The sequence below is a fragment of the Bufo gargarizans genome, chromosome 3 (genome assembly GCF_014858855.1).
Source record: "Bufo gargarizans isolate SCDJY-AF-19 chromosome 3, ASM1485885v1, whole genome shotgun sequence".
In the NCBI taxonomy this organism is placed as follows: domain Eukaryota; kingdom Metazoa; phylum Chordata; class Amphibia; order Anura; family Bufonidae; genus Bufo; species Bufo gargarizans.
The window spans coordinates 424,450,124-424,594,302 of record NC_058082.1 but is presented as its reverse complement, the minus strand read 5'-3'; the positions used below and the strand labels follow the sequence as shown (position 1 = coordinate 424,594,302).

Below are 144,179 nucleotides of genomic sequence, written 5' to 3'. Positions count from 1 at the left end.
GTCCAGATAGCAAACTACAGTCCTGATCAAAAGTTTAAGACCACTTGAAAAATGGCAAAAAAACATATTTAGCAGGGTTGGATCTTGACAAGGTTCCAAGTAGAGCTTCAAAATGCAACAAGAAGAAATGGGAGTGAGACAAAACATTTTTTGAGCATTCAATTTAATGAAAACAACGAATAAACTGAAACAGGCTGTTTTTCAGCTGATCAAAAGTTTAGGACTTACTCCAAAGAAAAAACTAAACCCCCCCAAAACAGAAATCCAACTTCCAAACATGAACTCAGTAATTATTAGCTCCGCCATTATTGTTTATCACTTCAAAAAATCGTTTCAGCATGCTTAATGCAAGCGTTTCCATGAGGTGAGTGGGAACATTTCTCCAAGTGGTGAAGACGGCCGCACGAAGGCCATCTACTGTCTGGAACTGTTGTTCATTTTTGTAAACTTCCCTTGCCATCCATCCCCAAAGGTTCTCAATTGGATTTAGATCAGGGGAACATGCAGGATGGGCCAAAAGAGTGATGTTATTCTCCTGTAAGAAGTCCCTTGTCCTGCGGGCATTGTGTACTGTAGCGTTGTCCTGTTGAAAAACCGAGTCGTTACCACATAGACGAGGGCCCTCAGTCATGAGGAATGCTCTCTTCAACATCTGGACATAGTCGGCAGCCGTTTGACGCCCCCTGCACTTCCTGAAGCTCCATTGTTCCACTGAAGGAAAAAGCACCCCAGCCCATTATGGTGCCCCCTCCACTTTGGCGCGTAGAAAACATCTCAGGTGGGATCTGCTTGTCATGCCAGTAACGTTGGAAACCATCAGGACCATCAAGGTTACATTTTTTCTCATCAGAGAATAAAACTTTCTTCCACCTTTGAATGTCCCATGTTTGGTGCTCTCTTGCAAAGTCCAAACGAGCAGTTCTGTGGCGTTCAAGGAGACGAGTTCTTTGAAGACGTTTTTTGTTTTTGAAGCCCTTCAGTTTCAGATGCCGTCTGATGGTTATGGGGCTGCAATCAACACCAGTAAGGGCCTTACTTTGGGTCGAGAATCGTCCAGTGTCTTGACGGACAGCAAATTGGACCCTCCGGCCCAGTGTTGCTGAATTTTTTTTGGGTCTTCCACTTGACTTTTTTGTTCCATAACCCTCAGGAAATTCCAAATGACTGTCTTACTGCGTCCCACCTCAGCAGCGATGGCGCGCTGTGAGAGACCCTGCTTATGCAGTTCAAGAACCCAACCACGTTCAAAAAGGGAGAGTTTTTTTGCCTTTGCCATCACAACGTGTGACTACCTGACAGAAAATTGCAATGAATCCACATCTTTGCACAGATTTGGCCATTTAAAGGCATTTGGTCCTAAAATTTGGATCAGCTGAAAAACAGCCTGTTTCAGTTTAATCGTTATTTTCAATTAATTGATTTCTCCAAAAATGTTTTGTCTCACTCTCATTTCTTCTTGTTGCATGTTGAAGCTCTACTTGGAACCTTGTTAAGATCCAAAAATTTAAAATATGATTTTTTTGCCATTTTTCAAGTGGTCTTAAACTTTTGATCAGGACTGTATGACAGGGCAAGGTCTTCCCTGTACTGTTCCCGCGTCAGATGACTTCCCCACCAAGTAAACACAGAGATCTGGGCCCACTCTATGTACACTTTCAACAGTGCAGCTGCGTGTTTCCAGCAGTTGCAGAATGTCAGATTCACAGAGTTTCTTCTACTCCCTTTGCTGGATCGATTCCAGGATCTCAAGCAGCCAGAGGTTGTTTCACGGGGATCTGTTTTCTAAATCCTCAACCCTACTGCCACTTATTCTCTTTAATTACAAAAAACAAAATGGCTGCACACCATTATATATACAAATAATAGAGCTAAGGTGGCTTCTGCAGATGGGTCCCTATCACTAAAGAAACTGCCTCACTTTGGACTTACTAAAGCCTACAATATTCAGGGCAGTGTAGGAACCAGCTACAAACATATTCTGCTCAGAAGTCCCAGGTAGATGGGTGTGTTTAGTCTAAAAGGGGTGCCACCCCCAATATATTGCAAGAAAATTCAGACTAAAACCTTCAGGATCACAGGTGCATATCCAGGAAGCAAACATAATTACAAAAAACAAAATGGCTGCACACCATTATGTATACAAACAATAGAGCTAAGAAATGGGGGTCATTCTAGATAAAAGTGGTACAATACCGACTATAAATGAGTATACATGAATAATGGAAGCTCTTAGCGCACATACGTGTCGGGCCCATCTACCAGGCGTCAAGGTGGCTGCAAATTATTCTCTTTAATTACATCCTGTAGGGAAGCAATGACTTTATCCACAGCGCACTCAAGCATTTATACCGCAGAGTCCACAGCCTCCAAGTGTTCGCCCTGGATGCAGGTCCAGCTTAGAACCTTTTCAAGGATGCCCCCACCGTGGCTGCCAGGGTGCTCTGGATATCAGGTGAGATAAGCTTAGCAACCTTGATGGCTAGTAGGCTGCAATTAATAGGATGATCAGCAGATTGGTTGGTGTCTTCCAATGTTTGGTCTTTTAGAACAACAAGGCTCAGATGGTGCATCTCTCACAGACTTGGCCGGACGTTTATTCTTGTTCTTTGGTCCCATTTTGTGTAGAAATCGATCCATACAAGCCCTGTGCATTACACTTGCACTTCTTTGCAGGAGCTGAAGAGGGGGATGTATGTATGGGGACACAAACGATTTTAAAGTGTGGTGTGCCAGAGCGCACTACTCAGCCAACTTCACATGTTGGCACCGGAACCAGAAGTCTCTTGAATTTTATAGATTGACAATAAGGAATGGGGAAAAGAGATTGTATATTTTACATATAGTGTATGACTCTCGGTTCCATGATATCCAAGGAGGCACAGAACTTTTGCAGCTTGTGATGGACTCTGCAATAGTGGCATTGAATTAGCCAAGCATAGCTATTGTAAAAAAAAATCTACGGGACACCACTGACTTATTGAACAAACTGTCAACCATAGGTCCCCTCCCTAAAGGCACAATCTTGGCCACCATAGATGTGGAATCCTTGTATTTGAATACTCCACACGATGATGGATTAACTGCTTGCTGAATATACCTGGAGGCGAATGAGATTGTCTCAGAGTCTGTACAACAACTGACCAAATTCATCCTTACCCATAACTATTTCTCTTTTGACAAGGAGATATATTTACAGTGCACTGGGACCACCATGGGCAGTAAAATGGCACCATAATATGCAAATCTCTTCATGGCAAAACTGGAAAATGACTTTTTGGTATCCTGCCCCAAAAAACCCTTGGCCTACTTCCATTTCATTGATGACATCCTAATAATCTGGACGGACTCTGAACATGAACTGATAACATTTCATGAACAATTCAATAAATTCCATCCCACAATAAACCTGACCCTCAACTATTCAGACACAGAAGTCAGCTTTCTGGACACCACCATAAAACTTCAAGACGGCTCAATACAAACATCCATGTATTGAAAACCTATTGATCGGCCTACATACCTCAAGTGGGACAGCTTCGCCCCAAACATATTAAAAAGTCCATTATCTATAGTCAAGCCATCAGATATAACCAAATGTGTTCCAGCCCATCAGACAGGGATGAGCATTTACAACTTCTGAAAAGGACATTTTTACACCAGGGCTATCATCCTGCTTCAATTGAAGATCAGATCACAAGAGTCACCAAGATCCCCAGAAGTCAACTTCTCCAATACAATGAAAAGAAACAGAACCAGCGCGTACCTCTGGTTGTGACCTACAACCCACAACTTGAGGTACTTAGGAAAACTGCCAAAAAAATTACATAATGTGCTGCATAAGGATGACCGACTAAAAACAATCTTCCCAGATCCCCCCCTTACTAGCTTACCGACAACCTCCAAATCTAAGGAATATTATGATCAGATCAAGTTCAATGCCATGTACCACAGAAAAAGGAACCTATCACTGTAATATAAGAGGATGCATCTGTTCCCATATAATGACAACAGATAAGATCCAGATCCCCAACACACAGGACTATAAGATCCCTGGGACATTCACATGTTCTACATCTAATGTTGTTTATCTGATTCTCTGCATTAAATGTCCTGTTGGAGGCCTCTACATTGGAGAAACAGGACAGAAACTCACCACCGCCACACAATTAAAGAGAAGAAGCTACACTTTCCTGTGGCTAAGCATTTCTGTAGCCCAGGACACAATGAAGAACACATGAAAGTTCTCATATTAAAAGGTAGCTTCAAATCCCAAAGAGCTAGAAGAATTTGGGAATACATATTTATAACACTGCTTGACACTTTGAATACTGGACTGAATTTGTCCCTGGGATTTATGACACACTACAAGATCTAAAGAGTCTTCTATAGACATAGTTGGGGCACCAGGTCTCTGAGATAACATCAATTTAGAGACCATCAAAATTTCACACCCCATAGCTGTAAGATAATTAAGGACTCATTCTCAAGATCTTTGATATTCTGTTGTTCTGTTGTTTTTCAAATGTCCATTCATTCCCCCATGTCTCTGTTCTTATTGTATACAGTATATATTGCTGTTTCTTTATATATTCTTGTAGTACACCTGATGAAGTGACTGGTGATGTAACTTGCTATGTAACATCATTACTTCTATTTTTGTTAGTCATTAAGAGTCTATTCACATGTCCTCAATATCAGAACGGAATTGCTGACCTATTCATTTCTATGGGGCCGCACGACATGCAGCCCGGCTCCGGAAATGCATTTCGGTTCCGCATTCGGGTTCCTCAAAAAATAGAACATGTACTATTCTTGTCCGCACCTATTCCATTAGTGCTGGCGATGTGCGGTCCGCAAAATGCGGAACGCAAAATACTGGTGTCCGTGTTTTGCGGATCCACAAATTCGTGGATCCGCAAAACACAGTACGGACGTGTGAATGGAGTCTAAAGGGTATGAAACCTGCAATACTCTTATTTTGTTTCTCTTAATGAGAGCACTAAACAAGAATAATAAACAGATAGAGTAATTACTGCTATTTATTATCATGGGTGGTCTGTGGCCTAGGGAACCTATGTCTGATTTGCAAACTTCCTGTTTTTTATACTGATATGACAATTAATTCAATAAAATCTGGTATAAATAGCCTAATATTAAAATGAATTGTGTTTACCTAAAGATATACCACTCAAATAGAGTTTGGAAACCTCCTATAACTTCTGCTTTCTGAACTGATTAGGCCTTTATCAGTAATTAATAGTTGGCACCAGGATTATTAATGAAGAGAGTTTAATTTTGTGAAACATAAAATGGAAGATCTTGAGTCACATATGTAATAATTTAGCAGGTATGTCAACAACCACTCTAGAAGTTTGTCTTTCCTGAGGACATATTGATCCACCTCCAAATGGCACTTTCCCAAAAGAATGTCACAATATAATCAGACTTCCCAGAGCTCCCAGGATAAATATGTTCTTTCTATTACACCTTAACTCATTTTTTATATTTTTTTTGACTTGTGATTAGAGTTGAGCGAACACCTGGATGTTCGGGTTCGAGAAGTTCGGCCGAACATCCCGGAAATGTTCGGGTTCGGGATCCGAACCCGATCCGAACTTCGTCCCGAACCCGAACCCCATTGAAGTCAATGGGGACCCGAACTTTTCGGCACTAAAAAGGCTGTAAAACAGCCCAGGAAAGAGCTAGAGGGCTGCAAAAGGCAGCAACATGTAGGTAAATCCCCTGCAAACAAATGTGGATAGGGAAATGAATTAAAATAAAAATTAAATAAATAAAAATTAACCAAAATCAATTGGAGAGAGGTTCCATAGCAGAGAATCTGGCTTCCCGTCACCCACCACTGGAACAGTCCATTCTCAGATATTTAGGCCCCGGCACCCAGGCAGAGGAGAGAGGTCCCGTAACAGAGAATCTGTCTTCATGTCAGCAGAGAATTAGTCTGCATGTCATAGCAGAGAATGAGGCTTCACGTCAGCCACCACTGCAACAGTCCATTGGCATATATTTAGGCCCAGCACACACACAGGCAGAGGAGAGAGGTCCCGTAACAGAGAATCTGGCTTCATGTCAGCAGAGAATCAGTCTGCATGTCATAGCAGAGAATCAGGCTTCACGTCAGCCACCACTGCAACAGTCCATTGTCATAAATTTAGGCCCAGCACCCAGGCAGAGGAGAGAGGTCCCGTAACAGAGAATCTGGCTTCATGTCAGCAGAGAATCAGTCTTCATATCATAGCAGAGAATCAGGCTTCACGTCACCCACCACTGTAAGAGTCAATTTTCATAAATTTAGGCCCAGAACCCAGGCAGAGGAGAAAGGTCCCGTAACAGACAATCTGGCTTCATGTCAGCAGAGAATCAGTCTTCATATCATAGCAGAGAATCAGGCTTCACGTCACCCACCACTGTAAGAGTCAATTTTCATAAATTTAGGCCCAGAACCCAGGCAGAGGAGAAAGGTCCCGTAACAGACAATCTGGCTTCATGTCAGCAGAGAATCAGTCTTCATATCATAGCAGAGAATCAGGCTTCACGTCACCCACCACTGTAAGAGTCAATTTTCATAAATTTAGGCCCAGAACCCAGGCAGAGGAGAAAGGTCCCGTAACAGACAATCTGGCTTCATGTCAGCAGAGAATCAGTCTTCATATCATAGCAGAGAATCAGGCTTCACGTCACCCACCACTGTAAGAGTCAATTTTCATAAATTTAGGCCCAGAACCCAGGCAGAGGAGAAAGGTCCCGTAACAGACAATCTGGCTTCATGTCAGCAGAGAATCAGTCTTCATATCATAGCAGAGAATCAGGCTTCACGTCACCCACCACTGTAAGAGTCAATTTTCATAAATTTAGGCCCAGAACCCAGGCAGAGGAGAAAGGTCCCGTAACAGACAATCTGGCTTCATGTCAGCAGAGAATCAGTCTTCATATCATAGCAGAGAATCAGGCTTCACGTCACCCACCACTGTAAGAGTCAATTTTCATAAATTTAGGCCCAGAACCCAGGCAGAGGAGAAAGGTCCCGTAACAGACAATCTGGCTTCATGTCAGCAGAGAATCAGTCTTCATATCATAGCAGAGAATCAGGCTTCACGTCACCCACCACTGTAAGAGTCAATTTTCATAAATTTAGGCCCAGAACCCAGGTAGAGGAGAAAGGTCCCGTAACAGACAATCTGGCTTCATGACAGCAGAGAATCAGTCTGCATGTCATAGCAGAGAATCAGGCTTCACGTCAGCCACCACTGCAACAGTCCATTGTCATAAATTTAGGCCCAGCACCCAGGCAGAGGAGAGAGGTCCCGTAACAGAGGATCTGGCTTCATGTCAGCAGAGAATCAGTCTGCATGTCATAGCAGAGAATGAGGCTTCACGTCAGCCACCACTGCAACAGTCCATTGGCATATATTTAGGCCCAGCACACACACAGGCAGAGGAGAGAGGTCCCGTAACAGACAATCTGGCTTCATGTCAGCAGAGAATTAGTCTGCATGTCATAGCAGAGAATGAGGCTTCACGTCACCCACCACTGCAACAGTCCATTGGCATATATTCAGGCCCAGCACCCAGGCAGAGGAGAGAGGTCCCGTAACAGAGGATCTGGCTTCATGTCAGCAGAGAATCAGTCTGCATGTCATAGCAGAGAATGAGGCTTCACGTCAGCCACCACTGCAACAGTCCATTGTCATAAATTTAGGCCCAGCACCCAGGCAGAGGAGAGAGGTCCCGTAAAAGAGGATCTGGCTTCATGTCAGCAGAGAATCAGTCTGCATGTCATAGCAGAGAATCAGGCTTCACGTCAGCCACCACTGCAACAGTCCATTGTCATAAATTTAGGCCCAGCACCCAGGCAGAGGAGAGAGGTCCCGTAACAGAGGATCTGGCTTCATGTCAGCAGAGAATCAGTCTGCATGTCATAGCAGAGAATCAGGCTTCACGTCAGCCACCACTGCAACAGTCCATTGGCATATATTTAGGCCCAGCACCCAGGCAGAGGAGAGAGGTCCCGTAACAGAGGATCTGGCTTCATGTCAGCAGAGAATCAGTCTGCATGTCATAGCAGAGAATCAGGCTTCACGTCAGCCACCACTGCAACAGTCCATTGTCATAAATTTAGGCCCAGCACCCAGGCAGAGGAGAGAGGTCCCGTAACAGACAATCTGGCTTCATGTCAGCAGAGAATTAGTCTGCATGTCATAGCAGAGAATCAGGCTTCATGTCAGCCACCACTGCAACAGTCCATTGGCATATATTTAGGCCTAGCACACAGGCAGAGGAGAGGTTCATTCAACTTTGGGTAGCATCGCAATATAATGGTAAAATGAAAATAAAAATAGGATTGAATGAGGAAGTGCCCTGGAGTCCAATAATATATGGTTATGGGGAGGTAGTTAATGTCTAATCTGGACAAGGGACGGACAGGTCCTGTGGGATCCATGCCTGGTTCATTTTTATGAACGTCAGCTTGTCCACATTGGCTGTAGACAGGCGGCTGCGTTTGTCTGTAATGACGCCCCCTGCCGTGCTGAATACACGTTCAGACAAAACGCTGGCTGCCGGGCAGGCCAGCACCTCCAAGGCATAAAAGGCTAGCTCTGGCCACGTGGACAATTTAGAGACCCAGAAGTTGAATGGGGCCGAACCATCAGTCAGTACGTGGAGGGGTGTGCACACGTACTGTTCCACCATGTTAGTGAAATGTTGCCTCCTGCTAACACGTTGCGTATCAGGTGGTGGTGCAGTTAGCTGTGGCGTGTTGACAAAAGTTTTCCACATCTCTGCCATGCTAACCCTGCCCTCAGAGGAGCTGGCCGTGACACAGCTGCCTTGGCGACCTCTTGCTCCTCCTCTGCCTTGGCCTTGGGCTTCCACTTGTTCCCCTGTGACATTTGGGAATGCTCTCAGTAGCGCATCTACCAACGTGCGCTTGTACTCGCGCATCTTCCTATCACGCTCCAGTGCAGGAAGTAAGGTGGGCACATTGTCTTTGTAGCGTGGATCCAGCAGGGTGGCAACCCAGTAGTCCGCACAGGTTAAAATGTGGGCAACTCTGCTGTCGTTGCGCAGGCACTGCAGCATGTAGTCGCTCATGTGTGCCAGGCTGCCCAGGGGTAAGGACAAGCTGTCCTCTGTGGGAGGCGTATCGTCATCGTCCTGCCTTTCCCCCCAGCCACGCACCAGTGATGGACCCGAGCTGCGTTGGGTGCCACCCCGCTGTGACCATGCTTCATCCTCATCCTCCTCCACCTCCTCCTCATCCTCGTCCTCCTCGTCCTCCAGTAGTGGGCCCTGGCTGGCCACATTTGTACCTGGCCTCTGCTGTTGCAAAAAACCTCCCTCTGAGTCACTTCGAAGAGACTGGCCTGAAAGTGCTAAAAATGACCCCTCTTCCTCATCCTCCTCCTCCTCCTCCTGGGCCACCTCCTGTTCCATCATCGCCCTAAGTGTTTTCTCAAGGAGACATAGAAGTGGTATTGTAACGCTGATAACGGTGTCATCGCCACTGGCCATGTTGGTGGAGTACTCGAAACAGCGCAACAGGGCACACAGGTCTCGCATGGAGGCCCAGTCATTGGTGGTGAAGTGGTGCTGTTCTGTAGTGCGACTGACCCGTGCGTGCTGCAGCTGAAACTCCACTATGGCCTGCTGCTGCTCGCACAGTCTGTCCAGCATGTGCAAGGTGGAGTTCCACCTGGTGGGCACGTCGCATATGAGGCGGTGAGCGGGAAGGCCGAAGTTACGCTGTAGCGCAGACAGGCGAGCAGCGGCAGGATGTGAACGCCGGAAGCGCGAACAGACGGCCCGCACTTTATGCAGCAGCTCTGACATGTCGGGGTAGTTGTGAATGAACTTCTGCACCACCAAATTCAGCACATGCGCCAAGCAAGGGATGTGCGTCAAATTGGCTAGTCCCAGAGCTGCAACGAGATTTCGCCCATTATCACACACCACCAGGCCGGGCTTGAGGCTCACCGGCAGCAACCACTCGTCGGTCTGTTGTTCAATACCCCGCCACAACTCCTGTGCGGTGTGGGGCCTGTCCCCCAAACATATGAGTTTCAGAATGGCCTGCTGACGTTTACCCCGGGCTGTGCTGAAGTTGGTGGTGAAGGTGTGTGGCTGACTGGATGAGCAGGTGGAAGAAGAGGAGGAGGAAGCCGAGAAGGAGGAGGTGGCAACAGGAGGCAAAGAATGTTGCCCTGCGATCCTTGGCGGCGGCAGGACGTGCGCCAAACAGCTCTCCGCCTGGGGCCCAGCTGCCACTACATTTACCCAGTGTGCAGTTAGGGAGATATAGCGTCCCTGGCCGTGCTTACTGGTCCACGTATCTGTGGTTAGGTGGACCTTGCTACAGATGGCGTTGCGCAGTGCACACTTGATTTTATCGGATACTTGGTTGTGCAGGGAAGGCACGGCTCTCTTGGAGAAGTAGTGCCGGCTGGGAACAACATACTGTGGGACAGCAAGCGACATGAGCTGTTTGAAGCTGTCTGTGTCCACCAGCCTAAATGACAGCATTTCATAGGCCAGTAGTTTAGAAATGCTGGCATTCAGGGCCAGGGATCGAGGGTGGCTAGGTGGGAATTTACGCTTTCTATCAAATGTTTGTGAGATGGAGAGCTGAACGCTGGCGTGTGACATGGTTGAGACGCTTGGTGACGGAGGTGGTGGTGGTGGTGTTGGTGGTACATCCCCTGTTTGCTGGGCGGCAGGTGCCAACGTTCCTCCAGAGGCGGAGGAAGAGGCCGAGGCGGCAGCAGCAGAATAGGCCGAGGCGGCAGCAGCAGAAGAGGTAGCAGGGGGAGCCTGAGTGACTTCCTTGGTTTTAAGGTGTTTACTCCACTGCAGTTCATGCTTTGCATGCAGGTGCCTGGTCATGCAGGTTGTGCTCAGGTTCAGAACGTTAATGCCTCGCTTCAGGCTCTGATGGCACAGCGTGCAAACCACTCGGGTCTTGTCGTCAGCACATTGTTTGAAGAAGTGCCATGCCAGGGAACTCCTTGAAGCTGCCTTTGGGGTGCTCGGTCCCAGATGGCGGCGGTCAGTAGCAGGCGGAGTCTCTTGGCGGCGGGTGTTCTGCTTTTGCCCACTGCTCCCTCTTTTGCTACGCTGTTGGCTCGGTCTCACCACTGCCTCTTCCTCCGAACTGTGAAAGTCAGTGGCACGACCTTCATTCCATGTGGGGTCTAGGACCTCATCGTCCCCTGCATCGTCTTCCACCCAGTCTTGATCCCTGACCTCCTGTTCAGTCTGCACACTGCAGAAAGACGCAGCAGTTGGCACCTGTGTTTCGTCATCATCAGAGACATGCTGAGGTGGTATTCCCATGTCCTCATCATCAGGAAACATAAGTGGTTGTGCGTCAGTGCATTCTATGTCTTTCACCGCTGGGGAAGGGCTAGGTGGATGCCCTTGGGAAACCCTGCCAGCGGAGTCTTCAAACAGCATAAGAGACTGCTGCATAACTTGAGGCTGAGACAGTTTCCCTGGTATGCATGGGGGTGATGTGACAGACTGATGGGGTTGGTTTTCAGGCGCCATCTGTGCGCTTTCTGCAGAAGACTGGGTGGGAGATAATGTGAACGTGCTGGATCCACTGTCGGCCACCCAATTGACTAATGCCTGTACCTGCTCAGGCCTTACCATCCTTAGAACGGCATTGGGCCCCACCATATATCGCTGTAAATTCTGGCGGCTACTGGGACCTGAGGTAGTTGGTACACTAGGACGTGTGGATGTGGCAGAACGGCCACGTCCTCTCCCAGCACCAGAGGGTCCACTAACACCACCACGACCATGTCCACGTCCGCGTCCCTTACTAGATGTTTTTCTCATTGTTATGGTTCACCACAACAACAAATATATTATTTGGCCCAATGTATTGTATTCAAATTCAGCGGGATATAAATTTGAGGCCTAGTATTTAGGCGCTGGGTGACCGGTATGGATTTAGTGACAGAATTAGACTTGGAAATGCACAGAAGCGTGTGTGTGAAGTTATTCTGAATGACCCAATGTGCACCTTGAATATTATATACCCTTTTTGGGATAGATTTCAAATAGCTCTGATATAGCAGGAACCACTAAATTATGAAATTGCTAAATTGGGAATTGTACTTCAACCCAGAACAAAAAATGTGCTTTGACGGGCACTAAATAACTTTCCCAGCTACAACAGGACAGCGGTAACGAGAGATTTAGAGGGATTTAAATTTGAGGCCTAGTATTTAGGCGCTGGGTCACCGGTATGGATTTAGTGACAGAATTAGACTTGGAAATGCACAGAAGCGTGTGTGTGAAGTTATTCTGAATGACCCTATGTGCACCTTCAATATTATATACCCTTTTAGGGATAGATTTCAAATAGCTCTGATATAGCAGAAACCACTAAATTATGAAATTGCTAAATTGGGAATTGTACTTCAACCCAGAACAAAAAATGTGCTTTGACGGACACTAAATATCTTGCCCAGCAACAACAGTACAGCGGTGGGTAACGAGAGATTTAGAGGGATTTAAATTTGAGGCCTAGTATTTAGGCGCTGGGTGACCGGTATGGATTTAGTGACAGAATTAGACTTGGAAATGCACAGAAGCGTGTGTGTGAAGTTATTCTGAATGACCCAATGTGCACCTTGAATATTATATACCCTTTTTGGGATAGATTTCAAATAGCTCTGATATAGCAGGAACCACTAAATTATGAAATTGCTAAATTGGGAATTGTACTTCAACCCAGAACAAAAAATGTGCTTTGACGGACACTAAATATCTTGCCCAGCAACAACAGTACAGCGGTAACGAGAGATTTAGAGGGATTTAAATTTGAGGCCTAGTATTTAGGCGCTGGGTGACAGGTATGGGTTTAGTGACAGAATTAGACTTGGAAATGCACAGAAGCGTGTGTGTGAAGTTATTCTGAATGACCCAATGTGCACCTTCAATATTATATACCCTTTTAGGGATAGATTTCAAATAGCTCTGATATAGCAGAAACCACTAAATTATGAAATTGCTAAATTGGGAATTGTACTTCAACCCAGAACAAAAAATGTGCTTTGACGGACACTAAATATCTTGCCCAGCAACAACAGTACAGCGGTAACGAGAGATTTAGAGGGATTTAAATTTGAGGCCTAGTATTTAGGCGCTGGGTGACAGGTATGGGTTTAGTGACAGAATTAGACTTGGAAATACACAGTAGCGGGTGTGTGTGAAGTTATTCTGAATGACCCAATGTGCACCTTCAATATTATATACCCTTTTTGGGATAGATTTCAAATAGCTCTGATATAGCAGGAACCACTAAATTATGAAATTGCTAAATTGGGAATTGTACTTCAACCCAGAACAAAAAATGTGCTTTGACGGACACTAAATATCTTGCCCAGCAACAACAGTACAGCGGTAACGAGAGATTTAGCGGGATATAAATTTGAGGCCTAGTATTTAGGCGCTGGGTCACCGGTATGGATTTAGTGACAGAATTAGACTTGGAAATGCACAGAAGCGTGTGTGTGAAGTTATTCTGAATGACCCTATGTGCACCTTCAATATTATATACCCTTTTAGGGATAGATTTCAAATAGCTCTGATATAGCAGAAACCACTAAATTATGAAATTGCTAAATTGGGAATTGTACTTCAACCCAGAACAAAAAATGTGCTTTGACGGACACTAAATATCTTGCCCAGCAACAACAGTACAGCGGTGGGTAACGAGAGATTTAGAGGGATTTAAATTTGAGGCCTAGTATTTAGGCGCTGGGTCACCGGTATGGATTTAGTGACAGAATTAGACTTGGAAATGCACAGAAGCGTGTGTGTGAAGTTATTCTGAATGACCCTATGTGCACCTTCAATATTATATACCCTTTTAGGGATAGATTTCAAATAGCTCTGATATAGCAGAAACCACTAAATTATGAAATTGCTAAATTGGGAATTGTACTTCAACCCAGAACAAAAAATGTGCTTTGACGGACACTAAATATCTTGCCCAGCAACAACAGTACAGCGGTGGGTAACGAGAGATTTAGAGGGATTTAAATTTGAGGCCTAGTATTTAGGCGCTGGGTCACCGGTATGGATTTAGTGACAGAATTAGACTTGGAAATGCACAGAAGCGTGTGTGTGAAGTTATTCTGAATGACCCAATGTGCACCTTCAATATTATATACCCTTTTAGGGATAGATTTCAAATAGCTCTGATATAGCAGAAACCACTAAATTATGAAATTGCTAAATTGGGAATTGTACTTCAACCCAGAACAAAAAATGTGCTTTGACGGACACTAAATATCTTGCCCAGCAACAACAGTACAGCGGTAACGAGAGATTTAGAGGGATTTAAATTTGAGGCCTAGTATTTAGGCGCTGGGTGACAGATATGGGTTTAGTGACAGAATTAGACTTGGAAATACACAGTAGCGGGTGTGTGTGAAGTTATTCTGAATGACCCAATGTGCACCTTCAATATTATATACCCTTTTAGGGATAGATTCCAAATAGCTCTGATATAGCAGGAACCACTAAATTATGAAATTGCTAAATTGGGAATTGTACTTCAACCCAGAACAAAAAATGTGCTTTGACGGACACTAAATATCTTGCCCAGCAACAACAGTACAGCGGTAACGAGAGATTTAGAGGGATTTAAATTTGAGGCCTAGTATTTAGGCGCTGGGTGACAGGTATGGGTTTAGTGACAGAATTAGACTTGGAAATACACAGTAGCGGGTGTGTGTGAAGTTATTCTGAATGACCCAATGTGCACCTTCAATATTATATACCCTTTTAGGGATAGATTCCAAATAGCTCTGATATAGCAGGAACCACTAAATTATGAAATTGCTAAATTGGGAATTGTACTTCAACCCAGAACAAAAAATGTGCTTTGACGGACACTAAATATCTTGCCCAGCAACAACAGTACAGCGGTAACGAGAGATTTAGAGGGATTTAAATTTGAGGCCTAGTATTTAGGCGCTGGGTGACCGGTATGGATTTAGTGACAGAATTAGACTTGGAAATGCACAGAAGCGTGTGTGTGAAGTTATTCTGAATGACCCTATGTGCACCTTGAATATTATATACCCTTTTAGGGATAGATTTCAAATAGCTCTGATATAGCAGGAACCACTAAATTATGAAATTGCTAAATTGGGAATTGTATTTCAACCCAGAACAAGAAATGTGCTTGAACGGACACTAAATAACTCGCCCAGCTACAGCACTAGGGACAGATTTAGCTGGATATAATTTTGAGGCCTAGTATTTAGGCGCTGGGTGACCGGTATGGATTTAGTGACAGAATTAGACTGGGATATGGCCAAAAAATAAACAGACTATTGCTGGTTAAATGCACTTGGTGTGACAGCTTCACCCTGATGTAGGCTTTAGCCAAAAAACAACCACACCATTGAGGGTTAAATGCACTTGGTGACAGGCGCAGCTTGCCCCTGATTTTGTATATGGCCAAAAAATGAACAGACTATTGCTGGTTAAATGCACTTGGTGTGACAGCTTCACCCTGATGTAGGCTTTAGCCAAAAAACAACCACACCATTGAGGGTTAAATGCACTTGGTGACAGGCGCAGCTTGCCCCTGATTTTGTATATGGCCAAAAAATGAACAGACTATTGCTGGTTAAATGCACTTGGTGTCACAGCTTCACCCTGATGTAGGCTTTAGCCAAAAAACAACCACACCATTGAGGGTTAAATGCACTTGGTGACAGGCGCAGCTTGCCCCTGATTTTGTATATGGCCAAAAAATGAACAGACTATTGCTGGTTAAATGCACTTGGTGTGACAGCTTCACCCTGATGTAGGCTTTAGCCAAAAAACAACCACACCATTGAGGGTTAAATGCACTTGGTCGCAGCTTGTGCTGGCGCACCACAAGACACAAAATGGCCGCCGATCACCCCAGAAAAATGAGACTGACAAACGGTCTGTGCAGCCTAAAAACAGTGAGCAATTGAGGATCAGCAGCTCAATGATCCACAGCTGCAGATCGATCAGTTAATCAAGTCCTTTGGAGGAGTTAATCTGCCTAATCTCGCCCTACTGTCGCAGCCGCAACCTCTCCCTACGCTAATCAGAGCAGAGTGACGGGCGGCGCTATGTGACTCCAGCTTAAATAGAGGCTGGGTCACATGGTGCTCTGGCCAATCACAGCCATGCCAATAGTAGGCATGGCTGTGATGGCCTCTTGGGGCAAGTAGTATGACGCTTGTTGATTGGCTGCTTTGCAGCCTTTCAAAAAGCGCCAAGAAAGCGTCACAAAAGCGCCAAGAAAGCGACGAACACCGAACCCGAACCCGGACTTTTACGAAAATGTCCGGGTTCGGGTCCGTGTCACGGACACCCCAAAATTCGGTACGAACCCGAACTATACAGTTCGAGTTCGCTCATCCCTACTTGTGATTCCTAGGGTGTTTTTTTCCCATCATAATTGTCTCCTAAAATCGGAAAACTTGAAGTCCTAATAAAAACAATTTTAGAAATTTTATGTTTTAGGCAAATCACTTGTGGTCTTAACATTAGCAGTACTTTTTCTGCTTTCATATGTGAGTGACAAAAGTACAGATTGCCCACGGAACGTATCTGTAGTTTGCCGATTGCAATACGTACACGGTTGTGTGCATGAGGCCTAAATTAGGCACATCTCTGGCACTCAGTGCACCAGAAACTTAAATCTAATCCAGCTAGTTGCTGGAGTAGACTTGAGCTATAACTTAAACCAGTTTCTGGTGTAAGTTATAATATATCTGGTGGGCCGAGCTGAGCCCTCCCCCAACCGATCGACCCCACCCATTTTCTCAACAAAAGTTTGCAAATTAAGGTGCAAATATGGCGAATATTCCAGAATAGTGGGATAAAAACATTGATAAATTGTTCCTAATAGAAAAAGATGGAGATTTTTTTATATATAACCCATGTGTGATATAAACTTTTATTTTTCTAAAGAGTGATACTGGCACTAGCAGAGGGAGTTGGCGATATATAGAGAGTTTCACTTTCTCCCTGACGAAGCTATTGGTGAAACGCGTTGCTTTAGTGGGGGACCCCCATGCAGGTGTTTGATTTATGTTTTTCCATCATTCACTACCTCGTGACTTGTGATACCGGATTTTATGTGCGGCTTATTGTGAGGTCGCTGCACATTTTATGTGTCTTGACGGTTAGGCATATTCCACATGAATATGATGTTATTATAACATTTTATTTCTAGTATTAGGTCATATATAAACTAGCCCTGGTCTGCATGTGAGTCAGTCCCCTACTATTGTGGTTGTTTTCATCTTCTTTCTCTCCTACAATCATGTGGAATCCTCTAATTTTAACGTGTTGATGTTTTAATTGCATTTAATAAAGGTGATATATTTTTATTTCTTTGGTGTACTAGTTCTGATGTGACTCCAGCATAACGGAAATGGGACGGATGCAGGCCATAGACTTCTATTATGATGGAATGAATAACAGAATGCCTCTAAAGGCATTCTGTTATGCATTCCATCATGGAATTGCGTTATGGTCCGTGGTAACGGAATCCATAACGCAATTCACAAAATACCACAAAACGAACCGCAAACTAATTTCAAAATATGAAATTTGTTCATCCCTAGTGGTATCCATGTATGATACAGATCTAAGATAGGGTTATGTGCATAAACATCCGCACACAAACCATATGATATTCTACAAATATTTCAAAAAGCAAATGTGAGAAACTATTTTAGAGCATAAACAAATCCACTGAATAAATAACATTAAATATTAAAATAAATAATATTAAACTGCTCAAAGCAGTTACTGCACATAGTAATTGTACCGTACCATACAAATACAGTAACAATAAATACAATGTTATTAATGCAATAACTTAGTATGAGGGATTAGCTCCAATTCCAGGGTCACAATATTCTCGCTGACAATCGTGTGGAATGTCCAAACAGTGCATTTATTTTAACACCAGCACACACAAATGAACTCCTGCCCGTCTAGACTCTAACTAAACATAAACAAAGTATATCTGACTCATCTATAAGACATAGTTCATACACAGAGCCAGATGCGGCTTTCCCAGCCAGTCAGTCAACAACCTCCTGGCTGTAACAAGCTCAATGTCTCTTGTGGGGGATTGAGGCTCAGTAGTCCGCCTGACTATGGCCCTGCGACCCACTTCCCAGGCTTCGCTTTGTCCCCCAATTCCAGGCTATCTCTCAGCCTCGTGGCGGACTGCAAAAAACGAAACGGTCGTGTGCATGAGGCCTAAAGAAAACAATCTGTCTTTTTGCATTCTCGATCATTCGCCATGCCTGTAAAATGTCCAGGCCACCGGTTTGTAGATAGTCAGAAACTGGACTTGCAATTTCAAAAATCTGCATGAATAGAAACTATATCAGCTAGGTTTCATACCTTGTCCATCCATGAAGTAAACTGTTTGCCTAATTTACAGCCTTATTGTTGAATCTAGGAGAATCTAGGAGTACTATAGAGCTGTTTAGAATAATCATGAGATGAGCCAAAAATCGTGCTCAGTGCCCTTTGCTTACTCCTCCACAGAGTGTCTCCTATTTTTTTTAGCCTAGTTAGACAATACCTGTTCTGTCCAAACAGATGATCTCTTGTAGGATTCAGAGAAAAAAACTGATGTTTTTTTAAAACAGGTCAAAAAATGATTGAGTCACATCAATGATCACTAAATTGAGAATATGTGCGTAACACCAAGTGTACAGTATATAGAATTGGTCACTATGGCTTTTATGTGGGCCTGGACTCCATTGTAGCATCCACTCATATTTGCAGCACCATCAAATGAACAGCCAATGATGTTATTGACACTTAGGGTGAACTTTTATAATTCCGCTTTCAGCTTTGTAAAAACCTCTTCTCCTGTTGTGCTTCTGACATTAATTAAAGAAAATAACCGCTCATACACGTTTCTATCCTTGACATAGCGCAAAATTATGCTATATTGCTCTTTAACTGCAATATCTTGGGTAGTATCCATTTCTACACTAAATTGTACAGCTTTTTTCACGTCTTCGGTTATTTTTTGTTTCACCATACTGCCCCTTATTAGAATTAGTTGGTCTATAGATGTTTTGCTTAGGAGCGATCCGTACCATTGAAATGAATGGGATGGCTTGGGTGTATTTACACCTGCTCACCGCTGCAGATGCAATGGCTAGAAGGTAAACGGTGAAGGGGAGGCTTCTCTTGAAACAGCTGATCGGTGGGGGTGCGGTGTCGGACCCCCGCCGATCTGACAATGGCTGGATTGGGTGGAGTTTTCTTAAAATTTAGTTTAGTAGCCAAATTACACATGGGGTCTGGTGCCTCAAAAGCATTGCTTACTGCAGATATGGATGGTATTTCTGACAACATAATGTCAGAGTCTGAACTTTCTGCTTCTGCCTCTTTCTTAAGTTCACCTAAATTACCAGTCAAGTCTTCTGTGTAAATGTCTTTTATTGCTTCAGATAAAGATAATTCACCAGCCTCACCTTCATCAAGTATAGTTAATTCTACATCGACCACTGTCTCAGACTGTGCAGGAGCTGTAGATCAAGATGCTGTTGGTTCCACAGAGTTTTGGCTGGTAGCATCTATTGAGTGCCATAATTTCTGCTGCCCTGGAGCTCATCCAGCTTTTGCAAGATCTTTTCGGGTGGCCGTTAGTCTCTTTTGTGTACCAGTTTTATATTATTATTTTTTTGGGTGCTGCTTCTTCAGATTTTTCTTCAGAAGCACAGGGTCATTTAGAAGACATTGCCCTACGAAATATTATTAAAATTAGAACTGCGGGGTTATTCACCTTTTCCTATTTACAGTATGATAACTATGACTCTGCATGACCTATCTTTTACAGAATCATACTGACATAAAGCTGTCACTATGATTCTGTAACAATAAGGTCATACAGAGGCACATCGCATTATCAGTCATGATAATGCTTGGCGCTTCCTAAGTCCAGAAAGCATAATCCCTCTCTCACATGGAGCATGATTCCTGCAAGGAACATGCTTGTGTGAAAGAGCCCTAATGATTAGTTTTTATTATCAACATTGTCTGGAATGTTCGTTAAAGGGAATCTGTCACCAGTTTTATGCTGCTAGGTTTTAACAGCTCCAGCACATGCCAAGTCCCCATATTTATGAACTCACGGCTCTTCCCACCCATCTGTCTTTTATTGACAGTTCTTTTTCAACTGAATCAGCAGCAGGGGGTGAAAAAGCAAGGAGCTGAAGAATATTTATGACCAGTGGGGTACTAAAGGGGGGCGTAGGTGGCGGTCCGCACCAGGTGCCATCTCTCAGGGGGGTGCCAGAAGCAATGAGGGCTTCCATCAATACAGATGGAAGTGCTCATTGCTGGAGTGCTGGGAGCTGCGGTCCTGACTCTCACTGCTCACACTCCTCCAGGCCGGGGGCGCTCTGAATGGTGAAGCAGGAAGACTACACCCTGCTCCACCATTCAGCCTGCAGGCACAGATTGTGCTGCTGGTCTGTGTCAGAGAGGCCTGCAGCCCTGAAATCTGCATAAGCTCCACCCACACAGTACTGCAGAACGATCTGTGCCTGCAGGGCAGAGCGGTATGTGATCTTCAGGAACAGAACAAGGTGAATAGTTACTGTGTTCAAAACAGTGGGAGCATAATGGGCTTTTCTACTCTGGAGGGGGAACAATAGGCATTTCTACTCTGGAGGGGGCACAATGTGCATTGCAAATGTGAAGGGGGCACAATGGACATTTCTACTATGGAGGGGTCACAGTGGGCATTTCTACTCTGGCGGGGGCACAGTGGGTATTTCTACTCTGGAGGGGGAACAATGGGCATTTAATACTCTGGAGGGGACACAATGGGCATTTCTAATCTGGAATCATTAGCCCCCATTATGCCTTATTAGCCCCCATTATACCTCTTATTAGCCCCCATATGCCTCAAAGAGGAAGTATCCTCCTACGCACCCACGATCCCTGGCCCTGAATGCCAGCATTTCAAAATTCCTGGCCTTTGAAATGCTGGTGTGCACTGTGCAACGCCATCTGTGGCAAGGTCCACATAACTACTGATACGTAGACCAGTAAGCATGGGCAGGGACATTATATCTCCCTAACTGCACACTGGGTAAATGCAGTGGCGGCTGGGCCTGAGGTGGATAGCAGTTTGGCGCATGTCCTACTGCCACCGAGGACATTTCTCGTTGCCTCCTACTCCGCTTCCTTCTCTACCGCCTCCTCATCCGGTCAGCATAACACCAACTTCAGTAAAGCCTGGGGTAAACAACATCAGGAGTTTTGAAACTCTTTTTTTTTTGGTGGAAAAACTCCACACCGCGCAGGAGCTGTGGACGGGCATGGAACAATGAGTGGTTGGTGCCACTGAGCCTCAAGCCTGGCCTGGTGGTGTGCGATAATGGGAAAAATCTCGTAGCAGCTCCAGGGCTAGCCGTTTGATGCACATCCCTTGCCTGGCGCATGTGCTGAATTTGGTGCAGAGGTTCCTAATAAAATTACCCCGATATGTCAGAGCTGCTGCAGAAAGTGCAGAGGACACAGACGATACACCTCCCACAGAGGACAGCTTGTCGTTGCCTCTGGGCAGCCTGGCACACATGAGCAACTACATGCTGCAGTGCCTGCGCAACGACCGCCAAGTTGCCCACATTCTAACCAGTGCTGATTACTGTGTGGCCACCCTGCTGGATCCCCGCTACAAGGACAACATGCTGTCCCTAATTCCGTCACTGGAGGGTGATCAGAAGACGCACAAGTACAAGCGCACGCTGGTAGACGCGCTGCTGATGGCATTCACACCTGACAGCGGGGGCTCAGTGGAAGCACAAGGCAAAGGCAGAGGAGGAGGAGGAGTAAACAACGCAGCTGGGGCACCACCAGCACCTCAGAATGCAGGGTTAGCATTGCCTAAAATGTGGAAAAGCTTTGTCAGCACGCCACAACAACCAGCACCACCAGCTGATACGGAATGTCTTAGCAGGAGGCAGCATTTCAGCAACATGATGGGTCTGCCCCATTCAACTTCTGGGTCTCCAAATTGGGCACATGACCTGAGCTTGCCCTTTACGCCTTGGAGGTGCTGGCCTGCCCTGCAGCAAGTGGAGGTGGGGTAATCACAATGTGGACAAGCTCACGTTCATTAGAATGAACCAGGCATGGATCCCACAGGACTTGTCCGCACCTTGTGCTGAGTAGACAAGTATACCGGCCGCACCCAGCCATTGTTAGACTCCAGCACACGTTCTCTTTACATTCTCTTTTCTATTTCCCAATGTTTTGGGATTTTCCCAAATTTATAAAAAATAAAATAAAATAAAGGGGGGGGGACAACAAAAAGTGTTGGCAACCTCCTCCACCGCCGCTACCACCTACACATCCATGGGTCCGCTCATCCATACTGCTAACGTGCTGGTATCAGAAACTCATCATAGGTCAGAACTGATTTGGCAGCACACAAAGGATTTAAAGTTATGGTTGACTGGTGTAAGTAGCATGTTCATGCACTAAACAAGTCCCCTCAGAGAAGTGAACTGATTTTGTTGGACACACGAAAATCTAGAGAAAGCTGATATGTTTCTGTATGGAGTACAATGGTAAAATTGGAAAAGGCTGGGTGCCAATATTGTTCTCTTTATGGAAGCTGAAAGAAGAGCAGATGATTCATAGCACCATGCCTTGTGTGTGTAAAAAGGCTGAGGGGTGGTCTGGCCACAATGCTTTCTTTCGAGAGTTGTAGACAAGTAGATGAACATCAAATGTATTCACAGCCAGGTGAGGGAGGGGGGCCTAGTTGACAGCGCGCCCCCTCTAAGCCTTTTTCCCGACCGCTCTGTCCCTTTACCTGGAGTTCAATTCTTGGGAAATCTTTGGAGTACTCAATGTGGTCTATTGTCCTAGAATGTATTTAGGAAATTTCAGAATCAGATCAAGGCAGAAAAGGAAGCAAAGGACTGGGAGGGCTGATGTAAGAACAAAAAGAGGGCTGTTCTGTTCTCCCCACTGCCCCCTCCATTTACTATCCCACCCCCTTCTCTTCTTATCAGTTTTCCTATCTCCTGGCTTAATCCCTGTTATACCATTCGTAATCACTTCTTATATGCAGCCAATCCACAGCTTCTCACTGCTTCCCCCCTCCCCATTTGCCACTGTTTATAAATGAGTCAGTTGAGATCAGTGAGGAGAGCGCTTGCATTTACTTTCTCCCTCTACTTCAAGTACCTCCAGCACACCTTGAAACCTATTGGTGAGATCACACACTGGATACCAGGCTGCCAGGTAAGGGCTCTGCCAGATGCACATTTCTGTAATACTGACCTAGTATATAGATGGACATTTATAAGAGACTAGTGCGCTCTTTTAAAAGAACATTAATTAACAATTTTCACACTTCTCATGACATATATATATATATATTTATGAAATTATGAAAGTGTTGAAACATACCATGGAGTAACATTGAGTTATGGATTTATTATCAAATTGTTAAATTGACCAGTGTTTAGTGGTCTGCTGTACACTACACTGAATATATATATGGTGTAATATTGAATAAAAGGAAATTAAACGTTCAGAATGAAATGATTTTGCACAGATAAGTCGAACTCATATGGCATATATTTGCACTTTCTTCTTGATATTAAGGAATCAGACCTTTCTAATATAATCCTAGTATGCTATATCATGTCTTTGTTATACACAGATTCCGGGCATAAGCATCTTACATTGTCTCCTCATCCTAATGCATAGGCTTAACGCGATTTTTGTATCACCCTATCCCTCTATAGAAGTAACAAGAGTCACTTCATTTGCTAATACATGTTTCAGAAGTTTCACTTCCCTGCATGCAGAACACCGGTTTCAGAATAATGTCACTAAGCCTCCTTATTAAATTTCATGAGACTTTACACCTTGTGCTTCAACATAAGGAACTCCGTGATTTCATCCGTTCTAGTGCTCAAGTCACAGTCACTCCTACCAGACCCATGCGTGGTAAAGGGTTACATGACATTTATTCACCTGTGACACAAGTTAAATCGTTAGATCAATTCATTCCAGAACTAGATAAAAAGTGATAGGCTAGGAAGGTCAGTCGGACATGCAAACACGGCCTTATGCAATGCATTAGTCTTTTATCACGTCCTAATACAGTAGGCGTCAGGGTATCAGGTTATTTCCGACTTACTTTCTCCAGTCACATGTTTCAGGATCTGAGGACATATTCCTACAATATGTCTTCCAGGCTTCAACCTTTCTCTTAGATCCTATTTGCAAAGATTTTTGGAGTATTTGGACACATACAAACAACAAGCTTTATTATACATGGGCTTTATCAGATCCTTTTATGCTATTGTTCTTTCTTTTGGACAACCAAATGTCTACAACAGGCATGCTCAACCTGCAGCCCTCCAGCTGTTGTAAAACTACAACTCCCACAATGCCTTGCTCTAGGCTGTTTGGGCATGCTGGGAGTTGTAGTTTTGCAACAGCTGGAGGGCTGCAGGTTGAGCATGCCTGGTCTACAAGAATCCCAACAAGGTCATTCATCTCTTCTTAACAGATGCATGACATGTCAGATGTCCCATGGTACATAGACAAGGAGGCAGTTTTGACTCAACCCAACATAATTTTCGATTTCACATTAAAATATGTATCATAAAGAAATAATGGGTAAGCATGCACTAGAGTAAGTTGTGGTTGTCTGATATGGAGGATGGCTTCCACCTGTGTCCAGTAGATGAGTGACAGTCTTAAAAAAACTTGTCGTTCAAAACGTTTTGTATTATTATATAACTCATTATATAAATCATTATTTAATGATTATTTTGAATGTTGGACTTTTTGAGGGTTTCTTTTTTGTCCACTTTACAATGAAAAGCTCAAACCATAAAAATGATGCCAAGGTAATTGCTGTAGGCTTGCTTTTTTTCTGCTAGTATCTCCAATGGGTAGCGTGGATTAGCATGAAATACCATTTGTATATAAAGGAGCCAACAAGGAGTTGGTGGAACCCGACAAATCTCGCTAGTTGAACACTACTGTAACGTTGCATTTGTACTGTATTCTGCTACATTGCCAGCTACAAGCCGCTTTCACACAAACGTATTTGCAATCCGTATATGGCCTGGATTTTATGTACCGGAATCCACGGCTATAATTAATGAATACGGCTATTGACATGGGCGTATAATTTCAGTTAGTTTTTGAAACACACAGCTTGTCCAAGTTTTGTGTCTATTTGCTTACAAATATGCAAATTACAGTCTATAGGAGTGCATTTAAAAATGCAGGAAAGAGGTAACACACATATAACTCTGGGTGAAATACTGAAGTAATACTGATGACAATAGTGATGATATATCACCCGGAATCTATGCATATTCCAGAGCCAGAATACAGATGGATTTCAATACACTTGTGTGAAAGCAGCCATAGGGTGAGTAAGTAGAATACAGGGGTCCCTTGGGGGAAATATTGTGCTCACCTGCTTGTGTTGTGCAGATTTGAGCACAACACCAATGTGCGGCAGAGGAGCAGGTATGGTGGTCAGTGCAGCCAATGGTTTTGCTGTCCTCGATGGGTGATGGTCAACCGGCCGGAGGAGTAGAATAACCATCCGAGATAGTGAGAAGTGATGCACCAGTGTGGTCTCACTTTGTATTATTTGCTATTCAGCACGGGAACACATTTCAGGGTACTACTTCACATTTCTCAAGTCTGGAAATGGAGCACAACACTGCTGAAAGGTAAGTAACAGGATAAGATGACTGTCCGGTAACTTAGGCTACTTTCACACTAGCGGCACAGACCTCCGGCAGGCTGTTCCTTCGGGTGAACAGCCTGTTGGATCCGTCCTGCCGCTAGTGACCGTGTGCCCCCGGACTGCCACTTGAGTATAATGGGGGCGGGGCGGAGTTCCGGCCGAGGCATTGCACCGCACGGCGAGAGGTTTCCAGAATAAATGTCGGACATGTTGTAGTTTTATTCCGGCTGCCTCTCGCCATGCACTGCCGTGCCTCCGCCGGAACTCTGCCCCCGCCCCCATTATAGTCAATGGGGACGGAGCGGCAGTCCGGGGGCACACGGTCACTAGCGGCAGGACGGATCTGACAGTCTGTTCACCCGACGGAACAGCCTGCCGGAGGTCCGTGCCGCTAGTGTGAACGTAGCCTTAGATGTTTGGTCCACAGGTTTATGCAATAAGTAAGCAACAAGGCAAGCCTTCTAAAGACACTGCTTGTCTGAGCATAACCCATCCTGACCTAAGCTTCAGTTCAACATTATATTGTTCTATAGCTCAGACTTCCCATGCCAGATTCATTTGGCATGTCCTGAGAAGTCCTGACTGATCATAAAGCTGGTCATAATGCTATGTGTATGTATGACAGCTTACATCTGTCAACCCCTGCTAAGAGGCGGACAATAGAAACAAAGGCATCTCACTTAATTAATATACAGATTAGGATACAGACCTCATGTATTTTTCTACTTTCTTCGCACCTTTTCCAGCAGTTAACGAGTTAGTAAAAATATTTTCTAGGAAGGACTCTCTCAATGTGACTTCAAAACATGACTCAATCTTATCAAGAAGAAAACACTCATAACTGTGGAAAAAGTGATACCGAACTGATATGAAATCAAAAGGAAGTATTAACTCTTCAGTGCCTTCACTATTGCAATTCTGAGGTCATTTTTCTTTATTGGCAGAAGGTGAAATGTTAGGTAGTGAGATGCTAGTTGTTAGACATTGCAAGGATAAAGCCAACATGACTGTATGCAGATAAGGTTTGTAGTGTACGTCTTCAGTAAACATCGGGAGGACTTCCCGATGTACACCTCCGATGGATGCCTCTAGTGTATGGCACTGTACATAAGTACTTTGTCAACAGTCTCCCATAAGCTCCCAATTGAAAAAAAACCCATCATGAGTAAACTTTTTTACTTGATATTTCTGTAAAGAATAATGTAGTTGACTATGCTATTCTATGCAACAAAAAAGGGACACTGACATAAACAAGCTTGAAGGAGGCCAAAAGGACACTCTTTTGGCCACCACTGGGTGAGAGGAGGGCTAAAGATAGATTTAATATACACATTAGGAGCTTTCATATGCCAAAAACCAACTGCAAACCCAGTATACAGGCAACGTATAAAGGACATTTTCCCTCCACAATTAAAAAGAGTTTTACAGGTTTTCCTGTTTGGCATAGATAACATCATAGATAGCTTTCTTGTGTTCACATGGAAGTAATGGCTAAGAATTCAGCAGCCATGATCACCACTTTTTATACAATGAAAATAAGAAAATTAGAGCACTGTCTGCACTCTGATCAGTGGTGTTCACACCATGGGGGCAGCCTACAAGGCTCTTGAGGTCTCTGTAGAGCAGGCATGCTCAACCTGCGGCCCTCCAGCTGTTGTAAAACTACAACTCCCACAATGCCCTGCTGTAGACTGATAGCTGTAGGCTGTTCGGGCATGCTGGAAGTTGTAGTTTTGCAACAGCTGGAGGGCCGCAGGTTGAGCACGCCTGCTGTAGAGTGATGCATCACTAGGATAGGCAGCAAGTTCTCCTATACTAGATGGGGCTGTCATTTGATTCTTTGCTTTGGGTTAATCTCACCTGTATGTGTGCCCCTGGCATTATTAATTGAAGGAGTTGACCAAGATTTTTATATTGATGGTCTATCCTCAGGAAGTTGGCACCAGAACTACACAACTCCATCCATTATGAAGTGGGTGGAGCTGGTAACTGTCCCTTTTCACTTTAATGGAAGCAACACTGCAGTTACCAGCTTCACCTATTACACAATGGACAGAGCTTTGTAAGAGCTTCCGACATTGACTCTACAATGTAACAGCTTAAGATACATCAACTTAAAATAGGGACAAAACGAGCCCAAGGGTTGGACTTTGGATCCTTCAGTGTGCAGAGATTCTGACGTAGTAATGGGCTTTAAAGATCCAGCAGTAGAAACGCAAAGCATTTTTGAGCCAATCCTTTGCTGATATTCGTACATATAATATGTACTTGACAAATAACCTATGAGACTGTATTAATAATTTGAGCAATGACAGGGGGGTAACAATAGCACCCCATAGGTAAATGAAAAATGAGGCTTTGGTCTCTACCTTGTCCCCTATCTATTTTCATCCATTCCTTGGTCTCCTAGTAAATTCATATTTTTTCTCTTGCCTTCCATTATCTACAATGATCAGTAAGGCCCCTTTCACACGGGCGAGTATTCCGCGTGGGTGCAATGCGTGAAGTGAACGCATTGCACCCGCACTGAATCCTGACCCATTCATTTCTATGGGGCTGTGCACATGAGCGGTGACTTTCACGCATCACTTGTGCGTTGCGTGAAAATCGCAGCATGCTCCTCTTTGTGCGTTTTTCACGCAACGCAGGCCCCATAGAAGTGAATGGGGTTGCGTGAAAATCGCAAGCATCCGCAGGCAAGTGCGGATGCGGTGCGATTTTCACGCACGGTTGCTAGGAGACGATCGGGATGGAGATCCGATCATTATTATTTTCCCTTATAACATGGTTATAAGGGAGAATAAAAGCATTCTGAATACAGAATGCATAGTAAAATAGCGCTGGAGGGGTTAATTTAAAATAAAATATATATATTTAACTCAGTCCACTTGCTCACGCAGCCCGGCATCTCCTTCTGTCTTCATCTTAGCTCTGTGTAGCAACAGGACCTTTGGTGACGTCACAGTCATCACATGATCCATCACATGATCTTTTACCATGGTGATGGATCATGTGATGACCGGAGTGACGTCACCACAGGTCCTGTTGCTACACAAAGCTAAGATGAAGACAGACGTAGATGCCGGCTACGCGAGCAAGTGGACTAAGGTGAGTTAAATTTCTTTTTTTTTTTTTTAACCCCTCCAGCGCTATTTTACTATGCATTCTGTATTCAGAATGCTATTATTTTCCCTTATAACCATGTTATAAGGGAAAATAATACAATCAACAGAACACCGATCCCAAGCCCGAACTTCTGTGAAGAAGTTCGGGTTTGGGTACCAAACACGCGCGATTTTTCTCACGCGAGTGCAAAACGCATCACAATGTTTTGCACTCGCGCGGAAAAATCGTGGGTGTTCCCGCAATGCACCCACACATTTTCCCGCAACGCCCGTGTGAAAGGGGCCTAACTGGGACTTACCTTTAGGTGGACATGGGTCGCCTTACTTGCTTAACCCCATAGCAGCTACTGTTCCTGCTACCCTGGTAGATATGCTCATCATAACAGTATTGTTTAGGATAAATGGAACCAAATTCCTCTTATTTTAACAAGATACCCAAATCCTGCACTAGATGGATTTGTGTTTTTATTTAACTTAGGTGGCAGGTCTACCAGGATGGCTATGTGCCTAACAATTAAAGTCCCCCTTTTTACAAAATGTCACATACTTATCCGTCTGCCCTCCAGCAACAAGTCGGGCCGCATTATGGTTGCTCTTTTGCTACAGCAACAAGTCCCACTGACAGTGGGGCTGGTCGACCTATCAAGGAGCAGGGATGCCAGACTAATCAGGCTCTGTGCCGGCATCACATGCTTCCTGAGGGCAGGCTATGTAAGCAGTCAGCCACTGGCCACAGTTGCCTATGATTGGTATTCCTGCCTCACTAGCTAGTTTTGCGTTTGTTAGGCCTCATTAAGGCCTCAGTGTTTTGGTCAGTGATTTCCATCAGTGATTCTGAGCCAAAACCAGGATTGGAGCCTCCACAGACATAATGTAGAAGGAAAAGATCTGCACCTGTTCTATGTTTAGAGATGCAACTGGTTATGACTCCCAATCAATGGTGGGAATCACTGACCAAAACACCGACGTGTGAATGAGGCATTACTCTGGATCGCCAACCTTTTGCCTGTTTTCTGACATTGCCTCTGAATTCTGATTTTGTCTCTAATGTCAGTCTACACCGGTGTTTTGGCTTTCTGTTTGTGAGATCTGTTCAGGGCTCTCACAAGTGGTCCAAACGGATCAGTTTTGCCCTAATGCATTCTGAATAGAAAAAGGATCCGCTCAGAATGCATCAGTTTGCCTCCGTTCCGTCTCCATTCTGCTTTGGAGACAGACACCAAAACGCTGCCTGCAGCGTTTTGGTGTCCATCTGATGAAACTGAGCCAAACGGATCCGCCCTGACACACAATGTAAGTCAATGGGAATGGATCCGTTTTCACTGACACAATCTGGCACAATAGAAAACAGATCCGTCCTCTATTGACTTTCAATGGTGTTCAAGACGGATCGGTCTTGGCTATCTTAAAGATAATACAAACGGATCCGTTCTGAACGGATGCAGGCGGTTGTATTATCTGAACGGATCCGTCCATGATTGATCTGCACAAAACGTGAGTGTGAAAGAAGCCTCACCTAGTATTTGACTTTGCTTGTTATTTGACCTTGTATTTGCTAGTTTGTGACCTTGTCTTTTCCTGCTAACTTTGTCACTGATGTGATCTCCTGGTTTCACTCTGCTGTGAATTTGACTTTGCTTTTGGATTCTGTTCCTGGTTTTGCCAGTCTGGTTTTGAACCCTCTCTGTCTGACTACTTTAAGTTTAGGCCCCTGTACTTAGTCAAGTCAGGGACTGTCACCAAGTTGGGGGCAGCCATTTAGGGACGATCGTGTAAGTAGTTAAGGATGGTGATCCAGGTAGAGAACAAGGACTGTTCCCTATGTTTCATGACACATAAGGTGTATGTAAGGTGGCATGGAAAATTTAATATGACCGCATTCTATGTTTTACCATAGAGCCTCATGGTTACCCGTGCTATTTGCATTATGGCCTCTCTGTGGCATTACATTTTGCATTTTTTCTCTGATGAGACATTAATATATTATTAATGTACTGTGACATCAGATGTGCATTATACCTGCATGTGACATTACTGTTTTATATAACGTCAGTATTGTAACATCGCTGCGTAGATTATTCCTGTACTGTCTTTATTATTACCATACTGTGACAGCACTGTGCACAGTATCCCTGCACACATTACTGTGTGTACTATGCCATATAGTCACCTCAGTGTGTGCACTATCCCTTTGCTGTGACTTAACTGTGTACATTATTTCACAAGTATTACACCACTGTGTACAAGATACCTGTACAGTAACATCTCTCGGATCTTACGCCGCCCTTGCCACTCTCCCTAAAGGGGTGTGGCAAGGGTGGGGAAGGGCCGTGACCAGCCACCAGACAAATTTATCTTCATTTACGCTAGAAATGAAGCCAGAGATCTTAGCTCTGAGCTGCTGTAGATTTCTGTTTAGGCACACGAACTGCAGGAGAATGCACCCAATTTATGATGAGGCATGAGCCTCATCATAAATTAGGTGCATCCTCCGGTGGCGCAGGGGATATCAACACCTGCACAGAAAGCACTGGTCTTGATAAATCTCCCCAGTGGTCTCTTTTTTGTCCTGTGGCAAAGACTGTATTTTCTTGCGTCTTCTGATTTCCTGTTCCATGCTAAATAAGTGTCAAGGATTCAATAAGACTGCCCTGGATACCCGGCATTGCCCTGAAATGCAAAACATCTATGATGTCTATCTGATCTCTGACTGCAGACATGGGAACAGGAATAAAAAGTGAGTGACTATACTATGACTATACACATGCAAGTTCCCCTTAGGGGAATACAGAGATCAGTAGACCTTGAATGACAGAAGTATGTTTGGAGCACATATGGGTATGCCATTTTATGATGATAATTTTATATATGTGATATATATAAGTAGTCCATCAAAATTCCCAACCTCCCCATAATCCATCCCACAGTGATTAGTTTACCCCCATGCAACCTCGTAACCCTAACTTGCTTTTAGTAGAGAATATTCCAGTCTATTCCAGAACATTTTCGTCTTCTGTCAACCATCTTGATTGTAGAAATCACAGCCTGAGTGGCTCTGGTAACTTCTTGTCCAAGGATACCTTGTAAGTTGCAAAACATCAAATAGGGAGGTGCTGGCAAATCATATCCGCAGCTACAGTCATGCAACTTATTAGAACTTGTGAGCAAAATACTGTCGAGCCATCAATGGAGATTTAAGGGTGGGTTAACACACAGCTTTCTTTGGCAGTTTTTGTGACAGTTAGTTTTTGATGTAGTTGAGTTGGAGGGGAATGAGAAATATGAAGGAAAGGCTTATACTTTTCCTTCCTGCTTGATCCACTTCTGGCTTTTGCTCAAAAAACGACATCAAACTTCCATAAAAAGCTGAGCGCGGCACCACCGTAATGCAATTCAAGGAAAATGCAAAGCTCATCGCCCTGCAGATGGGACCAGAGAAGATTGTTTGACAAGAGACTTAAAGGAAGGGTCACCATATTTTGGTTTTCAAAAAGAGGCTTTTGAGGCAGGATGGTGTGGGAGGTGTAATTTAAAGTAATTGGTGGCACTTTGTCCATGCGTATGGGTAGGGCGGTAAATACTTGACAAATTCTTCCATAACCTTGTTACTGTGTTAAATAGTGCTACCTGGCTTTCAGTTCTTCCTATATGATGCTGGAGGACATAACTGTAGCAGAGGCCTGGCTGCAATGAGATACAAACTGTGTTATATACAGATGAGATAGAAATGGACGGTGTGTTCTAACTTCTGCTGACCTTCATTTTATAGAACACCATGCATCCAACAAGATGAAGATCAGCTGAACACTCCACTGTCCATTTACATCTCTATATAACATGGCCTGCAACTTGCCATACAGTCTGTATTATATACAGATGAGACGGAAATAGATAGGTTGTTCTAACCTCTGTTGATCTTCATTTTGGATGCATGAGGTGTTCTGCAGCCTACTGCAACCAGTCCACCGTGCATCAGCCACCAAAGTTATACAGATCAAACCCCAAACCCCAAATAGATAAGCCCATACATTTATACAAACCACAAATTCATTCAGATACCAGATCAGACCCCAAATTCATTCAAACCCCAAATCAGACCCCAAATTCATACAGACCACAGATCAACCCATAAATTTATACGAAGCCAAGATCAGAACCCAAATTCATATAGACTTCAGATCAACCCATACATTTATACAGAAAACAGATTAGACCCCCAAATCAGCTCCCAACCTCATACAGACCTCAAATCAGCCTCCAGGTTAATACAGACTACAGATTAGCCCATACATTTATATAGATCCCTGCGCCGACACCTGCAGAAGAGGTCCGTGGAGCGGTGAGTAAAGCTCATATATTAACAGCTCACCTCTCCTCCTGTCCTCTAAAACTACATTCACACAACAGAGAAAAAAAAATGTCTATGGAAAAAAACTAATTAATTCAATTGACTTTTAATATTGCAACCCCTGCAGTGCCCTTTCTATACAAAATTTCCCCCATATTGCCCCCTGGACACCAACTCGCACTCCACAGTGCCACCAGTATGATTACTGCCCCCTTTAGTGGCCCCCAGTATTATGAATGTCCCCATTACTGGTCTCTATTACAATGTAAAGGTGTGGACAACCCTGAGATCAAAAAAGAAAAAATCATGGCTATGCCCCAAATGGTGCAAATAAAGAAATGATGGTATATAGAAGTGACCACTGCAGTCAATCGCTACCCTCAGCATAATACTGCTGAGACTGCTGGTATCCAGGGAAACAGGGGAGGGGGTAACACCTTTAAATTACCCTTGGCCTCTTTACCCAATCTTGACCCATAACAAAAAACACAGACAACTGTGTCACTTTATTGCTGGGTGGTGATCGGCCACAGCTTCTTAATTAAAGCGGCAAACCTTAATAAACCATAATATCGGAGCAGTATGCCAAAAGCTGGACTCCCAGTGGGCAAGTACACCATCTGCTACCATCATATCTCCGCTGTACTCAAATGCCACCACAGAGGAGACCCGTTCTCCCAATGGGGCTCCGACCACCACCCAGCAGAACCAAGTCTGTTTAAACCCTTCCTACAGGCCGGAAAATGAATTGCCCCGACTAACATCCAAGAGGAAGACGCCATCAGGTCCCATTAAAAACCAAGGCCAATAAGATAATGGGTTGCATCAAAAGGGGCATAGATGCCCGTGATGAGAACATAGTCCAACCACTTTTCAAATCACTAGTTAGACCCACATGGAGAACTGTGTACAGTTCTGGTCTCCTGTGAACAAGGCAGACATTGCAGAGTTGGAGAGGGTTCAGAAGAGGGAACTAAAGTAATGAGTGGAATGAGGGAACTACAGTGCCCTGAAAGATTATCAAAATTAGGGTTATTCACTTTAGAAAAAAGATGACTGAGGGGAGATCTAATAACTATGCATAAATATATTAGGGGACAGTACAGAGATCTCTTCCATCATCTACGTATTTATCCCCAGGACTGTGACTGTGACAAGGGACATCCTCTGCCCCTGGAGGAAAGAAGATTTGTACACAAGCATAGAAGAGGATTCTTTACGGTAAGAACAGTGAGACTATGGAACCCTCTGCCTGAGGAGGTGGTGACGGTGAGTTCACCAAAAAGTTCAAGAGGGGCCTGGATATATTTCTGGAGTGTAATAATATTACAGGCTATAGCTACTAGAGAGGGGTCATTGATCCAGAGGACTGTAACCACTACACTATATATCTTCCCGATAATGGTGATGAACTACCACCCCTTGATCTATACCTTTGTATTGTATTCATGACGCCTTCCCATATATGAGCCAGAACAACCCACCCACCACCCTACTACCAACTTCCTGAAAAAGACGGGGATCATCATATGTCAGGACACATGAGGTCCTGAGCTACGGAATAGACAAGGGGCATTACCACAACGCGGGTGACCAGCATCACTCTGCCCCCGGTGCAACTCTATACCAACCACTTCTGGAAGAAGTTATGACCACCTGAATTCCTGGATCCCTTTCCAAAAGACTTCCACCTCTAGAAAAACAAGGAGCTCCCACCGGGCCTGTGTTCCTCTCTCCGCACCGCATAAAAGATATACGAAAGGCCAACCATCAAACAGCTGAACGCCACGAACCTGAAAGAAAAAACAACTACCCCCAGCCTCAACACACAAAAGAAGATTGTATAACTAGCCACAAAATACTTATATTTCATCCCAAAAATTAGCTGTATCAGCTGTAAAAGTGAATGGGAGACGAGCTGTAGTACACCAAAATGGCCACTACAGAGTGGATGGAGCCTTCTGCTTTTGCATGTTTTCACTGCCAGTAGCAGCCAAAAAGAGCTGATTTGCAGAGGTGCCAGGTTTCAAACCTCCACCTATCTGATATTGATGACCAGGGGCATAAGTACCATAGCGGCCGACCATGCGACTGCTATAGGGCCCAGGGCATAAGGGGGCCCAGTCTTAGTTGGGGGTGAAAACTTGGTCAGGACTCTACCTTCTAAAATAACAACTTTTAGCAAATGAGGCAGTGGACAAATGGCCCAAGGGTAATTGAAAAGGGTTTAGGCAGAAACTCTTCTGTCCTGTGTGGGGGGCCTGGTTAGATCCTTGCTATGGGGCCCTTACTTCTCTATGTAGCCACTGTTGATTACCTGTTTGTAGGACAGATCAATATCTAACAGCAGGGTTATCTCTTTAAGCAAGATTTTAACCAAGAGAATTCAGAGTCCAAATCAGTGACTGACTGCTATCTCTGTAGGTCCTGTAAAACAGGAAGGCTGTCAATCACTTAGCACAACCACTCATTGGACTACTAAGCATTGAAACAGCAAGGATTTAAAGGAAAATATTGGAATTAAGGGTACTTTCACACTAGCGTTGTTAGAATCCGGCAGGCAGTTCCGGCAACGTATAGCAGTCTACGAATGGAAAGCTTTTTTTCTTTCGGATCCGTTAGACGGATCTGGTGAAATACCAGATCCGTCTCATCCGGGTATCATCCGGAATAACGGATCCGGTATTTACATTTTTTCAAAGATCAAAAGACAAACCCACTCCTCCTATATCCCGGCGCATGCACAGACTGTAAAACTGGATCCGGCGATGCAACAATTTCCGGAACACTTGGCATTAAAACATCTCTATGAAAATGAATGCCGGATCCGGCAAGTGCGGTATTGTTCCAGGATTTTGGCCGGAAAAAATACAGCAGCATGCTGCGGTATTTTATGCTTTCAAATACCGTACAAGGGACGGAACGGAAGACATCCTGATGCATACTGAATGAATTACATTCCATTCAGAATGCATTAGGACAAAACTGATGTGTTTTCTTTCCGGTATTAAGACTCTTTACCAGATTTCAATGCCAGAAAAGAGTAACGCTAGTGTGAAAGTACCCTAATACTGATTCTTCTTCTATAAAACTACATATCAATCAGCCCAGTTCCTCCTGCTCTAAAACCCATATATACAAACCAGCAGTTCCAGGTTCGCAGGTTCCCTTTCCAAAATATGCTTTGTGATACAACAATCCATTAAAAAGTTAATAGTGCTGAGTCTATCCATTTTAAAAATCTGGGTCTAAGCTAATTATATGGATTAGAAGGAAGAGGTTGTCCCTGCTGACTTGTATCTGGTGAACTGCAACAATTGTTTAATACAAAAGGCGCTGGTTACTTGCCAATGCTGTTATGTGCTCTAGACCACAGTGACATAGTAATATGATGTCATATGTACACATTGTCTAATGGCAGCCCTGGAGCAGCCAGAATTTCGTAAGCGGAGTTCCTAATAAGAACAATTGGTCTCTAACTCACCATAACAATACATGATGTATTCATTGTTACCCCGAATGGTTGGTCTGGCCCTGGTTTGCACTAAATGCTAAATTTAACAAATCCAAGTGAGCATACTGTATACCTTTTTGATTCTTAGATATGTCTGAAACCATAACATGACCAGACAGACAAAAAATGATGTCAGCATTAGATAGAAAACACACCTATACTATACCTAGGACCGTAAAAAATAAAACAAACTGCAAAATTCTAGAAAACAGAAATATCATTTTTGGCTAATATGTGTCAACAGTATCTTGCACTATAAGCTGCAGTAATACATGAGTAGTACTGCACATAAGGATCACTACTTGTTATTTTCCCCCCGTTTCCCCACTGTGCTGATATACATTGTGAGTACTACCGTGCATACGCAGAGGAGTTCTCTCTATTATGCTGGCATGGTACAGCAGCCTGGACCGTGTATTTCAGCACACCTTTGGGTGCTGATAGTGAGAGAATGGGGGCAGTAGAAAAATAAAAAATAGAGATCTGAAGGCCTTATTTGCAGTAGTACTCGTATTACCTTAGATGGTCCAAAATTGTGGTGACAAATTTCCTTTAAGTTCTTGTGTTGGATCAGGCATGTTATTGAAGTGGGTGGTAATTAAACCTTAAGATATTTGAAATCTTCGAACAGTATTTTTCTTGGACAAGTAACCATTGAATTCCTAAAGTAATCTTACTGTACTTTATGTGTAAATGAAGGGGTAACGTCATGGAGTTAAGAGAGTTGGTTACAAGAGGACACTTGTGTTTCATTGGGAAACATTTCAGTAATCCAGAAATAGGAGCCGCTCCCAGGAGAGTATAACATAGGGACGTACCCTTAACAAAAAGACAAAGCAAAAGGCTTGTTATGCACCAAGGAAACTTAGTCTTTGTTTGACAAAATAGAGCACCAGCAGATGTTAAAAAATGTGCCAGACAGACAGACATACAGATAATGTAATTCACCTTTACACGAGATCCAAGTGACGAAAGGAACATACTAAATGGGGCATAAAGCCAAGGGAAACTAACATATAAAAAAAACTAAAAGTACTTGAAACCCCAGTTCTTGAAGATACATTATTTTTAGATCCTAATGGGCAAATATGTTAAAGGAGCTTGTGTAGTGTAGAAAACTCATTTAAAATATCCTGTAATAGAATTCTTAGTTAATATAAGGGGGTTTGCATTCAAGAACCTTACAGATCAGACATGAGAGGAGATGTGAAGAACCCAGCACATCTGTACATTACACAGGCAGCCCATTGATTTCAATGTACACTGAGCAATGTTTCAATTTCACGGTGGTAATACTAATAAAAAAAGGATTGTCCAAAATGCAGAACTGCTCTAACCCCTTGATGGCACAGTGTTTTGGGCATTAAATGGGTAATCTCAGAATGACAACTTATCACATATCCACGGGAGCATTGCTGCTAAGGGTACTTTCATACTAGCGTTAGAAGAATCCGGCAGGCATGATGCATACTGAACAGATTGCTTTCCATTCAGAATGCATTAGGATAAAACTGATGCGTTTTTGTCCGGTATTGAGCCCCTGTGACGGAACTCAATACCGGAAAACTTTAACGCTAGTGTGAACGTACCCTAAGATCTCTGAAATCATTTTTTGTTTTGGAAGTCAATGGACTGTAGCACTGAAGATACCAGAATAGGAATGTTCGATCTGCATTTACTTTATTTACTTCCTTCTCTAACACATCCAGTAAGTGTCCCAATGTATAATTATATTCAAGACAGGCACTCCTCACTTGCAATCATCCAGAATAAATGTACCTTCTATACAAACATTTCTTATGCAACCATTACATTCTTCTACACATTAATTAAAAACAAACAACATAAAAAAAAGCATAACCCCAAAAATATAAATAAAATAATGAAATGAGGAAATATTGTTATCTCTATCAGTGTGACACTAATACAAATATTAGATCCGTATAACTCGCTGCAGATAAAACACGCAGTGGTAGTGACGGATTTTGGGCTGTGTATGTGTTATTCCTGATGGAATTTTTACAAATGTGGATAATGGAATAAATGTCTTTCATATAAACAGCCCAGAATCACGATTATGTTTTTTCTAGTCACTCAAAGAATATAATTTTGTTAGATCAACAATTCTTCTTTTAATAATTCCACCGTTTCGCCATATGGTTTATGATGTATTCAGTAGGTAAATATTCAATGTCCACTAGTAGTTGTGGTATAGCACATATGGTCGCTTTGAAGTGTCTGCCAGTTAGTTGTTATTTTCACATGGATGTATAGTGTCCACCATTAATGTCTATGTACCACACTTGTACAGGGAGTGCAGAATTATTAGGCAAGTTGTATTTTTGAGGATTAATTTTATTATTGAACAACAACCATGTTCTCAATGAACCCAAAAAACTCATTAATATCAAAGCTGAATATTTTTGGAAGTAGTTTTTAGTTTGTTTTTAGTTTTAGCTATTTTAGGGGGATATCTGTGTGTGTAGGTGATTATTACTGTGCATAATTATTAGGCAACTTAACAAAAAACAAATATATACCCATTTCAATTATTTATTTTTACCAGTGAAACCAATATAACATCTTAACATTCACAAATATACATTTCTGACATTCAAAAACAAAACAAAAACAAATCAGTGACCAATATAGCCATCTTTCTTTGCAAGGACACTCAAAAGCCTGTCATCCATGGATTCTGTCAGTGTTTTGATCTGTTCACCATCAACATTGCGTGCAGCAGCAACCACAGCCTCCCAGACACTGTTCAGAGAGGTGTACTGTTTTCCCTCCTTGTAAATCTCACATTTAATGATGGACCACAGGTTCTCAATGGGGTTCAGATCAGGTGAACAAGGAGACCATGTCATTAGATTTTCTTCTTTTATACCCTTTCTTGCCAGCCACGCTGTGGAGTACTTGGACGCGTGTGATGGAGCATTGTCCTGCATGAAAATCATGTTTTTCTTGAAGGATGCAGACTTCTTCCTGTACCACTGCTTGAAGAAGGTGTCTTCCAGAAACTGGCAGTAGGACTGGGAGTTGAGCTTGACTCCATCCTCAACCCGAAAAGGCCCCACAAGCTCATCTTTGATGATACCAGCCCAAACCAGTACTCCACCTCCACCTTGCTGGCGTCTGAGTCGGACTGGAGCTCTCTGCCCTTTACCAATCCAGCCACGGGCCCATCCATCTGGCCCATCAAGACTCACTCTCATTTCATCAGTCCATAAAACCTTAGAAAAATCAGTCTTGAGATATTTCTTGGCCCAGTCTTGACGTTTCAGCTTGTGTGTCTTGTTCAGTGGTGGTCGTCTTTCAGCCTTTCTTACCTTGGCCATGTCTCTGAGTATTGCACACCTTGTGCTTTTGGGCACTCCAGTGATGTTGCAGCTCTGAAATATGGCCAAACTGGTGGCAAGTGGCATCTTGGCAGCTGCACGCTTGACTTTTCTCAGTTCATGGGCAGTTATTTTGCGCCTTGGTTTTTCCACACGCTTCTTGCGACCCTGTTGACCCTGTTTTGAATGAAACGCTTGATTGTTCGATGATCACGCTTCAGAAGCTTTGCAATTTTAAGAGTGCTGCATCCCTCTGCAAGATATCTCACTATTTTTGACTTTTCTGAGCCTGTCAAGTCCTTCTTTTGACCCATTTTGCCAAAGGAAAGGAAGTTGCCTAATAATTATGCACACCTGATATAGGGTGTTGATGTCATTAGACCACACCCTTTCTCATTAAAGAGATGCACATCAGCTAATATGCTTAATTGGTAGTAGGCTTTCAAGCCTATACAGCTTGGAGTAAGACAACATGCATAAAGAGGATGATGTGGTCAAAATACTCATTTGCCTAATAATTCTGCACTCCCTGTATAGTGAGTATACCATATGATAATTGATAGGTAAGAATGTCCTCAATTAATGTTCACATAGCGCTTTGATTAATGATCATATATCGCTTTCCACAGAATAGGCATGTCCACCTTTAGATATCGCTAGTTAGTTTTGGTATTGATTATAATGATTGATATCACTTACTTACTGTTATTTGATATCATCCATAAATCGTGGCATCCCACGAGGTGGATAATTAAACAGCCATTCATTGGTGGTTAGAGTGGATGTCTGGTAGTATACCTCGCATGGTCTTGCTGCGCGATCCTCCTCCAGTCTCGGCATCCCACGTGTTGCCAACGTGTCACTTGGTCAAGCGCGATGGTTTTGATCTATGAGCTTCTTAATATAGTGAGGGTATTGCAATATTTATGGAGAGCTCCACAATCCTTTATAGAAGTAGTTATCCTATGTGGGCTGTAGGTTCTGCAAACATAGTTAATAGTCCCAGATGCGTTTTGGAGTAAATATAACTCCTTCCTTACTCAATTAAGTGAGGATTCTCAATTCTAGTAACTCAAAGAATTATAATCTTCTGTGATTCTGGGCTGTTTATATAAAAGACATTTATTAAATTTTCCACATTCGTAAAATTCCATAAGGAATAACACATACACAGCCCAAAATCAGTCACTACCACTGTATTGTCTCAATTTATATAAGCGTGTTTTATCTGCAGCGAGTTATACGGTTCTAATATTTGCATTGGTGTCACACCGATAGAGATAACAATATTTCCTCATTTCATTCTTTTTTTTAAAATATTTTTTGGGTTATGCTTTTTTTTAAATGTTCTTTGTTTTTAATTAATGTGTAGAAGAATGTAATGGTTGCATAACAAATGTTTGTATAGAAGGTACATTTATTCTGGATGATTGCAAGTGAGGAGTGCCTGTCTTGAATATAATTTTACTTATTACTGTTGACGGGGTGAATCAATTTGACAGAGCACCATATCCATGATTACAGGTAGGTGGGCCGCTATAACCAATTTATTTGATATAAAGTTTCCCAATGTAATAACTTCTGAGCATTAACATCTCAAGGCCACATACACTGCCTTAACAGCAAACCCGGGGGTTTGAGGTTGTGTATAGCGGTCAAATATTTTTATGCTGATTGATTTGATTGGATCATTTTTTTATTTTTGTGTTAGTGTTAAATGTGCTTTTTCAATATAGAATTCTTTCATGAATTGAAGAAAAGTCCCTGCAGGGAACTAATCATTTCTTGCTGCCTAGTAAGGACAACACTTGCAAAAACTAAAAGAAGTCTGTCAGCAGTTCTGGATCCTCAAAACCGCTGACAGAGCTATGTAGGCAAAAGGGTGTGCAGTGTATACATATATACAGTTGTGTTCAAAATAATAGCAGTCAGACATCACTAACCTGATCAATCACTGTTTTTGGTAAAAATAATATTTCTACAAGGCAAATAATTTACTAGCAGGTGTAGTAGAGTAATAGAAACTCAACAGACCCAACAGTCATGACATGCATGCTGCTAAATCTCTGTAATTCAATCACTTATTGAAATGGGCATGTTCAAAATAGTAGACCCTCAAGTGAATGGGTCTGAGATGCAATATCAAGCACAGCCACTATCTAATAGACAATGCTGTGCTCGGTAAGCTGCAAGCACTGCTGCCATTTCAAACAGTTGATTGGCAGGGGTGCCTGGAGTCAGATATGGATGACCTATTCTGAGGATAGGTATTCAATAATAAACACCCAGAAAACCCCTTTAAAGAGGACCTTTCATCTGTTTTACTTATAGGAGCTAAATACCTGCACTTGCGGGGTACCCCCCGCTGATGCTGCCACCCGTTTTTTTTTTTTTAAACATCACTCCTACGCTGCACCCTCCTGAAGTTTTCACGCTCAGTATATTAATACCGAACATCAGTACAGGGAGGAGAAGACGCCAGGGTTTCTCAATGGGCGTCTCCTTCTCCCTGGCTGTGCTGCGATCCAATCATAGCGGAGAGCGTCACAGCCAGGGAGAAAAACTTAGCATACTGAGCTCGAAAAACTTCAGGAGGGTGCAGCGGGGCGTAGGAGCGAAGAAAAAAACCAAAAAACGGGGTATTCAGCTCCTATAAGTAAAACAGATGAAAGGTCCTCTTTAAGTTAAGGATATATTTACAAAAGCTGTCAGCCAAACACACATTCGGCCGACAACTATTCCTCCGGACCTCTCCATATACATGAACTCTTGGATCAGCTGTGCATGTACGTGTTCTGAGTGGGGAGAGGGGAATAAGCCTCTGCCAGACACCTCTGGTGGCATCATATCTCCCTTAAGAACAAATTATAGGACATGTTCAAATCCAGCCTGTATGACCTTTTTCCCAAGGGATTTCAGTCTACTGTGTATAGTCAGCTGTGTATAGTCACTATGGACTACATAAAGAATTTTTACAACAAATAACTCATCTGTACCGTATGTTTAAAGGGAACCTGTCACCAGGATTTTGTGCATAGAGCTGGGGACATGGGCTGCTAGATGGCCACTAGCACATCTGCAATACCCAGTTCCCATAGCTCTGTGTGCTTTTATTGTGTTAAAAAACAGTTTTGATCCATATGCAAATGACCGGATATGAGTCCTGTATCCGGAGATAAGTCAAGCGGAAAGGAGCCCAGCACCGCCCCACGTCCTCCGAATCTCCTCCTTGCCGGCTGACGTCACAGAGCTGGAGCGCCGAAATCTCGCGATGCGCGAGCTAGCGCATGCGTAGTTCGTTCCCTGTGCTGATGCCAGTACAGGGAATGAACATGATGCCGACACTGCGCATGCGCTAGCTCGCGCATCACGCGATTTCGGCGCTCCAGCTCTGTGACGTCAGCCAGCAAGGAGGAGATTCGGAGGACGCGGGGCGGTGCTGGGCTCCTTTCCGCTTGACTCATCTCCGGATACAGGACTCATATCCGGTAATTTGCATATGGATCAAAACTGTTTTTTAACACAATAAAAGCGCAGAGAGCTATGTGGACTGGGTATTGCGGATGTGCTAGTGGCCATCTAGCAGCCCATGTCCCCAGCTCTATGCACAAAATCCTGGGGACAGGTTCCCTTTAAAGAATTTGATTCAAAGGCTAATTTTTGACAGACTACAACAGCGTCCACCATCAATTCCTGAAGGAATGCTTATGATGTGCTTTGTAGTATTTCTAGTGCGTTTTAGTATTTCTAGTATTTTAAAAACTAAAGGAGTTTTCTTTTTTTTTCCTTTTTTTATGATGACCTTTCTTCTGGATAGGTCATCAGTATCCCATTGGGGTGAGGGTTGGATACCCAGGACCCCCCATCCCCCGATCATCTGTTTGAGAAGGAAGTGGCACTTTCAGTAGCAGTATTACTGTATTGCCTAGGCCGTGTGACTTCACGTTCATCGGTCACATGCCTAGGCGCAGCTCAGCCCTATAGAAGCACAGCCGCTCTATACACTGTACGGCGCTGTGCCTGGTAAGCTGAGAAAAGGCTGTGGTGCTACTTTTCAAACAGCTGATCGGCGGGGAGGAAGGATGGGTCATTAGTAAAGAACTGATGGAAACCCCTTTAAAGATTCATATACACCTTCAATAGCTGTTGGCTCCTTCAGCCTTCTGCTATCTTTCTCAATTTCTCCATACATATACATGCTTGGCTCAAGTGGTGCATCACACATGTGCAGTACCCCAGAGCTGGGGGTACTTGCAAATTGTTTAGTGTTTAATGGTTTTCATGCTATGTAATTTCATTTGATGCTCTGTATACCCAGTATGGTCATGTATGGAAGTGACAGATTTAATAAATTCTGGCACAACCACTGCATGAAGCTTGTGTGTGGATCCCAAGTCTTCCCCCAGATCAGTCTAGAGAGTTCCAGTGAGAGGAGGAAGAGTGAAGAAGTAACTCCATGTACTCCACTCCTCACAAGACTGTACTAAAGTTACAGAGAATCACCTTCTCTGAAAATGATCTATTGAGAGAAAGATCTCACCATTTCTACAGTACTCAAGATAGAAAGAGACAAGAAGGTCCAGAAATCTGCATGGCTGAGCAGTGGAGTCATACAGAAAGGTATTTGCTGATCAAACCTATTAGACCTTACTTCTGTGAGAGGAATACTGCTAAGACACCCTTCACACTTGACATGTCAAGGCCAGTCATATCTCAAACCTAGCGAATTGCAGCTACTATCTAAAAAAAATAATATTGCCAGCCATAGATTCTGCAGAAAGAGACACTGGAAAGATAGAGAGGGAAAGTTACTATAATTCCCATCCTTGTTCAAATCCATACAAAACCATGTGGTGAGATGTTTGCACTGTGTATTGTTGGAACTGTGTTTTGGTACTGCTGGATTGTACTACAACTCCCATTCAGCACCTTAGTAAAAGAGATGTTTATTCTGTTACATCTGGCCTGGTTACTGACTCCAACATTATTTACTGGCCACAGTACCAACATCCCTTGCCTAGCACCCATACCAAAAACCAGAACACCAAGGGCACCCCAACATCAGGCAGGAGTCCTAACATCAGGGTGTGTCCTGAGGGAAGAAAGGACTTGCTTACAGTCACTGCACAGCCCCAGGGAGTAACGGGGTAAGGAAAGTAATTCCCATCATCTGATCTGGCTCATCCTGGGCTTGCTGCACATAGATTTTCTGGTGTTCTTTAAATCCCTTTGTCATATACTACCTGCTGAGGCCCACTCTATGCTTAACACAGTACATTAATTTTGCCTGGAGTGTTTCCTTAATTGAGATAAATATGTGCCACAGTGTATCATAGCATGCTGTAATATAATGGTCAACAGCTCATTATGATAATTTTTTCTCTGATCTATATTAAATTCCCTGTAAACCAAAGACTGCTCTCCAGCAGTAAAGGAGTTAGGTACAGTTTAGAAGATTAGAAATTCAACATTAGATTAATGCAGGCATGGAGATATGACGTGGCTCAGGAGATAATCCTCAGCAGAACAGGGTTTGGACAACTTGTTTCAACAAGTGTAAACCTGCAATTTGAGGGTCAGACATGGTAATTCCTTCTAACTAGAATCTTGGGGTTAAAATTGGGAAGACAACTTAACTGTTCAGTTGAACGTATTCTATAAAATGTAGGAATACTATTGCAGTAATCTTCTACAGACCTTATGCCTGTTCCCACAAAGTCAGCTACGAAGGTGTGCGAGGGAGAACGAACACGATACAGTGGAGCAGCTCACTACCAAAATGAACTAGAGGGCTACCAATACGTGTGTCTAAAACAACAGTTCCGGAAACCCTACTGAATATGGGGCATCGGCAAAAAAGGCTTAAATTTTCGTGGCAATATCGGAATTCAACCACTGATTGGCAAAGGTTTGCCTTCTCCGACGAGTCATGTTTTCTGCATCATAGATTGGATGGATGATGATGTGTCAAGCGAGAAACATCAGAGAACAAACACCCCACAACCGTTGCTGGAAGAATACGAGCTGGTGGTGGCAGCGTTATGGTTTGAGGAATTTTTTCGTGGCATTCTTTAAGCCTCCTTATCCATGTGGAACGCACTTCCAAATGATTTGAATATCCTTGCAGATCACATACAGTCATACATGCTGGTTGTCTTACCTGGGGCAGATGGGATCCTCGAGCAAGACAATGCGACATGTCAAATGGCTAGAAATGTTTGACATTGGTTGGAGGAGCATAACCAAGACTTCCAAGTAGTACCCTGGCTTCCTAATTTTCTAGACTTGAGCCCAACTGAGCATCCTCCTCCACATACCCTCCAACAGTCGTGGGATGCATTGCAGTCAGCATGGCTCCGAATGCCTGTGACAACCTACCACGACCTTATCAAGTCACTCCCAGCCTGTATAGCTGCTATCTATGCTGCTCACCTCTTTTACTATGGATATTAGTTGGTAGCACAAACCTGGTAGAATATTGCTCACTTATTTTGGTTGTGTGCTATGACCAATAAACATAGACATTCACAATTACTATTATAGTTTGTACGAGGGGTGTTCAATAAGTTATGTACCCCAGCATGTTCTGAGCTAGCCTGTGTAGGTTGGGACATGTCTGGATATGCAACACAAACAGGAGCAGTTCAGTCAGATGAAAGCACTGGAAGTGACCGGATGGCAAGTTCAGTACAGGCAAGTTCAGTACAGTACAGGTTTGCAAAGAAAGTGAAGGATTTGGAGCTTTGTTCCATGATTAAATTCTTTACAAAGGAAGAATAGAAACCTAAAGAAATCCATGAAAGGATGATTGCTGTATATGGTGATGATCCACCTTCCTACAACCAAATAAAGTTTTGGACCAAGCAGTTTAAATGGGGTAGGGAATTAAATGAAGATGATGCCCTCCTTCATTACAATGCACCAGTTCACAAGTCTCGCAAATCACAAGCTGCTATGAGGGAACGTTACTTCATGGTGCTTAACCATTCACCCTACAGTTCAGACCAGTATTTTAAAAATAACAAGTTAACTTTATTCTGTGGTCTATGGATCATTGTGATTTCTGTTTTACTAAATCTGTATTTATGGCGTACTATGGCGTACTAGCAGGACGCTGGCGTGTCAATCACCTGTAAACTCCTGTGGTGATTGGATGGTATGGATACAGACTCTGAGCCTATGTGTTTGCAGTGACATTCATGTATGGCATGATGCTTTATGTTAAAGGGCATCTGTCAGCAGATTTGTAGCTATGAAGCTGTCTTCTCTGGGGCGGATGGGGTCTTCCAGCAAGACAATGGGAGAGGTTGGAAGAGCATGAACAATACGTCTAAGTCCTACCCTGGCCCCCTAATTCCCCAGACTTGAACACAATTGAGCATCTGTGGCACCACCTCAATCATTACGTTCACTCTGTGGAACTTCACCTACACATCCCCCAGCAGCTGTGGGATGCACTGAAGTCAGCATGGCTCCAGATACCTGTGACAACCTATCAGTAACTTCCAGCCTGTCTAGCTGCTGTCCATGCTGCACACAGTGGTTACTCTGGATATTAGCTGGTGGTCATAATAATGGGACTTGACTGTCTCTCTCATTTATTTACACATAAAAAGCTCTCACCCTTTTGCAATGCATAATATAATGTATGATTCTGTATATTTTAGGGTATATAGTATTGCAAGGGATGAGATCAGCCTGAGACAGATATCAGACAAATGTTCAGGTGTCTTGTTTTCTCTGCCATTGTCTGCATTTTACATAATTACTTCATCTGTTTGCAGAAGTCAGAATTTAATTTGCTGCGTATTTTACTTTGTTTGCTCTCAGTGTTTATTTTTAGCATTTTCCTTTATGCCAATACTTTAAGAGCAGATTTACACAGTGATCATATGGGCTAGAACATGTACAAAGTATAGCTGAAAATATGACTGTGCACTGAATAAACGATAGCTGACAATAACAGATGAATCAGACTGCTAAATGGAATTATCTGTCTTACAATTTTTTATATGAAATACATACGGTATGTATTTTACTGAAAACTGGGATGAGACTTAATAAGAGCTTAACATTCATGAAATGTCATGGACTTTACTTTTAACTATTTTTATTATGCATTCATATATGCATTGATATTGGTCAGCTCCTAATATTATATATACCTCCTCAGGGCAATCATATGGTTAAAACTGTAAAATGCTTATGTAACATAAAAGAAGTTGTGCCAAGTTTTAAAGTTCCTTATCTACAGTTATTTCTGGCGCTACCATAGAGAATGAATAGAGCAGCAGGGTTTATGTATGACTCTCCACTTCGTCAGATAAGGCAAACGAGACCCCCATTCTGAGGATCAGTGGGGGGTCCCAGAGGTAAGACCCCCAGTGATCAGTTAGCTATCCTCTATCCTGTGGATAGGGCATAACCTAAAAAAATTCTCATAAATTAAACTATTACTCTAAGAAGTTAATTTCTTCAGACTACAGATATTGAGGACAGGTCATCAATAACAGATTGGTGGATGTTTGACACTCAGCACATGCAACAATCATCTGTTTCGGGCTGCCGCAATGCCGGTGACTAACAGGGTGCATAGCGGAAGCAGAAGGCTCCTTACATTGTGTATTTTCTAGCACCAGCATAATAAAGCCAGCTCCCATTCACTTGAATGGAAGATGAGGTACAGTACCCCAGAGCGGCAACAGTGTACCAAGCTGTCTGCCTCCAGCTCTGTACACTGCATAGTTTCCAGTACTGTGGCAGCCCAAAACAGCTCGTCTGTGGGGGTGCTGGGTTTTGAACCCCACCGATCCAATATTTGTGCCCTATCCAGTTAGGCCTACAGTGGCATGCAAAGCTTTGGGCACCCTTGGTCAAAATTACTGTTACTGTGAACAGTTAAGCAAGTTGAAGTTGAAATAATATCCAAAAGGCATAAATGTAAAGATAACACATAGATTTTCATCCATTCTTCCTTTCAAAAGTCTTTCAGTTCTGTGAGATTCCTGGGCCAGCTTCCATGCACCGCTCCTTTGAGGTCTATCCACAGAGTTTCAATGATGTTCAGATCAGGGGACTGTGAGGGCCATGGTAAAACCTTCAACTTGCGCCGTTTAAGGTAGTGTATTGTGGATTTTGAGGATTGTGTGTTTCGGATCATTATTAGAGATGAGCGAATTTCTCAAAAATTTGATTCGGTCGGTTCGCCGAATTTTCCAAAAAGATTAGATCCAAATTTATTCTTGGAGAGTCACGTTAAAAACAGCTATTTCCTGGCTGCAGAGAGCCTTTATAGTGGTGCAGAACACTGTGCCTTGGAGAAACACGTATAGGGAGTCTGCTGTGGTAATGAAATAATACTGTGAGTCAGTATGACACAAAGATAACAGACGTAACTCTTAGAATCACTGCACACTTCACTTATTTGGGCAGTTATGGGGCCAAAACTGACCAAATAACTAAATTGTGAACTGAGCCTTATAGGCCAATGTTAGCACCAGGTATAAAGAACCATGCTGAGGCCCAAGATCCTACTATAGAGTGAAAGAGCGCACTCCTTTTACACACAGATTTCTACAGAACCTGTTCTAATAAACGCTTATACAAGTAGAGCCCCCCCTGACAGAGGGGAGAGGGTGTCAGCAGTAAGTTTGTGTTGACGTCACAGATTATTTTGCCCTTCCTCTGATCCATCAGAACAATAACCCCCTAAAAACAGATCCTGTCTGTTGAGCATCCGCCTTCACTCAGTCAGCATTTGGTCAGTAATCCATCAGTATTGCTAAAGCCCAAAAAAACAGGAGTGGATCCAAAACAGAGATGACACAAGAATGGAATATTTGCATGTCTTATGTGTTTTGTACCCACACCTGCTTTTGGTTACCAAATCATAAGCCAATTCTAATGCAAAATAGGGAGCATGTAATACAGGCCTTACGGCTGCTACACAGACAGGATCCGTTGTGCGTCTCATTTTTCCTTTCTTCTGACAGATCAGAAGAAGGGTCAAATAAATGATTATGTCAACCAGGTGGGGAGGGTGGGAACAGCATGGGAAGTCCACAGAGTAGCCCAATGACAGAGTGTTGAGGTGGCAGCAGCATAAGGAGGCCACAGAGTGGCCCAGTGACAGAGTGTTAAGGTAGCAGCAGCATGAGTAGACCACAGAGTAGTGAGGTGGCAGCAGCATGAGGAGACCACAGAGTGGCCCAGTGACAGAGTGTTGAGGTATTAGCAGCATGAAGAGACCACAGAGTGGTGATGTGGCAGCAGCATAACGAGACCACAGAGTGGTCAGGTGGCAGCAGCATAAGGAAACCACAAAGTGGCCCAGTGACACAGTGGGGAGGTGGCAGCAGCATGAGGAGACCACAGGGTGGCCCAATGACAAAGTGTTAAGGTGGGAGCAGCATGAGGAGACCACAGAGTGGCCCAATGACAAAGTGTTAAGGTGGGAGCAGCATGAGGAGACCACAGAGTGGTGATGTAGCAGCAGCATGAGGAGACCACAGAGTGGCCCAGTGACAGAATGAGGAGGTGGGATACAATACCAATACCAGCTGAAGATGGTGGGTGGCAGCAGGAGCACCTGGCATCAGGCAGGTGACAGCATCAGAATAGTAGCTGAAGCAGATAGCCAGAAGAAACAGGTCTCTTTTGACAAAGTTTAGATGTGGCACCATGGGTGAGCTAGTCTGATGCATCAGGCACTAATGTTTGAAAATCCTGGCTGATCCACGCCTGATTCATCTTCACAAAGGTCAGTTTCTCCACATTTTGGGTGGACAGGAGAGTTCTCCTTGGGATAACTATGGCCCCTGCCGCACTAAACACCCGCTCTGATGCCACATTGCTGGCAGGGCAGGAAAGCTTGTCCAGGGCAAACTCAGCCAGTTGCGGACATAAATCGAGTTTGGCTGCCCAGTAGTCCAGGGGATCTTTGATGTAGGATGGCAGGGTGCACTCCAAGTATGCCACAACCAGCTGGTTCAGATTTTGCTCTATGTCTAGCTGCTGCTGCTGGTGAGTAGTTTCTTTAGTAGGCGGGTGAAGAAAACTGCTCATCAGTGACTCTGTCCCCCCCCCCCAGCAGCCATGACAGTGGAACATGAGCGCAGAGTGCCCTTCTGGTCAGACCTGCGTGAAAATCGGCGATGGCACACATAGGCAGCGGCCAACTGACTACATGTCTCTATAGTAGTTCAGTTTGTCCTCTTTCTCAGCGGGTGTAAAAAAGGCCCCCATTTTGGACCAGTAGCGAGGGTCTAACATGGGAGCCAGTAGTCATCCCTGTGCCGAATGGTGACAATTCGGCTGTCACTACCCAAGCAACTGAGCATGCATCGAGCCATTTGCGCAAGTGACTCGGAGGGACTCCCTGCCTCCATCTTCACCATACAGCCACGGTGTGTCTAGGTCATCTGCCTCGTCTTCCTCATCGCCCTGTAGCTCCTCCGGCTGCTCCTGCTCCCCTTCTCTTGTCACCTGTGTAGAAAAAACAGCCATTTCTCTACGCATTGCTTTTGCTCAAATGTCCTCCTCCTCCTCTACTTCAGCTCCCACAGGGCTCGTGTGGCCATGAGATGTAGTCGCCATGCCTCCTGTCCCCTGGCCAGCCAGATTTAGCAGCGTCTGTTCTAGGACATGTATCAGTGGTATGACGTTGTTCATCCCGTAGTGCTGGTGACTGACAAATAAATTGGCCTCCTCAAAGGGCCTGAGCAAACGGCAGGTGTCATGCATGAGCTGCCACTGGCTAATATCGAAGTTACACAGGGGAGTACTTCTGTCCGCCTGAATGATCAAGAAATTGTTTATGGCCTTTCTCTGTTAAAACAATCGGTCCAACATATGGAGGGTGGAATTCCAACAGGTGAAAACGTTGCATATCAGCCTATGCTGGGGAACCACGTTCTGCCGCTGCAGCTCAAGGAGGGTATGCGTTGCAGTGTACGAGTTGTTAAAGTGCATGCAAAGTTTCCTGGCCATTTTGATGATGTCTTGCAGATGGGGTGAAGACTTCAGGAACCGCTTTACAACCAGATTGAACACATGCGCCATGCAGGGCGTATGCCTCAGCCCTCCTTGACTCAGCGCCGAAACCATGTTCTTCCCATTGTCGGTCACCATGGTTACGATTTTGAGTTGTCGAGGAGAAAGCCAGGATTCAATTTCTTGACGAAAGACGCAGAGCAGTTCCTCCCCTGTGTGACTCCGTTCGCCCAGGCAAACTAGATGCAGAACAGCCTGACACTGCCATGCCCTGCATATGTGGTATGCTGGAGGAGCACTGTGAATTGTCTCTGCAGTGGAGGCTGAGGACATGGTGGAGGATGAGGAGTCAGAGGCGGACATTGTCGTAGGACCAACGGCGTGAGAACGTGGAGGCGGAATCAACGTCACCTGGTCAAGTTGCTGGTGTGATATAGCAGGCTTGATTAAAACTGTAAAAAAACTGATGTGCGCACCATAGGGTAATTCTGTGAGAACAATTGATAAAAGGTAATAAATTACAAGGCTCACCTTGCGAGGTTGTTCAAATGTAGGCACAACACTAATGAGGGCTTATCAGAAGGACCTGGACGCCTGGAAATGGCGATCTGCAGGCACGGGATCACAAGAGATCTTCTTGTTAGAGATGCCTGGAATCCCCAAGAAGACAAGTAGCAAAGAAAGCGAATACGTCCCACGGCGCAAGAAAACGTCAGCCAGTCTCCAGAATCAGGAATAAGATCTTTTATTGCAGCGATACAACGCGTTTTGGGGAATCACTCCCCTTCATCAGTACCTGTGGACGTATTTGCTTTCTTTGCTAAGTTGCTGGTGTGGCTGGCCAGGAACCACATTTTACCCAGTGTGCCATAAAGGACATAAATTGCCCTTGACCGTAGTTACAGCTCCACATGTCGGCGCTGCCGTGCACTTCGGCAGAAGACACCAACAGGCTGAAGGACTGGCCCACCTTCTGTTCTACATATGTGTGCAGGGTTGGTACCGCCTTTTTGTTAAATAAATGACGGCTTGGGACTCTCCACCTCAGCTCGGCACAAGCCATCAGTTCTCTGAAAGGTGCAGAGTCCACTACATGGAAAGGGAGGGTCTGCAGCACCAGCAACTTGGCCAAAGTGCACACATACTGTTGTGTCTTGGCAATCGCTTTGGTGATGGATTGCTGATGGAATGACTGACGAGGAGTAGGAGGACAAGGAGCAGGAGCATCAGGACCAGCAGATGATGGGAAGGACAGACAGCTCCCTTCGGCTGAGGTGATGGAGCCTTGACTGCATGAAATTGGGTGCCTGCCACTGGGTGATGCAGATGTTGCTGCGGCAGGCTGGACCACCACATCGGAGCCACGATTCTCCCAGGCCACTTTATGGTGATGTTGCATGTGTTGACTCAGGGCCGCGGTGCCAACATTAGCACCCTGGCCACGCTTCACCTTCTGACCACAAAACTGGCAAATGGCCATGTTCACCTCCTCTGGCGGCTTAACAAAATATTGCCACATCGTCAAGTATGGCATTTTACCGCCAACCCTCCACGCTTAATACCTGCTACCGCTGTATCTGTGGATCCCTGCACTGCTACTTTCCTGGCAGGTAGGCTCCTGCGAAGAGGGTGGTCTATCCCGGGCACGTTTGGCTCCCGACCTCCCACTGCTGCCACCCTGCTGACTCATGGCCAAGCTACCACCTTGCTGGCTCAGCCGCTGCCTCATGCGCAATCTGCCACCTTCTTCTCCTGATGATGATGATAGAGCCCCTTCTTCACCCAGCTCCTAAGTGCAATTGGCTACATCATCATCAGCAGCAGCTACTGTCTGCATGTCACTGATGTCCCCCTCAGGACCAGGAGCCTGACTGCTCACAACACCTGATCCCACGCGACATTCATCATCACTACTTGCCCACCAACCAGGGGAAGCGGCGAATGTCTCCTCCAGATCTTGGCTGGGCAGTAGCTGCTGACTGTCCTCTAGTAGCTCTTCCTCGCTGAAAAGTGGAGCCGAGCCTACGGCATATAATACATATAATACTTCTTGCGCTGAGGGAACAGAAAATGACAGAGGCAGGTTCAGGACAGGTGGGGACCAGGGCTGCTCCTGGGCCATGCCAACTAAGCATTGTGACGAAACCAACCTCGCCACAGTGTTTTGGAGGGGGCTGGTTGCCAGCCTCCTGCCTCAGGATTATGGCCCATACTAACTTTAAAGAAGACAGGCCGGCCGCACAGCTTAAATCTGTCTTTGGAATTGTATTTTGTTATGTGAGGGTACCCAGATGGCTAGTTTAATTGTATTTGTGTGGTCTGAGTGCCATTCGCCTAATGATATGCACTCAGACTTGAGCTATCTGGGAATATGTTAAATGTCTGTGTTTGCTGGGAGGGTGTGACATTGTGTGTTTAAATGGTGATTTCTGTCCTGTTGTCCCCACATGTGTATTGGCGATTTCCCTTTGTCCTGAGAGATAATTGGATTATTCCTCGGTTGTCTCTGGGGCAGAGAGGAGGAAACCATGATGCATTGTGGGGATGTGTTGTATCTGTTCTGTGTGTCGCAGTCTCCATTCTGGTCCCCTGGGGGCGTGTCCACCAGATGGGGACCTGCATAAATACGGGCGGGTAGCCCTCAATAAAGTGTTCCTGTTTTATCCTTCATCATGTTGAGACTGGTGTTTGGATAACTGATCAAACTGGGGGATTGCTATATGCTGAAGATTTGCTATACTCCCCTGGCATAACTACTAGCTCTTGTAAGAGCTGTTCCTGCTCTCTGGCTGTAGGAGAGGTTCACCCACTGGAGCCTGGAGCCTTGTAGTAGGTCCAGCGTGGGTGGAGGACGGTGAGACCCCAACCAAGCTACGGCGGTTCGTGGGGTCTGCAGTGCGTACGGTGTCAAGTGGAGTGCTTGGAGTCCTTGGAAAGCACTAGGAGCATCTAGCAACGGAGGCACTCAGTCGGGGTGCCAGGTGTTCCGTTACAAGCGTCGTGTCAGAGGAACCCACCGACTCTTGGCTGGGGGTGTCTGATGTCACTTGTGATGAGGTTGAAGACCGAGTCAACCATTAAAGCACTGCTGGGTTACTGGTCAAGACACGACCGTTAGATGACACTGGGAGCTCAGGCCTCTCGCTGCGACTCCTGCTGCTACCCCCCTTCTTCTGCTGCTACTTCTGCCTGCGACAGAAACATTTTGGCCACTGCCCGTTCCCGTTGAAGGGCTTGTCACCTATCTGTCTGACATACTGTATAATAAAAGAATTAAATTAAAAATTAAATAATACACCCCAAAAAAGGAAGGTAACTTCACCGCAGAATGGCAATTAAGATGTATTATTTTTCCTATTAATAAACCCCCCCAAAAAAATATAACAATCAAAATTCACTGCAGAACTGCTAATACGCTGTACGTATCTTTCCTATTAATGCACCCCGTAAATGGCTGTAGTGCAATGTAACTTCACCGCTGAACGGCAATTATGACATATTTTTTCCTTTTTCTTCCCCTTATTAATACCCCCCCCCCCCCAAAAAAAAAGTTAAACAATCAATGCAGAACAGCTAATAGGGCGTATGTATATTTCCTAATAATACACCCCGTAAATGGCTGTATTACACATAACTTGCACCCCAATAACAAGTAAGGTTTGCTGGAATTACTGAGTTATCATACAGTGCAAACAATCTAAAAGCAGCAGTATAACTGCAATTTGGATCCCCAATTAGTGCAGCAAGGTGTAATAGAATTGCTCCCCCAGGGAGAAAAAAAGGGAGGAGACACCCATTGAGAAACCCTAGCATCTCCTTCTCCCTGTTCCGATGCTGAGTATTAGCATACTGAGCGTGAGAAATACGGTGGGGAACAGCGGGGCGTAGGAGGCATATTTTAAAAAATTAAGCAGGGTGGCAGCATCAGCGGGCGGTACCCTGTAGGTACAGGTATATATCTTCCTTAATAAAATCGCATGAAAGGTCCCTTTAATTCTGGCACAGCACATAGGTACCCTATGCCCTGTACAGTTCTCCCCAAGGCACTCTATAGCACATTGGTACTCCTGTGCTGACGTACTATAGAGAGCCTTGGGCTAAGAGGAGCGGACTTAGGCAGGAGCCCACTCTGCTCAGTTAAATACTGGCATTGCACTACAGATCAGCGCTGTACGAGAATTATGATTTTTAGAAACTGTAAAATCCAGGACTTTGGGTTCTTTTTTGAGTAGGAAAACAGAAAAATTTATTAATAAACTACATTACAAAAATAATTTTTGGGCTATTTAGAACTGTTTAAATTAAAGTTATAAAAAGGTTTAATTTCTCTTTAACCTTGGGGTACACCACTTATAACCTGGGACCATTCAGAACAGCAATAATTGGCCACAACTCGCTGAACATGGTCCTTCAGCCATTTTTCAATCCATAGAAACTATACTGTCTAAGCCTACAGGTCTTATTTTACCTATTAAATGTCTATAAGGGACAATATTGAATGGCTTTGCAAAATTCAAGAACACTACATCCACAGCTGCCCCTCTGTCCAGGCTTCTACTCACCTCCTCATAAAAACAAATCACGTTACTCTGACAACTTCTGTCCTTGCTAAACCCATTCTGGCTATCACTTATGATACTAATAACATGATATACCCCTGTACAGTGGCGGAAATAATTATTTGACCCCTCACTGATTTTGTAAGTTTGTCCAATGACAAAGAAATGAAAAGTCTCAGAACAGTATCATTTCAATGGTAGGTTTATTGTAACAGTGGCAGATAGCACATCAAAAGGAAAATCGAAAAAATAACTTTAAATAAAAGATAGCAACTGATTTGCATTTCATTGAGTGAAATAAGTATTTGAACCCCTACCAACCATTAAGAGTTCTGGCTCCCACAGAGTGGTTAGACACTTCTACTCAATTAGTCACCCTCATTAAGGACACCTGTCTTAACTAGTCACCTGTATAAAAGACACCTGTCCACAGAATCAATCAATCAAGCAGACTCCAAACTCTCCAACATGGGAAAGACCAAAGAGCTGTCCAAGGATGTCAGAGACAAAATTGTAGACCTGCACAAGGCTGGAATGGGCTACAAAACCATTAGCAAGAAGCTGGGAGAGAAGGTGACAACTGTTGGTGCGATTGTTCGAAAATGGAAGGAGCACAAAATGACCATCAATCGACCTCGCTCTGGGGCTCCACGCAAGATCTCACCTCGTGGGGTGTCAATGGTTCTGAGAAAGGTGAAAAAGCATCCTAGAACTACACGGGAGGAGTTAGTTAATGACCTCAAATTAGCAGGGACCACAGTCACCAAGAAAACCATTGGAAACACATTACACCGCAATGGATTAAAATCCTGCAGGGCTCGCAAGGTCCCCCTGCTCAGGAAGGCACATGTGCAGGCCCGTCTGAAGTTTGCCAATGAACACCTGAATGATTCAGAGAGTGACTGGGAGAAGGTGCTGTGGTCTGATGAGACCAAAATAGAGCTCTTTGGCATTAACTCAACTCGCTGTGTTTGGAGGAAGAAAAATGCTGCCTATGACCCCCAAAACACCGTCCCCACCGTCAAGCATGGGGGTGGAAACATTTTGCTTTGGGGGTGTTTTTCTGCTAAGGGCACAGGACAACTTATTCGCATAAACGGGAAAATGGACGGAGCCATGTATCGTGAAATCCTGAGCGACAACCTCCTTCCCTCTGCCAGGAAACTGAAAATGGGTCGTGGATGGGTGTTCCAGCACGACAATGACCCAAAACATACAGCAAAGGCAACAAAGGAGTGGCTCAAGAAGAAGCACATTAAGGTCATGGAGTGGCCTAGTCAGTCTCCGGACCTTAATCCAATCGAAAACCTATGGAGGGAGCTCAAGCTCAGAGTTGCACAGAGACAGCCTCGAAACCTTAGGGATTTAGAGATGATCTGCAAAGAGGAGTGGACCAACATTCCTCCTAAAATGTGCGCAAACTTGGTCATCAATTACAAGAAACGTTTGACCTCTGTGCTTGCAAACAAGGGTTTTTCCACCAAGTATTAAGTCTTTTTTGGTTAGAGGGTTCAAATACTTATTTCACTCAATGAAATGCAAATCAGTTGCTATCTTTTATTTAAAGTTATTTTTTCGATTTTCCTTTTGATGTGCTATCTGCCACTGTTACAATAAACCTACCATTGAAATGATACTGTTCTGAGACTTTTCATTTCTTTGTCATTGGACAAACTTACAAAATCAGTGAGGGGTCAAATAATTATTTCCTCCACTGTATATAGTCTCTTATGAGTCCTTCACTAATTAAACATGGCACAGTAATTTGACTGCACTGCAAATAAATATGCAGCTTACAGAATCTCAACAGGCCTGTGCATCCAAATTAAAGATTGGGTGGACTATTTAAGAGACTACCCAGTTTATTCTTATAGATGCATTGGGTGGCAGAGAAGACTTCTAGGCACAGAGGCATGCCAGCCAGTATCCTCTTTCCCCAGCGACCTACCTTTTCAAAGTCTCTGCAGGGAATTCCATAATCAATTATGCTGAGCGGCTTGCTGCTGCCTGCCACTGTGTGGGAAGGTAGTATTTGCATGTAACTTTACATTGGGCCTCCAGTATTAATTTCTCTGGTGGGCCCTGGGCATCCCAGTCTGAAACTGACCCTATTTGAAGTTGACTTTGGAGCCAAATGCTCTAGGGTTCTAATTTTCATGACCTTCATGACAAAATATTAGATTGTATAGATGCCCTCTATGCAGTAACAAATTTACATCTCAAAAATTAGAAAATAAAGCAGAACATTGTGGTGCTCTTCTTACAACATGTAGCTCTTTTCCTCTCACTTTCACAGCACTTTACACCATATAAATGACAATAAGTTATATATGCAAGAAGAGAGAAAAGAGAGAGAGAGAGGTCAGCGCCTCATGTGTGATATTGTTGCAAATATTATTGTATATACGTATATAATTCAGTTACCAGAGACTGTTGTGAGGTAGTTACAACAGCTACACAGACTCCTGCTGGTATATATCCTGACCAGCACATGGGGGCTTGGCTGCAGCCTGGGTCCTGGCCTGCGCCGACGTTCCTGGTGCGCTCGGCTAATGGGGGGGAGGTTTACAGGCCCGGTCTCTCCTTTGGATCAGCGCGATAGGTCGCGCTTCTTTCAATTGTGCAGGTGTGGACACGCCCCCGTCTTGTGTCCGGGGCTCGCTGTGCGCTTGCGTGCTGTCCAGAACGGGCCATGATCTAGCATAGCAACAGGAGCGAGTGCTATATATTGCAGGGGAATAGCTGATACCTCAAATTAGGCTATAGCGTCTAGGGTAACTATATATGGGTGTTTGTATTTACAGTATACCTTAAGTAAGGCGTTTGGGGCTAAAAGAATGGTTAAAAACACCTCATTTTTGACAGTTATGAACATTATGACATATATATATATACCGGCATATATATATGGGACTGTAAGAATAAGTTATATAGGTGTAACCACTAATCATGGTTTTAAAACCTCAATAATCCCTTCATTAAGCACCATTCCAAAAGGGCAGCCTATCATGACTCCAGAGAACAAAAAAAAAACATATTTTCCACCATGCCTACCACTCCTCCCGAAATAAAGACACAGACACCAATTATCCTTTTGTTTGATGGAGGTCGGTCACAGCTTTATTTTCATACTGATTAACACTAGGGAAGAGCGAATTTCCGGTTATGAAATTTGTTTACGATTTGTTTACAGGTAAAGGGCGAATTGCGTTATGGATTCCGTTCCGTATCATGGACCATAAAGCAATTCTATGATGGAATGCATAACGGAATGCCTTTAGAGGCATTCCGTTATTCATTCCGTCATAATAGAAGTCTATGGGCTGCATAACGGATCCGTCCATTCCGTTATAGAATTGCGTTGTGGTTCGTGGTAACAGAATCCATAATGCAATTCACCCTTTTACCAGTAAACGAAGTGTGAACGAATTTCAAAATATGAAAGTCACTCAACTCTAACACCATTTAACACCATTACGCATATCTTAACGTAAAATATATATGTCCAGAAAGCCTGAAGTGGCATGCCAACCACCGAACTCCCAGTGGGCAACTCCACGCTCAGCTCCTTCCATTATCTCAAAACACCTGACCACCAGCTGTGACTTGTTACAGAAAACAGCTGCCTCTAAAACAGAGTAACAACAGCATTAACAAAACAGTACTGAACCAAAACATGAAAATTTAGGGGCTGGTGGATGGGACATTCCTTGGGAAAGCTGGAAAGAGGCTGATTCCCGCCAAGATTCTTGTAGGCAGGACTACCCCCAAAACAGATGGGGAGAACAGTAAAGGAAGCATCCCCAATCCAAGACACCAACATGGGCAAATGAGGTGGAAGGGAGAGAGGCAGAAGCATCCCTGGCACTGCGGACCCTCAACCACTCCCACCTCGTCTACGCATTTTTCATTTACTTTTTTCTAAAATGTTAACTCTAGGATCTTCAAAGCATAGTAGCCAACTTGTAATGGACGTGACAAGAAACGGATACAAATGCCATACACATTTTTAAATAATGGTTTTGAAGACATGAGTATTTAGCCGAGAGTCTCTCCTTTGCTATCAATTAGATTGTAAGCTTCTGTGCACAAAGGTTTTATTGTTCTGATGAGCACAGAAAATGTGCCAGGAATTGATACAGATAAAGTAGTGTTATTATTGTCATGCATCTTCTGTCATCAATCACATCAGCCAAACCCTGCGTGCCTCTACTACTCTGGTGCCAAACATAGGGAGTGCAGTCATTTCTGGAACTCGTGTATAGTGTGGAAAGCTGAGAGACACTGAGCTGTCATACACTGGCCAGATAACACAGGCAGGTGATTAGGTGTAGTGTACTTCTTGAAGAATTAGGACAAGAACATTGCATACAATGGGGTTCAGGGAGAGGTAAGACTTGTTGTGTTATATGGCCTATTATCTTTATAGCAAGACATTAATTTCATTGATCTCAACGTTAAAGCTCATATGTAAACTGAATACAGAGCTTGAATACTTCAAATCTTATAACATGATTTTGAGGCATTAGCACTATTTTCTCCAAGTTCTCCAAACAATGGCTCAATACCTACAAGTAGTTCATGGGCCACCTGCAGGTGGCTCCACAGCTGATAGCAACGACAGATATCATTGTACTTTACTGGGACCAGAGAAGTACTAGTATAAAAACGTTTCACCAAGACAATACCATACCATACTTGTTAGCACTATGTTTTAAGCCATATGATCTGTTCACACATGAAGGGATTTTCCAACAAAGGGAGCAATTATTTACCATATCAATCCCCTGGCACTCCTGTGCCAACTCATTCCCTGCTCTTCTGCTAGTCTTTATTCACCTGCCTCCAGTGATGTTGACATGACATGTGACTGCTGCAGCCATTCAATGTCCACAACAATGGCCTGAGTGGAGTTGAAACATCACTGCTACAGCCAGTGTTTCACAGCAGTGGCCACATGTCAACATGCCACGTCATCACTGGAGCCTGGTAACCAGATAATGACAGGGACCAGGGAGCCATGGGAACAACAGGAGATTTGTAAGATGAGCATTAGGGTATGTTCACACAAACTTTTTTGGCAGGGGTTTCAGTGTGGATTTGATGATGAAACCCGCACAGAATCTGTGCTATAACTTTCTCCTAAAGTTTTCAATGGGTGGCCGCACCACAGTTCATGCGGCTGAGGACTTTTCCTATGCGTTTTTTTAGACCATACTATTCTTGGGGCCGTTACCATGTGGACACATTGGAAAGGCACTCAATGGAGCTAAATCTAGTGAAGGACCCCACCATTCAAAACCCATAGAAGAAACCATGCCATGAGATATGTGGCAGAGTTTGACTCCTTTTGTTATTTTATACCAATATTAGATGTTTGAAAAAATATTGTATGATGTTGGAAAACCCATTTAATAGATTTTTTTTTTCAACAGCATCTGTCATGTTAGAAAGTGGCATGCAGTCTATTAATGGTTGGAAACTTCCAATGTAATATACAACTACATAGGAGGGAAATTATAAAACCACTTTCACCAGTTTTCTGGCATCAAAAGTCAAACATTTGTGCTCAAGTCCCACTTGGTCAATTTGTACCGTGCACTTTTCAAAAAACATTGATGGCACGGGGCTTGGGGTGGATGATGCAGGGCCAGACTTAGGGTACTTTCACACTTGCGTTGTTTGATTCCGGCAGGCAGTTCCGTTGCCTGAACTGACTGCCTGATCAGGCAAACTGTATGCAAACGGATGTCATTTTTTCTGACTGATCAGGCATTTTTCTGACTGATCAGGATCCTGATCAGTCAGAAAAATGCCTGATCAGTCAGAAAAATGCCTGATCAGTCAGAAAAATGCATTGCAATACCGGATCCGTTTTTCCGGTGTCATCAGGCAAAACGGATCCGTTTTTTTTTTTTTTTTTCATTTTTAAAGGTCTGCGCATGCGCAGACCGGAATGACGGATCCGGCATTCCGGTATTTTGAATGCCTGATCCGGCACTAATGCATTCCTATGGAAAAAAATGCCTGATCAGGCATTCAGGCAAGTCTTCAGTTTTTTTCGCCGGAGATAAAACCGTAGCATGCTACGGTTTTCTCTTTTGCCTGATCAGTCAAAACAACTGAACTGAAGACATCCTGATGCAAACTGAACAGATTACTCTCCATTCAGAATGCATGGGGATATGCCTGATCAGTTATTTTCCGGTATAGAGCCCCTGTGACGGAACTCTATGCCGGAAAAGAAAAACGCAAGTGTGAAAGTACCCTTAGGCTACTTTCACACTTGCGGCAGAGAGATCCGGCAAGCAGTTCCGTCTCCGGAACTGCCTGCCAGATCAGGCAAAATGTATGCTAACTGATGGCATTAGTAAGACTGATCAGGATCCTGATCAGTCTTAAAAATGCCTGATCAGTCGAAAAAAATGCATTGAAATGCCGGATCCGTCGTTCCGGTGTCATCCGGCAAAACGGATCCGGCATTTATTTTTTTCACCTTTTTTTCAGTCTGCGCATGCGCATAACAGAACGACGGATCCGGCATTCCGGTATTCTGGGAAAAAATGCCGGATCCGGTGTTCAGGCAAGTCTTCCGTTTTTTTCGCCGGAGATAAAACCGTAGCATGCTGCGGTTTTCTCTTTTGCCTGATCAGTCAAAACGACTGAACTGAAGACATCCTGATGCAAACTGAACGGATTACTCTCCATTCAGAATGCATGGGGATAAAACTGATCAGTTCTTTTCCGGTATAGAGCCCCTGTGACGGAACTCTATGCCGGAAAAGAAAAACGCAAGTGTGAAAGTACCCTTAGGCAGCCCAGCACATTTATTATAATTTATATCAGAACACTGGTGTAAATTATAATTGAAATCTATGCAGTGCTGCATCTGATGTCGGTGTTATGCTCTTGACTGCTGTTATCCCACTGCTCCCAGTGGGAACAGCTATCGGAATACTCACCATCCTGTTGTCATCAAGCAGTTTGTATCCACCAAGATCCTCCTGTGACTTCTCGATGGACATGGTCGCTAAAGTGCTGTTCCACTGTGGCCCAGTGTCCTGCTAGACCAGAATGGCCTTTTCATTCTGTCTGCAGCCTCCTTTCTAGGGAGTACATGCCCTTTAAGAGGGCAAGAGGACTGTGAGTGCACTACCCCAACTGTTTCCAGCCTGTGGCAGCCTTCTATTGGGTATATAAAGCATCATCATTCCTAAGAAATAGGCTCTAGTAGATAGTTCCTGCAAAGGTGCACAACTGTGCTATTTTGAGCTTCTATGTACTAACTCTTGTCTGCTGTCCATATTTAACCCTTATCTGCCTAACCTGACCTCCATCTGTCTCTCAGATTGCACAAACATTGCCTGACCTGACCTTGGCTTGTTTCCTGACTACGGTTCTGCTTTATCCCTCGGTGCTCCACACTGGTGTCCACCGATCCCCATGGGTCAGCAGTCACTGAACAGAGACTACTGCAAGAGGTAGTGGTCTGGTGTTTCCCTGTAGTCAAGATCCCTGTATCGGGGTTAAAGTCTGAAGACCAGGGGCCACCAGGACAATGCCCTTAGGAGTAGCCCCAAGTGAAATCTGTTCAGTGACACATCGGATCTACATCAGCTTCCGTAACAGCCAGAGGGACAAAGATTGTCCAAACTGTTCACAAGGAAGAGTCACACTATAGGATTATGTCCAAAGATTGTCCTACAATGAAACAACATTTAGATTTTCTCCCAGATCAGTATTTGTTTGCAAATTACGGACAATAAGCCATCCCCAAAGGAACAAGTCTTATGTTTTAATCTTCTCATACTACCTCTAATCCTGTCTGCGTTATTTTAGATGTCAGCCAACATACTTCCTTCTATTGATTGCTAGAGTGCCCTACCTCAAAAGTAATGTGCACGCCTGTTAGTTGTTGGCTGATCTTTACCTGGGTTGACAACTGTGAAATCACTTGTGTCTTCAGTTACAATAAAAATAGAAACATGCCTTCCGATTTGATTATAAAAGAATACAAAGCTTTAGTGTAAATAAAGTACAAATACCCTCTGCTGCAATAACTTTAGGCCACATCCCCATCATCCTGCTACGCTACATAATACTATAAAGACAACTAACTTACAACATAATCATGAGAATTACAATTACATTTGTATTCGGGCCTCTAGTCTACCATGCTTACTACACTACTTCATAAACTTCTGTGATGGCTTCTGAGGTCGTCCTCTGTTCATATTTGAGGTTTTGAAGGCGATCCAAGCAGAGACTGTTGATGTGCAGGTATTTCCTGTATATATAGGAGCATAGGCAGATCTGTTGGGCTGCAAGTTACAGTGGTCTATTAGGTCTATCAGCAAGTTGAGCAGGTTGTCAGTTTGACAGTGAACAAGAACGTCCAGCTCAGCTAAAGGCAACATCATGGATCACTGTTATATGGTTTCACAATGGTTCCACAATGCTGCAGCTACATAAATCTATAGACATGTACTATAACTCCATCAGCATATGATTTTATGCAGATGTATATGGAGGTTTTATTTTTGTATGGATTCATACAGAATCTGTAAAGAGGTGTTCTTCCTCAATAGTGTTACATCTACAGTAGAGTATGCATTACATTGCTTCTAGGAGAAAATAGGGTGCTGTACAGGGGTACCATATGGTGACACATTGAATGCCTACAACTACATATGTATCTGCCGGGTCTTCCTGCGCTGCTGTTCAGGCTGTGTGCACATGTTCTTGATGTGTGCATGGGGCTTTAGTCTAAGTATGGGTGCACATATAGCTTGTAGCACCAACAGGGAACCACTAATAATTATCAGCAAGTCACTGAAGACACCACCAGCTAGAAGAATAAAGTAGCATGCTAAGCTGGAAAGATGAGCAAATTTCACAAAATTCGTTTTGCTAGAATCGGTCCATATAAACCTGAAACGCCCCAATCGCCCTGAAAAGTCACGTATAGCACTCTGGGTTTTATATCCAACTGTATCCAACCCATTTCAAGCTCTTTAACACCAAGGCAGCATTAGTAATGTCCAACTGACAGCGACATACAGTCAGGTCCATAAATATTGGGACAGCGACACAATTCTAGCATTTTTGGCTCTATACACCACCACAATGGATTTGAAATGAAACGAACAAGATGTGCTTTAACTGCAGACGGTCAGCTCTAATTTGAGGGTATTTGCATCCAAATCAGGTGAACGGTGTAGAAATTACAACAGTTTGTATATGTGCCTCCCACTTGTTGAGGAACCAAAAGTAATGGGACAGAATAATAATCATAAATCAAACTTTCACTTTTCATTACTTGGTTGCAAATCCTTTGCAGTCAATTACAGCCTGAAGTCTGGAACGCATAGACATCACCAGACGCTGGGTTTCATCCCTGGTGATGCTCTGCTAGGCCTCTACTGCAACTATCTTCAGTTCCTGCTTGTTCTTGGGGCATTTTCCCTTCAGTTTTGTCTTCAGCAAGTGAAATGCATGCTCAATCGGATTCAGGTCAGGTGATTTGGCCATTGCATAACATTCCACTTGTTTCCCTTAAAAAACTCTTTGGTTGCTTTTGCAGTATGCTTTGGGTCATTGTCCATCTGCACTGTGAAGCGCCATCCAATGAGTTCTGAAGATTCGGCTGAATATGAGCAGATAATATTGCCTGAAACACTTCAGAATTCATCCTGCTGCTTTTGTCAGCAGTCACATCATCAATAATTACAAGAGAACCAGTTCCATTGGCAGCCATACATGCCCACGCCATGACACTACCACCACCATGCTTCACTGATGAGGTAGTATGCTTAAGATCATGAGCAGTTCCTTTTCTTCTCCATACTCTTCTCTTCCCATCACTCTGGTACAAGTTGATCTTGGTCTCATCTGTCCATAGGATGTTGTTCCAGAACTGTGAAGGCTTTTTTAGATGTCGTCTGGCAAACTCTAATCTGGCCTTCCTGGTTTTGAGGCTCACCAATGGTTTACATCTTGTGGTGAACCCTCTGTATTCACTCTGGTGAAGTCTTCTCTTGATTGTTGACTTTGACACACATACACCTACCTTCTGGATAGTGGTCTTGATCTGGCCAACTGTTGTGATGGGTGTTTTCTTCACCAGGGAAAGAATTCTTCGGTAATCCACTACAGTTGTTTTCCGTGGTCTTCCGGGTCTTTTGGTGCGTTCCTTCTTTTTAGAATGTTCCAAACAGTTGTTTTGGCTACGCTAAAGGTTTTTGCTATCTTTCTGATGGGGTTGTTTTGTTTTTTTCAGCCTGATGATGGCTTGCTTTACTGATAGTGACAGTTCTTTGGATCTCATCTTGAGAGTTGACAGCAACAGATTCCAAATGCAAATCGCACGCTTGAAATAAACCCTGGACCTTTTATCTGCTCACTGTAATTGGGATAATGAGGGAATAACATACACCTGGCCATGGAACAGCTGAGAAGCCAATTGTCCCATTACTTTTGGTTCGTAAACAAGTGGGAGGCACATATGCAAACTGTTATAATTCCTACACCATTCACCTGATTTGGATGTAAATACCCTCAAATTAAAGCTGACAGTCTGCAGTTAAAGCACAACTTGTTTGTTTCATTTCAAATCCATTGTGGTGGTGTACAGAGCCCAAAATGTTACAATTGTGTCTATGTCCCAATATTTATGAACCTGACTGTATATTGAAACGGGTAAACGTATACTAACTGGCACTAACAACATTTTTAGAAACACACTGCACTAACAGTTGTTTTTAAATTAAAAAACAGTCCAGAAATTATTCCTTTTTGGTGGCAGATGCCTTCTTCTCTGTCTTCTGATCTGCAAAATGTTGGCCACGTTTTGAACAATTCGTGTGGGTCGAATCACTACAGTTTCAGAGTCGCTGAGACTGAGTTGTGTAGAATCAATTCGATCATTTCAAATTAACAGGTTTCAAACTAAATGAAAATGTCTCTTTTGAACTCTGACTCCACATCAGCATCAGAAAGTAATTACTAGGCATGAGCGAATCGACTTCGGATGAAACATTCACTCATCCCTAGAAATTACAGTACTACTGCAAGAAGTCAAAGATATTTATTTTATTGGTACTGAGTACAGTTAAAATGGGGTTAATACCATGAAACCTAATCACATAAGCCCCGTACATATAAATGAAGCATAAAATGTTTTTTTTTATTACAAATAAACCATAACATAAAAATGCTGCATTGATTTTTATTCTCCTTTTTAGTCCAGTTTGTAGCAGCTATGTTCCAGTACTAACCAACCCTGTGCATACTACAGCTCTGTCACTTCATCCTGATAGGGAGTTAAACATACACACACACCCATGTACATAAACATAATAGGACATGCACAGTACCCTCTCAAAAACGTGAGCAAATACTGCCATTTTTTTTCCACATTGATATCCGTTTAGGATATGATGCAATCTGAGAAATTGAAAACTGTCCTAGCCTTCTCAAGCCTGTTTGCTCAGGCTGTTCGTAGAGACAGTCTGTGATTTTTCTGAAAGCAGCAGCTGATGTTCCCACTACGTCCTTTGTGTTTAGCTGACAATATACTAGAATACGTTGCAGGATGGCTTTGCTGCTGAGCCACTGCATGCCTGTTATGTGCATTACCGTTCTCTATTATAGAATCTAACTGTAACATATTTTGTGTCATATTTTAACAGTCATCTTTATGACTGTGTCACCCGTGCCCTTATTGCGGCCCGCAAACTTGAATGTGTCCGCAATCCCGAAGTGACGATGCGGAACAGAGGCACGGATCAGAAGCATTTTCTGTCCATGCTTCCACCTCTTTAAAAAGTAGTGCATGCACTACTTTTTTGCGGTGCAGACTGTCGGATGCGGATAGTGGACCCTTTTCAAGTGAATGGGTCCGTGTCCACAGACGAAGGGAACACGGTCTGTGCACGTGCATTGCAGACTGCATATTTTTATATATTGATCAAAAATAGAAAATTAGGCACACATGTAGGGACATTAGATCAGGAGATAAATCTTTCAAACCTAGAATTGTGCCTCCAATTGCGTTTGCCAAAAGATTTACCCAATAATGAGATGGCAACATTGAATATTCGACTATACAGTGAGTATATTATATGTTGCCATTTGAGGTAGAATGGGAATTTTTGTGGATGAAAACCCTTTTTCTGTCTTTTGCTTCTTGACGTATCAGGCTGATTTTCAAGTATGTTTCCGATTTTTGTCTTGCATGCACGCTCCAGATGTGGTGAGCTTTAGTTTAAGAGGTTGTCCAGCTTTGGCAGACTTTCTGGCTGCCCCCACGTCTCCCTTTACTTACCTGCTCCCTGTCGCTGGGTTCTAGCTTCTTCAGTCCACTGATGTGGTCTTAGTCCCTGCTTGTCAATTTCAGTAATGACTGGTTACAGCAGTGACGTATCCCCCAAGCAGAATATTACTGAGTCACATGCCGCATAGGGAACATGTCACTACTGCAGCCAGTCATTTTCTGCAGCGGTACACATGGTGCCCCTCTATAATGGAAGTTGATAAACCAAACCAGAATGCCAAGACTTTAGCAGTGGGCTGAAGAAACCAGAACCCAGTGATAGGAAACAGGGAAGTTCCCTCCATACATCTGGTGATGTGGTGCAGGCACCCTAAAAGACTGCCTAAGCTGGACAATAAGCACCTGCTAAGATAAAAAAAAAAGCCAGGGACAGTAGAAGAAGCTATAGTATGCATACCATGAAACTGCTAATCTGTTATGTCACATGGATGGCTGTAAGTCTCCACTATTGGTATCAACTGCAGTACTTTAGTCGAAGAATGGAAAAGTATCATAAAGTGGTAACTACACTACACAACATGTTAGGAATTTTCAGCATTGGTACATAGAATGTGGACAACCCCTTTCATTTTTTTATTTTTTTTTGCCGTTGGATGTAGCAACCCAAATTTTAAAAGGGTGTTGCTACGGAGGCTCATTTCCCTGGTGGCCTGCTATTGGCTGATATGTGTGACGGGGAGATGCAGCAGCAGCAGCCGTATCAGGAGAAAAGCGGGTGCCGGGGTGCTGGGTAAGTATAGCCTGTATGCTGTGCCCAAGCATTTCTGGGGGGCATTATAGGGGTTGGATAACCCCTTTAATTGCTCACATCAATAGTTGCCTTAAGTTAACTGTAAAAAGGTGCAAACCAGCAGAAAAGTTTATAGACTAAGCGCAGCAGCACCATCTATAGTAATTCAGGTCCACTGACTCACGGTGAATGTATGAGAGAGCTGAGAAGCAGTGCAGCCTCAGCTATAGCAGGGATCAGCAACCTTCAGCACTCCAGCTGCTGTGAAACTACAACTTCAAGCATACACACTTGGCTGTTCTTGTAACTCCTATAGAAGCAGGGATGCCAACCGTCCAGAAATTTGTGGACGGTTGGCAACTTTTTTTCTGAAAAAAAATAGATGTGTCTGTGATTTTTTTGAGACTGGTGGTATTTGACTAGATTATTTTGGTGGCAATTATTATAATTTTACAGCTCACAGTAAATGCTGGTAATGAGTTCTGATCAGTATATTGAGCTATAGACCTGTATTACTTATAATCTTCATAATTTATTATGGTTTTCCAATTTGTATGTAAAAAATGTTGGCTGTCCATGATTTTGGGACAGTTGTCCAGAAAAAAGAAAAATTCTGGTTGGCAAACCTGTATAGAGATGAAAGGAGGATTCTGGGAGTTGTAGTTTCAGAACAGCTGGGGTGCCAGAGGTTGCTGATCCCTGACCTATAGCATCTTCAGCACACAGGACAGGATTTTATCACAAAACAGGTGAGTTTTATGAACCTACATGCACACTGTACAATCACTCTCTCTTACTCACACACAGAGGGGCTGAGTTTGTGTAGTGTAATTTCAGAGTTTTTTTATTATTTCATTTATATTTGCACATCTATATTGTGTTTTTCTACTTTTCTAGTAGTAGGACCTATAAAACAAGTGGTAATGACACTGAATGATCCTGCTGGAACTACTGTGTCATCACTGTCTACTCCTCCCAGTTGCTGTAGTTCTTAGTGAACTAATCTTTGTCAGTAATGCAAACTACCCATCACTACTGTGAGCAGAGCATAGGGAGGAATATGACAAGTTCTCATGCGCTAGGGACAGTGTTGCTGCAAACTGTTAATAGGACAATATTGGAGAGGGAGAGTGAAGGGAGAGTGTAAGGAGAGTATAGGGAGACTGTAGGGAGAGTGTATCGCCATGTGCATCATTGTCAAGTGCACCGACATTCATAGCTAATCTGTTCTGTTAGGGATACAGTTACTGTGCCACAGAATTAAAGACAGGTGTAATATATTTCCGCGTGCATCACTGTGCAGTGCACCGACATTCACAGTTAATTTGTTATTTTAGTGATACAGTTAGTGTGCCTCAGTATTAAAGGCACTGTTACTGCGGCTGCTGCTGCAACTCTCCGCATTCTGTCATGGAGCTACTACTGTCACTGTTACTGCCGCTGCTGCTGTCACTCTCTGCACTCTCTATCACTGTTCAGTTCCGTGTATAAAGCGACCTCACTGCAGCAGCCTGCTCCATACATTCCCTCAGCCACCGTGACATATGGGTATACTTGATTTATAGCAATTCGTGATTAATTCAATCGTAACAAATCAAATTTCTTGGCGAATTGGCTGAATCAAATTTTTCAAAACTTCACTCATCTATATTTATTTTATTTAGTGACATGTTTTTATTTATTTTGTAATTAAACAGCAATTTTGTATGTGTCTGTGTGCCCCTAATCCTATTAACAGCATGACACTCTTTATTTTTTTTATCTTAGCTTACAAAAGGATTTCCTGCCACTTACACTGTTAAGGGCCAAACCATGAATAAGGCCCGGCCTCGATACATAGTTGATCGATCTACATATTCCCTTGAACTTTTCAATGAAGAATATGAGAAGAAAAATCGCAGTTACCCAGTAGGTGGGAAAGCAAGAAAATTGTTCAGGTAATGGCAAAAATGATCTGTATTATTTATAATGTACGCCTTTACTGAGACTTTAAAAGCGTTACCCCAAGATTTTTTTTTTATCAACTATTTGTAGAAGTGATAATAAAATGTATGATTGTTGGGGGCTAAACCAGCACTGGAGCAGGGTCCCAAGCCTCGCCGTTCTGGAAGAGTTCAAATGCAACTGTGGTACATATACACCCTGCCGCTATATAGGAATGGCAAAGATAGACAAGTGCTGTACTTGGTATCTTCGCCGTCCCACCGACTTTGAATTGGGCAGCAATGCGCAAATGGGACCATGAGTCAGTAGTGCAGCCTCCAGTGATGATACATTTATCACTTTGAATAGATAATATGTGTTTTTTGTGGGATAAGCACTTTCAAATTAGCCATACACAAAAGACAGCAGTAGGCTGAACCCTTTTGTTGCCAACAGCTACCCCCTTCATTAATATATATTGTGCCTGCTTAGTTCCATCAAACATGCATGATTACTCCAGGGGGTTCTCCACTGCCAGACTCTTGTGGTATATAACAAAGAAGGAGTGGCACTCACTTTATTCAAGGCATAATAGCATCATCAGTGATTCTCTTATGCCTTGAATAAACATCTCTTCATATCTTAAATGGATGGATTGGCTCACTCTGTCAATCACAACACAAGGGTGCTCCCCCTAAAAAAGATATCCCCAATCTTTCAGAATGATTAAATGAGAAATTAAATAGCGTGAGGGGCACACCTGCAACTGGAAATCACATGGAAGGCCAGTCAATACGTAAGTGTAACAATTATTTTATTAACACCACACTATATATAAAAATATAAAATGAGGATCCTCAATTTTCACATGAATGTATACATAGATGTTTAAAATGCATAGAAATTATAAATATCTGTGCAACGATTTAAAATGGACTAGATGGTACAAACTTGTTGTATTTCAAATGCGCAAAGATGGAGGAATGCGCAAAGATGGAGCCTCCATCTTTGCACATTTGAAATACAACAAGTTTGTACCATCTAGTCCATTTTAAATCGTTGCACAGATATTTATAATTTCTATGCATTTTAAACATCTATGTATACATTCATGTGAAAATTGAGGATCCTCATTTTATATTTTTATATATAGTGTGGTGTTAATAAAATAATTGTTACACTTACGTATTGACTGGCCTTCCATGTGATTTCCAGTTGCAGGTGTGCCCCTCACGCTATTTAATTTCTCATCTCTTCATATCGTCAAGAAAGTGAATGTCGCTCCTTCTTCGTTATATACTAGTGGGACGCCTTCCCTGGATGTGTGCACCACGTGCAAACCGCAGTGCTGACCCATCTTCTTCAAGACTCTTGTGGCAGTGATCATCTTCAGAAGGCAAAAAACATATTCTATATCCAGGGGCCAGATTGGGTTTTTACTGCATTACTAGGTAAAGCCCCTTCCTGTGATAGATATTGTCCTTTCCTGTAGTTGAAGGTTTATGCTGACTGGCAGAGCATCCATTGACTGACAGGTGGACAACCATTCAGAAGTTTCCTTTGTTTAATATGAATATGAAAAGCCTGTGCCTTCTGTCTGGTGAGCACCAGAACCCACACTCCCAATAAAACCTTGTGAGCTGCTGCGGTGATCTTGTTTTTGAGCTCACATACTGATGACAGCTACCCATTAGGCACATAATATTGAATATGTTCCTGCCATGCCTGCTGAGCGACTGCAGTACTCTGGGTATTGTGCTCAACAGTCTAATACAATCATATATAAACCACATTTTTGCATGTCTTTTCATAGACATAAAAACTGCAGCTACAGCTCCCCTCCTTTCTTATGTTAACTGCAGTAACGCAGATAGATTTTAAAAATGTAAAAGATTTCTAAAAATTAACAATCAGCAGACAGGGAAAGGGGATTGCATATTGCTGGAAGGTGAGGAACACCTTACATTTCTTTAATGTGGTATACAACAGAGGTGTAAATTGAAGCTACAAAACCACAGTAGTGATGACATTAACCAAGGCATCTTCTTATGAAGGGACTTTGGGGTCCCTCAGGCACCAGAGACAGGTTCCTCTACACTACCTATAGATATAACCTGGATTATAGAGAATCATGTATTCCCATGAACTACTGATTTATGCAAACAAACACTATGGCATAAAATGTCAAGAATCCTTTTTTTTCCCTGTTCTTACCTTCAGAATTTCTGCATTTCTTTCAGTTGGACGCCCGCCAAGTTCAAAGCTCTTATTTTTGGTCTCCTTCCCATTCTTACTTGGGTACCCAAGTATAACTTAAAAGAATATGCCCTCCCAGATCTGCTTGGTGGTATCAGCGCTGGCACAATCCAGGTCCCGCAAGGTTCGTTAGGACTTTATTTTGCAAAAGTGTATTGTATTTTTGAGACAGATGTTGTCAGTTTTTCCTTTGCTTTATCGTTTCAGGCATGGCTTTTGCCCTTCTTGCTAACCTCCCACCTGTGAATGGATTGTACTCTTCCTTCTTTCCTCTTGTGACTTATTTCTTTTTGGGAGGAATTCCACAGATGGTACCAGGTAAGGGTTTCTAATTGGTTTCTGGTATCTGGGACATGATTTTATGCCATTCCTCGTAAACCGACATCCTTAATTCATTATAGGAACGTTTGCTGTCATTAGCATAATAGTGGGAAATGTGTGTATGCAGCTGGCTCCAGAGTCTGATTTTCAGAAGCTAAATGAGACCACAAATGCCACTATAACAGACATGGCAGCAATGAATCAAGCGAGGCTGCAGGTTTCAGCAACACTTGCATGTCTGACAGCAATCATACAGGTCAGTATGATCTTAGAAATAGCCTAAATTACAGGATTTTAATAGGTAAAGACTTACAAGTTATAATTTAGTGGGTTAACACACTATAAGCCATTGTTTCTAATAATTCTTTTATTTTATCCTCCATTTAAGATTGCCTTGGGCTTTGTGCAGTTTGGCTTTGTGGCCATATACCTGTCAGAATCCTTTATTCGTGGTTTCATGACAGCAGCTGGCTTGCAAATTCTTATATCTGTGCTCAAGTATATATTTGGAGTCACCGTGCCACCATACAGTGGTCCTCTGGCTATTGTTTATGTAAGTATTTACATTCAGCATCAGGTTGAAACGTATAGGTTATCGCATCCATAAAATAACCTATGTATATTGCCTCTTGTAGACCTTCATAGACATCTGCAAGAACCTACCAAATACCAACGTGGCATCCTTGGTCTTTGCTTTGGTCAGCTCGGTGCTGCTTATCATCGTCAAAGAGCTAAACCTCAAATATATGCATAAGATTCGCTTTCCTATTCCCATGGAGATTATTATTGTATGTATCCCTATGAAAAAAATTGAATTGTATTACTCTTACTTTCTGCTTCTATCAAAGAGTCGTAGGAGCAACTGCCTGCATTTTTCTTTCAGGTCATAATTGCTACAGCTGTCTCGGGCAGTTGTAACCTTCCGGAAAAATATAAAATGGATATAGTGGGCCAGATACCATTAGGGTAAGTAGTGGGAGAGTATACTATGTTGCACTATTTCACAGCTATCAGTCTAATGGCATAAAAGGAAAAATAGGTCTACACAGATGGCAGTAACTTCTGTGTGCCATTCGGACCACATAGCACACGGACCCTTTAATATGTCAGTATTGGTCCATGGCAAAAAAATAACTTATTGTATGCCCCATCCAAGACTCATTCAAATAAACAGGCCTGGAAAAAAAAAAGACGCAAACAGACACCATATGATCAGATACATCCATTTTTCTTTTTGGATGAAGTCAGAAAGTCTGTTTGAATCCGGCCTTACAAGACAATATGTTCTCTTCTTAAAGGGGTTATCCAAAACCTATAATGCCCCCTCCCCCCACCCAAATGCCCAGGCCACTCACACAGATTGTACTTATATCGCTGCCATGCACCCATGTCGTTTCTGATGCCAGCATGGCCGCCGCTGCATCTCCCCGTCGCACAAATGAAAATATCCGGCGTCAGGGGATCAGCCTATAGCAGGCTGCAATGAAAATGAGCCTCCCTAGCGTCACCCGCGATGCTAGGGAGACTCGTTTCTGTCGAGGCCCGGGAGATACAGCTGCGGCTGTGCCGTCATCAGAAGCAACGCGGGTGTCGGGGAGTGAGGTAAGTACAATCTGTGTGAGGGGCCCCGGCATATGGGGGGGCATTATAGGTCTTGGATAACCCCTTTAAGGACCCTTCTCATGGCAGTTTATGCCACCAGAATTTTGGCACAGACTCCACGCCAAAATTCCAGCACCCACCTCCTGGGCACATCCTCCTTTTGTTTTGAATGAGAGGCAGCACTGCAGTTCATGAAGCCGATGGATTAAAGCTGCGACGGTGCCAAAACAAGATGTGGCCCTTTCTGGCGTAGTGTCCAGGCTGACGCTGCTTGAAGCTGCAGCAGGTCTGCACTCGCAGTTTAGCTCTATTCAGTGGGGATCTGTAGCATCTGCAGTGAACTACCGCGACAGAAACCAGACATATGGAAAATATGACATGATTAGAAATTTACCAATGAAAGCTACATAGCCACTTTGGCCTCCTATCATAGACCTAAGAAGATACGTGTTTAAAAGTCAATATTTCATTCAAAGAAGCAAATAGGAGGAAATCAGTACATGAAAAATGTAAATTTTTAAGGAGTTATCCTTTATGATTGATATTTTTACTACCAATAACTTAATTCACACTTATTACATGTAAAACCTCTGTCAATGTATTTTCAGCTTTCCTGCCCCTACTTTACCTACTGTAAGCCAATGGGGTGAAATGATTGGCACAGCATTTTCTCTTGCTATTGTTGGCTATGTAATTAACCTTGCCATGGGCAGGACTTTAGGAGCAAGACATGGCTATGATGTTGACCCAAACCAGGTAAAACTTCCACAAAAAATGTAGTTTGTTATCAAGTGACTATTCCTGTAAATAAATTGCCTTCTAAAATGTATTGGGTGACATTAGATGCACAACCACCTCCCTTATTAATGTTTACAATGAGATTGAGCTCACCATGTGTTGAACTTTTGCTATAAGATATATTTCTGGTGTAGCCACAAACCTGGTAAGACATCCACAAGCACCGAAGGTCACTAGTTTCAAGAACATGTGCAGGACAATACTAAAAACAGCCCACAGACAAAAGCAACTCTATTCCTAGAAAACAAAATGTTAAAAGCCGCCATGTGCAGGTCATCTTGGTGGTGCTGCAGTGGTGACTAGTTATGGTGACCTTACTGTTTGTATCCCCATTCTGCCTTTATTGATGACTTGCTGAACGTCAGTACTAGCTATGTTGAGCAGGGCATCAATAAAAGCAAAGTGGGCATGCTAACAGTAAGGACACTGTGATTAACCTGCTGCGATGACTATTTAAAGGATGTATCCCACAAAGAGTATTTATTACCTATCCACAGGATAGGTGGTAAATATTGGATTATGAGGGACCATAGTCCCATAAAAATGAATGGAGCAGTGGACCACTAGCACTGCATTAAGTGGACTCAGTCACCCCTTGTTCTCTGGATCGATGGGGGTCCTAGTGGTGGAACTAACAGCCATGAATAGGTGATAAATACTTGACTTGGGATACGCCCTTTTCATAACCAAAACTCTGCTGGGAGGAATGCTTCCTACAGTATTTACTAGTTGCTAAAACTTTATTTTAATGTATGTTAAACATATATCAAATATAACTAAAGCTTTCTTTGTAGGAAATGCTGGCCCTTGGTTGCAGTAATTTCTTTGGATCATTTTTCTTCATTCATGTGATTTGCTGTGCACTCTCTGTAACTCTCGCAGTGGATGGGGCTGGAGGAAAGTCACAGGTAGGTGGGATGGGAGTGTAGACACTTGATCACAGCAGGAGTTATATTTTTTACCAAACAAATAATCTGGTCTCGTCTATAAGACTTCTCACGTCATTTAAGGTGCTCTCCATAAGGAGATATTGCATTTCCCCAAATCTGGTCTATAACGCTACTTATGATACCGCTCATTAAAAATATCACCAAGTGAACATCTTACCCACAGTTAAATAAAATACTCTGAATCAACAAGTTTTCCTAGAGATTAAGAAATATGGTTTCTTAATATAATTATATAATATACTAAAATACAAAATCATATTTCTTTACCCATTAGACTTTCCTTGCACAATTTATCTGTACAATAAAGTATACATAGCACGCATGTATTTCACAATAATATTTTTAACACACATCCTCCTTATCTTTGTCAGTATCAAGTACTCCTTCCAATTTTTTTGTTATGTAGGTATTTTTGGGGAAAAAATAAGCACATCCCTTTAATTTCTATGATATTATTGTGAATGCTTTTTATTGTGTTTATTGGGCTACTATGTAAGCAGTTTTGGTTGTATATATTATACTGAGTTTATACATTATATTATAGTTGCTTTAGGTACATTATTTTTATTATGCATTGTTGCATAGGGGATAATCATTTAGAAAAAAAACTTCTTCCTGCCAAGGACGTATCTCATATCTTCTCACATGCTGGCACTTTAGTAGCCAACGATGAATACAATGGGTCCTTGCTACTGATGGCTAAACCTCAGGCTGCACTGCAGCTAGAGGAATAAGTTTGCTGTTTTTAAAATAGCTCTTACTGTTGGCTGCAAAGCTGCATAAAGGTAGTTGTCTGTATTAATTATTACATGGTTAATTGCTGTATGCAGTAGATATTTTAACACATTTGTAGATAATGGCCAAATATTGAGGGGCCTCAGTTTGAGTGTTTTTAAGAGCGCAAGCTCTTCTTGAGGTATACACTTAATACACAATATGTTATTTTTACTTTGTTTTTGTTTTTGGAACCTCTGCTTGGATGTGAGTTCTTGGTGCAAATATTTGCATTGATGCATTAAATAACTCCCATTTCTCAGAAAGTTATATGAAGGTAGACATGGTTGTCAACGGTCTGTCTAGGTAACTGCAATCATTAGGTTGCTTGATTTCAGGAATTATATAGCTTTTGATGGTGCACTTAGATTTCAAGGAATGTAATCCCTGTATTCTATAGGTTGTTACTTTAAAAAATATATATAATAATTCCAGTTTAACGTTTAAACTGGTAATTTCATTTTTTTTAAATTTAGTTAAATGTGTAGGGCAAGTGATTCTCATTATTTTTGCAATATACTTTATTTGTTGATTTTGAACTTTTTCATGACAAAACTGTCACAGAAGTTTTCCCTAAATACAAGTTTTACTGAATCTTTTCCCACAAAACTATTCATCAATCTGCTCAGCTCCTCCTGCTCTATAACGTGCTGCCTGCTACCTCAAAGAGCAGATAATAATGGAAATGCATGAAAACCAGTGAGCACCAATCACATGATAAACCCCATATAAATATATGGATAAGGGACTGTACACGGTATAACTTTTGCTCTTTTTGAATCCTCAGATGTCCAGTTTCTTTGTTATGATGGTGGTTATGATCACTATGCTGGCACTTGGTACTTACTTGCGACCTCTGCCTAAGGTCGGTATCCATGTCTTTAGTGCTGTACAATATGAATGCATTCATTATTATTTGCTGGTACTTTAGTTCTCAGAGTGTTCTTACTGTGTAATATATATTATAAACTTTCAACCAAGACATTCAATACATAACTATAGTATGAATGTTGTTTAACCCTTTCTTGACACAGCAATTTTCTATTTTTTGTTTCCGTTTTTCACTCCCTGCCCTTCCAGGAGCCTTTTTTTTCCTATTCACATGGCCGTATAAGGGCTTGTTTTTTGCGGGACAAGTTGAACTTTTTAATGGCTTTAAAGGGGTTTTCCAAGATTTTGAATCTCATGACCTATCCTCAGGATAGATCACCAGTATCTGATCGGCGGGGGTCCAACACCTGGGACCCCCTCCAATCAGCTGTTTGAGAGGGCAGTGGTGGATAAGCGTGATATCAATATAATATCATATAATGTACAGCACTGTGCTTGGTAAGCTGGGAGAAGGTCACGGTGCTGTGAGCACCGGTGCCTTTTTAAATAGCTGATCGACGGGGGTCCCAGGGGGTCCCAAACCCCAATGATCAGATACTGATGATCTATCCTGAGGATAGATCATCAGCATCAAAATCTCGGTAAACCCCTTTAATGGACTTTTTTATATTGCATATGATGTAGGGAAGCTGGAAGAAAATTCTAAATGGTGTGAAACTGCAAATCAAACAAACAAACAAACCACAATTCCACCATTATTTTATATATTTTGTGTTTATGGCATTTCCTACTCAGTAAAACTGACCTGTTAACTTAATTCTGCAGGTCAGTACGATTACAGTGATACCACATGTTTATAGTTTTTCTTCTGTTTAACCCAAAAAAACAAGCCCTCATAAGGCTATGTGAATGAAAAAATAAAAAAGTTATGGCTTTTTCATTGATACCATTTGGGATGTGTTTGACTTTTTGATCAAATTTTATTCAATTTTTTTGGGCAGATGAAGCAAGAAAAAAAAAAGTGAATGGTCCGTTATACTTTTTTTATTACATCATTCATCATGTGGGATACATACTTGTAAATCTATTAGTTCAGGCACTCTCAGACATAGTGATGCCAATGATCTTTATTTTTATATTGTTTATTTATTTTTATTTGTACAATGCTGAAAGGGAGGATTATTTGTTTTTTTTTTACATATTTTTTATTATTTTTTTTTTTTACTATTGCAGTCTATGGGAGAATCAGTGTATTTCTATCAAGCCCTTTCACAGGCTGCTACAGCAACTGATCCACTCCCACAATCTCATCGCAGGGATGCTGTTCAGTCACCGGGACTGCAGCTCTCCTGGTAAATGATCACTTGGATGCCATGGTCGCAATTGACCACAGCATATGAGGGGTTAAAAGTCTGTGATTAGAGTTTTCTCTGATCCTGGACTCTGATGTCAGCTATGTAAAACCGCAGGCACCAACCAGCTATGTTGCCCACTAAGCTTCTGAGCGGGTACCTTCTTTAAAGACCTCACATGCTCTGCCATCCTCCCTTATTTGGTTCTTCTCTTTCTTACTACAGCATATCTATCACTTAACTTCACTTGCCATTGTTTTTTTCCACCAGGCTGTGCTAGGAGCCTTGATAGCGGTCAATCTGAAGAATTCTTTAAAGCAACTTGCTGACCCTTTTTACCTTTGGAAAAAAAGCAAACTTGATTGTGTAAGTCCTTAATACAATTAAGAGAAAGTTTTTTTTAGCAGGTTCTAGTTTTAGGGGCAGAATTCTGCAGGGGGAATTCCGCAATGAAACCCCAGCAAAAATCCTATGCATTACATAAAATTGGTGGTGGATATCTACAGCATAAATTGACATGCTGTGGACCTAAATGCTATGTACACATTTTGCGGTAATTATTGCATTGCACTCATTTTGAACAATTTTTTTTTTTCGATTGGTCTTTAATAAACATTTTGAACCCCATGAGTTTCTGTAGTAGCAGGCTCTGAATTTTCACTCTGCTCTGTCAGACAGCTCTGCTGACGGCTCCTTATCTCTGCTCTCTGACCTCCTAATCATTATAACTCAATTCTTATCTTACCGATAAGAATGTGGCTTAAATAACTTTGTATGACCTTTGTAATTTAGCGATAAAGCTACTTTCACATCTGTGCTTTGGTTTCCGGTTTTGAGATCCGGCAGATGAATGAATACTGATGCACCCTGAACAGTGCATACCCCATTCACAATACATTGGCCCTAAACGGAACCATTTTGGCCTGGTTTGGGGATCCCCTGCCTGATCTCAAAACTGGAAAGGCAAAAAGCTGATATGAAAGTAGCCAAAAGTTTATTAGAGGAATGGCACAAAGTGAAAGTACCATTCACACAGCTTGACAAACAGTTAACCCTTTGTGACAGAATGGCTCAATATTTATAATAAAGACCAGATGAAAATCAAATGAGTAAAATGCAATCATAAACAAAATTGCCCTGAAGGTGTACATAGCCTTTAAAATCTACATGGCAGGTCAATTTAGTGTGCCTTTATAGTTGGCAGGTTTTGTTTTTAAAATTTGTGCAACTGAAGATTAGTTCACCTGAATGGGGTTATTTTACCAGCAAGCCCCACTCAGGTGAGAAGGACAGCCGCAGTGATGGTAAGCTTATGCTGCAGCTTGCATGTGGATGACATACACCACCATATACCTCTATAGTTGTTGTAATTAAATTAATTGAAAAAAATATATAAAAAATTAGTTAAACAAAATTTTTTTAAAAAAGTACTGGTAATAACACTGGCTATGTAACTACGGTTACCGAAGTTTAAAAAAGTCACAGTTCAACTATTCTCAGATCAGTTATGCAACACTGTAAGATTAATTTTAACCCTTTGTGTAATTATCTATTAGATAAACATAGTATCTGCCATTACTACATCCTGGGGTAGGGCATTGCATAGTCTACTGTACCAGTAAAGAATCCTTTCCCGTACTTATGTCTGAATCGACCTTCCTCCACACTCAAAGAATGTTCCCTGGTTCTTTTTTGTCTTATTTTGTCTATAAAATCTTATTTGCTTTTGCAGCTGCTGCCTGAGATTGAGTAATAATGCTTAGCCTACTTGTAACCAGAATACCCAAGTCCCTTTCTTGTTCTATTGTCCCCAGGTTTATCCCATTTAATGCAGCTATACAATTAGGGTGCATTCACACGACCGTATAAATGGATCCGCATCTGTTCCGCATTTGCAGAACGGGTGCGGACCCATTCAGTTGTTCCGTTCCGTGGCCCCGCAAAAAATATAGAGCATGTCCTATTCTTGTCCGCAACCTCGGACAAGCTTAGGCATTCTCTATATAGCTTTGGCTATGTGTGGTCCGCAAATTGCGGAATGCACACGGCCGGTATCCGTGTTTTGCGGATCCGCAATTTGCGGACCGGAAAACACTTACGGTCGTGTGAATGCACGCTAACTGTGGCCTGGGTGATTTACTTCTCATTTATCAACATTAAAATTCATCTGCCACATTATTGCCCATGCTGCCAGCTTATCTAGGTCTTTCTGCAATATTTTAAAAGCAAGCTTCAGCTTCCTGCACAGTTTTGTGTCTTCAGCAAAAACGGACACTTTACTCTCAATCCCATCTTCATGGTCATTAAAAGATTTAAAAGTATTAGGCCTGACACATAGCCTTGTGGTGCCCTGGTGCTGACCGTAGCCAATTTTGAATATGTATTTACAACAATCCTTTGTTTTCTGCCCATTACCAGTTCCTTACACATGTGCATATGTTGTCCCCTAGTCCCTGCATATGTACCAAGCTCAGTTTCCTCAGTGACCATCGAATACCATCTGGACCAGGGGCTCTATCAATATTTAATTTGCTGAGAGGCATGAACCAAACTGATTAGTACATATTTCATAACTAAATTTTAGCAAATGTAATCAGATGTTCTATAGTGCCTAGCTATTAAAAGGTCCATACACATTATTCCACTAAACGTGAAAGGAACTAAAAAAAAAACATTCATATGTATTGCACGTTTATAGGATATTATGAATCAACATTGTCAATCTGGGAAACTCTATGGTCCCTTTCACACGTGCGTGATTTCCGCGCGGGTGCAATGCGTGACGTGAACGCATAGCACCCGCACTGAATCCTGACCCATTCATTTCAATGGGGCTGTGTACGTTTTTTTCACGCATCACTTCTGCAATGCTTTGAAATCGCAGCATGTTCTATATTCTGTGTTTGTAACGCAAGACAGGCCCCATAGAAGTGAATGGGGCTGCGTGAAAAACGCATTGCATCCGCAAGCAAGTGCGGGTGCGATGCGTTTTTCACTGATGGTTGCTAAGAGACGTTGTTTGTAAACCTTCAGTTTTTTATCACGCGCGTGAAAAACGCATCAAAACGCATTGCACCCGCGCGGAAAAAACTGAACAACTAAACGCAATCGCAGACAAAACTGACTTGTTTTAGTGCCAAAATCGCAGCATTTTCACTGAACGCACCCTGAACGCATCCGGATCAAATCCGTCACGCCCGTGTGAAACCAGCCTATCAGTTCTGAACATGAACTCATAGTCCTGCTAAATAATAAGTCGGCTTACTTTACACGGTACAACTCTCCTACTACAGAGATACAGATATTTAGGAAAAGACGGTGGGTGAGATTTATAAGTCTCGATTCCCTAGTCTGCCCCAGCCGAATTGATCTCTTAATCATTCATTTTACTTTTACTGTAGAGAAACTATGTAACCTTAAAGTGTAATGGTCCATTTACACAGGCGAACTGAACAGGCAATTTTTGTGAATGAACCATTTGTTCCCAAAAATTGCCTGCTCGTCAGAGATGGTGAGAGCTGCATTTATATGCAGCACTCCACTGCATGTGGATGATTCATTACACAGGATTATCTGCTGCCCAGAAATGATGATTTTTGTGTCGCCATCAACACTGTGAGCCTTTGCTCATTCATTAGGTAATCAGCAGCAACTTTACAGAGGCTGATTATCAGGAATGCACCTTTATATGAATAATCGCTCGAAATAATTCACTCAATAATTGTCCCATTAAAAGGAAACGTAACTGTCGCTTCAATTTTTTAATATGTAGGGGCAGTCACTTGATGTGTTTTGTAATACTGTTTATGTCTTTATTATCTGCCGGGCACATCCTGCTTAGTTATTGAGTGCTGGGCAGCTAGAGAAGAACCATGCTGTAGCTAAAAGTGCTGACAGCAAGTAAACTCTGTAAATCTGTGTTGATCACTGCAGAACTGTTTTCCTCTATTTGCCAAGTGCTTAACAACCAACCAGGGAATTGCTAGGAAAATAGAGAACGCACACACAGAACTACAGAGTATACTTACTTAACATATATTTCCATTGTAAAGAAAATAATAATGACTGTCCCTCCGTATTTACAAAATAAAGATACAGCAACAGTTAGGCTCTAAATGTGTTACAGTGGTGGCTGCCACTGCTCTGGTGTACTCACCAAGAGAGCTCAATCCCAATGTCTTTCTCTGGGCAGGTCTGGCTGGTCCTGCTTTGTCCCTCCACACAACCTGTGGCTTGCTTGATTCTCCACTTCTGCCCATTGGGGGTGCACATGCCCCCTTTGGCTCTTAAAGGGCCAGCACCCGTGCATCCTAATCTTCACCAGCTAAATCTGGCAACACTGGGGTATTTCAAGTACCTGAGCAAAAGGTTCCTTAGTTTCCTGCAATGGTGTGCTGATCTGTTGTCTGACTGTGTACCGAATTCTGCCCGTTTACTGTTCTCTGACCCTCCACTCCTTGACCTAACCTGTTACCCGTATTTATTCTACGCTGTATGTCCTAGCCATCAGCCTCATTTCTATATTGCACGTACACTGCCAGCCCTGACCACAATTCTTCTCGGTGCCCAGAACAGGTGATTACCACACAGAGACTACTCCAGGAGGCCTGCTGTAAAGTCCAAAGGGAGATTAGTGAGGACTGCCAGGATAATGCCCTTAGAATTATCCCTAAGCCAAATCTGTTGGTTAACACAGTGTTTCTATACAAACTGTCATAACAAAATGCTTCCTACTATTTCTCACTAAACCCCCCAAACACATGCACACTGAGCCTCAGACAAGCGTGCCTATGTTCTGAATAAATAAAAGAGAGTAAATTGCTGCCATACACCTCTGGCGATAACTTACATCTTCAAAAACCAAAAGATCAGGTGTGTTAAAATCCAACTGCCCTATCTTTCTTTCCCTTCAACATCTTCCTTAGGGAGAGTCAGAAGACTTCCCATACACATTAGTTGGTTTGCTGACCTCTGCAAAATCAGTGAGTTTTGTGTATAGCTAGCTTTAGATCTCACCAAACAGTTCTGAGATTACCTTGTGAAGGTCATATGATGTCAATGGCGCCTGGTCAACAGCCTAGATATTAGCTTGGCCTCTTATCAGTTTAAATAGGCAAAATAAATAATGAAATAATTTCATTAGCAGTAAGGTAGATGGAAGAAAGCCAATGTTCTGGAGAAAGTAAGCAAAGTCTTGTAGGCATAAGAGGCTGTATAAACAACACTAGAAATTGTATATTATTTTATTTGTTTGAGAGTGATATTACTGGGAAATTATACTATATGTGCTATATATTTTCAAAAGCTTTGCTAATATAAAATTAAAATACAATGACTATGGCAGGGGTGGCCGACTCGCGGCTCTTTGCCGCTTCAAGTGCGGCTCTTGCGGCGGAGATGGGAAGCAGCTGCGCAGCCTAAAAGAGAACATGGCATGCGCCGCTCTCAGCGCCTACCATGTTCTCTTCACTAGCACAGTGGAGAATAAAGGAGTCCCTCCCTCCCTCTCTACTATGATGCGGCTGCTGCTGCCACCAATAGGGAGATAGCAGGGAGGAGAAGGGGAGCGGCTGTGGCCACTGCACCACCAAGGAATGTAATTCATTCAAGTATAGGAGGCAGCGGGTGTGGCAATATCACATACCCGGCAACCGGCCTCAATAACAGGGCATGCGATCCGCCGAACTGCGGAAATGAACCCCTCAGGTGCTGCACCTGGGGGGTTAATTGCCGCGGTTCGGCAGATCGCATGCCCTGTTATTGAGGCCGGGTATTTGATACCGCCGCCGGCACCCGCTGCCTCCTATACTTGAATTAATGTGTTAATTACTTTCATTGGTGGTGTAGCGCGCCCCCCCCCCCCCACCCAGTATTATAAATTCTAACCATTGGTGGTGCAGTGCCCCCCCAAGTATTAGTATCATTGGTGGCAATTCCGATCCTGGGGCTCAGATCTGTTACCATGGCAGCCAGGATGCTACTGAAGCCCTGGCTGCCATGGTAAGCTCCCTGCTGCTGTGTGTACTATGCACAGGGCAGCAGGGAGAGTGTGATGTCCTATTCACCCTAATAGAGCAATATTAGTGTGAATAGGACAAGTGTTTTAGCCCCTAAGGGGGCTAATTGTAAATAAATAGAAATTAAAAAAAGTAAAAAAAAAACACCAAAACATTAAAAGTTGAAATCGCTCCCTTCCCCAATTTTACATATCAAATTTACAAACAATAAAAAATAAACATATTACATATCGCCATGCCCGAAAAAGTGTGAACTATTAGAATATTGAAAAATATTTCCTATGCAGTGAACAGAAAAAAAATCAAAACCGCACGATGTATAGCTTGTGTCCGTAAGGTTGGCCACCCCTGGACTATGGCATGGTAATACAGCAGTTACTAATGGATCATAAATGTGAGATGGTTTAAAGGATGTTTGCACTTTGCAACCATCTTAAAAAGATGAAATATAAAGCAACTTTTCACATTTTTATTAACGTTATCCTTTCATTCTTTGATTTCAACAGTTCCTAAACAGACCTTTGTGTTTCCATAGTTACAGGATACAAATGGACCCTATGTAGTCTGATCCTGCAATCATGTAATACTCCTCTCCCTCTGTCTCCTATTCTTATAAGCCTACAGACCGTAGAAGAGGGGGCAGATTGAAACAATAAAAAGTTATTATGAATCATGTTGAGAGTAGTAGTAGTTGCATTATAGTTCTAATGAACACATTTGGGAGATACTATCTGACTGTTCTGCTGCACCCCGATTAACAGTAATGTACTGATGGTCGATAATTTACCAGGTTATTTCTCATCTAATGTAATTTTTACTGTTACTTACTTGTTTCTACAGTATATAGAGTTCTATATACTGTAAACCTACTTCAGTCAGTTTCTGCTTGTTTAGTCTGACTTTCAAGTCTGGCCTTCCAGTATATGAATATACCAGAATTCTTTTGATATGTTTATATTTTTTTTCATATGTTTTGATGATTTGTGATTTTTTTCATAGTGTGTTTGGGTTGTGAGTTTCCTCTCCACCTTCATCCTTGGCCTTCCATATGGTGTTGCTGTTGGTGTAGGATTTTCTGTCTTGGTTGTCATCTTTAACACACAATTGTAAGTTGTGTCTTCTTTGTGCTGCTATCTATCATCCTTTATCAAATTTATATACAATATGCAATATGTAACCATGTCCAATTTAGCACGGCCACTTCTAGCAGATAGTAAGGTTTTAGACATATATGCCTTGTCTACTCTTCACTTCATCAGCCACAGGGAAATGTAACTTCATGTCATCCCTTAGTGGGACTGGGTCTATATCTGGAGATACAGTAGATAGCTAGATATGTTGAAAAATTTTCAGCACTCCAAAAATAGTAATAATAAATCCTTTTTTTATTCATCTATATGTTGAACGCTAGGAAAAGACTTGTGCACATTGCTTGTAAAATATTTTTTCAGTGCTGGTAAATTTTTCTATATGTTCAAGTTCAATACCGAGCCATTTCCTATGGACTTGCACTCTGGACTGCCTACTTTATCGCTGCTAGTATATTTTTCTACTTTAGAAAGATACACAGACAGATATTGATTTAGCTACTGTCATTTACTAATTCATTTTTGTGCCTCTTTTTTTTACCCGTGATAGTCGAAATGGTTCAGCATTGGGTCAGGTGGCCTCTACTGATTTATATAAAAACCCAAAAGTATACAGCAAGGTAAGAAATGTACTCAATAATGTCCTTTGTAGTTAGCAAAAGAACTGTAACTACAAATAATACTTACATTAGGTAAAGGCTCCATTATACATATGCTGCTGTACACTTAAATACATAAATATACATTTTCATATGCATATATGTTTTTTTTGGCTCCAGGTTCAATCTATTGAAGGGATCAAGATTGTCAATTACTGCTCTCCACTTTATTTTGCAAATTCAGAGATATTTAGACAGAAGGTTATTAAGAAGGTAAGCTCTTAAATGGATTTTAATTGAACACATATAGGCTCTCAAGCATGGTCATATCTTGAAGCATCTGAGCCCAAATCCAGTATCTGTAACTGGGCTTCTGCCTACCATGTGCCTTTGGTGTCTCCTTATGCGGCAGAGGGGCTTTGGGACTCTAAGGCACCAGGGCTCGGGTATGAGTGCCACCTTTCCATCTCCTATAGGTATGCCCCTGCTATTCAGCTTTGTAATGATATTCTGAAAATACCAGGTTTATATGTTTTTACTGATCAAAACACCCACACATTTAGACTATGTGCATATGGTGAGCATGAGATTGTTTAATAAGTAGAATGAAAGAGTAACAAAGAGAGTAATGAAGAGTATGAGTATGTGAATATAGTATAATATACCCTATCAGTACTGTGTGCACATGTATAACATAATATAATATCATAAGGAAACCTTTGACATTACAATCATTGGATTTCATTTGAAAATCTCAAATTGAAGCCTTCTTTAATGAATGTAAGGAGCACCAGCTTCTGAGAAATCGACATCTGATAAATGTTTTAATAAAGTTGCCATTTCATTATTGTCTATACAGGTTGAACATTGACTTATAGGATAGCTGCCTTACATCTGGTGGCATTAGAGGCAGATCTTGTTAAGAGCTCCCTTGCATCCCTTTCTTCCCAGAATTCCAGAGGAACATCTATGGCCAATAAGCCTCCTCACACTGATTAAGGCACTCTCTCCCCAAGGAGAGATATTACCCCCCAAATCCTGACTTAGGCTTCTCACCCAGTTAAGCCAGTACTCTCTGTTCTACACTGATGAGGAGCAATCACCAAGAAACAGTTGTCTGGAGATGAAGTGCTGACCTTTTTAATATCCAAGTCATGTCTCAAGGCCTATTTAAAGGGTCGAACAGTGACTTATAGGATAGTAACCTTACATCTGGTGGCATCAGAGGCACAGCTTGCTAAGAACTAATTTGCATAACCAGTTCCCAGAATTCCAGAGGAGCGTTGCCTGGGCTATAAGTTTCCTCACGCCAATCAGTCACTCTCCATAAGGACATATATTATTCCCTAAATTATTGTCTACACAGGAACATACTGGAAATGTCTCAATAAGTCAGTTTATAAGCCATAATGGAGAACTGCTAGCATCAGAAATGAATGACTTCTCCTGAAGATAAAAGCTGACCAGGGTAGCTTTACATTTACTACTGACAGCATAATTAACAGGCTACACCATAATGAAAGTACATAAGAATGTTCAATATTCATATAAAATTGAAGAATTCTTGCTTCTTCGATCCTATACTGAAAACATATTCATATATCTAAACATATGAACCAAGAAAAAACTCAATCTCATAACTGTCAAGAAATGAATGTTCTGACATTGATTATGTTGGGATGGTAGAAGAATTTAAATGTGAGATTGTACTGTATGTTATACCTTACTATTAAACTGAATTTTACAATTTTTATTGTAATACCATTTGTGGGGAATAGATTTCTATATGTTTTACAGCATTCTCAACCATATTTAGATATGGCATTCTTTGCCTCCTAGACTGGACTGGATCCATGCAAAGTCTATCTGTCCAAAAAGAAGTACTTGAAGAAGCATGATGCGGAAGAACTGCAAAGGCAAAGAGGGTCTGTGTTCATGAAAAGTAAGGTGAGTCTGAGCATGTGAGATGAAAAAGAATTGGCCGATCACATGCAGTTACATTTTAGAAATGGTGCCTTTTTGTGAATATACATAATTTAAATAGTTTAAGAATAAAATAAAAAAAAGAATGTGAGACATTTTCTTACTATATTCTTTCTGCTCCATAACGTACTATTACATCACTCCAGGAGGGTTGTTCCTGTTCCATGCTGTAATAGTACATAATAGCGATAGTGCAGGCTTAGGAGCTGGGCCTACGCCATCACTTGCTGGTACTGGCTATACTATACAGCTGGCACCCAGGTATTATTGCTGGGATCAGAGATAGCTCCAGTCCCAGTAGGTTAACCGCTAAGATGCCGAAGGTTAATAGCGACTGCAGCACCTTAGATGTTAGACAGAAGGAGCTCCCCCTGTCCTCTGACCAGCGCATTGTGAATGCAATTACAGGGTGCTGAGTACTTGAAATGGCAGCCGGGATCTATTACAATATTCCATTATTTAACCTGCACGATGAACGCCATAAATAAAATAAATCCCCAATGCCAGAATCATCTTTTTTTTTTTGTCAGCTCACCTCTGCAAAATAAATTTATAAAAATTTGATCTGGTTAAGGGATAATCTTCTTAACAAGGTAGTCTTTTGGCGATGTTTTACTGGAATCAGTTTTTGTTATTTTTCATAGCAAAAAATCTTTTGCTATTTAATCTAATATATAAAACTGAGTGTATGTATGTGTGTCCATATGTCCGCTAAAGGAATCCGCACCGTGGCATTTACAATCATGAAATTTGGCACACATGTACATCAGGTGTCCGGGAAGGTTTTAGACCGGGTCTCAGCTCTCTAGCACGTACCGTTCCTGAGATATTCCCAGAAAATAAATTAGCCAATAGAAGCCTGGTCACATGACCCTGATCAGCCAATAGAAGCTTGCAGGCTCTTAGTCTCCACATACACACAGTTTTATACCAGGTTTCCATAACAACCCAGCCATTTTTCTTCCCTGCTGTAGGTCAGCTTTAAAGGGGTAGGGTGCTGTCGATGACACTGTTAAGGGAGCGGAGTGCCGTGGTGGTCACAGTTAAAGAGGACCTTTAATGTTTTTTTATTAAGTGAGATAAATACCTTTACTTGCTGCCACCTTGCCTAATTTTTTAAAACATCGCTCCTGCGCCTGTGCCCCCCTGCATTTTTCCCCCTCAGTATGCTAATATGGAGCATCGGTACAGGGAGGAGGAGACGCTAGGGTTTCTCAATGGGTGTCTCCTTCTCCCTGGCCGTGCTGCGATCCGATCACAGCAGAGAGTGTTACAGCCAGGGAGAAAAAAAGCGCACCTTCTCCCTGGCTATGACGCTCTCAACTGTGATTGTACCATGGCATAGTCAGGGAGAAGGAGACGCCCATTGAGAAACCCTGGCGTCTCCTCTTCCCTGTACTGATGCTCAGTATTAACATACTGAGCGAGAAAAATACAGGGGGGCACAGCAGGGCGCAGGAGCGATATTTTAAAAAATCTGGCAGAGTGGCAACATCAGCGTTGGGTACCCTTCAAGTTAATGTATTTATCTCAACTAATAAAAAAACATGAAAGGTCCTCTATAAGGGGGCAGGTATGGTGGCCATTAAGGCCACCCTCAAAAGATGGACTTAAAAACCCCGCCCCCAGGTCCCACGAAGCCACGCCCTGACCAGGTTAGGTCACACCCCCTCCCACTCCACAGCCGACAGAGATTGAAAAAATGAAGGTAAAAATCAACTTCTGTGAGCTGCAGGGGTGGGAGGGAGGGTGAATTTCTCCCTGCAGCTCACGCTCAGACAGCACAGTGCTGCTGTCTGAGAGTGAGCTGTTCAAAAGGACATACCTGTGTCCATCCAGGCCCTGCGTCGGACAGAGGACAGGGAGTCTGAAAGGCAGACTGTCCGCCCTAAAACCCGACCTCTGGCCACACTAGGGACAGGCTGCTGTGAAGTTCACAGTTAAGAGGATGGTCCTCTATGGAGGTCTGTGTTAAGGGGCATATTGCTGTAGAGGCCACTTTTAAGGGGGTAGGGTGCTGTGAAAATCACTGTTAAGGAGATGGGGTACTGTGGAGGTCACTTATAAAGGGTCGGCGGCTGTGGAGTTCACTGTCAAAGGGGCGGGCTGCTGTGGAGGTCACTGTTAAATGGGCGGGATGCTGTGGAGGTCACTGTTAAGAGGGCAGGCACTGTGGAGGTCTCTGTTAAGGGGGCAGGGAACGGTGGAGGTCACAGTTAAGGGGACGGTCCGCTATGGAGGTCAGGGTTAAGGGGCGGGGTGCTGTAGAGGTCACTGAAAAGGGGGCGGGTGTTGTGGAGGTCACATTAAAGGGGAACGGAGCTCTGTGGAGGTCACTGTTAAGGGGGCGGGTTATTATGGAAATCACTGTTAATGAGACGGATTACTGTGGAGGTCACTAATAAAGGGGCTGCCGCTGCAGAGTTCACTGTTAAAGGGGAGGGTGCTGTGGATGTTTCTGTTAAGGGAGCAGGCTGCTGTGGAGGTCACTGTTAAAGGGGTGGGGTACTGTAGATGTCACTGTTATGGGGGATACTGTCGATATCTTTTAAGGACACACACAAACATTAAATGAAATAGATGAAATATACCCGTGCAAAGCCGGGTCCTTCTGCTAGTTTCATAATATGCAGCATCTTTACATGTGAAGACACCAATACAGGGTTCTTTTAGAACAAGTGTATTCATACTCACATCATGTGACAGATCATGTGACACTTTATTTGCACACATTATTCAACTAATTGATTAAACCAGACTTATTTAGGGCTTTCATAGCAAAAGAAAAAATTTATTTTAATTCCAGATTGTAATGCAACAAAAAGCAGGAAAGATACCAACGGGGTTGACAAGGTATGATAGATACTGTAGATAGATAGTTAGATAGATAGATAGATAGATAGATAGATAGATAGATAGATAGATAGACAGGTAGATAGAGAGATAGATAGCTAGATCTATCGATAGACTTCTCATTCACTCTTTTTTCTCTGTTATGCAGACATTATCACTGCAAGAACTACAAGAGGACTTTGATAGTGCACCCCCAACTGATTCCAACAATAACAGCACAGTGAATGGAACGAACAGTACCATCAGTTACATAGCATCAAATACTCTGACAGTGGGTTCTTCAATTCCTGTTATTATTCCAAATGGCATGTCCACCCCAGCACAAACTGAAGATCCTATCATCATGGCACCTCCTATTGTTAACTTCCATACTGTCATCATTGACATGAGTGGTGTGTGTTTCGTAGATCTGATGGGCATTAAAGCCTTAGGAAAGGTATTTAATAAATGGCACTATTGGATCCTCCTGACACACTTAGAATTATTAGAAATTATAAAAATGATGCCACTAGCATTTTTTATTGTCTAAATGAATTCCAAGGTTTACATTGATTAATTTAATAGTATATTGATTCTATAGATTCTATTTCTCTCGTCCATGCACAGATTATTATTTGCAGCACAATGCTACCATTGAGGTGGTAGCTGTGTACATTAAAAGGGTTTTCTGAGATTTTGATACTGTTGACCTAGGTCATCAGTATCGGATTGATGGGAGTCTGACACCCGAGACCTTCGCCAATCAGCTAGTTTGAGAAGGCAGTGGTGCTCCTGCTAGCGCCGTGGCCTTCTCAAAACTCAACAAGCACAAATTACATAGTATAGTGGCAGTGCTTGGTATTCCAGCTTAGCTCCATTCACTTGAATGGGGCTGAGCTGCTCATAGGCCCTGTGAATGATAAATGTGATGTCAATGCCCTTGGAAAAGCTGCAGCTCTCTCAGGAGCACTGGTGCCTTCTCAAATTGCTGATTGGCGGGGGTCCCGATTTATCAGACCCCAAGCGATCAGATACTGATACCTATCCAGAGGATACCTAAAATTATCAGATATTCACACATCCTAAAAGTAGATAACCAAATCAAACAAATGAGTCAGAAATATTAGACATGATCATTTATTTATTAAGGAAAATTATCCAATGTCATGTCTGCAAATGGCAAAAGTATATGAAAATTATGTAAAAAGTGTCAAGAGAACTGAAAAGTTGCAAATTATGGTGCAAATAAGTCCTTTGCCATAATCTGTGACTTTTTATGAAAGAACTTTGACGTAAAATGCTTGATAAATGTCTGCCATTGTGTAAAAATGGAAGAAATGCAAAACCATTATTAGACTTCCCAGGAGTGGTGGACCAACAAAGATCATGCCAAGAGCAAGGTGTGTAATAGTCCGCAAGGTCACAAAGCAACCTAAGGTAACCTCTGAACAACAAAAGGGCTTTCTCACATTATATTAATGTTCATAAGTCCACTGGCAGGAGGACACTGAACTACAATAGTGTGCATGGCAGGACAGCAAGGAGAATGCTGCTGCTCTCCAAAGAGAAGATTGCTGCCAGTCTGCAGTTTGCTGAAAATCAGCTGGACAAGCCAGAAAGCTACTGAAATGTTTTGTTGACAGATGACACTAAAATATAACTTTTTGGTTTAAATGAGAAGTATTATGTTTGAAAAAAGCTAAATACTGCATTTGTGAAACACTGTGGTGATAGTATCGTGGTTTGGGCCAGTTTTGCTGCATTTGTGCTAGGACAGCTTGTCATTAGTGTTGAGCGAACTTGCGATTTGCAAGTTTGGCATTTGGGTTATCTAAGAATTTCATAATGGATTACATTACCACGGACCATAATGGAATTCTATGACAGCATACACCACGGAAGCCTATATGCTGGCCATAGACTTCTGTTATGACGGACTGCAATACAGAAAGCCTCTTATAGGATTCCGTGGTGCGTGCCATCATATAATTTCTCTATGGTCCGTGGTAACAGAATCCATTACGGAATTCTTAGATAACCCGAATGCTGAACTTGCAAATAGCAAGTTCCCTCAACATTACTTGTCATCATTGATAGAAAAATGAATTCTAAATTATACCAGCAAATTATAAAGGAAAATATTAGGACATCTGTTCGTGAGCGTAATTTCAACAGAACATGGCCATGGGTTATGCAGCAAGACAATAACCCTAATTACACAAGTCGTCCTACCAAAGAATGGTTAAAGAAGAATTAAATTAAAGTTCTGAAATGGCCAAGTCAAAGTCCAGAACTTAAACCAATAGAAATGTTGTGGAAGGACCTGAAGCGAGCAGTTCATGAGAGGAAACCCACCAACAAAACAGAGTTGAAGCTGTTTTGTATTGAGGAATGGGCTAAAATTCCTCCAAGCCAATGTGCACGACTAATTAACAAAACCGGAAACATTTAGCTGCTATTATTGCTGCACAAAAGGGCCACACCAGATACTGAAAGCAAAGGTTCACAGATAGGAGATACTTTTGCCCTTCACAGATTGGAGATATTGGATAATTTTTCTAAGGGCTCATGCACCTGACCATATGCCCTCCGAGACCCTTATGTCCCGAAGCGGCATACATCGTGTGCACGGGAGTTGGTTACTATGATGCTCTGCGCTTCCGGGCGCCCGCGGGGCTATTGTCCCACACTCATAATGTCATATGAGTGCGGGACAATAGTCCCGCAGGCGGCCCGATGCGCATAGCATCATAGTAACCTATGATGATGTGCGCACTATGTATGCCGCTCCGGGACATATGGCCCGCTCACTGACTGTATGGGTCAGAGGGCATACGGTCGTGTGCATGAGCCCTAAATAAATAAATGACCAAATGTAATATTTCGGACTCATTTTTTTATTTCGTTATCTTTATCTACTTTTAAGACATTTTACTGTAGGTCAATTTTATGCAAACATTTAGAAAGGTTTCACAAACTCCACTGTAGTTGAGATCCTTATGAAAAAATGCCAAAGTAATCTATTTCTTGTTTTTCTTTTTTATAGTTAGGTTCCAGTTACCAAAGGATTGGGGTGAACTTCTATTTAGCAGACGTACAAGGTATTATACAATTGCACTTGATAGGCTAGATTTAGAGTTTTTTCAAGGATGCTGACAAATTGTTTCACTCAGGTTTCAAGCCAACCAATAAAGAATGTGTTATTTTCAAATGATTACAGCCCTGTAATTGGGAGCCGGCGACGCGCTTCCCCTCTGCAGCTCTGCTGGTATCCTGCTAGTGAAGAGGAGCGAGGACGTGGCCCGTGTCCTCATCTCCATAGCAACAAGAGGGCAGGGAGGACCCGGCCACACAGGCTTCCTCGCCATGGCTGTCGGCCTCCATCCCCTAGGCAACGAGCACCGAGCACGTGCGGAACTGAGCAGTGATATTGATGAGTCGGCTCTAAGATGTTCTGAGTTGCGAGGGACGGGTCATGTGACGCTGGCCACGTCATATGACCCATCAGGAGGACCTATTTTACCAGGTAACCTGCTTGCCACAGGTTGCCTGTGCTTTGTCTTGCTACCTTCACCAGAAGTTTCCTTTTGTGCATTTCTGTGTTCTTGAACCTCGGCTCTGTTTTTGACCTCGACCTTGTGACCTCCCTGGATTTGACGTTACCTCTTGGCTTCTGACTCCGGAATGTGTTTCGACCTTGTTATTGTATTGCTCCCTGTGTACCTGCGTGACCTCCTGGCTTTGACTTTGGCTTGCCTGACTCTGTTACGATATTTCTCTTATCTTCTTAGGCCTCTGCACGTATCTAAGCGAGGGACTGCCGCCAAGTTGTACGCCATCGGTTAGGAGGACAGGCCGTGCAAATAGGCAGGGACAAAGGTGGGGTGGAGTTTAGGGCAGCACTTATCCCTCCCCTCTGTCGTGACAGAATCACAGGCCATACCTAAAACCATAGACTTTATGCGATAGTGGTCAAATGGTATAGGATTTGGCACAGAGGCTACAGCAGCAGGAATTGCATCAACCCCCACCTATAGCAATTTCCTCCGCTCAAAATCTTGAACCTCATGTAAAAATGCCTGACCATTTTTCAGGGGGTAAAAAGTATTTCCTAACATTTAAAGAAAGCAGCATGCTTTATTTTTGTTTACGTCCACATTCTTCGGGCTCTGAACAACAACGGGTAGGCATTGTTATTTCACTGTTGCAGGGCTAGCTAGCTAATGTTGAAGCATTTTTTCAGTGTACTATACGATGAACCTGATAGGGCGCCCGTAGCTGACAGTCAATTAAGGTTTCTTAGTCAGGGAGACAGACCCGTTGAAGAATATTGCACCAAATTCCGGAAATGGTGCGTTTCCTCTGGTTGGAATGATCCAGCGCTTAGATGTCAGTTTTGGTTGGGGCTCTCAGAGGACTTGAAAGATATGTTGGTCAGTTACTCCCTCCCTGACATTTTAAAACAGACTCTAGCTGTTAAACTGGACCAACGAATTAGGGAAAGACATAGAAACATACAATGTGTCGGCAGATAAGAACCATTTGGCCCATCTAGTCTGCCCAATATACTAAATACTATGAATATCCCCTGGCCCTATCAAGACAAGAGAACAACTGATGTCTTCACTGGTCACATCCTACCCCTCACCCTCAAGAGTCCAATTGGAGAATCATCCAGAAGAGCCCATGCAGTTCGGAATAATAAGGAGGGATCTGAGACGTCAAAAGGGTTCCTGCTTCTACTGCGGAGAATCGGATCACTTGTTACAATAATGTCCTAAAGTTCCTCCTTCTGGGTGATCTCCACGTCCTGACGCCCAGAAGGATAACGTATTTCCCAAGGTGGTTAAAGAAAAAGTGTTGTTGCCGGTGGTTGTTTCTTTTGGCTCCAGTAAGGGCTTTGGGAAGGCATTTGTGGATTCTGGGTCTGCTGCTAATTTTATTGACCATAACTTTGCTCTTTCCTTTGATGTGCCCATGTTTTCCCTTGTGATCCCTATTCATATGATTGCTATCGATTCCATGCCATTAGTGGGCAGGACACTAGAATATTGTACTCCGGAAGTAACCTTGACTGTAGGGGTCTGTTATATGGAATGTACTTTTTTTATTCAATTTTTTTTTCCTGTGGAGGTAGTTCTGGGTATACCTTGGCTCCAGGTTCATAATCTAGTCACCAACTGGTCCATGGGTGAACTAGAGAAGTGGGGAGTGAAATGTGATTCTTGTTGTCTACTTGTTATTCAGGCTGGAGTCTCTGCAGAGTCAAACTCTCTTCCCACTTACATTAGTGACTTTGCTGATGTTTTTTCTATGTCCTTCCCCCTCATAGACCTTATGACTGTGCCTTTCAGTCTCCTGATACTCCACCAGAACCTATTTTACCAGAAGGTATCATTGTGGCTTTGGTCTCCTCCGATTTGACGACCGAGATCACTGCGGGACAAAACTTGGCTCCAGTATAATCCCCTAAAGATAAGTTGTTTGTCCCTGGTCATTTGCGTCTCCGGATGCTAGGTGAGTGTCACAATTCTATTTTTAGTGGGCATCCAGGTATTAATGCCACCAAGGAACTAGTGTCCAGGTTTTATTGGTGGCCTTCTTTGTCTAGAGGTATCCAGTCATATGTATCCTCCTGTGAAGTTTGTGTCAGGTCCAAGACTCCTAGGTCCCGTCCGATGGGTGAGTTACGACCGCTGCCCATCCCCAGTAGACCTTGGTCTCATATTTTCATGGATTTTGTCACCAACCTACCGGTTTCGGAGAGTAAATCAGTTGTGTGGGTAATCGTTGTTCCTCTGGCAAAATTACCTAATGCTAAGACTCTAGCTTCCCTGCTTGTGAATCATGTAATACGTTTACATGGAATTCCGGAGAATGTAGTTTTAGACAGAGGCGTTCAATTTGTCTCAAAGTTTTGGACGGCATTTTGTCATAAATTTTATATCTCTCTGTCTTTTTCTTCGGCCTCTCATCTGGAAACCAACGGTCAAACTGAACGTCTTAATCGGTCTCTTGAACAGTATTTCAGATGTTACGTCTCTGACAACGAACATCTTTGGATAAAACATTTGTCCTTGGCTGAATTCGCCATTAATAATCAGGTGAACTTGTCTACTGGTATGTCTCCTTTCTTTTGTAATCTTGGGTTTCATCCGCGTTTTAACTCATTTTCGCCGTCTTTCTCTCAGATTCCGGAAGCCATTCTAGTGGGTAAGGGAACTGTGCACAGTCTGTGCCCAGGTTCAGTTAAACCTGAAAAAGTCCAAGGAGATTAAAAAAATTAATGCTGACAAGAGGTGCTTTTGAAGGGTAGATTTCAGGTTGGGAGATTAGGTGTGGTTATTTACCCCGAATTTATCTCTGAAAGTCCCTTCTGGTAAATTTGCACCTCGATTTATTGGTCCTTATGAAATCATTGATATCATTAATCCAGTGTCTTTTAAGTTACGGTTACCTCACTCATTTCGCATCCATAATGTTTTTCACAAAGCCTTACTCAAGAAGTATGTGTCTCCTGTATCTCCTGCACAGGAACCTCCGCCGTAAGTGGAGGTTGCCGGTTAACTAGAATTCGAGGTTTCTAGGATGTGAGAAAAGTCTGTAATTCTTTACAATATTTAGTTCACTGGAAGGGTTTTGGTCCCGAGGAAAGATCTTGGGTACCAGCGAGTAAAATGCATGCTACAATTTGGTGAGGAGATTCCATTTAGCTCACCCGGAAAAACGTCTCCAGTGAATATGGGTCCGGTGGCCCCCCGTGGAAAGGGGGGTACTGTAACTGGGAGACGGCGACGCGCTTCTCCTCTGCAGCCCCGCCTGCATCCCGCTAGTGAAGAGGAGCTAGGACGCAGCCGACGTCCTCATCTCCATAGCAGCCAGATGGCGGGGAGGACCCGGCCGCACACGCTTCCTCAGCGTGGCTGGCATCCTGCACGTGGGGAACAACAAGCACGGCTGGCAACAAGCACGTGGGGAACTGAGCGCCAATATTGATGAGTCGGCACTAAGCTGTTCTGAGTTGCAGAAGACGGATCATGAGACGCTGGCCATGTGACATGACCCATCAGAAGGACCTTTTTTAACAGGTAACCTGCTGGCCATAGGTTGCCTGTAATTTGTCTTGCTACCCTCACCACCAGTCTCCTGTGCATTTCTGCATTCTTGGACCTCGGCTCTGTTTATAACCTCGACCTTGTTACCTCCCTGGATTTGACGTGACCTCTTGACTTCTGACTCCGGGTTGCATTTTGACCTCGTTATTGTATTGCTCCCTGTGTACCTGGTTGACCTCCTGGCTTGCAAGTAGGCAGAAACAGAGGTGGGGTGGAGTTTAGGGCAGCACTTTTCCCTCCCCTCTATCGTGACAAGCCCCTTACAGGGGTTGTAAAAGTTCGGAATTTTTTTTAAAATTTTTTTTTTCCAGAAACAGTGTCACTCTTCTCCATGGGTTCTGTCTGATATTGCTGCTCATCGCTATTAAACTGAATGAGGAGAAATTTTCCACTAGAAGCATTTCTACCAGGGGAGAATACTGCTCCTCTTAGAGGCACCATATGACTGTGCCTATGGGTCCATAATACTGAACGACAGAGGAAGTGCCAAACAGTGTCCAAAACCAGAGGATAAAGACAGTCCTCAGCAGTGAAGCATTAGAGTACATATGTTAGGTGATGACTGTGGACTCATTCAGACTGAATTTTGTCCCTTTAGGGCCCTCAGGATGCTGAACAAAAATTTAACATATGGTCAATTGACCAAAAATTCCTTTTAGGGGTCCTATTGTTTATATTAAAACTACAAACTTTATTATTGAATGATTAAAATACTACTCAGAGAAAGCAATACTATTGAGTGGTTTAAAATTATCAGGAGACAGTTAAGGGCTTGGATATGTTCACTATCTGAAGTGGTCTCTGTCACTAGGCTATACACTCCGTTTGAAGGGTAGATGGCATACCAAATACTCTATAGCTATTGCTAGCAGTGTATTGATTAACAGGTGCTAGATACTGTGGATCTACTAGAAAGATAATAGCACTACTCCTCAGGGGAGTTGGGGTAATAGCGTGGCGCACCCGTCCTCTCCACCAGTGAGAAGTAATCACTGTGGATTGACAGGTGGAACGTTCTAACAGTAATGTCACTGGGGTACCGCTGGGGTACGTTACCCTTCCTGTTAGAACGTTCCACCTGTCAATCCACAGTGGTTACTTCTCACTGGTGGAGAGGACGGGTGAGGAGGGGAAAGAAAGTTTATTTAGCAAGGCGATTTACAGTGCGCCACGCTATTACCCCAACTCCCCTGACGAAGCAGCATCGCTGCGAAATGTCAGGTGGGGTAGTGATAGTTATTGGGTTTTAGGCAGGATACTGTAATAGAGCTACAAATTATACCTTGTAGGGTCGCAAACACTGTTTGGCTATCTGGATGTGTGTGTCTAGTGGAATAGCAGCACTGCTACATCTGTGTGCAAATGAATGATGATGGATGCTTGAAATATAGGGAATTACGAGCAAGTCCAACCCATCATTAATAGGGATTTTCCATTTATAAGTGACCATCAAGACATCACTGATTAATCATCAGGGGTCATACCATAGTGTCTGACACATAGTAAGCTGCGGCGCTATTACACAACCTATTTGAGGAGTAGTGCCATTATCTTTCTAGTAGATCCACAGTATCTAGCACCTGTTAATCAATACACTGCTAGCATTAGCTATAGAGTATTTAATAGGCCAGCTAACCTTCAGAGTGTATAGCCTAGTGACAGAGACCACTTCAGATAGACAGTGAACATATCCAAGCCCTTAACTGTCTCCTGATACTTTTAAAACCACTCAATGGTATTGTTTTCTCTGAGTAGTATTTTAATTATTCAATAATAAAGTTTGTAGTTTTAATATAAACAATAGGACCCCTAAAAGGATTTTTTGGTCAATTGACAGTATGTTAAATTTCTGTGGACTCATTCACACACAAAATTATGTAATTTGCAAGAGAGTTAAAGGGACCTTCTATATTAAGGAAAAAGTCTCTTCATTTTCTGTTCTAAAGCTATTTTATAGAATAGGGCATTGGGTATACAGTATGGGAAATACCCCATTAGCTAAAGCCAATCAGTGGTGGAGGATCGTACTTAAAAGGGTTGTCCAACCGTGAAGCTAAAATTAATTAAGGCTTGGGATGCATTTAAAATAAACAAAGAGACCAACTCATCGGTGAACAGATGAGTTGGTGTCTGCATTCAGGGGCGATAATTAATTTTAGCTAGGGGATGGGGTAACTCTTCATTTTTCATTTACGTTTATTTTTTTTAGATCTCTGTTTAACATACCAACCCATACTAATAATGTAATTAAATATTGCCAAGGTATTCATGGGATATTAGGAGTGAGCATTCTCTTACAGGGCAATTTTCATTCTTCCACCTATTATTTGCTTTCTTTCAGCTCAAGTGTACGATGACATTGAACTTGGAGGAGTCTTTGCTGAGGGAGGACTGAGTCGTGATCACCTCTTCCTTACTGTGCATGATGCTGTCCTTCATGCATTGGCAAACAATACAGGAATAAGACATACCATGTCATCTGGAAAGGTATCTTATCTTCTTGTATGTATAGATATAACTAATTATCAAGTATGTATTAAAAGGAACACACTGTAAAATACCACTTGTCATATCCTCTCCAGCTAACGTATCAACAGTTCAGTGATCTGTGTTTACTTGGCTCAGTGATGATGTGCTGTACTTACACCTCGAAACAGCTAATGGGTCGGAGTGCTGGGTGCCACTGATCTGGTATTCATGACTTATCTGGAGGATGGGTCATCAATACCAAAATGTTTTAATATATTATAAACATTATTATGTAACATTAAATATCATTTATGGGGCATGATCATTTATATATGTCAGAAAACTGGCATCAGAAAGTTGCAAACTGCATGTTTATGAGGAGATGTACGCCATCATTCTATAATAAATCTGGATGGATGGAATTATTTATTTTTTACATTCAGATGGTAAAAATGTTTTAATGACCTAGTCCTACGCACACAGCTGAAATTTGGTACAATGTATTGGTATAGGTACAAGTTATCAGCTTAATGCAGGATAGGGGAAAGATATGTGCTTTGCTTGGCTTATAAACAATTGTTTAGCCTGGATACAGTATGACAAACTGGACTAAAGATCCTTTTAAAAAGTCAGATGAATTGTCCATAACGAGCACCGATTTACCTATTTCCGTTCTATAGGAGCTTAAAAATAGCTGAGAATGCCTATTCTGCAAGTTAGGGAACACCCATAGGAGAGAATGGCGGAAGTTGTGCATTTGTGTTCACCTCTCCATTTACAGTGGCCACAAGATCCTGTGGTTATGCCATAAATGTTAAGATGGGGATAGCTGTTTAACTAAGGACAAGTTTGCAAGCTCTTAATATAAACATTTGCAATACATAAAGTATATTTGAAAGTTCCGAACTTTTAATTCTTCCATGATTAAGCTCTATTTAAATATGTCTGCCCACGCTCTACAACTGCAAGACTAATGACTTTTAGTTCAATTTGGCATAATCTTTTACTAAGTGGTTAAGCAAATTTCCATAGCAAAAACTGTATCATTTTCTCTATTATTAGAATCTATATCTAAATTGATTAAAGCAATGCAGAGTATTATGTTGATAGCCAGGAGTGATTTACAGTCACAGTTTGTGCTGAATCAGAATCTGGTATCCAACCAGGAAAGGAATTTCTTTAGCTACTAAACACTGACCTTCTGGAGGACGTCATTTGGAAGTCTTGTATGCTTTGCAGTTCACTTTAATCCCAATATATTGCAATACTGTGTAATGGGTATTCATATTTACATTATGTAAGCATGCCTCCCATGCAGTCCCTCTTTTTGACCTGAATCCCTCTGTCCCTCTTTGCTCCTTAAATTTTCCTCTTTTTGACCTGAGAAATAAACTTACTAAACTGCTCCAGAAACTGGTTCTTACCTTTATGTCTGCCTCCTCCTGTCCACACCTTGCCCACTGATTGGAAATTTGACAGGGGTGTCAGAAAAAGCTAAACAAAAAAATAAATAGAAATTTTGTTGCAAACTGGGACTTGCACCGAAATGTGTGACTTTTCTACACCAGAAAACAAATAGCATACAAGCTTGATACATTTCCCCCATAATGTCATTAATCAATGGCTCAGTAATCAGATTTACATCTCAGCTTAGAAAAACACAAATGCAAAACCATGTGTGGTTTTACCACAAATTAACGGGAAATGTATAGAGTAGCAAATTTTAGCAGAAGTGCCTTTTTGCGCCAAAATTTGCAATTTTTACCATTTTCAATTCTGAAAAGTGAGTTAAACATGGGCATGGCTTGGTATGGTAATTATTTTCATGCCAGATTCTCCATCTTTTTTCACAATAAAGTTCCAAAATTACTCCAGGGGGTGACATAGGAATAGTGGAGTAGCATTTCTAAATGGTTTAAAGATGTGGCAAATAAAAAATAAAAAAAACATTATGCGACTTCTGATAAATTTGGTGCACTTTTGCTAAGGGCGCTTTCACACTTGCTTTGTTGGATTCTGGCAGGCAGTTCTGTTGCTGGAACTGCCTGCCGGAAATCCGTATTCAAATTAATAGCATTTGTAGACAGATCCGGATGTGGATCCATCTCATAAATGCATTGCAATACTGGAATCCGTCTCTCTGGCGTCATCTGGAAAAACGGATCCTGTATTTATTTTTTTTCACATTTTTAAAGGTCTGCACATGCGCAGACTGAGAAACCGGCATTAATGCATTGCAATGTAAAATAATGCCCGATCCGGCATTCCGGCAAGTGTTCCGGAATTTTGGACTGCAGTATTTTCTCCGGCCAAATACCGTAAGAGTGACTGAACTGAAGACATCCTGATGCTTACTGAATGGCATGCTCTCCATTTAGAATGCATTAGGATAAAACTGATCCATTTTTTTCCGGTATTGAGCCCCTAGGACTGAACTCAATGCCGGAAAAGAATAACGCTAGTGTGAAAGTACCCTAACTAAATAAGTAACAATTAAAGCAAAGCTGGCTTCATGATATATTCCCACCATGTGTTTCACTTCTACTTACTGTGCAGTCAAACACATCACAAAACCCCTGCAACTTGCAATAATAAGAGGTATGAAAACAGTTCAAACAGTACAGAAGGAATGTATTATGAAGGAACTACCGTAGCTGGCAAAGGGTGCGTCAAATTATCAAACGTCTCACAATGTTTGTTAAATTTTTAGCTTTTTAAAAACTTTCATTTTTGTCTGGAAATGTTTCTTTACTTTTCCTAACAACCCACTTCCCCCACAGAGTATTTTGCGACTTTTTTTCCATTTTTTTTTCCATTTTTTTTTTCAAAAAGTGGAAATGATAAACCCCGGCATTAACTAATTATCATACCTAATCACACCCACTTTTGAACCTCTTTCCAAAAGTGGCAAGGATGGCGGTGAAACAGCAAAAAGTCACAAATCTTGACGCAAAACAGCACTCGCACAATGAGCATACATACGTGATTCCTTCCTGGAATTTATATTACAATGGCACCACAACCTTTGCTGTTAGTTGGTTGACTGACCGAGACACTACTGACAAGAAACAACAGTGGGGGAAGGAAATGTGACCAACACAGGCCATATAGCTACTGTATGTAGTAGCTTCTGCTTGCTGTTGTGCGGGCTCTATTGGTTGTAGAATGCTTCTAGGAAGAATAATGGCATTTTTATACCATCCTCACCATGTTTCTGAAAGGTGGCATGGCTATAAGCCCTTTCACATTTATCATTATTTACACCAGAAACTGGAGCAGGAGTAGATTGCAGTCTGGCACGTGGACTGTGCCTTGTCATATATTTGCTCTGGCAGCGCAGCGCCCATCAAGACCGGTGCAGCACAAACTAGTGTCTGGTGGTAGACTGGTAACCACTTGTGGTTTTGGCCATTTAGCTTTCAGTCCTACAACAAAAAAACTCTATGGGGTAATTTACTAAACTTTTGCTACCCTTTTGTGCTGGCTCTGCTGCATGAAGATGTGCATAATTTATGATGGGATGTGTGCCTTGCCATTGATTATGTGCACCTAGTAGATTTTCACCAACATGTACGTCTGTTTCCAGGTGTAAATGTTGGTAAATTTGAGGGCAATGTCCCGGCCACCAGCAACCACCACCACTCTCTCGATATCCTTAAAGCCCCTTTCACACGAGCGAGTATTCCGCGCGGGTGCGATGCGTGAGTTGAACGCATTGCACCCGCACTGAATCCTGACCCATTCATTTCTATGGGGCTGTTCACATGAGCGGTGATTTTCACGCATCACTTATGCGTTGCGTGAAAATCGCAGCATGCTCCTCTTTGTGCGTTGCGGTGCGATAATCCACGCAACGCAGGCCCCATAGAAGTGAATGGGGTTGCGTGAAAATCGCAAGCATCCGCAAGCAAGTGCGGATGCGGTGCGATTTTCACGCATGGGTTCTAGGTGACAGTCTATTCACTGTATTATTTTCCCTTATAACATGGTTATAAGGGAAAATAATAACATTCTGACTACAGAATGCATAGTATAATAGTGCTGGAAGGGTTAAAAAAATAAAAAAGTTAACTCACCTTATCCTCTTGTTCGCGTAGTTCGTTCCCGGTCTGTAGTTTGCTAGCTGTGGGCTTGGGCTAAAGGACCTTTGATGACGTCAGATCACATGCTCCATCACCACGGTGATGGACCATGTGATTGGAGCATGTGATCTGACGTCATCAAAGGTCCTTTAGCCCAAGCCCACAGCTAGCAAACTACAGACCGGGAACGAACTACGCGAACAAGAGGATAAGGTGAGTTAACTTTTTTATTTTTTTAACCCTTCCAGCACTATTATACTATGCATTCTGTAGTCAGAATGCTATTATTTTCCCTTATAACCATGTTATAAGGGAAAATAATACAATCTTCAGAACATCAATCCCAAGCCCGAACTTCTGTGAAGAAGTTCGGGTTTGGGTACCAAACATGCGCGATTTTTCTCACGCAAGTGCAAAACGCATTACAATGTTTTGCACTCGCGCGGAAAAATTGCGCATTTTCCCGCAACGCACCCGGCTCTTATCCGGGCAAAAAACATGACGCCCGTGTAAAAGAGGCCTAACAAGGGGAAACAGTATCTACTCAGAACAACCAGAAACTCCTAATGAACCAGCAACTTTGCTGAGGAAAAAGAAAATCTTTTTTCCAAACTTTTGTCTTTCTAACACCTCATACACACGAACGTTGTGCATCTGTTCCTTGCATTGGGGTCTGCAAATTGCACATTTCGGTCCCCAAAGCACGGTCAACTTGAATAGGTCCGTGATCCGTCCGCACCGCAAAAAATATTGTAAAAATGTTGTACTTCCCTGGGCTTCCGATCCATGCTTCCGTTCCGCATCTCCATGATTGCAGACCCATTCAAGTGAATGGGTCCACATCCGTGATGCAGAGTGCACACGGGCCGGTTCCTGTGTATTGCAGACCCGCCGTATGCGGGCCGCAATACGGCCACGGGCACACAGCGTTCGTGTGCAAGAGGCCTAAGTAATCTACTTATATTGATATTTTTTTACTTGTATCACATTTCCCCCCTCCATTTGAATTGCTCTGCCAACCTGTTACAATATATCAATATTAACACCAGCATCTATTTCAGGGTTCTGGTGACACTGAGATTTTTGTGCAGGACACACAGGATGAAATCAATGAGGATTATCCAAATCTTGAAGAGGTGAGTGAAAATGAACTCAGTAGGGGATACTGTTTAATTTAATCTGGGTGATAATATTGTTTTTCAAAAGTTTTGTGTAGCTTTACTGTATAACTTGCGCTGGTTAACATGCAACAACCTGGAAGATAATATGGCTACAACCTACTTTGGAAAAAGAATTAAGAAAAGTCTATATGAGCTACTTAAAATGAGCTAGCTTAAAAAAAAAAAAGACTACTCAGTTATCATCCTTTCACACTTAATGAAAACATAAAAAACTGGGAAGTAACCTTAGATGACTACATAAGTGACAGTTCTCAAATGTACTGTACCTCAAAAAATACATATATTCAAAGTTAAATAAACACCTTAATATAAAAAAAAGGCAAAAAAGCATTTTTATCTCTTTATCGATCAGACACAGTTTAAACGTACAGATACATACATCATGGCAACATCATATTGCAGCGAAGTGGATGAGAGTATCTGCAGTGATGTCCGCACATAACTGGACACACAAAGTGGATATAAATGTATATATAGTACAGTGAAAGAGATATTTATGAAAGCAGTGATGTAAAGATCAATCAATAAAATTATGTCAATACACTGTATAATGTAACAACAAGTATAATGACATAGGTAGGAGAAACAGAACGGAATGGAAGACATCTCACTGTTAAACACACCAGCCATAGTATGTGCCACAATAACACCTCAATATACATGCGTTGAATTGTCCTAGAACAGGGATGCTCAACCTGCGGCCCTCCAGCTGTTGTAAAACTGCAACTTCCACAATGCTCTGCTGTAGGCTGTTTAGGCATGCTGGGAGTTGTAGTTTGGCAACAGCCGGAGGGCCGCAGGTTATCAGGAGGCAACGTCTAAAAGTGAATAAAAAAATAAAATAATGGAGTCACGTTTGTGTCCTCGTTGTTGCCTCTGTGCCTGGACATGAAGCGCAGGTGATGTGGAGAGACACGTGCACATCACTTGGCCTTTGCTCCTACAGAGAAGTCTGTTGTGTACCATCTTCTTTGACTTGCTGTTTGTATGTAGAAATGCAAGATACCTGAGCTGCAGATCAGATTATATGTACACTATACCCCCACTTTTTAATGACATTGTCTCCTGAAGAAGCTGTCTAATATAGTTAAACAAGAGTCAAGGTTTCTTATTCCATTCTGTTTCCTCTACTGTAGTCATTGTCCTGGTGGCTTACACAGTGCCATGGGTGTTATTTTATATCATTGTTAGGTTATGTTTGTCATAAACCTTTCATGTTCCTAAAACAGCTAGTCTTTTTTTTTTTCAGAAAAGACATACTACGATAGAAATCTGAGCATTTTGGGAAACCGCTATTGTTGCTAGAGCAAGGGCTTTATTATGGTTGGTCCTAAAACTTGGTCGGGACCCCTCCATAGTAAAGGTGTTGAATAAATTACATTTTTGAAAGTACTCCACAGTACAGACAGATGGAGTATCAGAGCTTAGAACAAAGATAGCAGATCTCTAACACAATGGAATTTTACACAAGCCTGATGATCAGACGAACATTTGTAGGATGACTGCCACATGTAAACATGCTGACACGTCACTGAGCATATCTTTCATTTGGGGCATAAAAATGCTTGTTTGTCAGCAGCACATTGCCCCATGTGTACCGGGGATGTGCTGCTGACAATATGCATCGCCCTTGTAAAAGCCCTTTAAACGCTGTTCGACTTGCTATATTGTTGATCGGCACTTGCTATGGCCCTGCATGGGGCTGTTTTTAGAATTTGTACAATCCTTTCTTCTGCTTGATATTACACGTTTTAATCTCTTGTTGTTGGAGTATGCATTTTTTTCAAACCCCAGGTACCCCAGGTTCTTGTATGGGTAACCCTTGAGACACCAACATGGTGAAGGTCCCGGGGCAAATGTCCCTTGCAGAATAATGTGTACTTGCCACCAAAAGAACCCCATTTAGATGAGTGGAGCTGGTTTTCAGTTGCATGATTGAACCCTTATAATTCAGCCCTGGCTCAAACTGTTTAAGCCTCTTCTCATTTTTCCATAGTGATATAGTGTGTAATATGTTTATGGTACCTAGCACTTTTCAGTTCATCGCTCTTACTTTATTTCCAGGCCATGTTTGGCAGTATGTTCCAGGCCGAAATCCAAACAGCACTGTGAGGACTTATTTGAACCGTGGTCTCCTGCAGATAAAAGAAAGCTCCATTCGTTCTAAAATCATTGGTTGATGATAGGGGCTTCCGAGGCACAGCTGCTGAAATCTGTTCAAGCCAAGAAACCTACCCTCTTTAACTCTGGGATAGCAATGCCTGCTGCCTTTCAGCCAAAAAAAGGAACAAACTGACTCAGGTGACATGATATGGTTTCATGTTCAGAAGCGGATGGCAGTTCGGACATCTAGAGTCCCACTGGTATTTCAGTCTTCATGCTATTAAAAAGTTCTCTTCAATTTACCTGTTGTGGATGAAAACTTCACCCATGTCTCCCAAGGCTCTCTTATAAATGAAATAAAGGAGCAGAAAAGCAAATGGGATCCCCAGACTAATATACTTTTGAATAAATTCACCTATGTACAGTATGTACCAGAACATGAGGGTGACCATGAAAATGTAAAATAGCCTACATTATTTGGACCATTGTTGACTTTGCAAACAAAAGCAAAGTAAGAAATACTTTTTTATGCTGCTTTCTGCAAATCAAGCTATGAATGTACAGACTTAATATTTATGCCAGTAATTGAAATCAAACCTGAAAATCAAAGGCTTTACCTTACGACCTGCTGCAGGGATGACTAGCCTATTATTATTATTATTATTATTATTATCCACAGACGTGAAGTATACACCATCTTGTACTACAGATTAATACAATGAATGTCAATGGCCAAGGTGTTTTTGAATTCAGCACTAGAACTGCAGAGCTATTAACACAGTCGTGATATCATACTGTATGCCCTGTGTTTGTAATGTATATATAGAAGTTCTACAATGTTATTTATTTCACGTGGATGTTGTGTATGCCATTGTTAAATCACATGAATTAAACTATTGGTCGCAAAAGTGACAGAAATTAGAAATTGTTCATTGTGATATTACTGCAGACATTTGCTAAACACATACATTTCAGACGATGTATTACAAGATAGTAAGCATTTGCCTTCTAAAGTCTGTGTTACACTGCCCGATTTTTCGGCAGATAATCACTAACGAGAGTTCATACTACAGGAAACATTCAGGCTAGGTTTACATGGGCGAGATTTCTGCATTGCACCCGCACTGAATCTGGACTAATTAATTTCTATTGGGCTGTGCACATGAGCTGTGATTTTCACGCATTACTTATGCTTTGCGTGAGAATCGCAGCATGCTCTATATTGTGCGTTTATCACACAACGCAGGCCCCATAGAAGTGAATGGGGCTGAGTGAAAATCGCAAGCATCCGCAATCAAGTGCGGATGCGGTGCGATTTTCACGCATGGTTGCTAAGATGACAGTCTATTCACTGTATTATTTTCCCTTATAACATGGTTATAAGGGAAAATAATAGCATTCTTTAATACAGAATGCTTAGTAGGTGGTCAATTGAGGGTTAAAAAAATAATAATTATTAACTCACCTTCTCCTCTTGATCGCGTAGCTGCCACTCTCTTCTTACTTCTTTGATCATGAGCTGCCGGCTAAAGGACCTGTGGTAATGTCAGATCACATGGTCCATCACCGTGGTGATGGACCATGTGATTGGACCATGTGATCTGACGTCACCACATGTCCTTTAGCGATGGACCATGTGATTGGACCATGTGATCTGACGTCACCACAGGTCCTTTAGCCGGCAGCTCATGATTAAAGAAGTAAGAAGAGACCGGCAGTTATGCGATCAAGAGGAGAAGGTGAGTTAATAATTTTTTATTTTTTCTAACCCTCAATTGACCACCTACTAAGCATTCTGTATTAAAGAATGCTATTATTTTCCCTTATAACCATGTTATAAGGGAAAATAACTACATCTACACAACACCGAACCCAAACCTGAACTTCAGTGAAGAAGTTCGGGTCTGGGTATCACAGTCAGTTTTTTATCATGCGCGTGCAAAACTGACTGCAATTAGGTACCTACTAGCGCGGGTTTGCCGCAACGCATCCGGACCTTATCCGGACACGCTCGTGTGAACTCAGCCGTACACTAGCACATTCATATACATAGTCACAGGTGCATATCCATCAAGCAAACATGGTTGATAATAAAATGGCTGCACAACATTTCACATACAAACAATAGAGCTGAGAAATGGGGATCCTTCTAAATGAAAGTGGTATTATACCTACTATAAATGGAAAAATAGAAGCTCTTTGCGCACATTTTTGATCAAACGTGTGTCGGGCGGTTAATTAGTGTTAGGTACCCATCTGCGGAAGCCACCTTGATGCTTGGTAGATGGGCCCGACAAACGTTTGATCAAAAATATGTGCAAAGAGCTTCTATTTTTCCATTTATAGTAGGTATAATACCATTTTTATTTAGAATGATCCCTATTTCTCAGCTCTATTGTTTGTATGTGAAATGTTGTGCAACCATGTTTGCTTGATGGATATGCACCTGTGATTATGTATATGAATGTGCCAGTCAAAATTTTCTTGTAGACTGAGCAACGCCCATCTGCCTGGGGCTTCTGAGCAGAGTATAAATGTATCTGGTTCCTACACTGCCCTGAAAAATGTAGGCTTAGGTAAGTCCAAGAGAGGTGGTTTATTAGTGTTAGGTACGCATTTGCGGGAGCCACCTTGACGCCTGGTAGATGGGCCCGACACACGTTTGATTAAAAATGTGAGCATTTATAGTAGGTATAATACCACTTTAATTTAGAATGATCCCCATTTCTCAGATCTATTGTTTGTATGTGAAATGTTGTGTAGCCATTTTATTATTAACGAGCGTTCATATGCACGCTTGTTAGCGATCATCTGGCAGTGTAATACTGACACCAATTGCTTGATCGTTGGACAATCCAAATCTTTTGACATGGTAATAAATTATCCTTTGCAGGCGGCAGATCGTGGTATCTAATAACGATCTGCCACCGGCAAACCACTATACAGCATGGGGACAAATGATGGCAAAGTGTATTGCTCCTCAAGATGCGGAGGAGGAGATCGCTGCATGTAATAGGAGCTGTCTCCTGCACTAGCGAGCAGGCGATTGCCAGCAGGGGACTCTTCCCTCCCGACAATCATCTGCCACATCGAGCTGAGACCCCCATCAACCTCTAGAACATAGGAAGGACAGGAAGCGAGACGGATTCTATAGAAAGTCTTGCTCTTGTCTCGTGTAGGTGAGGTTTATACTTACCTGGTCCCAGATAATGGGTATTGGCTCCACCTCTGTAAGTCCCGGGCATCTGGGAATCAACATCCTGTTGATGAGCGGACAAGTGACCCATACAGCCAATCAATGATCACAACAGTAACATGTCATCCATGTGGTACTTTACTGGGTCACATGCCGCATGGGTGATAGATCACCACTACAGCCAATCACTGACCATGCCCTCCCCCCCATCAACAGGCAAAATGAATAACTTTGTCTACATGGCCATTTGCTGAAGTGAGAGAACCCCTTTAACCCTTTCGACAGTGCAAGGCTTGTTTACAGTAACAGTGTAAATGAACAGGATACATAGCAATAAACATAAAATGCAGTTTAACAATATAAACAGTATTAGTGTAAACAACGGCATAAATCACAGTGCAATTAAACCCTTCCAAGTGCACTAAAATAGTTGATGGCTTTGCATAGCAATAGGGGCAAATGTATACAAACGTCCATACTCCAAAGTACCCTTGCTTCAGGGCACTACACCTGCTCTGGACACAAATCCCCAGTGGCCATTAGTCTTTTGAGTCACAAAAGAATAATGATTCAATAATACCTGATTATATAAGTTACTGGAAAACTTCCAATATGACTTCCATGGTGGCTGTTACTTTTCTAGAGCCTTGAAGGGGTTAACTCATCTTGCTTGGCGAGATGGGACTAATATGCTGCATTATACACCGCTCAATTCCAGGGGTTATGACCACATGAAATTGAGTAGTGTATAATGTGATGGAAAAATTAAGTCAAGCCAGCAAAGGAGACAATATGGATAATCACAATACATTAGTAAGTGCCCTGTATTAACTTTCTCTACATGATAAATGCCATTAGCTGAAATGAGAGAATCCCTTTAAATGTGACGCAGCTACTCAGATAGTTAATAGGCGAAAGTGTCTCTTTAATGTAGGCTTCCTTACTATGCACTTCACTAGCTGTCTTTGAAATAAGCATCCAGGCATGGGGTACACTTTACTTTAGGCAATGCAATGTAACCTCAGGGTGGTTCCCCCTAACAACAAGCAAACTCTCTGCTCCTTTTTTTGAACAAGTTGCAGTATCTACAGTACACATCCACAGAATCCAGCTTGGGATGTGGGTATTTCTCACAGTGTACCCAAATTGTGATTTGGAATGCTCAGGACCAGAGGCAACTCCTGAACTTGGATGCCATAGAGTCAATACATCTTTTGCAGACAGGTTATCTCTACTGCGCTTTATCTACACCTCTCTGTTAAATCTGGCCTGCTTTTGAAGTTGTTCTGTCCTATTTCAGACCACTCCCCGGCTGGTACCTTGATCCAAGGGTGGATAAAGTGTCAGAACAACATATTTGCGTCTGCTCTCCTTGCTGTTCAGACACCAACCGATTTAAACTGGCTAGACTGACTAAAATTTTTTAACTCTGCCTCTCTACATGCAGAGAGTGGAGATGGTGGCACCAGCCCTATCAAGTGGTGGCTGTGGCTGTGTAAATACAAGCATTTTACATATTATGGCAAAAAAATGTTTATCGCTTTTGTTTGCATTTTGCAGTGGAACACTGGTCTGCAGAGGGAGGCTGTACATCTAGCATGTATAAAAGACAAATTGCAACAACTTTTAAACTTTTTTTCCAGTGCAGTGCCAAAAACCATAAAGCTCTGCAATATAAAAGGCACCTACGTGGATCACTACAGGAAAGGCAGACCAGGATTCAATTATCTGTTCTGCATAGCATACGTATATTAGAAATCACAGGATGCTGGTGGTTTAGCAGTCCCAAAACTAGAGACAGGTTTCCTTTACCTGCTTCTACCTAGACCACTAAGGATTTTGGCATTAACTATGTCTCTATCCTAAATCAAAACGGATGCTGGCATTAACCCTTTCTCTGTCCTAGATCTGTAAATATACTGACATTATCTACTTTTTTGTGGTAGACCTCCAAATATAGTAACTCATTCACTGCACTAAACCTACAGGAATGGTTTCATTAACTTTTCCACTGCCCTAGACCACTGAAGATGCAAACATTAACTCCATGTCTGCCTGTAAACCACCAGGGCTGGTGTCATTAAACCTCTCTGTGCTCTAGATTATCAGGAATGCTGATAATTACCGTCATTCTCTGCCCTAGACCATAAGGCAGGGATGCCAAACTGCAGCTCTCCAGCTGTTGCAAAACTACAACTCCCAGCATGCCCAGACTGTCTACAACTATCAGCCTACAGAAGGGCATGGTCGGAATTGTAGTTTTACAACAGCTGGAGAGCCGCAGGTTGGCTATCCCTGCCATAAGGGATCCTGACAGTAATGCCTAGACCTGTAAGAATGACATCATTAACACCTTTACTGCTATTGACCACTGGGAGAACAGACATTAACCTCTTCACTTTCCTAGAGGTTAAAGACATTAACCATTTCTTTGCTCTAGACCACAGGAATGTTACCATAAACCCTATGGCTAATTGTTTAGAGCTACATACAGTTGCAAGTAAAAGTATGTGAAACCCTTTGGAATGATATGGATTTCTGCACAAATTGGTCATAAAATGTGATCTGATCTTCATCTAAGTCACAACAATAGACAATCACAGTCTGCTTAAACTAATAACACACAAAGAATTAAATGTTACCATGTTTTTTTTTAACACACAATATAAACATTCACAGTGCAGGTGGAAAAAGTATGTGAACCCCTAGACTAATGACATCTCCAAGAGCCAATTGGAGTGAGGCGTCAGCCAACTGGAGTCCAATCAATTAGAAGAGATTAGAGGTGTTGGTTACAGCTGCCCTGCCCTATAATAAACACACACCAGTTCATACTTAGATGAAGATCAGATCGCATTTTATGATCAATTTGTGCAGAAATCCATATCATTCCAAAGTGTTCACATACTTTTTCTTGAAACTGTATATGTTTTATATAAATATTAATGAATACATGCTGGAAGCTGAAAATCACCTTCTTAGTGGGGCTTTTCTAGAGTCCTGTGTAGTACACGCATTATACAGTGACAGTAAAACGAAGATTTCACCTGATGTCTAAAGAAGTAGCTGGTCATGAGACAGGTAAACAGCAGTTCAGGCTATGTAGCACAGGAGGAAAGAGGTGCAATAAATGTAGAATAAGTGGAGTGGAGAACACTACACGTACAGTATTATACAGTAGGCGAGGAATAGTAACATACATGTAATATAGGTACAGTAGACAGCATTGAAGTACATGTAGTACAGAGAGATGTACTGTGCCCTCCAAGATGCACTAGTATACAGCCAATCAGTGCATGTATACAGTGCCCACTGATTGGCTCTACTTTCTATCAATGTGATGTATAGATTCACAGGCACTTCATCAGTGAAATTAACCTACTATGGAGTTGGTTGGATTTTCCACCCAAAACTGCATGCAACACATCATTGACCCATAATGCCATGCATGCAGCCAATCAGCAGCCAACCAACCCTGTGAGGTCACAGCCCTATAAATACTAAATCCAGCAATTAAATATAGGTTTTTAATAAATGGGTCAATGAAGAAGTACAAAATCCAGCTAAAGAGTCAACCCTTCCAAAGGACGATCGCTTCAGTTATTACATATTCTTTAATATCTCAACACATATCGAGTGTCCACGGTTGGTCCACCACCTATCTGACTAACTGGGTTTAGCTGTGGGCAAGGACAATGTCCCTATTATGGACCCTATGCTAAACCCTTTGCCCAGGGACGGCCCCTAATGGTGGGGACTCCCTGTCCTCGAGCCTAAGGCTAACAGATCCTAGGTAACCCTCACTGTTGAGATGAGCCTATTCTGTGGGGGACCTCTATGGACAGCAAGACAAAAACAAACACAAAATGAGTGCGCCATGTATACATCCCTAGTGATATGTAAATATCAAAAGGTACGCGACGCACCGGACTAACTCATTAAAAGACACTCCATTATAGGGGTGTATGCGGTCACCCAGATATATGGACCGAATCAATACAATACACTAAAACCCCAACGCGTTTCCCCCACGGTGTGGGATCATCAGAGGGTGAATGAATCTTTCCGTTAAATTAAATAATGAGGTATAAGAAATGCTGCGTCAGGTCAGCAGCATATAGCCTATATATCACACTGATAGGATAAAGGCCCAGATAATGGGACCACTCTATTGGTGAATATCTCTCACCATCCCTAGTGTGATAATGTCTGTTACTGCACAGATAGAAGTTCGGACTGGACCTATTGGTTTTGCACGATGTTATTAGTATTAGAGAGAATTGAAGGGAGCATCCGACATAATCAACCGTAAATGCATGGCTATTAAGTACATAGATGCAGGACTTCAGAGTAGGATTCTGTGAAAGGAAACAGAAAAGGAGAAAAAACGTATATGTATAATTGTATGTCATCTTCAGCACTGACTCATCACCTGGTAATTGTGTGCCCACCACCATGCTAGTCACATAGTATTAATGGGTGACTCACTCTGTCTAGGTATTTTGATGTCACTCCTTGTATAGTATGCCAACAGGGCACAGATCGTCATGTTATAGGACGAGCGTCCCTATATGATATAAATATATGGCTGAAAAAGAGAGGAATATATACATATACATACTTATTGTGTCTCCAGTCAATCCAGGAAACCACCACCAAATGACTCTCATATTAATAAATGATGCTACCTTGGATAAGTCCTTGATCACGCAAATCTGGCCCCACAGATATATCAAGTAGATGAATGGAGCCTAGGCATTCAAGACATTAAATAATGAGAAAAGATGTATCCATACATCTTGAGCCGATTCATAGCAGTCTTAGGAGGTTACTCACATTTAAGTTATCCTACGGTCCAGTCCTCCCTTGCAATCCCTATGGCGGTCCAGAGCCATTGTCTAACTGTCCCTGCCCACTTTATAGCCCTCTTGATTGCCTCAGATGTATCGGCTACAGGTGTCCTTAAGCTGCAGGCATGTGGTGTGAGCGTGCGTTCCAGTGTGGAACGCACCCAGCCGCCGCAGCCTCCGATATCCAGCGTATTGTGGGTGGAGTGCCGAGTCTGGGCGTGCGTTCCACAGTGGAACGCACGCGCACTTCCGCCCATTCGCATGACCATTTCCGGATTCTTGTCACTGTTATTGCATGTGGAGCGCACGGTGCATCCGGTAATTGAACCGCATCGTGCACACTCTCCCACTTCGTCAACTCAGATATATATAGTGAAGGGAGCAGATATTATTATTATTGATGTTCGATATAACAGGGTCAGTTTATTAATGATACAGCGGCCCTCACACTGCGGATAAAGTGGATCTCAATTTATTATTATTTATGTCTATATAAACAAGTATCTAAGAACATCTGCTGTCTTCTATGTCATGTATACAGTGACTTGTTACGTATATATATCGGTCATAGTCATACAGTCTATCGGTCTTTTCAGAGGGACTACACGGTGGTGTTAGGACATGCACTAGTGTGTGAGATAATGTCATTATAGTTATTTTTCCCCGTAAAGATGTATCAGGGGAGACCGAGTACACAATGAATCCATTGTCATTCATGTGTTCTTTATAATCATATTTCGGCGCTTTACGCACCTGGTCCAGTTTAAGGGACCATCTGATCACTAGAGCCTATACAGCTATAGGGGATATACAAACACACACATAGAGGAATAGAGCAGGAAGGGGGGGGGGGGGAAGGGGGGAAGGCACAAATTAAGGATGTCCCAGGAATACGCGGAACGGACGGTAATTAAGGTTCAGGTGGACATTTTAATAGGGGTATATACATACAGGCATCCCCTGTCAATACATTATTGACGCACAAAAATTGAGGGTCAAAGGAAACACGAAAAGGTCAGCCTTTCATTAAGACCACGTGGGGACTGGGAACGGAATCTGTGGATCCATTGACTCTCCTTTTGCAGGATCCTTCTGTCCCAGTCACCCCCACGTGGAGGTGGAGGGATCACCTCAAGGACCGAAAACCGTAGAGACCTCAGGTCACCCCCATGTATGGTGTTTACATGGGTGGCGACCGGTGTCGCCTCGTTATTTTTAATGTCGTTGACGTGTTCCAGGATCCTTTTTCTCAGTTCCCTGATTGTCTTGCCCACATAGTCCATGGGGCAGGAACACTGACATATATGGACCACACCTTTTGATCTACAGTTAATAAAGTCCCGAATATGAAATAGCCGACCTGTCGTTGAACAGGTAATTGTTTTCACCGTGGATATGAACTCACAAGCTTTGCAGGTCCCGCATTTGAAGATACCCACTGGTTTTCTGTCCAGCCAGGTACCAGTTTTAGTAGGTGGTACGAAGTGACTGGTAACCAGGCGGTCTCTCAAACTTCTGCCTCGTCTATATGAGACAGCGGGGTGTTCAGTGGTTATCTCCAAAAGATCAGGATCCATTCTAAGGATCGGCCAATATTTTCTGAGTATTTGTTTTACGTCATCATTTGCTACATCATAGTTGGATATAATCCTTAATGGTTGTGAGTCAGTTGTTTTAACTTTGGGGACTAGTAAATCACTTCGGTCTTTGGTAGCCGCATGTTGAAATGCGTCTCTCAGTACTGTTTGAGGATACCCTCTGTCTTTAAATCTAGACTATAAGGCCCTTGCCTCATTGTAGAACGCCTCATCATTTGAGCAGTTTCTTCTTACCCTAAGATATTGTCCTCTAGGGATCCCTCGTTTCAGGGGGGTTGGATGATAGCTCCTCCAGTGTAATAGGGAGTTGGTCGCTGTGGTCTTTCTATATATATTGGTTGACAATCTATCCCCCACTTTGCTAACTTTAACATCCAAGAATGTAATGGTGGATGAGTCATATTCAGAGGTGAAGCGAAGGCCTATTTCGTTTTTATTCAGATCAACTATAAATCTTTTAAAGTCTGTTGGCCCACCCTTCCACACAATAAATATGTCGTCAATAAATCGGGTCCAGAACTGTATGTTGCTGGACCACCAAACAGCGACATCCGGAAATACATGTGTATCCTCCCACCAGCCCAGGAAGAGGTTCGCGTAGGTTGGGGCACAAGGACTGCCCATCGCCGTCCCCCTGAGCTGGTGGTAGAATCTTGAGTTGTATAAAAAATAATTATGCGTCAGAGTAAACTCCAACAACTTTAGTATAAATTCATTGTGTATGTTATATTGTATCCCTCTTGTGCGGAGAAAGTATCCTATGGCCAGGAGGCCATGTTGGTGGGGAATCGAGCTATATAGCGATTCTACGTCTATGCTTCCCAGAATGCAGTCTGGATCCAGGTTTAAGGCATCAATCTTATTGAGGAAGTCCATTGTGTCCCTCGTATATGCCGGGAGGGACACAACGAACTCCCTCAACACCTGGTCCAGATAAACTCCACAGTTCTGAGTCAGGGAGTTTATTCCTGACACGATCGGGCGAACCCTTTAGGGGAGTGGTCCCCTTGTGGATCTTGGGAAGCCCGTAGAAGGTGGCTATAGTGGGTTTTGCTGGTAGTAGGAACTCAAATTCTTAGGTACTAATCACCTTATCTTGGAGACCATCAACCAGAATCTGTTTTAGGTCAAGCAAGAAAGGCTGGGTGGGATTAGTAGATAGGATCCTGTATCCATCCTTGTCCTTCAGGAGATCCAGGCACATACGAACATAGGCATCGCAGTCTAGGATGACAAGGTTGCCCCCTTTATCAGATGGTTTGATTATAATATTGCGATCCTTTTCTAGGGACGTAAGTGCCTGCATCTCCGTCAGGGAGAGATTGAAGGACCTCGGTCCCCTCTGTTCCAGTTGTTCCATATCGCTGATAACCATCTGTAAAAAGATGTCGACATGTTCATAGTTAGCCAACGGTGGCATTCTCCTGCTCTTGGGTCTCAGTGTTGTAAACGGTCCAGAGCCTGTGATCTGATTATGCTCGCTATTAAGATCCGTGAGGGTTTGTAAATCATCAAAATCCCCTTCATCCAGGCCAAGTCTACTGCATGTTTCTCTATTGGAGGTCTTGAAAAATTTGTGCCACTTTAACCTCCTACAGAAGAGGTGGAGGTCCTTCGTCCAAGAGAAGAGGCTAAAGTTGGTAGTTGGGACAAAGGACAAACCCCTCTTAAGGACCCCCACCTCCTCCGGAGTGAGGTCCCTGGCTGAGAGGTTCACGATCTGTAGGTCACCTGTTGACCCCTGTCCTTGCGGTCTCGTAGGTCGTAGGGCATAGCACTCTTTTCTAAAAAAGACGACGGTTGATCTTGTGACAAGGTGTTGTCGGAGTAACCAGAGGGAGGTGAAAACGAGGAGGCACTCGAATACCCCGATCCTCGTCTTCCCCTTCCCCTGCCTCTGTAGTTCCCACCCCTCTGCCATCCTCGATTCCCTCGTCGTCCAGAACCACGCCTATTCGCGTTGTAGGGGCCCGTATAGGGCCTAGAGTATGACTCGGTCTCAGAGGAGTCGTGATCAGAGGAAGATGATTCAGAAGCTACTATTTGTCCCTGTCCTGTTGTATATGCCCGATTTTCCTTGAACTCACCAAGGTCTCTGACAAACTGTCTGTGTTTCCGCTCCTTGATGAGTCCTTGGAAGCGGTCAACAGATGTTTGGAGAGAATTCTCACGCCTAGCAAATTCTGAGTCTTCTTTAAGTTTAAAGGCTATTTCTATTTGTTCCTGGAGTTTTTTGGATGAAAGTTCGAAGACTTTTTTCTCTTCCTCTAATAGTAAATTCATCAGACTCAGAGAGCTATGCGTGAGTATCTCTTCCCATTTTGTCACAAGCGTCGGTGAGGATATCCTGTCAGCTGGTCTTACTCGGAGCCTTAGTCCCCGCGGGACGATTTTGTGTCCTATATAGCTCTCTAAGGATTTAATCTCCCACCAGGACTTTATGTTCTCTTTGTAGCAGTTGTATAAGTCACTAAACTCTTGCTTACTTGTGGCCGTCTGGCCCAAACCTGGGACGTCCTTGTCTGAAAAAATATCCCTAGCTTCGTTAACCAAAGCTTCTGTGAATAAGGTCCCCGACAAAAAACTGGCCATTCCTAAAACATAAATAACACTAAATCCAGCAATTAAATATAGGTTTTTAATAAATGGGTCAATGAAGAAGTACAAAATCCAGCTAAAGAGTCAACCCTTCCAAAGGACGATCGCTTCAGTTATTACATATTCTTTAATATCTCAACACATATCGAGTGTCCACGGTTGGTCCACCACCTATCTGACCAACTGGGTTTAGCTGTGGGCAAGGACAATGTCCCTATTATGGACCCTATGCTAAACCCTTTGCCCAGGGACGGCCCCTAATGGTGGGGACTCCCTGTCCTCGAGCCTAAGGCTAACAGATCCTAGGTAACCCTCACTGTTGAGATGAGCCTATTCTGTGGGGGACCTCTAGTCAGATAGGTGGTGGACCAACCGTGGACACTCGATATGTGTTGAGATATTAAAGAAAATGTAATAACTGAAGCGATCGTCCTTTGGAAGGGTTGACTCTTTAGCTGGATTTTGCACAGCCCTATAAATAGCCTCAGCCATCTTGGATTCTGCCATTTTACAGTGTACTTAGGGCACAGAGAGACGTCAGCAGGCGCTAGGGACAGTGATAGGAAAGACTTGAAAACTAAAATTTTGCTCAGTAGAAGTTCAGGGAAAGAGCATTAGAAGTGTAGGGAAAGTATAGGCAGGAATTATTCCACAGTATTGAAGCAGAACAGGGTTCAATATCGGAGAGTACAGCCTGGGGATCCAAATTGCCATTATAGCGCTGCTTTCAGGTTTGCAATAGTTGATACCTCTGTAATTCCAGCAAACCTTTCTTTTTATTCTGGTGCAAGTGATGTGTGACACAGCCATTAACAGGTGTATTACTAGGAAATATATCTACATCTTATTAGCCCTTATGCCATGCAATTATATGTTCTAAAGCAATTTTTGGCGTGTATTAGTGGCAAAAAAAAGTATAATTTGCTGTGCAGTTATATGTTCTATAGCCTTTTTTGGTGTGTATTAGTAGCTAAAAAAAAGTATTATTTGCCATTCAGCTGTGCAGTTATATGTTCTATAGCCTTTTTTTGTGTGTATTAGTGGCAAACAAAGGGCTTATTAGCCATTGTGTGGTGAAGTGAAAATATTACAGCCCTTTTTGGTGTGTATTAGTGGCAAAAAAAAGTATTACTTGCTGTGCAGTTATATGTTCTATAGCCTTTTTGGTGTGTATTAGTAGCTAAAAAAAAGTATTATTTGCCATTCAGCTGTGCAGTTATATGTTCTATAGCCTTTTTTTTGTGTGTATTAGTGGCAAACAAAGGGCTTATTAGCCATTGTGTGGTGAAGTGACAAAATTACAGCGCTTTTTGGCGTGTATTAGTGGCAAAAAAATGTATTGTTTGCTGTTCAGCGGTGCAGTTATATGTTCTAAAGCCTTTTTTGGCATGTATTAGTGGAGAAAAAAGGGCTTATTAGCCGTTGTGTGATGAAGTGACAAAATTACAGAACTTTTTGGTGTGTAGTGGGAAAAAAGAATTAGCCGTTCAGGGGTGCAGTTATATCTTCAAAAGCCTTTTATGGAGTGTATTAGTGGGGGAAAAGGGCTTATTAGACGTTGTGTGGTAAAGTGAGAAAATTACAGCCCTTTTTGTTGTGTACTAGTGGCAAAAAAAAAATTATTTGCCGTTCAGCGTTGCAGTTATATGTTCTAAAGCCTTTTTTGGCATGTATTATTGTAAAAAAAAAGTATTATTTGACGTTCAGCGGTGCAGTTATATGTTCTATACTTCCCCCCCGTTGTGTGGGGAAGTGACAGAATTACAGCCCTTTTTGTCTTGTAGTAGTGGCAAAAAAAGCATTATTTGCCGTTTAGCTGTGCAGTTATATGTTCTAAAGCCTTTTTTGGCATGTATTAATGGGAAAAATAGGATTTATTAGCCATTGTGTGGTGAAGTGAGAAAATTAAAGCCCTTTTTGGCTTGTATTAGTGGCAAAAAAAGTATTATTTCCTTTCAACTGTGCAGTTCTATGTTCTAAAGCCTTTTTGGCATGTATTAGTGGGGAAAAGGGCTTATTAGCCATTGTGTGGTGAAGTAAAAAAAGTTTAAGCCCTTTTTGGTGTGTATTAGTGGCAAAAAAATGTATTACTTGCTGTGCAGTTATATGTTCTATAGCCTTTTTTGGTGTGTATTAGTTGCCACTTTTGCAAGAGGTGGAGTAAGTCATAATTCTGGGTCCTCGCAGGCTCATCTGGCTTAAATCCCCACTGATGCACCCACTGGGCCCAGACCAACACATTCACCCCTAGTCTTGCCAAAATCTCACCCTTTACTTTTTGGTAGTCGTCTGCTTGATCGTGCGGCAAGTCTAAATACACCAGCTGGGAATCGGAGGCCAGGAATGGAGCGATGAACTCAGACCATGGGTCATGGGGTAGCTTTTCCCGGATGGCCACTTTCTCGTACATCGCCAGGTAGGTTTCGATGTCGTCTGCGGAGGGTCATCTTAGGAATCGCGGCACGGCTGCTTTCCGGGCATTGTGGATGCTCAATGTTGCTCCTGCTGTCTGCAAAGCCATCACGTGTTGCAGCAGCAACTGGTTAGTCTCCTGCTGCTGCTTATTAGCCCCGCGTTGCTGCAGATTTGTCTCTCGCTGCTGCAGATTAGCCTCCATGAGGGCCTTTACAACAGCCTCCATTTTGTCGTGGGGCACTGGTTGTAATACAGATGGTTTAATGTACGACACACAACCGTGCCTGAAAAATACAGAAACCAAAAATATCGGCATTCACGCCAGCCTCACTGCTCTTGCCCACATCCTCCACCAATTGTGGGGTTTCACTCTGGTAGATAGGGTAAGAAGGCACAGAGGCAAAATACAAGTTCTTAACTCAAAACGTCAGTGTTTATTCACGCTTGAGGCAATTGCGCAAAACAGCACATAACTTTGCAGTCTTGGTGTTAATTCACACACAATGGAAAGTTCATATAACACAAGTCTCCTTGCTGGCAGTTCTGCCTCCAGTAGTCCACAGCAGGCTTTAGGGAGCCTGTTTCCCCAGCATGCGTCTCTCAGCACTCCAGCACGGCACAAAGCCTCAGATCCCCAAAACAGAGACATCTCTGCTGAGCCCAGCTGCCTATTTAAGGACAGCTAGGTGCTGCCAAAACCCAGACCAGCACTTAAACTCTGATCTGGTATTTGACCTCACCTGGCTGGAAACCAGTCCAGCCGCACAGGCTGGGAGGAAAATACCTGCCTTGCCAGACACAACCCCTCGGTGTGTCACAGGGCTCTCTAGGGTCTCCAGAGTCCCAGGTTCCAGGGTATGGACATTTCTACCTTCAAGGGGTGCCCATACGGTTAGGAGTCAGGGCCAGGAGTAGGGTTACTAGGTGATGACCTTTTCCTTTCCCTAGCATTGAGGCCTAGTGGCTTTCCCTTTCCCTCCTGGTTGTTAGTTTGGTGTGATTTCGTAGTAAAGAGATCACAGAGAGGCACGGAGCATTATCAGTCATGTTAATGCTCCGTGCCTCTGCAGTCTGCATCGGGTCTTGGCACTCTTTCACAGAGCAGCTGCCACGCACGGCATCCGCTCGTGTGAAACAGCCCTTATGGTAAAGAGACACCTGTGGTTACACCTTGTGATGAGCCTATGCAGTTGGGGGGAGTTAATCCTGGGACTGCTGGTAAGAGCTCTGGTCATGTTAAGGGAGTCGTGAATATTTGTGCATAAAGGTATAAACAAAAAAAAAACACTTAATCCTCAAATTACTATTGGTGGTGTGGGTGGGGAGCAAGAAAATTTAACTTAATTTTGTCATTTACTGGTAGTATCTGATTTCTCCTGCCTGCCAAGGTGGCATTACAGTCCAAAACTGTGGAAATCAAGGTATTTATCAACAGTGGGGCAGGGGTTAACCTGATTGATATGGACAGTTTGTTCGTATTCATTGGTTGACTACTAGTGCATTAGAAAAAAAGTATTTCTGTCTTTGCAATTGATTCAGCACCTCTTACCCGAAAATGCTTGTCGCAGGTGGTGAATGACATCCATTTAAGAGTGGGTGATTTTCATCAGGAAGCCATTTCATGTTTTGTGCTGGAGGGTCTGCCTGCTCCATTGGTTTTCCGCTTACCATGGTTAAGTAAACATAACCCGACCATAAACTGGCAAGCGAGACAGATTCTTGATTGGAGTCAATTTTGCATAGACAACTGTCTTAATACATCATTCTCTGTGGTTACCACTAAAACTGTACCCGTGTTTTCTGATGTATTTTCTGAGAGTGGCAACCAGGAGTTACCTCCAGTGTCGGGAATATGATTGTCCCATTAATCTTATTCCCGGAGCTAAACTGCCCGAATCTCTGTTGTATAATCTTTCGGAACCCAAAAGAAAGGCCATGCAAGACTATATCACCGAGAGTTTGGTAAAGGGACATATCACACCATCCAAATCCCCAGTGGCAGCTGGGTTTTTCTTTCTAAAAAAAAGGATGGTACTCTTAGGCCATGTCTGGACTTCCTTGAGCTCAACTGTATTACCGTCCGTGATCCTTACCTCCTTCCATTGATTCTGGAAGGGGGTAATCAGATTCATGCAGCTTTCCTGTGGGGGGAAGGGGTGATTCTAAAGATCATAGTCCTATTTTGTCTGAAGGTGTAGTCATTTCCGCCCTACTGTATATCCTGATCTTGAGGCAAAGTTGTTAGAGGCCCAGGAGGATGCACCGGACTCTTGTCCTCCGGGGAAATTGTTTGTTTCCTCTGAATTAAGTCACAAGGTGTTAGAGGAACATCACTGTATGGTGCTTGCTGGCCGGTGCTGAGTAAGTGTGTTAAGGACTATGTGCCTGTTGTATATGTGCTCGTGCTAAGGTGACACATACTCAGCCTTCTGGATCCCTTCTTCCATTTCCCATCCCGTCCAGAACCTTGGGCTCATTTGTCCATGGGTTTTATCACGGATTTACCGAATTCTGCGGGAAAAAACATGATTCTGGTGGTAGTTGATCGTTTTAGTAAGATGGCGCATTTTATAGCATTATCTGCTGTACATAATGCCAAAACTCTTGCACAGGTGTACATTGCTAACATTGTGAAGCTAAATACATTCCCTCTGATGTGGTGTCTGATCGGGGGACTCAGTTTGTGTCCAGATTCTGGAAGGCAATCTGTACTCGACTGGGGTACAATTGTCCTTTTCTTCGGCTTTTCATCCTCAGTTGAACGGACAGACTGAGCGCGCTAATCAGAATCCGGAGACTAAATTGAGATGTTTTGTTTCGGAGAATCAGGAGGAGTGGTCTTCATTCTTGTTCTTAGCTGAGTTCGCCATTAATAACCATAGACAGGAGTCCACTGATAAGTCGCCGTTTTGGGGGGCATATGGGTTACATCTAGTGTTGAGTGGCAGGGGTCATATTCAAATTCGCGATATTTCGCAAATATTTTGTAGAATATTTGGTGAACGTTCGCGAATTTGAATATTCGTTATATGCTATGATTTTTTACTCGTAAAATCGACAAGGTAACGATCGCGCAATATGCAAATTTTCCTAGCGAATTTTTCAATTGCCGAGCAAAAACATGATTCCTCCCTGCTTCTTGCTTGTGGGCCAATGAGTCCATAGCACTATATCGAATATATTTGTTTTTTCGAATATTTGTAATATTCTAAAACAAGAATATATAGCAATATAGCGAATGAACGGAAAAAAAAAAAACGAATGTAGAGCAATTTAGCTAATATACAGTTGCAAGAAAAAGTATGTGAACCCTTTGTAATGATGTGGATTTCTGCACAAATTGGTCATAAAATGTGATCTGATCTTTTTCTAAGTCACAACAATAGACAATCACAGTCTGCTTAAACTAATAACACACAAATAATTAAATGTTACCATGTTTTTATTGAACACACCATGTAAACATTAAAAATGCAGGTGGAAAAAGTATGTGAACCTTTGGATTTAATAACTGGTTGAACCTCCTTTGGCAGCAATAACTTCAACCAAACGTTTCCTGTAGTTGCAGATCAGACGTGCACAACGGTCAGGTGTAGGGATGAGCGAACCCGGACTGTATAGTAAAAGTCTGGGTTTGGGTTCGGTGTTCAGGCGCTTTCTTGTCGCTTTTTGAAAGGCTGCAAAGCAGCCAATCAACAAGCGTCATACTACTTGCCCCAAAAGGCCATCACAGTCATGCCTACTATTGGCATGGCTGTGATTGGCCAGTGCAGCATGTGACCCAGCCTCTATTTAAGCTGGAGTCACGTAGCGCCGCACGTCACTCTGCTCTGATCAGTGTAGGGATAGGATGCAGCTGCTGCTGTTAGGGCACGATTAGGCAGGGATTTACTCTTCCAAAACACTTAAAGAAGTGATCGATCTACAGCTGTGAATCATTCAACCTCTGCTATTTAAATGCTCACTGTTTTTAGGCTGCCCAGAGCGTTTTTCTGTCACTTTTTTCTGGGGTGATCGGCGGCCATTTTGTGTCTTGTGGTGCGCCAGCACAAGCTACCACCAAGTACATTTAACCAATAGTGTGCTTTTTTTTTGCTATATCCTATATCAGGGGCTTGGCTGTGCTTATTATTTTATTGAGGGGTGAAATACAATTGCCAAAATAGCAGTACCCTAAATCTGGTGTTTCAGCTGTGGCTAGCCAATTGTAATACTGTCTGCTGTCTGGCAAATGATATATTTTTTTTCTGGGTTGAAATACAATTCCCAAATTAGCAATTCCCTAAATCAGTGGTTTCCCGCTGTAGCAGGCCAAGTTTAAAACTATCCATAAAAGGGTATATTACATTGAAGGTGCTGATAGGGTCATCCTCAATAACTTCACACGCTACCGTGCATTTCCAAGTCTAATTCTGTCTGAAAAAGGGATACCTGTCATCCAGGGCCTAAATACTAGGCCTACAATTTATATTCAGCTAAATCTGTGGTTACTGCTGTGCCTGTATTAGTGTAATACGGTACCTAAATAGATAGCCAGATAGTGTTAGGTGCCTGTAAAAAAAAGGCCTGAATTTGAATTCAATACATTGGGCCAAATATTTTTTTTCTTATTGTTGTGAACGGTAACAATGAGGAAAATATCTAGTAAGGGACGCGGACATGGTCGTGGTGGTGTTAGTGGACCCTCTGGTTCTGGGAGAGGACATGGCCGTTCTGCCACAGCCACACGTCCTAGTGTACCAACTACCTCAGGTCCCAGTAGACGCCAGAATTTACAGCAATATTTGGTGGGGCCCAATGCCGTTCTAATGGGATGGTAAGGCCTGAGCAGGTACAGGCATTAGTCAATTGGGTGGCCGACAGTGGATCCAGCAAGTTCACATTATCTCCCACCCAGTCTTCTGCAGAAAGCTCACAGATGGCGCCTGAAAACCAAGCCCATCAGTCTGTCACATCACCCCCATGCATATCAGGGAAACTGTCTGAGCCTCAAGTTATGCAGCAGTCTCTTATGCTGTTTGAAGACTCTGCTGGGAGGGTTTCCCAAGGGCATCCACCTAGCCCTTCCCCAGCGGTAGAAGACATAGAATGCACTGACGCACAACCACTTATGTTTCCTGATGATGAGGATATGGGAATACCACCTCAGCACGTCTCTGATGATGAAACACAGGTGCCAACTGCTGCGTCATTCTGCAGTGTGCGGACTGAACAGGAGGTCAGGGAGGAAGACTGGGTGGAAGACGATGCAGGGGACTATGAGGTCCTAGATCCCACATGGAATGAAGGTCATGCCACTGACTTTCACAGTTCGGAGGAAGAGGCAGTGGTGAGACCGAGCCAACAGCGTAGCAAAAGAGGGAGCAGTGGGCAAAAGCAGAACACCCGCCGCCAAGAGACTCCGCCTACTACTGACCGCTGCCATCTGGGACCGAGCACCCCAAAGGCAGCTTCAAGGAGTTCCCTGGCGTGGCAGTTCTTCAAACAATGTGCTGATGACAAGTGGTTTGCACGCTGTGCCATCAGAGCCTGAAGCGAAGCATTAACGTTCTGAACCTTAGCACAACCTGCATGACCAGGCACCTGCATGCAAAGCATGAACTGCAGTGGAGTAAACACCTTAAAAACAAGGAACTCACTCAGACTCCGGGGGTGCCGGGGCCAAAAAATATCTGACAGTGGCCTGTTCCAGTGTTGGGTGACATGAAGCCTGATTCTCTGCTATGGGACCTCTCTCCTCTGTCTGGGTGCCAGAAACTACTATGTCTAATAGCAGCAGCAGGGGTCAAGACCATCCTTAATACATGGATCGATCCTACACCCCCACCATTTAAGTTATTTCTCAAGACACTCTCCTTCTTAATGAAGATGGATTGGGTAGAGATGTCTTCAAAAAAGGAGACACATGTGAAGCAATTTTTTGCGTGTTGGGAGAGTTTTATAGACATACTGGCCCTCCGGGTTAGAAGATGTATTCAGGAATGTTTCCAGCTCACCTCCTGGTACCAGACACGAATCTTATTGAATGACCTGCCTATATCAGGGACATTATCTAATCTGAGTGATCAATGGGGTCTCTGCTCACCGCGTGTATGTTTAGACTTTACATGTACTGAATAGGGAGAGGAAATGAATGAGTTGGGCTAATGTTATGTCTTACTTGCTCTGCGGTTTGCAGAGAATTCTGTAATGGTTCTTTCACCACTTTTTCCCCATGTCCATCCTTTATTTACTTATTTGATCTAACAGTATGTCAGACAGAGAAGTGACTGGCCCTGCACAGGGGATGGGCAGAGGCCTAAATGTTTCTGGCACAGGTCGCAGCAGAGTAAGGAGTGTGGTGTGGGAGCTGGTGTTGCGAGCTGTCAGGCTCCTGGCTCAGAGACCGTTGAGGAGGCCAGTGACTTGCAGACAGTACTCGATGATGATGTAGCCGATCGCAATTGGCAGCCAGGTGACGAAGAGGCTTCATCATCATCGGGAGAAGAGGATGACAGTTTGCACGTGAGACATCGGCGGAGGCAGCAGTGGAAGGTCAGGAGCCAAACGTGCCCGGGGTAAACAGCGTGGCAGTTTTTTGTTAAGCCTGCCGGAGGGTAGAAGGTGAAGCGTGGCCAGGGTGCCAATGTTGGCACCACTGCCCTGCATCAACATATGCAGCGTCACCATAAAGTGGCCTAGGAGAGCTGTGGCTCGAATGTGGTGGTCCAGCCTGCCGCAGCAACCGCTGCATTGCCCAGTGGCACGCACCCGATTTTAGGCAGTCAAGGCTCCACCACCTCAGCTGAAGGGAGCTGTCTGTCTTTCGCATCATCTACTGGTCCTGATGCTCCTGCTCCTCGTCCTCCTACTCCTTGTCAGTCATTCCGTCAGCAATCGATCACCGAAGAGATTGCCAAGAGACAACAGTATGCGTGCACTCATCCAACGGCGCAGAAGCTGAACATGCTCCTGGCCAAGTTGCTGGTGCTACAGTCCCTCCCTTTCCAAGCACCTTTCAGAGAACTGATAGCTTGTGCCGAGTCGAGATGGAGAGTCCCAAGCCGTCATTTCTTTGCCAAAAAAGCCGTACCAGCCCTGCACAAATATGTAGAACAGAAGGTGGGCCAGTCCTTGAGCCCATCAGTGGCCCACTGGGTAAATGTGGTTCCTGCCCAGCCACACCAGCAACATGGCCAGGTGACGCCGCTTCTGCCTCCACTTTATCAACAACTCAAAATCTGAACCATTGTGACCGACAAAGGGAAGAACATGGTATCGGCGCTGTGTCAAGGAGGGCTAAGCCATGCGCCCTGCATTGCGCACTTGTTCAATCTGGTTGTCAAGCAGTTCCTGAAGTCTTCCACCCATCTGCAAGACATCCTAAAAAATGGCCAGGAAACTGATTTCTCTCACCCAGCATGGGTATATGTAAAAAGACACCCCAAAACACATTGCCCTACTTCTCCTAAATACGGCGATACCACACGTGTGACACTTTTTTGCAGCCAAGATGCGCAAAGGTGCCCAAATTCCAATGAGTACTTTCAGGATTTCACAGGGCATTTTTACGCATTTGGATTCCAAACTACTTCTCACGCTTTAGGGTCCCTAAAATGCCAGGGCAGTATAAATACCCCACATGTGACCCCATTTTGGAAAGACGACACCACAAGGTATTCCGTGAGGGGTATGGTTAGTTCATGTAAAATTGTATTTTTTGTCACAAGTTAGTGGAGACTTAAATTTTTTTAATTTTTTTTATAACTTGTGACAAAAAATATAAACTTCCATGAACTCACTATGCCCATCAGCGAATACCTTAGGGTGTCTACTTTCCAAAATGGGGTCATTTGTGGGGTGTTTCTACTGTCTGGGCATTGTAGAACCTCAGGAAACATGACAGGTGCTCAGAAAGTCAGAGCTGCTTCAAAATGCGGAAATTCACATTTTTGTACCTATAGTTTGTAAACGCTATAACTTTTGCGCAAAATAAATATACACTTATTGCATTTTTTTATCAAAGACATGTAGAACAATAAATTTAGAGAAATGTAGTTTTATTAGAAAAATTTTACAACTGAAAATGAAAAATGTCATTTGTTTGCAAACATTTCGGTCAATTTCGATTAATAACAAAAAAAGTAAAAATGTCAGCAGCAATGAAATACCATCAAATGAAAGCTCTATTAGTGAGAAGAAAAGGAGGTAAAATTCATTTGGGTGGTAAGTTGCATGACCGAGCAATAAACCGTGAAAGTAGTGTAGTGCAGAATTGTAAAAAGTGGTCTGGTCATTAAGGGGGTTTAAGCTAGGAGAGCTGAGGTGGTTAATAATCTATCAAGTTTGCTATAGGACCATAGGCTGGTTGAGGTGCTGTACATTGAATATATGTAGTGCAGTAAGTCTACAGTGTCATGTGCTACTTGTGCAGGGGGTGGGAGACTAGGGGCACACCTTGCTCAGGGGCCCACCGGGGGATTCACCTGTGCCCCTGTGGGCCAGTTCGAGCCAGGCCGATCTGTAGACTTCTCAAGCTGTTCTCCCACCCTCCCCACTCCATGACTGGGCCACTATTTTTCCATTTTGGCCTGGTTGACATCCTAATCATTTGACCCTTCTTCTGATCTATCAGAAGGAAGGAAAAATGAGACGCACAACGGATGGTGTCTGTGTAGCAGCTGTAAGGCCTGTATGGTCCCATCAGAATTGGCTTATTTGGTAGCCAAAAGCAGGAGTGGGTACAAAACACAGAATACATGCAAATATTATATTCACGTGTCATCTCTGTTTTGCATCCACTCCTGTTTTTTTTTTTTGCTTTAGCAATACTGATGGATTACTGACCAAAGGCAGATGCTCAACAGACAGGATACGTTTTTTGGGGGGGTTATTGTTCTGACGCAAAATAATCAGTGACGTTAACACAAACTTACTGCTGACACCCTCTCCACTCTGTCAGGGGGGGGGCTCTACTTGTATATGCATTTAATAGAACAGGTTCTGTAGACATCTATGTGGAATCAGCTGAGGACGGTGTAAAAGGAGTGCTACAGTAGGATCTTGGGCTTCTGCACAGTTCTTTATACCTGGCGCTAACATTGACCTGTAAGGCTGAGTTGACACTTGAGTTATTTGGTCAGTTTTGGCAATGTAACTTCCCAAATAAGTGAAGTGTGCAGTGATTCTAAGAGCGACACATGTCATGTGTGTGTCATACTGACTCACGGCATTGTTTCACTACCACAGCAGACTCCCTATAATTGTTACTGCAAGGCACAGTGTTCTACACCACTATGCAGGCTCTCTGCAGGCCAGGAAATAGCTGTTTTTAATGCGATTCACCACTAATAAATTCGGATCGAATTGAATCTTTTCGGAAAATTTGGCAAACTGGCCGAATCGAAATATTTGGAAATTCGCTCATCTCTATTTATAATCTGCTGTTGCTGATACAGTCACAACCAGAAGATTATCATTTAGGTTAATGACTGTCGATAGATGTAATGACACATTAATATTTTTTTTTAGAAATCAGTCTTTTAAGAAAAAAAAAGATTGCTGGATTATGATAGGTGCATGTGTAAATGTAGGCTGTATAATTGGTTGTGACTGGCAAATTATGTTAATATTTCAGAAACACAGCACAGTCCTGAGGACGCAGCACGGCGAAACGTACGTCGGGGAGATCCAGAGCCAATTTCTTGACCCCTCTTGACAGGTTCCACACTTCATCACACGGTTAGTAGCTTCAGACTTTAGGGGCAGTAGACTAAATAAAACTTTACTTTTAATACATCAGGAGATAACTGCAGCAGACACCACCACACTGGGTCTTGCCACACAGTGCGCTAACAGCCACTCTCGACCGCAGCCGCAAACTAAGCGTAGTCAAGGTCTGACTTACATGAACACGCAGCCCCGTGTCCCCTGAAGAATCTTGGGGCTCTAAATTGAAGAAACGCGTCGGGACTATATAGGTATGCACTCACTCTGACCTCTTACATTCAGGTGGTGTTATACCCCTTTTTTTTCTTTATTGTATTGTGTTCACTTGTACCCTTCAGTATCCCCAAGTAGGAACTCCACCTATTTTTTCTGGCACTGCTCTGATAGGGCTTCACCAGGGAACTGTATCTAGGAACAGAGTTCCTGTCTGGGCCACCCCTTGCGGGGTTTTTTGGACCCCGTCACTCGGATACTTATAGGGTGTCACAGGTCAAGCAGGGAGGTACTAGGGCTAGTGGTCTGTGTTTACGTATCCACCGCCCGTCTATCACACCCCCCCCTGCCTGTTTACCAGTGGCATTTTTTGTTCGGTGCCTATACCCACCGGGCACGTCTTAATCGTTGTTTGTCTAGTAGGGGCTTTTTTATCTCCTGATGTATTAAAAGTAAAGTTTTATTTAGTCTACTGCCCCTTTAGTTCTTTTGTTTGCATTTTTGAGCAGTATACCGGGAGGCCTTAACGGTCCTTCCCGCTAAGACCACCATTTATTGTAGCTTCAGACTTTAGCTCCATAAATCTGCATAATGCCCACGGTTTAGGTGATAGTCTCTTTTACATTGTTATATGGGTGACTGCTTCTAGTATAATATTCCTAGTGCACCCCAGATATATAGCTTCACTGAGTCTACCATCCTGCAGTGATTTGACCTTGATGATCCCTTTCCATGAGAATAGTCACACTTAATAAATAGGCTCCTTAGCTATTAGCTAGCTTCACTTTAATGGCTTGGTACTACTTTTTCAATTTATTGTTATAAGTGATGTAATCATGTTCATATTTTGATTTTCTAATAAAGACTATATAAATTTTAAAACCAAATGGGATTTATCGTACTCATTAATTTAAGGTGTTCATTGATATTTCTGAGTACCCCAGTAACAGCATAGTTACTATTTTTCTGACCGATTAGGTATTATTTCAGAAACACAGCACAGTGTCACAATTTGAAAAAGAAGCCAGGACCATTCTCCAGTCTATAGCCTCCTCTGTTGGTCAAAAGTGGTAATGGAAGTTTCAAAATAAAGGTCATCCTCTTAAACTCATAATGGGGTTAAGATTCTAAATTTCTATTTTATAAAATAGTCTTCTTAGTAATGCTCTGTTCACACTTGTTTTAATGCTTATATTTCTAGCACATTTTTTTTAAGGCTGAGTTCACATCTACGTTGAGCTTTCTGTTCTTCTGATCTGTCAGAACAAAAAAATAAAAAATAACTGATTCCTCCTACTTTGTGCATCAGTTATGATCAGTTTCCATCAGTGAGAATCAGTTCCATCAGACATCAGTTATTTTTCAGCATCAGTTCTGTCAGACTTCCCGTAAAAAAATTGTAACTCTTGTTAAAAATAACTGATGTCTGACTGAATTGACATAAACTGATCACAACTGATGAATCAGAAGAATGGAAAAGCTAATTGCAGATGTGAATAATCCCTAAGGCTACTTTCACTCTTGCGATGTTGTTTACCAGTGTTGAGATCCAGCAGAGGATCTCAATAATGGTAAAGAATGTTTGTTTGTTCCTCATGTATTCTGAATGGAAATGGAATTCAGGATGAATCAGGATGTCTTCGGTTCCATCAGCATTCCGTTTTGTGACCGGACACTCACCTCGCCATAAATTGGGCGCAAGCTACAATGGCGTAGAGGGGAAACAATGACCTCCAATGTTCCAAACCTGTCATCAAGGCTATCTTGTTGTATATTGTGGATGTTACCTGAACATATAGTAGCAGAGTTATCATGTATTTACCTCAGTTGTCTGAGATAAACTCTATATTTATGAAATCCCTGGACATTTGGTCCTTTGATTTGTTTTTTATTTTCTTATTTGTCCTTAAAGAATTTTAACTTTCACCCAGGGGTGTAGCGAGGGGGGTGCAGTCGGGGCACATGCCGTGTTCACAGAGGCTGGGTGTGCGCACCCGCCAGGTAGTTCATTTCCATGGTGCTGTCCGCTCCCTGCTTCACCTTTCAGCTGGTCTCCGACGCTCGCCTGCAGGCCGTACAATGTGCTGCTGGCTGTGTCGGAGGGGCGGTGAAATCCCGGGAACCAGCCTCCTGCACAGCGAGCATCGCGATGTGTTTGAGCGCGTTGTGATGCTGCTGGGGAACACAGGATATGTCGTTTATAAGTGAAACAGGTAAGCATTTGTATGTGTGTGTGTGTGTGTGTTTTTTTATGGAGTTAAAAAGGGCCCTAGGGGCCAATGGGGGGCACAAGGAGGGCATAACTACAGTGAGGGGACACAAGGGTGGGCATTACTACTATGAAGGGGCACAAAGGTGGGCATGACTACTGTTAAGGGGCACAAAGGTGGACATGACTACTGTGGAGGGGTACAAAGGTGGGCATAACTACTGTGAAGGGGCACAAAGGTGGTCATAACTACATTAAAAGGGCCACAAAGTGGGCATAACTACTGTGAAGGGGCACAAAGGTGGGCATGTGGGCATAACTACAGTGAAAGGGCACAACAGTGGGCATGACTACTGTAAAGGGGCACAAAGGTGGGCATAACTGCTGTGGAGGGGTACAAAAGTGGGCATAACTACTGTGAAGGGGCATAAAGGTGAGCATAACTACTGTGAAGGGACCACAAGGTGGGCAGAACTACTGTGATGGGGCACAAAAGTGGGCATAACTACTGTAAAGGGGCACAAAGGTGGGCATAACTACTGTGAAGGGGCACAAAGATTGGCATACCTACTGTGAAGGAACACACAGGTGGTCATAACTACAGTCAAGGGGGCACAAGGTGAGCATAACTATCGTGAAGGGGCACAAAGGTGGGCATAACTACTGTAAAGAGGCACAAAGGTTGGCATAATTACTGTGAAGGGGCACAAAGGTGGTCATAACTACTGTAAAAGGGCCACAAGGTGGGCATAACTACTGTAAAGGGGCACAAAGGTGGGCATAACTACTGTGAAGGGGAACAAAGGTGGGCATAACTACTTTGAAGAAGCACAAAGGTGGGTCTGACTACTGTGGAGGGGTGCAAAGGTGGGCATACCTATTGTGAAGGGGCATAAAGGTGAGCATAACTACTGTGAAGGGGCACAAAAGTGGGCATAACTACTATGAAGGGGCACAAAGGTGGGCATAACTACTGTGAAGGGGCACAAAGGTGGTCATAACTACTGTAAAGGGGCACAAAGGTGGTCATAACTACAGTTAAAGGGCCACAAGGGGGGCATAACTACTGTGAAGGGGCACAAAAGTGGGCATAACTACTGTGAAGGGGAACAAAGGTGGGCATAACTACTGTGAAGGGGCACAAAGGTGGGAATAACTACTGTGAAGGGGCCACAAGGTGTCACGGAAGGTGTACAGGAAACTAGAAGACACAAAATGAATATCCGACTCACTGGATCCAAAACTAAGGAACAAAAGGGAGAGCCCTGCATCAGACCTGGCTCTCTCCCTGACTGCTCAGCCTATACGATAATCCCAATGGTAGATGATCGCATATCCTCGTACCTCGACTGTATAACACCTGAACACCCTATAATAGTGAGGGGAACGAACAAAACTTATCTGTAGAAGACTCAGAAGTAGGATCAGCATGCACACACTCCAGGAAGGAATATAAACCGCAAAGTGAAGCAGTCTGGGAAGGGAGTTAAAGGGATGCAATCAGTGCAACTACATGACAGCTGAGAGAGGCTAACGAGATGAGAAAATGAAAGCAAAACAAAAGGAAACTCAAGGTGGAGGTTCTAAAAGACATCTGTCAGAGCTTCTCAGATGTCTGGTGGTGACAGTACCCCTCCTTCTACGAGTGGACTCCGGACACTCAGAGCCCACCTTCTCAGGATGGGACCTATGGAAAGCCCTGATGAGACGAGTGGCCTTAATGTCCGTCACTGGGACCCACATCCTCTCCTCAGGACCATAACCCTCCCAATGAACGAGGTACTGGAGAGAACCGCGGACAACACGAGAATCCACAATCCTAGAGACCTGAAATTCAAGATTACCATCAACCACAATCGGAGGAGGAGGCAAAGATGAGGGTACAATGGGTTGGACATAAGGTTTTAATAAGGACTTATGAAAAACATTATGGATCTTCCAAGTCTGAGGAAGATCAAGACGGTAGGCAACAGGATTGATGACGAACAAGATTTTGTAAGGCCCAATAAACTTAGGACACAACTTCCAGGAGGGAACCTTCAATTTGATATTCTTAGTAGACAACCACACCAGATCACCAACATTCAGGTCCGGACCAGGCACACGTCTCTTATCCGCCACACGCTTATATCTCTCACTCATGCTCTTTAGATTATTCTGAATCTTTTGCCAAATAGATGACACAGACGAGGAGAATCTGTCCTCATCAGGTAAACCAGAAGACCCCTCTCCAGAGAATGTCCCAAACTGCGGATGAAACCCATATGCACCAAAAAATGGTGACTTATCAGAGGACTCCTGACGACGGTTATTTAAAGCAAACTCAGCAAGGGACAAAAAAGAACACCAATCCTCCTGATTCTCCGCCACAAAACAGTGAAGATATGTCTCCAGATTCTGATTGACGCGCTCTGTCTGACCATTCGACTGCGGGTGGAAAGCAGAAGAGAATGACAACCGAACCCCCAAACGAGAACAGAAAGCCTTCCAGAATCTGGAAACAAACTGTGTGCCCCTATCAGAGACTATGTCTGAAGGGATACCATGCAATTTGACAATGTGATCAATAAATGCCTGCACCAGCGTCTTAGCATTGGGCAAGCCAGGAAAAGGGATGAAATGCACCATTTTGCTAAAACGGTCCACCACCACCAGAATCACAGTCTTCCCCGAGGAACGAGGCAGGTCCGTAATGAAGTCCATGGACAGATGTGTCCAAGGACGGGCAGGAATGGGTAAGGGAAGGAGAGGACCTGATGGACGTGAATGAGGGACTTTGGCACGAGCGCAAGTCTCGCAGGCTGCCACAAAACCCTCAACCGACTTACGAAGCGCAGGCCACCAGAATCTCCGAGCGATGAGAATCAGTGTGGCTCTTACCCCCGGGTGCCCAGCAAGGACCGTATCGTGGTGTTCTTTAAAAATGTTGTGTCTTAAAGCGAGAGGCACAAACAACCTCCCAGGAGGACAAAGATCAGGAGCCTCTGACTGGGCTGCCTGCACCTCTGCCTCCAATTCAGGAAAAAGAGCAGAGACCACCACACCTTCAGCCAAAATGGGACCCGGGTCTTCAAAATTCCCGCCTCCCGGAAAACAACGTGACAGGGCATCTGCCTTCACATTCTTAACTCCAGGGCGGAACGTGACAACAAAATTAAACCTAGAAAAGAACAAAGACCATCTGGCCTGTCTCGGGTTCAGACGCTTGGCTGACTCCAAGTAGGCCAGATTTTTATGGTCAGTAAATACGGTAATAGGGTGTCTGGCTCCCTCTAGCCAATGGTGCCATTCCTCAAAAGCCAACTTGATGGCCAACAATTCCCTATCTCCCACATCGTAATTTCTCTCTGCGGAGGAGAGTTTTTTTTTGAGAAAAAGGCACACGGTCGTCAATTGGCAGGAGAGGAACCCTGAGACAAGACCGCCCCCACACCCACCTCAGAAGCATCAACCTCAACTATGAAGGGTAAAGAAACATCAGGTTGCACCAAGATAGGAGCGGAAGCAAAACTCTCCTTGATATCAGAAAAAGCCTTACGCGCCTCTACTGACCAAGAAGAAAAATCTACCCCCTTTCTGGTCATATCAGTGAGTGGTTTAACAATGAAGAATAATTCAAAATGAACTTCCTGTAATAATTGGCAAAGCCCAAAAAACGCATCAGCGCCTTCTGATTCTCAGGAAGCTCCCACTCAAGCACAGCGCGGACCTTCTCGGGGTCCATGCGAAAACCAGAAGCGGAGAGAAGAAACCCCAGAAATTGAATTTCTGGAACCGCAAACACACATTTTTCCAGTTTCGCATATAATTTATTCTCCCGCAGGATGAGCAAGACCTGACGTAAATGTTCCTTATGAGTTTTGAAATCGGGAGAAAAAATCAAAATGTCATCCAAATACACCAATACAAATTTTCCCATCAAATGATAAAAAATGCTGTTCACGAAATGCTGAAAAACGGCTGGGGCATTCATCAAACCAAAAGGCATAACCAAATTTTCAAAATGGCCCTCAGGGGTATTGAAGGCCGTCTTCCATTTGTCCCCTTCTCTGACCCTGACCAGGTTGTATGCCCCTCTTAGATCTAATTTGGAAAAGACTTTAGCCCCAACAACCTGGTTAAACAGGTCCGGGATCAGAGGAAGCGGATAAGGGTCACGAATTGTGATACTGTTCAGCTCCCTGAAATCCAGACAAGGTCTTAAAGAACCATCTTTTTTCTTAACAAAGAAAAAACCAGCGGCAACAGGTGACTTCGAGGGTCGTATGTGTCCCTTTCTCAGACTCTCAGAGATATAAGCACGCATAGCGATCCTCTCAGGTTGGGAAAGATTGTATAAACGAGATTTAGGCAGCTTGGCGTCTGGGATGAGATTAATAGGGCAATCGTACTCCCTGTGCGGGGGCAAATCCTAAACTCCACTCTCAGAGAAGACATCCGAAAATTCAGAGAGAAAAGATGGTACAGTCTTAGTAGCAACCTCAGAAACAGATGTCATGAGGCAATTCTCTCTGCAAAAGTCACTCCAACCATTTATTTGCCTCGCTTGCCAATCAATGGTGGGGTTATGCTTAGTGAGCCAGGGCAGCCCCAACACCAGAGGGGTAGGTAAACCGCTGAGGACGAAACATGACACATCCTCAACATGAGCATCACTCACAATTAAACGGATATTGTGAACTATGCCCTTTAATGATTTTTGAGAAAGTGGAGCGGAATCGATAGCAAAAACCGGAATATCCTTTCCCAAAGTGCATACCTGGAAACCATGAGTTATCGCAAATTGATTATCAATGAGATTGACCGCTGCTCCGCTATCCACAAAAATCTTACAAAAAATGTTCTTGCACTCTAGCGCCACCCTAGCCGGCAGGACAAAACAGGAACTACAAGCAAACGGAAAACCTTCAATTTCCGCCTCAACCCTGCCAATAGTAACAGACGGAACATTTTTAAAAGATTTTTTCCTGTTTGTTTCTTTATTACTCCCAGAAAACTGCCTGAATCTCCTAGAGGGACAAATATTTGCCAAATGATTTATGCCTCCACAACAAAAACAAACCCTCCCATGCGAGCTGAATCTTCTATTGTCAGAAGCAATCAACCCCAGCTGCATGGGCTCCTGCTCAGAAGGGGCTGACGGCGACTGAGACCCCTGCGCACAGAATGGGACCGCTGCACTGTCCTGGGACTGAGTATGACAGGAAGGGGACATCTCTCCTCTCTCTCTAAGACGCCTGTCAATACGAACGGCCTGAGACATAGCAGAGTCCAAACAAATAGGCCTCTCATGAAAGGCAAACGCATCTTTCAATCTCTCTGAAAGACCATGGCAAAATTGACTTCGGAGTGCAGCATCATTCCAACCAGTATCAACTGCCCATCTCCGAAATTCTGAGCAGTATATTTCTGCGGATTGTTTACCCTGGCATAAAAGACGTAGTTTAGACTCAGCCAGAGCAATACGATCCGGATCATCATATATCTGACCCAGGGCTAAAAATAATTCCTCCACTGAACGGAGAGGCCGTGCCCCCTCCGACAGCGAAAAGGCCCAGGACTGAGCGTTACCTCTGAGCAGCGATATAATGATCCCCACCCTCCGTTCCTCATCACCAGAGGAGTGGGGAAGAAGGCGAAAATGGAGTTTGCAAGCCTCTCTAAAACGCACAAAATTCTCACTACCCCCGGAGAACGTATCCGGGAGCGAGATCTTAGGCTCAGAACAAACTCCATGAACGCAAGCTGAACCGGTCACTTGAAGCTGAGAAAAAGTCTTACGGAGATCAGCTACCTCCAATGAAAGACCCTGGAAGCGTTCAGCCAAAAGTGAAACGGGATCCATGCTTGAGATGGTTTTGGCGGCTTATAATGTCACGGACGGTGTACAGGAAACAAGACAAAGCAACATGCATAAATGACTCGCTGGATCCAAAAGCTAAGGAACAAAAGGGAGACCCCTGCAGAAGACCTGGCACTTTCCCTGGCTGCTCAGCCTATGCAAAGATCCTAATGGTGGAGGTTTGCATATCCACGAACCTTGACTATAAAGCCCTGAGCACCCTACAATAGTGAGGGGACACGACCACCGGCTCCCTACACAAGATACGGAGGGAGTCAGGGTCACCTGGGATCCAGCAAACAGAAAATAACAGATAAAGGTACAACACTTAGCTTTGTAGCCGTGAAAATACAGACCGGCCATCCAGCTTGACAAAGGGCACCAAATGGGCCCGAAACGTTGCAGACAGCAATAAATGTCATAAAATAACTTGAGAATATACCACTGGTAAATAAAGGTTGAATTACAAACTACATCGGTGTGCTGTTTCTGAAAAAATTTATTTAAAGACAGGAGAACAAAGTCAGCATGCACACACACTCCAGGAAGAAGTATAAGCCACCCAGAAAAGCATTCTGGGGAGGAATTTAAAGGGAAGCAATTAGTCCAACACATGACAGCTGAGAAAGGCTAACGAGAGGAGGAACTGAATACCACAACACAGAAACTCAAGGAGGAGGTTCTGAAAGGCCTCTGTCAGAGCTTCTCAGCTGTCTGGTTGTGACAATGTCTCCAGATTCTGATTGACGCGCTCTGTCTGACCATTCGACTGCGGGTGGAAAGCAGAAGAGAATGACAACCGAACCCCCAAACGAGAACAGAAAGCCTTCCAGAATCTGGAAACAAACTGTGTGCCCCTATCATAGACTATGTCTGAAGGGATACCATGCAATTTGACAATGTGATCAATAAATGCCTGCGCCAGCGTCTTAGCATTGGGCAAGCCAGGAAAAGGGATGAAATGCACCATTTTGCTAAAACGGTCCACCACCACCAGAATCACAGTCTTCCCCGAGGAACGAGGCAGGTCCGTAATGAAGTCCATGGACAGATGTGTCCAAGGACGGGCAGGAATGGGTAAGGGAAGGAGAGGACCTGATGGACGTGAATGAGGGACTTTGGCACGAGCGCAAGTCTCGCAGGCTGCCACAAAACCCTCAACCGACTTACGAAGTGCCGGCCACCAGAATCTCCGAGCGATGAGATCCACTGTGGCTCCCCCGGGTGCCCAGCAAGGACAGTATCGTGGTGTTCCTTAAAAATCTTGTGTCTTAAAGCGAGAGGCACAAACAACCTCCCAGGAGGACAAAGATCAGGAGCCTCTGACTGGGCTACCTGAACCTCTGCCTCCAATTCAGGATAAAGAGCAGAGACCACCACACCTTCAGCCAAAATGGGACCCGGGTCTTCAAAATTCCCACCTCCCGGAAAACAACGTGACAGGGCATCCGCCTTCACATTCTTAACCCTAGGGCGGAACGTGACAACAAAATTAAACCTGGAAAAGAACAAAGACCAT

At 43.1% G+C, this 144,179-nt stretch overlaps 1 protein-coding gene across 1 annotated transcript; it reads left to right on the top strand.

Annotated features, from left to right (window-relative positions):
* Positions 1–23,237: 23,237 nt before the first annotated feature.
* On the top strand, positions 23,238–110,940 carry SLC26A9 (solute carrier family 26 member 9). Its single transcript, XM_044287302.1, has 21 exons — positions 23,238–23,328; positions 71,523–71,692; positions 73,919–74,058; positions 74,142–74,252; positions 74,336–74,511; positions 74,644–74,808; positions 74,891–75,043; positions 75,139–75,221; positions 76,466–76,613; positions 77,450–77,563; positions 79,167–79,244; positions 80,833–80,928; positions 87,579–87,685; positions 88,218–88,287; positions 88,447–88,539; positions 90,106–90,213; positions 93,251–93,538; positions 96,128–96,182; positions 102,538–102,683; positions 107,809–107,883; positions 109,993–110,940. The coding sequence occupies exons 2-21, from the start codon at positions 71,568–71,570 to the stop codon at positions 110,038–110,040; spliced, it is 2,379 nt and encodes a 792-aa protein (XP_044143237.1). The 5' UTR covers positions 23,238–23,328; positions 71,523–71,567; the 3' UTR covers positions 110,041–110,940.
* The last annotated feature ends 33,239 nt before the right edge of the window (positions 110,941–144,179 follow it).

Excerpts from the sequence above, each read along its gene's own strand:
- SLC26A9 (XM_044287302.1), top strand. The coding sequence starts at position 71,568 with ATGAATAAGGCCCGGCCTCGATACATAGTTGATCGATCTACATATTCC. Across the intron at positions 75,044-75,138 it reads TTCCCATGGAGATTATTATT|GTCATAATTGCTACAGCTGT; the intron begins GTATGTATCCCT and ends TTTTTCTTTCAG. Across the intron at positions 88,288-88,446 it reads ACCCAAAAGTATACAGCAAG|GTTCAATCTATTGAAGGGAT; the intron begins GTAAGAAATGTA and ends TTTTGGCTCCAG.